The 144,179-nt window shown below is 41.6% G+C and overlaps 4 protein-coding genes and 3 long non-coding RNA genes across 8 annotated transcripts in view; 5 read left to right on the top strand and 2 right to left on the bottom strand.

Annotated features, from left to right (window-relative positions):
• galm (galactose mutarotase) overlaps positions 1–1,178 on the top strand; it is a 36,508-nt gene extending 35,330 nt beyond the window's left edge. The window contains exon 9 of the mRNA XM_086046062.1: positions 490–1,178. Within this exon, the coding sequence (XP_085902188.1) occupies positions 490–570 (81 nt within the window). The 3' untranslated portion in view covers positions 571–1,178. The remainder of the gene's footprint in view (positions 1–489) is intronic.
• A 5,895-nt stretch (positions 1,179–7,073) lies between these two features.
• Positions 7,074–9,539, bottom strand: LOC147139387 (uncharacterized). The gene is made up of 4 exons (XR_015088731.1): positions 9,395–9,539; positions 8,394–8,526; positions 7,935–8,022; positions 7,074–7,699 (listed from the first exon to the last, which is right to left on the bottom strand). It is a non-coding gene; the product is annotated as an uncharacterized LOC147139387 (long non-coding RNA).
• Positions 9,540–10,236: 697 nt separating this feature from the next.
• Positions 10,237–90,033, top strand: hnrnpll (heterogeneous nuclear ribonucleoprotein L like). Its single transcript, XM_086044429.1, has 14 exons — positions 10,237–10,536; positions 20,677–20,795; positions 32,868–32,977; positions 36,726–36,853; positions 44,908–44,993; positions 45,075–45,171; positions 51,461–51,533; positions 69,806–69,877; positions 70,301–70,512; positions 72,939–73,060; positions 76,749–76,950; positions 88,748–88,805; positions 88,915–89,013; positions 89,583–90,033. The coding sequence occupies exons 1-14, from the start codon at positions 10,237–10,239 to the stop codon at positions 89,636–89,638; spliced, it is 1,734 nt and encodes a 577-aa protein (XP_085900555.1). The 3' UTR covers positions 89,639–90,033.
• On the top strand, positions 30,309–31,517 carry LOC147139389 (uncharacterized). Its single transcript, XR_015088566.1, has 3 exons — positions 30,309–30,787; positions 30,894–31,113; positions 31,189–31,517. It is a non-coding gene; the product is annotated as an uncharacterized LOC147139389 (long non-coding RNA).
• Positions 90,034–100,277: 10,244 nt separating the features above from the next.
• On the bottom strand, positions 100,278–102,809 carry LOC147139390 (uncharacterized). Its single transcript, XR_015088734.1, has 3 exons — positions 102,239–102,809; positions 101,618–101,712; positions 100,278–100,496 (listed from the first exon to the last, which is right to left on the bottom strand). It is a non-coding gene; the product is annotated as an uncharacterized LOC147139390 (long non-coding RNA).
• Positions 102,709–126,649, top strand: cdk1 (cyclin dependent kinase 1). The gene is made up of 8 exons (XM_086045550.1): positions 102,709–103,067; positions 103,573–103,611; positions 103,834–103,990; positions 107,648–107,771; positions 115,480–115,650; positions 121,312–121,475; positions 124,545–124,686; positions 126,378–126,649. The coding sequence occupies exons 2-8, from the start codon at positions 103,575–103,577 to the stop codon at positions 126,492–126,494; spliced, it is 912 nt and encodes a 303-aa protein (XP_085901676.1). The 5' UTR covers positions 102,709–103,067; positions 103,573–103,574; the 3' UTR covers positions 126,495–126,649.
• Positions 126,650–130,426: 3,777 nt separating this feature from the next.
• Positions 130,427–144,179, top strand: part of ctu2 (cytosolic thiouridylase subunit 2 homolog (S. pombe)) — a 30,662-nt gene continuing 16,909 nt past the window's right edge. Inside the window, exons 1-7 of one of the 2 annotated variants that reach the window (XM_086044334.1) lie at positions 130,427–130,664; positions 132,573–132,647; positions 134,878–134,956; positions 140,221–140,280; positions 140,696–140,756; positions 140,835–140,944; positions 142,479–142,720. In XM_086044334.1, coding sequence (XP_085900460.1) covers positions 130,609–130,664; positions 132,573–132,647; positions 134,878–134,956; positions 140,221–140,280; positions 140,696–140,756; positions 140,835–140,944; positions 142,479–142,720 — 683 coding nt within the window. In that variant the 5' untranslated portion in view covers positions 130,427–130,608. The remainder of the gene's footprint in view (positions 130,665–132,572; positions 132,648–134,877; positions 134,957–140,220; positions 140,281–140,695; positions 140,757–140,834; positions 140,945–142,478; positions 142,721–144,179) is intronic. The other variant, XM_086044333.1, reaches the window with a different exon arrangement.

Genomic DNA, 144,179 nt, shown 5'->3' on the forward strand with positions numbered 1-144,179 from the left:
GCTTTGACATTCTTCTTCTGTTGCTACTTCTTATTCTACGCCTCTGTAGCAGTGCAAATTCCAGTCACGGCTGACCTGTTATCTGAAGCTGAGCCGTGATTGGTCGTTACCTGAGCCCTGAGCAACTGTGATGTCATTTTCAGTCGACAGCAAGTGACTAAATGGGATGGATAAAAACATATCGTTTTTCTGCTTAATTCGTATTCAACAAACACAATATTGATCAGAATATCAAGTTTAGACTAGTGGGGCTAAGCTGCTCTGATGTCAAATATTAAGTCTGTTGTCTAATTTGAATTCATCCAAAACAGAGACAAAATCAAGCCTAAACTAAATAATCAAGCTAAAGATCATCCTGATGGTTTTTATTCCATTGTTACCTCCACAAACCTGCACCTTCTATGCAAAAGTGTCTTTGTGTAACAACCTCAAAAGTGTACCAATATTCTTTAGCAATAAAATAATGAGTCATTTTGTGTCTTTTATTAGGCCTCATTTCCTGGCTGCCTTCTCCATCCTGGCGAGGAATATCAACACCTGACTCGTTTCACATTCTCTCATGTTGATTGATTTTTGTTGCTGATTCACACATTGTTCGATCCCATAACTATGTTCATTCACAGGAGGCCTGGAACTATAGTAGCAGAGCTGGGCATTTTACTTCACAGTCCGTTTATCGCCTTCTGCCTCCAGTCGGGGTACCCTTCCACCGTCCGTCTATCCGCCATTTTGTCCGGCCGGGCCAAATAGTAATCGCCTATAGGCCTGTCTTCCTATAATTTTAAATGGGCTTCCGTTAGCGTTTCCGACGACCAACTTCAACAAACTGGGTGTCCGTCATAGGCGGATGGATGGACCGGTCTGTCACATAGGTGAAATGTCCAGCTCTGTATTGTATTATATCTCATGAACATTCCATTTAATTACTTTTTTTAATACATGTGATTTGCCATTCACTGAAATATCCAGTGAATTTGTACCCCATTATTTTGTTTGTGACTCTTCATTGAAGAGTGTTCAGCAACATCTTCACAGTAAACTTCCCAGAAAAGGAAGTGGCATTTTGTTGAAAATAAGTTCTTTTGTATCCTCCTTTGAATCTGTATCTGTAAAATATTGGTTTTAATTCTGTTAGTTTCGATAATAATTTATTCACAATAAAAACAATGTGTATTATGTGTTTGGTATTGTGCTTCAAATTGTTTCTGAACTTGTAATCACACAATAATACATTTACTGTAAAAATAACATTTATTGTGTAGTTGGTATTCTGCTGCAGATTGTCTCTGAACTTGTAATGGTACACTTGTGCAAGGGAGTTTTGTAAACTTCTCTCATTATGAGATCTAGGTCAATGCACCAACAATATCTATCTGCCTCTTCTCTGAAGTTTCTTGGGATGGACTCCAGCTCCCTGAACTTTGATAGTTTAGTGCACTGTTCGAAGCCAACGGCCCAATTACCAATATTACAGTGGGTTCGTATGAAAAGTTCAATCTTGGTCTCATCAGACTAGAGAAGCTTATTTCTCATAGTCTGGGAAGTCCATTTGTTTTTTTGGCAAACTCTATGCAAGCTTTCTGTATCTTGCGCTGATGAGATCCTTCCTTTGGGCCACTGTGGCATAAAGCCCCGACCGGTGGAGGGCTGCAGTGATAGTTGACTTTGAGTAACTTTCTCCCACTCTCTACACAGCATCTCTGGAGCTCAGCCGCAGTGATCTTTGGGTTCTTCTTTACCTCTCTCACCAAGGCTCTTCTCCCACGATTGCTCGGTTTGGCTGGACGGCCAGGTCTAGGAAGAGTTGTGGTTGTCCCAAACTTTTTCCATTTGAGGATTATAGAGGCCACTGTGCTCTGAGGAACCTTGAATGCTGCAGAAATTCTTTTGTAACCTTGGCCAGATCTGTGCCTTGCCACAATTCTGTCCAACAAGTTCACAATTAGCCTCAAAATTCCATCATCAGTCCCACAACGAGTATATGATATTCCAAAAAACATAAACTCCATGTGCCTAAATCCAACCAATGAAGGAGAAATAATCAAAACTGTGAATACATTCACCAATAAAAATCAACTGACAATGATGAGCTGGACATAACCATTGTCAAACAAGTTATCGAAGGTATTACATATTTTTGATCTGTCATTTGCAACGGGAAAGTTCCCAGAGCAAATGAAAATGGCAAAAGTCATACCCATTTACAAAAATGGTGCCAAAAACTTGTTTGAAAACTATAGACCAATATCAATCCTACCTCAAATATTGGAAAAGGTTTTCACAGAAAGACTAAGCACTTTTATTGATGAACTTTATATCTTCATGTTGCCTCCCAAGCAGTCGCATGCGTTGTCTGACACCACAGTCAGCCACTGCGGTCAAGCTATTACGCTCTCGTTTTTTCCGTGGTCAAGCTATCCACTCCTACGTTTTTGAGTGCGCGCATATTCTAAACGTTACGGTAAATGCTTTTCCGCATGTCGCAGCTGTGCACAAAATACAGTGCACAATGCATCACTTCCTTCAGGTTCGAACTGCCATAAAAAACATTCCTCCAATAAGTAGAAAATCATTCCAGTGGATTCTACTTCCAGGTGGCCCATACTATCAGCATACGAAGTTTGGACTGATTTTACTGTACAGTTTTTTAACAAATTAGATGCAGTCTGCACAAAACACAGTACATGCAATAGACAAATCATCATTTCCCTCAAGTTTGAACTGCCATAAAAAATATTCCTCAAATAAGTAGAAAATCATTCTAGTGTATTCTTCTTCCTTAAGAGGAATACTATCATCATGTCAAGTTTGGACTGGTTTTACTGTATATATTTTTCAAAAATTAGAGGCTAAATCTGCACAAAACACAGTACAAACAGTACAAAAATCATTTCCCTCACGTTTCGACTGCCATAAAAAACATTCCTCCAATAAGTAGAAAATTATTCCAGTGGGTTCTTCTTCCTGGGGGTCCATACTATCAGCATACAAAGTTTGGACTGATTTTACTGCACAGATTTTTCAAAAATTAGAGCAAAGTCTGCGCAAAATACTGTACATACAGCACAGAAATGATCATTTCCTTCAAGTTTGGACTGCCATAAAAAACATTCCTCCAATAAGTAGAAAATCATTCCAGAGGGTTCTTATTCCCAGAGGCCCATACTATGAGCATGCCAAGTTTGGACCGATTTTACTGGACAGATTTTTCAAAAATTAGAGGCAAAATCTGCGCAAAATCCTGTACAAACAATTCAAAAATCATCAAAATCATTCCAGTGGGTCTTCTTCCTGAGGGCCCATACTAGCAGCATGCCAAGTTTGGACTGATTGTACTGCACAGATTTTTCAAAAATTAGAGGCAAAGTCTGTGCAAAATACTGTACATACAGCACAGAAATGATCATTTCCTTCAAGTTTGGACTGCCATAAAAAACATTCCTCCAATAAGTAGAAAATCATTCTGGTGGATTCTTCTTCCTGGTGGCCCATACTATCAGCATGCAAAGTTTGGACGGATTTTACTGGACAGATTTTTCAAAAATTGGAGGCAAAATCTGCGCAAAATACTGTACAGTCCAAAAATCATCAAAATCATTCCAGTGGTTTCTTCTTCCTGATGGCCCATACTATCAGCATGCCAAGTTTGGACTGATTTTACTGTAGGGATCTTTCAAAAATTAGAGGCAAAGGATGCACAAAGTACTGTACATACAATACAGAAATCATCACTTCCCACAAGTTTGAATTGCCACAAAAAACATTCCTCCATTAAGTAGAAAATCATTCCAGTGGGTTCTTATTCCTGGGGGCCCATATTATGAGCATGCCAAGTTTGGACTGGTTTTACTGTACAGATTTTTTTTTTTTAATTAGAGGCAAAGTCTGCGCAAAACACTGTACATACAGCACAGAAATGATCACTTCCTTCAAGTTTGGACTGCTATAAAAACCATTCTTCCAATAAGTAGAAAATCATTCTGGTGGATTCTTCTTCCTGGTGGCCCATACTATCAGCATGCAAAGTTTGGACGGATTTTACTGTACATATTTTTCAAAAATTTGAGGCAAAATCTGCGCAAAATACTGTGCATACAGTACAGGAATGATAATTTCCCTCAAGTTTGGACTTCCATAAAAAACATTCCTCTAATAAGTAGAAAATCATTCCAGTGGGTTCTTATTCCTAGGGGCCCATACTCTGAGCATGCCAGGTTTGGACTGATTTTACTGTACGGATTTTTCAAAAATTAGAGGCAAATTCTGCACAAAATACAGTACATAAACTGGAAAAATCATTCCCCTCAAGTTTGGACTTCCATAAAAAAACATTCCTCCAATAAGTAGAAAATCATTCCGGTGGTTTCTTCTTCCTGGTGGCCCATACTATCAGCATGCCAAGTTTAGACTGATTTTACTGGACAGATTTTTTTTTTTAATTAGAGGAGAGTCTGCAAAAAATACAGTACATTTTTCACTCTACTGCATGTACTGTATTTTTTGCAGTACATTTTTCACTCTACTGCATGTACTGTATTTTTTGCAGACTTTGTCTTTAATTAAAAAAAAAAAAACTATACAGTAAAATCTGTCCAAACTTGGCATGCTGATAGTATGGGCCCACAGGAACAATAACCCTCTGGAATTATTTTGATGATTTTTGTACTGTTTGTACTGTGTTTTGTGCAGACTTTGTCTCTAATTAAAAAAAAAAAGTACAGTAAAATCAGTCCAAACTTGGCATGCTGATAGTATGGGCCCTCGGGAAGAAGATCCCACTAAATAAAAATACTTGACTGGTATTAAACGCCGCCCTAACTGTGATCAGCAAAGAAGCAGTTTTTTTTTTTTTTTTCATAGCAAAGAAGCAGTGTGCGCTCGTCCCAGCATAAATCTATGTAGCTCTGCACACTTCCACATTTCCTCATTCTCATATAAATCAGCAGCGGAGAGGTTAATCCTTTTGATATGTTGAAGTGGTCATTAGTAAGGATGTCCACATAAATTTTGGTGCCAATTGATCGCCGTTTTTGGACGTTATAAGCAATGAAAGTACAATGGTTTCCAATGGAGAGTTTGTAATCGGTTCCTTCAGTGACTCCGACCGAACAAGGATAGAACTGTAGGGGGCGCGGCCATTCTCCTCATTAAGAAGAGCGTTATTCATGGAGTCACTTATTTCCTAATTTATTGATAAAATAGAAAACGACAACTCTTTCCATTTTCCTGATCAAAAAATATATAAAATGAATTTGTTAGTGAAAACATGGCCATTCCGGCCCAACCGTCGCTTTAAAGACCTTGTAGAATTTAAAACAAGTCAGTATGTACTGCCCTCTTGTGGAGAAAGTGTTTTTTTTTTAAGTTTTGTATGTTTTTTGACCCTCGTGTGCTACCGTAGTGCATTGTACTCCAGCCAATGTCCTACATCGCCAATCCAGAGTGTTGAAGAGTGATTGCTTGCAATAGGTGACAGAATTTATGTTTCAATTGTGTTTTAAGTTCCGAATTTGATATAAGTTACTAATCGCTAGTTAGCATCCCTCTGGCAACGCTCACGTAATGGGTAAATTAGCATTATGCTAATGGTTAGAAACAAGACCATTTTTGTAGGGTTTGCAGCTAATGTCAGTGGCTGATTCAAGTCTATATTGTTTCAAACCATGTATAACATGATTGTAATGTGTCACTATGTTTTGTATGTCTCGATGGAGAAATCAAAGCCGCCCAAAACTTGGTGCAATTTAAAAAGCTTTATAAAAATACGTGAATAAGCAGAAGAAGTTGTTAGAGAATAATAATTAAAAACAAAATCAGCAGCTTGTAGCAACCTTCTTTTCACTATGTGGTATTTCATCGTCAATAGTATTTGTATGAGCATAAATGAAAAAAAAAGGAAAAATGAGGTTGCAATCAGCTTTTCAGTTCTATTTTGTTTTATCATTAATAATTGTACGACCTGCTTTTCAGTTGCATTCTGTTTCATCATTGATAATTGCACAATCATAAATGAAAGATGTATGTGGCAACCTGTTTCTCTGTTTCATTCAGGAGATGAACAAGATGGAAAATCAACATGACTGATGTAAACACAGATTGTGTCATTATTCTTGTAAACCACTGTTGGTATATATGCAACACAGCATCTTCCTTAATTTGATGGACGAGGGGTAGAATATTTACTTCAACCTCCTTTTGTGTTTCAATTGTAAATGTATTTTGAAATGTGTTAATTTTGTTTTGAACAGGATTCTCAAATTAAAAAAAAATAGAAATTTAAAAAATCGATATGAAACGTAAGTCAAGATGCATCATTTAATTCTTTAACTAAAAAAGGAGCATAACGAACAGAGTAGACATTTTCAAGAGACATTTAAGACTACTGTAAGGCAGCTATGCAACAGCATGGTTCACACACAAGATAAGTCAATCATCTCCACACAATTAAAAGTACAATATTTAAAATCCATCCATTATCCAAACCGCTTATCCTCACAAGGGTCGCGGGGCGTGCTGGAGCCTATCCCAGCAGTCTTTGGGCATTAGGCGAGGGACACCCTGAACTGGTTGCCAGCCAATCGCAGGGCACACAGAGACAAACAGTCACACTCACAATCATACCTACACTGTAAAATATAATACGTTGACTTTACTAAAAAAAAATATGCAAAGTCGTTGCCTCAAAAAAAGTAATTCACTTGAACTTAGATAAACTAGATTTCACCAACTTATTGTGAGTAAGCAGGACCTAAATAAATTAACTTAAGTTGAGATAGCTAATATATTTTTGGTTTGCAGTACTCAATTTAACTTAAATTAATTAGTATTGCAAACTTATTTATTCTGAGTTTGCTTTACTCAATTAACATTGTATTTATTTATCAATCTATTTTAGTAACTAACTTAAAATGTGTGGATTGTGAAAGCTTAATTCTCTTCAGTTTTACTCATACAGGTCAATTTAAGTTTTTTTTTTACCTACAATTCTAAAATAGACAATAGGCTGATTAAAGAAAAATCTGATCATTATACCTGTAATGAGCCCCAAAAAACAATGAATGCAGAACACTCAGTGTATTAACCATTAACATTTATTTGCAGTGTATTTGTTTCATGTTTGTTAAATATCGCTCATAAAATTAACAGAATACTTCAGTGTATTTGTTTCGTGTTGTTAAATGAACAGCAGTCATAAAATGAACATAGAATACATCACTGTCTCACAAACACCAACTGTCAATGAACAAACCACTCATACAAATACTATAAAAGTTACACTTGAACATTAAACATTTGCTTGGAACATTAACGTTTTTTTTTTGGTTTTTTTTCACAAAATCTGCAAAGTCTATATTTAGCAATTCAAACTGGCCAACGCCATTAGCTTGTTCTGCAGTGTGATTAATTTGGAAGGGAGATTTTTGTTTCCCAATCCAAGCATCACTGCCTGAATGAATCGAACTGTGTTTCGCATGGACTTCGGGTAGTCTAAGTTAAGGGCAAACATGAGTTCAAACAGAAGACAGACTGCCTGGGAAAAGTATCTGATATTCTCCATAACAGTACGTCCCGCCCAAGTATGATTAGAAGTGGAGATGGGCTGGAGGTGCACTCCATTTGGACCCTGCTGCTGAGCATCTTCAATTATATTCAGAACCCCAAATGTGACTGAGGCAAGTAGTGCTTCTTTCGATGTGTCCTGCAAAAAAGCACACAGGACTAGTTATTGAATGTGGTCTTCTTTTGTAGGAGGAAGGGAGGGGAAATTGCTAAGATTTTAAAGATTTTATATACAGTACTCTTGGTTGACAATCTCTTTTTTAGTTCATCCAAGGGGATTTTTTTAACTGTGTTGGGGAAAATAATAATAATTTAAATGAAATACATAAATATTATTTATCAATAAACTGATATCAATGTTTCTTTATACTTACAAGGCAAGTATTGTAAACTTCAGTGGAGTGAGGAGAACTGGCAGGCCTTTGAGGACAACTGTGCTAAAGTTGCTGTCACATCAGGCGACTGAAATTACAAAGAGAACAGATACAAGTCAAGAACTTTGTAGCATTTTGCGAATTTAGGAGAATATGCGTTGTGTCCTGTATTTCTTGACTTACTGTCTTAGGTCCCAACACTTGAGTGATATGCAAAGTATGTGAAACAGGCCTATGGTAATGAACCTACCACAAACGCAACATTAATCAGAACGCCTTGTTTTAACTAGTGGGCCTGCATAGGACATATTCTTGAAAAAATGGGTAGACTTCCACTTTAAGATTGAGATTGATACTACAGAAGTAATGTCAAAGTAAATAAGTACATTTGTTTTAGGTGCATATTTGTAATCGATATGTGCAATCATGAGGTCGCTGATGGTGTAGTGGTACACTTACCCGAGTTGTGAGCCGGCAGCATGGGATCGGTTCTGTCTGTGTGTGCCCCACGACTGCCTGGCGACCACTTTAGGGTGTACTCTGCCTTTCGCCCATTGTCAGCTGGGATAGGCTCCAGCTCCTCCACACGATCCTGTAAAGGATAAGCGGTGTGGAAGATGACACACATGACATGATATGCAAGCATTTTTTTCAACAGCCCCCCCACCCAAAAAAAAAAAACTGCAATGAATGAATTTTAGATCCCAAATTACAATGTATAGTGTGTTTGTTTGTCAACCCTTCAAGCGCCATGATTAAAAAAACAAAAAAAACAATTTTGATATGAATTCAAAAGGCTGCAACTTTTGAAACTTTAAAGTGGTGACGGATAATATTATTCCATAAATCTGGAGATGGATATTGATTGATCACATTCTAAGATCTTGTGGGCACATTTGGTTGATTTGTGACAAGGCTCCACAATTCACCCTACTGTGCAAGAAATACAGGAGGTCAGCGAGCTCTGACAATGTTAGGTGCCTGTTAATAGCCGACAAGTTTAAGCGTCAGATACAATCTGTCCCATCTCCCACACAAAACCAACCAGAGTAACCGACGCTGCTCTAATAAGGGAAAAGCAAAAAATTTACAACTAAAACAGCGTTTAATTCGGCGACGTACTTGTCGCAAAATAGTGCGACTTTTGGCGGTTAAAGGGATGGACAAGCATTGAGCAGTCTTAGTTCGGAGAAGCCAAGCTATCAAGTGAAATGAATACTCCAACGGTTAATTGGAATTTCACAACTGTTTTCACAATGAGAAAACATTAACGGTAGCTTTTGTGTGCCTGTCCATACAGTGATGCGACGAAGTGACTTTTGTGGAGTCCGGCGCCATCATTACTGAGTACAACACGTATTTATGCCACTTAAGCCCTTGGCGGCGATACGCACTAACGTGAAACCACAACAACAAGAGCAACAACAACACCTTGGCGGTTCATAAAATAGTTTACTTACCAAGTAACACTGGTTCAGACGAAAGGGTCCACTTCCAGTTTACAGGTTCCATTAAATTCCATTGTGGATTTTCCAATGAGTTGAGAGAGGCGCGCGTACGTCCGTACGAAATGGTGCAGGTCTGCGCATGTCTGGAAGAACCCGCAAAGGACCATGGGACAATAACTTGTTCTATCTAATTTAACTGGACTCGGTTAAATTAAGTTAAGCATGTTCATATCAAGTTAATTATTTTTGAGTTAGGTTCACTAATAATTTTCTATCAATTTGAATTTTTGTTTTTACAGTGTAGGGGCAATTCAGAGTGTCCAATTAACCTACCATGCATGTTTTTGGAATGTGGGAGGAAGCCTGAGTACCCGGAGAAACCCCACGCAGGCATGGGGAAAACATGCAAACTCAAACACAGGAAGGCCGGGGCCGGATTCGAATCCACGACCTCTGCACTGTGAGGTTGACGTGCTAAGCAGTCGATCGCCGAGCTGACCAATATTTAAAAAAAAAATAGAAAAAAATAAAGTACTAAAGACACATACACAAAGTACAGTAATAAACCTTTACATTTTTAGAAATCACTAACATTACAACAACACAAATTACAGTGCAAGAAAAAGATTTTGAAACCTTTACATCATAAACCTTTACACAGTATTGTATTGGTTTTAAATCTGTCCATTTGCCCCCTCTTCATGAAACCTAATGACGCCCGGGGTTTTGACACAAACGATTCTATTTCTTCCCTACTTACGCCATGCAAAGAGAGACGCACAATGCCTGGCCAATAGTCTACTTTATTTCCAACGCGCGTGATCAGGTGAACCAATACAACAACACGGGGCGGGATGTGGCATCTCACACATTTTCACCAAATCACCTGCGCGTCAACCATGGATGAGTCGCCTTCTCAGTCTGCAGACACCGTGTCTATGTCGACCAAATCCACAAGCAAGTCAGCGCAAGGAGCAAGCCCGCACACGGACTGCGGCTATGGACGAGCACCAAAGCGCCAGAAAACGAATCGCGAAGCTGCAGTAGACGTGGGAGGGGGCGGAAAGGACCTTGAGGAGGGAGAGGACTCAGACTCCAGCTGTGATGTGGATTTAGCAGCGGACAACCGGGCCCAGCTAGTGTCAGGACGTGAGGTAAGAAATTAGATATACATTATGTTTGCAGTTCCTACAGTGAGTAGATTATAATGCAACGAAGCAGTGGAGGTGACGCGACTGTCTTTAGGTTCATATTTTTATTGTCAAGTGTGTTACAGCCAGGGATTCTTATTGAGCATATCAAATCAATTTCCATTTGAAGCATAAATTATGCTTGTATTTTGTCCAGATTCAAAACGTTATTTTTGTCATACATCTGGTTAGCAAGTGCGTGGTCTCCTGTGGCCACCGAATAGCACTGATGAAAAAAATATAGCCCTCTCTAGCATGTATTGTAAGTTGCCTATCCATCCCTTAAGGCATATATATATATATATATATATATATATATATATATATATATATATATATATATATATATATATATATATATATATATATATATACACACATATATATACACACATATATAAATATATATATATATATATATATATATATATATATGCATATATACACACATATATATAGACACATATATATACATATATATATACACACATATATATACATATATATATACACACACATACACACACATATATATACACACACACATATATATACACACACATATATATACACACACACATATATATATATATATATATATATATATATATATATATATATATATATATATATATATACACATATATCCAGAATAGAATTTATATAATGTCTGGTTTCTGCCTCAAAAATTACAAAGAGAGGTTTTGTGTGACTAAATTTGGATTTGTGGATATGGAATTTTAGGCAAAGAAATATATTACAGAAATATATCGTGAAGCGTGACGTCATCAGCTGGCGCGAAGGACCCGATCAAATCTGGTCATTTAAAAAATTTTCAATGAACATTCGATCAGTCTGGCCCTCGGTTTGTAACTATTTTTTTTATTTGGCACTCCATCCATTTGACTTTGACACCCCTGCCTTAAGGGCGCCGTAGAAAACTGTATTTTCTTGCCTAGAAACATTTTCAGTGGGGCAATTTCAAATTCAAATCTAAGCTTCGGTTATACTTTGTATTTCTGAACAGGATGTATGGTCTTTGAGGAAAGCTAAATTAATTTAAAAAAATAAAATAAAAGGTAAGATCTACTGCTCTTTCACCTATTAAGGCACACGCTGACTTTACATTTACCTACTGATGACACAGCATCAGGAGCCCCTGAGGGTTCAGTATCTTGCTCCAGGACACTTCAACTTGGTAACAACGGGCGGGGATTGAACCCACAACCTCTAGGAAACAACCACTCTACCACCAGTGTTGGGGGTAACTTTTACTTTACTTTTGTAACGCGGTACAATAATATATTACTTATATTCAGGTAGTAACTCAGTAATATATTAAGTTACCCTTAGAATCTTTGTAATTATGATTATTAATTATATTATAACAGTTACTGAGTCTCGTAACACGTTCCAAATTGGAAAATACAACGCATTTGAAAACATAATTTATTCAGCACAACAATTTCTTACTTTGCTTCCAATGTAAACTATATAATTAACCAATTATTACTATTACATTTTCTTAACTCACTGTGAATTGAATTGGTTATATTGGATAGAGTTCCAATTTCAGCTCTCTGCCAAATGTTTCGTTTGTTTTAAGATGATGCTCAACAGTTCTCATGGCTGAGAATTTATTGTTTGTGACATTAACCACTATCAAGGATTCATAAAATAAAATGCAGAACATATACTCAAAATACAAGGAGGAGCAAACCTAAAAAAATAAAAGCAGTGAATAAATTGCGAAGAAATATGAGTCATTGTGCATTTTAGATATGATTTTAATTAATTTTGTACCATCAACTGCCACATGGAAAACAGTCATCATTCTGATTGGTTGTTAGCAATCAAATGCAAATCCGTCTGCCTCGAAGGCGAAGACGTCCGGTGGCCGATCACGTCACGTTACGACAACTTCAATTAGACAAACTACAATACGTCCCATTAAATTAGAGTGATGTGCTCTTTATTATGTCCATTGTTGGGGGTAAGGCGCTACAAAAGTACAGTAATATACTACATTTAGGCAGTATCAAAATAATATAACGTGTTTTTCTCAATTTTTGGGGTAAAGTTAATGCAGTTACTGAGCCTGGTTATGGCTACAAACTCAGTATTACATCTTGACGGAAAAAAATCGGAAATATAGAAAGTTTTGCAAATTCATTAAAAAAGAAAAAACGAAATATCATATCGTCACTGTCCTGTGAAAACTGCTTATCTCCAATTTTGGAAACTTTTTTAGTTTTGACTTAAATGCGCGGTCTGTAACACGGAAACATGATTCAGTTAAAAACAAGAAAATGAAAAAAAATGGAGATCAGTGTTTTACACATGACAGCGACGATATGGTATTCACACCCTGACGCATTTTATTGAGTAGGTGCACCCTTTTGAGCTCGTACAGCCATGAGTCTTCTTGGGAATGATGCAACAAGTTTTTCACACCTGGATTTGGAGATCCCCTGACATTCTTCCTTGCCAATCATCTCCAGTTCTGTCAGGTTGGATGGTGAACGTTGGTGGACAGCCATTTTCAGGTCACTCTAGAGATGCTCAATCGGGTTTAGGTCAGGGCTCTGGCCGGGCCAGTCAAGAACGGTCACAGAGTTGTTCTGAAGCCACTCCTTTGTTATTTTAGCTGTTTAATTCGGGTCATTGTCCTGTTTAAAGGTGAACCTTCGACCCAGTCTGAGGTCCTGAGCACTCTGGAAGAGGTTTTCCTCCAGGATATCTCTGTACTTGGCTGCATTCATCTTTCCTTCACTTACAACCAGTTGTTTTGTTCCTGCAGCTGAAAAACACCTCCACAACATGATGCTCCCACCACCACATTTCACTGTAGGGATTGTATCGGGCAGGTGATGAGCAGTGCCTGGTTTTCTCCACACATACTACATAGAATTAACACCAAAAAGTTCAATCTTGGTCTCATCAGACTAGAGAATCGTATTTCTCACAGTCTGGGAGTCCTTCATGTGTTCTTTGGCAAACTCCATGCGGGCAAGGCGTCCGTCGGACCACTCAGCCATAAAGCCCCAACCAGTTGAGGGCTGCAGTGATTGTTGACTTTGTTTAACTTTCTCCCATCTCTCTACAGCATCTCTCGAGCTCAGCCTCAATGATCTTTAGGTTCTTCTTTTTACTTCTCTCGCCAAGGCTCTTCTCCCATGATTGCTCAGTTTGGCTGGACAGCCGGGTCGAGGAAGAGTTGGGGTCTTCCCAAACTTCTTCCGTTTGAGGATTATGGAGGCCACTGTGCTCTTAGAAACCTTGTGTGCTGCAGAAATTATTTTGTAACCTTGGCCAGATCTGTGCCTTGGCACAATTCTGTCTCTGATCACCTTGGGCAGTTCCTTTGACCTCATGATTCTCATTTGCTCTGAAATGCACTGTGACCTATGAGGTCTTATAATGACTTTTCCTAATCAAGTCCAAATCAGTTTAAACACAGCTGGACTCAAATAAAGGAACAAAACCATCTCACGGAGGATCAGAAGAAATGGACAGCATGTAAGTTCAATATGAAGGTTTTTTGCAAAGGGTGTAAATACTTATGATAAATACAATATGATATTTTATGTTTTTCTTTTTTAATAAATATGCAAACATTTCTACATTTCAGATTACCAACGTGGGGTGCTCAGTGTGCATTAATGAGAAATAAAATGAACTTTTTTGATTTTGGCCAATGGCTGCAATGACAGAAAGTGAAACATTTCAACATGTCTGAATACTTTCCGCACCCACTGTATCTATACATCTATCTATCTATTCATCTATGGTAGTAATCTCCCACCATAGAGTTGAAACATTTAATATTAATAGCTCACACTACACAGTTTAATATCCTTATTACAAGTTAACTTTACTAGCTACACTATGGTAGCAACTTTTGCATTTTCCTTTTAAAGTGTTGAAATCACTATTAAATAAATCAATTCCTGATTTTAAAAAAAGGTAACTTTAAAGTAACTTAAACTTGACTAACTCATTACTCTACAAAGACAGTAATATTGTAAAGAGATGTATTACTTTCACATGCAAGTAAATAGTAATATGTAATATATTGCATTTTGGTAGCAACTTGCCTAACACGGTCTACCACTGAGCCATGTAACGTACCCTCAGAAGTTAAAATCAAATCAGGACAGTATTGTGAAAATTACTGACACTATAAGTATTCAATATACAGGCAGTCCTCATATTACGACGTACGTAGGGTTGCCAACTCCCGGACAAATAAATAAGGGACACCTCATCAGCAGGGACGGCCGACCTGACTGCCTTCAGCTCGGGACGGGCAGATCGATACCAAAATATCGATATTCAGATCCAGAGTGCTCAATTTTAAGTATGGATCCTCAAGCTAAAGTATTGATATTTGAAAATTAATTCATATATACTGTATAATGTATTTAGTAATCCATAATTTAGAAGGTTGTATTGTCATCCAATCAGCTTTTTTGCTGTGTTGCCAAGGGCAAAGAGCTTTCTGCCTTGGCAGAAACAGACTGCTGGCTCTGGTCCCGCCCACCAGAACTTTGTAAATGCATTTCATTGGATGAAGAACGATCAGGGTGAAGGCCCATGACTCGTAGGCACTGCATGGAGTCCACGCCACTGTTGACAAGATGACATGGAAGTGACAACAAAATAGTTTGGAGTAGTTTGGTTCAACTGATGGTGTGTACGCTCCCACTGGTGTGAGCGCAGCGGCAGCACACATGGGTTTTTTTTTTCAGCTTTATATAAAAAAATTAAAAGTCACTTCCGGTATCAACATCAGATAGGTATCGCGATATTTGGTACAGAAGTACTTGGTATCGGAATCCAAAATCACTGGTATCGCTCATACCTGCCTTGAACCTTCATGCCGTGTTTTTCTTTTTCATGGGTGAAACAATTTTTAACTCTTCAAACCCGAGTTGAATAAGATGCTTATTTTTGAATGATAAACACATTAGAAAGTTATTATCCAGAAATGTACTTGAATACAAACAAAATTAACTTATTAAAATAAATATCTCTCAAACAGAAACCTGTCCTGCTTAACTTAAGAACATGCATCCTGTAACATATGAACAGCTCAATGGCACATTATGTGGAGCCTATTTTTCCATTTATATGCCCTCTGAGATCTTGCTGCAGTGAGCAGCGGTTTGTCTTTGAAACTGCAGTGTAAAACGCTGCGCAAGACATGTCATAGTTGAGGCTCACAATGAGCTCACCTTTAATCAGTTCAGCAGAACATTTCTTTCGCACATTTATCAACTTCATCTTCACAAAAGAGAAAATTAAAATAATAAACATTATTTTTTTTACTGTTTTTCTACTATATTTATAATTAAAGTGTATAAAATCGACTGCCCTTCCAGTAAAAGTTATGCATATCTGTTTGAACTTGTAATTATGTAAGGCTGTGTGTGTGTATTCTTTAGCTATTATTCATCAGTGTCAATCAATCAATCAATCACCTGTCTGTTTAATGTACTTGTCAATCATTTGTACTTGTTTATTCCACCCCAAAATGATTGTTTGTTTACACAATGCTGACATTCATTGCACATTCCCATATTAACCTTGATCAGAGGGTTAAAAAAAAAAATTGTTTACATACCGTATCTAGACAACAAATTTGTCTAGGTTTCCCCTAGTTTTGTGGTGCCTTCCACCACTGAAAGCATGTTTGTTTGAGGTCAGTCAGTCCACCATGGACTATGGAAAAAGTGCGCCGGCAAACAGTGCAGTGCACTTGATAGATATTTTTTCTCACTTTTTTCGACCCATGTGTTTTCTGCTTTCGAGTCCTTTGTATTTTTGCAATCATTTCTGTGGAGGAGTAGTGCTTCTGCCGGTCGCATTGCTTCTCGAAGGTGTGTCACCGTGTCATTCACGCTCCGTTGTTTGTCTTCCGCTAACGTGTTTGGCGACATTACCTTGACCAATAAGATGTGTTCGCGGATGCGGTATCCTCTTACCCGTGTATGAAAATGCTGTCACCTCATTGGTCATAAAGCAGAGAAGGGCCTAGGACCATTACCGTAAGTTGTCATATAAAGTTAACTGTTGTTCATTAATTCCATTTACATTTTACGGACTATTTTTGACTCTCACGATATTACGGGACAAAGTGCGTCCCTTTACAACTCAATACGGGGCGCATACTTATATTTCTAACTATGGGACAATTCAGTTTTTCAAAGGACGGTTGGCAACCCTAGACGTTTCGATTTTACGACGCCCGTGCCTCCTCCTCCGTTTTGTCCCCAGCACCGTAGTGACTACGTTTACATGCAGTCAATAGTCGGGTTAAAATCAAAATTCTGATTTCTGAAACATTCTCAATAACCCGTTTACATGATTGAGCGGACAGAGTTGCTCCGGCAACCCACTGTGCACAGCGTCATGACTCAAATGGACATCATTTCCGCTTGTTACTTTCAATTGTCAATAAAACACTTGCTATTCATGTCACTCACCACATGAATGAAGCAGCTGGTTTCCTCCTCGCTCCAAAAGTGTGCTTTTTTGCTGCGTCTCTGAGCTTGTTTACCTCTGCTTGTGAATTTGCGATGGGTTTCGCGCCAAATAATTCCGCATTTCCGCATACAAGCACTTCCTGTTTTCGTGGAGGAGGACCCAGACGCAGGAGGCAAAAATCGTGTGCAATATAAAGTATTTAATGTAAAACAAAAGGCAAACATGGTGTTGGGATAATACTAAACCAACAAAAATGTTGAAGACCCAAATAAACAACAAGGAACAAAACAACCAAACAAACACTAGGACTAGACTGACCTTGACTTTGAACAGTGACGAGAGGGCTTAGACAAGACAGGACAGAACAGACGAACCAACCAGGGCTGAAAGAAAGCTGGCAACTAAATACAGACAAGTTAACGATACAACGAGATCCCTGTGTGGAGTTTACATGTTCTCCCTGTGCCTGCGTGGGTTTTCTCCGGGTACTCCGGTTGCCTCCCACATTCCAAAAACATGCATGGTAAGTTGATTGGACTCTCTAAATTGCCCCAAGGTGTGATTGTGAGTGTGGATGTTTGTTTCTGAGCCCTGCGATTGGCTGGCAACCAATTCAGGGTGTCCCCCGCCTACTGCCCAAAGACAGCTGGGATAGGCTCCAGCACGCCCCGCGACCCTTGTGAGGATAAGCGTCATAGATAATGGATGGATGGATAATGTAAAACAAAAGGCAAACACGGTGCTGGGATAATACTAAACAAAAATGTCGAAGACCCAAATAATAAGGAACAAAACAACTAAACAAACACTATGACTATGACTGGACAGGATACAACAAACCAACATGGGCTGAAAGAAAGCTGGCTACTAAATACAGATAAGTTAACGATACAACAAGAAACACCTGGACAAGACAGAGGGTAGGAGTAAGCTGGTTGGTTAACACAAGGGACTGGGATGACAAACACACTCAATGGTGGACTCAATAACTTAACGAGACAAAAGGGACACAAGGAAAAGCATGAAACTAAACTCAAAAACAAAACTCAAACCAAAGACCATAACACTACCCCCCACTCAAAGGACGGATCCCAGACGTCCCAGACACAAAAAAAAAAAAAAAAGAAACAAAGGCCGTCGGGCGGGCGTCCCGGAAGCCTGAAAAGCGGAATTTGAGGGGGCAAATCAGGCGGTCGTTCCGGAGGCCTGAAAAGGAGTAGTAGGGCACTTACCGCCGCGTCGGGACTGGAAGGCGGCAGCAAGTAACTCGCCGCCGTGTCGGGACTGGAAGGCGGTCGCTGCGCTGGCGCCGCCGAGATGAGACTGGAAGGCGGCCGCTGCGCTGGCGCCACCGAGACAAGCCTGGAAGGGGCCCGCTGCGCTGGCTCCGCCGAGACGAGCCTGGAAGGGGCCTGCTGCGCTGGCGCCGCCAAGACGGGAACGGAGGGCGGCCTCAGGATGTGCGCCGCTGAGACGGGACTGGAAGGCCGCCGCTGCGCTGGAAACACAGAGATGGGACTGGAAGGCCGCCGCTGTGCTGGAAACGCCGAGAAGGGACTGGAAGGCCGCCGCTGCGTTGGAAACGCCGAGACGGGACTGGAAGGCCGCTGCTGCGCTGGCGCCGCCAAGAAGGGAATGGAGGGCTGCCTCAGGATGTGCGCCGCCGCGACGGGACTGGAAGGCGGCCGCTGTGCTGGCGCCGCCGAGACGGGACTGGAAGGCGCCGCTGCGCTGGCGCCGCTGCGCTGGCGCCGCCGAGGGGGGAATGGAGGACGGCCTCAGGACGTGCGCCGCCGCGATGGGACTGGAAGGCGGCCACTGCAGTGGTGCCGCTGAGACGGGACTGGAAGGCGGCCGCTGCGCTGGGCCACCGAGATGGTAACGGAGGATGGCCGCAGGTTCCCGTCTCGGCAGCGCAAGACGGGAACATGCTCAGGTGGAGGCAGCGATGTGGGATTGAGGCCGGGTGGCGGACGCAAGGCTCGCGCCGCCGGAACAGGACCAGGTGTGGGTGGAGGCAGCAGGGCTTGTGCCGCCATAACGGAAATCGGCACGGGTAGCGGCCGCAAGGCTTGCGTAGCCGGAACGGGACCAGGTGCGGGTGGAGGCAGCAGGGCTTGCGCCACTGGAAGGGAAACAGGCGGAGGCCTCGGGTTTCGCGCCGCTAGAACGGGAACAGGCTCGGGTGGCGGCTGTGGGGCTCGCACTGTTGGAATGGGAACAAGGTCGAATGGCGACCACAAGGCCCGCGCCGTCGGAACGGGAACAGGCTCGGGTGTCTGCCATAAGGCAGGCGCCACCGGAACGGGAACAAATTAGGGCCGCGGCCGCAAAGTAGGCGCCGCTGGAACGGGAACGGGCTTGGGTGCCGGTCGCAAGGCTGGCTCTGCCGGAACGGGAACAGATTCGGGTGCCGGTCGCAAGGCTGGCTCCGCCGGAACGGAAACAGATTCGGGTGGATCGAATGACTGGAGGAGGAGAGACCATCTTGCAGCCATGAGGTTGAGTTCAACTGTCCGAAAACAAAAGGTATCGTGAAAACCGAAGGCAGGCTGTGATGCCTGTCCTGCTGGAGGTGGACCCAAACGCAGGAGGCAAAAATCGTGTGCAATATAAAGTATTTAATGTAAAACAAAAGGCAAACAAAGTGCTGGGATAATACTAAACTAACAAAAATGTTAAAGACCCAAATAACAAGGAACAAAACAACTAAACAAATACTAGGACTATGACTGACCTTGACTTTGAACAGTGACGAGAGGACTTAGACAAGACAGTACAGAACAGACAAACCAACCAGAGCTGAAAGAAAGCTGGCAACTAAATACAGACAAGTTAACGATACAACAAGGAACACCTGGACAAGACACAGAGGGTAGGGAGGAAGCTGGTTGGTTAATACAAGGGACATAAACCTGAGTCTTGTGTGATTGCATCGGCGTCTGATTTATTAAACTTTGGAACTCCATTTGTAGTGTTATCTCTAGAATATTTGGAAATAAAAAGATACAACCAAAAAAAAGAGGGAGAAATAATTAACTTATTTATAAATAAAGATTTGTGTACATAAAAATGATCAACATAAAGTGTCCTCCTTTGGGATCGTCCTACCAATCTGTTCTCAAAAAGAAATTCTTAATTTTAAATAAAAGCAAAAACTGCAAAAAAAAATAAAAATCCATTCTATACAATCTATTAATAATTCAATTAAACACTGAATATTGCATTGCTGAATGTTTTTGCATTTAGTGAGACACTTGGGCTTGTGCTTCTCCGAACATCTTTTGTCATTCTTGGTGGCAGGGAGGCAACTGCTGTAATTAAGGTGTGTTTTTGCTCGGATGCTACTTTTTAAATATATGTATTTAAAAATCTCACCTATCCCCGGAAGTGCATGTACCACCATTTGAGGACCACTGGTTTAAATTTTATGCATTTATATTATTAGGTTTATGATCTCTGGCCAATGGTATTGTATATTCCTACTTTTGCCGAAAGTCAGCTGGGATAACCCTTCAGGTGATGCTGGATTGATGGTGTTTCTGAGGTTTTGTCTTTTCATTAAGTCCCAACTGCACCATACTGCTGTAAATTGTGAATATGTGTGTGTTGCAGGACAACAGCAAAAACCCTCATCACATCTCTCCCAGTCCTGTGGTCCATGTCAGGGGTTTGTGTGAGGCAGTGGTGGAAGCAGACCTGATTGATGCCTTAGAAAATTTTGGATCCATTTGGTAAGATTACACCCAAGTGTCCCATAATATGTACTGTACATCAGTGTTTTTCAAACTCTGTGCCGTGGCACATTGGCAGGTGTACCGTGGGAAATTATCTACCGTATTTTCGCGACCAAAAGGTGCACCGTATTATTGGGTGCAGGCATGGTAAAACATACGGTATCTTAAAACACACGGTAGCATGCATGCACGCTAAAACATATGCTAGCAACCTTGCTAACGTACCGGTATGTATTTAAAAAGGCAGCAGGAGCAAAACTGAGTTTGGTTGTTTTTTATTGAAACATTTGACAATGTACTCACATAATTGTCAGTGATTAACTGTCATCCACAAATCCATCAAAGTCCTCATCTTCAGTGTCTGAAACGAACAGCTGGGCAAGCTCTCCATTAAACACGTCAGGTTCGCTTTCGTCATTGTCTGAGTCAGTTTCGTTGCTGTGCGGCTCCTCAGAAACGATGGTGGCCGCACAACAGTGCAAGCAGACACGTGAGCTCAAGCATCTACAATCCATTCTCAAATTTTGGCGTAACTTGCCTGGTGCTGCCTCCCAGTCTTTGTGAAGCTGTATTCGGCGTCCATCATCCATCGCTCCCACGCCGCTCGCAACTTAACTTTGAAGACCCTATTTACACCGATGTCCGGTGGTTGGAGTTCCTTTGTTAAGCCTCCGGGAATAATGGCAACTTGGAGGTCATTTGCTTCACTTGGTTTTTCACAGCGGCTGTGAGATGGGCGCGCATGGAGTCACAGATTAACAGCAACAGCATGTGTGGAAAAAAACATCTGGTCTTTTTATGTACACCTCAGTCAGCCACTCTCTCATTTTCTCTTCGTCCATTTAGCCCTTTTGATTGGCCTTGATGATGACTCCGGCTGGAAACTTTTCTTTAGGCAGCGTCTTCCGCTTGAAAATCACTTGATCACTTGATTCGTTGATCCTAAATTCCCTCGCGGCTGCTCGATTTCCATGTTCCTGCTCGTAGCTGATAGCTTGCAGTTTGAACTGTGCTTCGTAGGCGGGTCTCTTCGTGGTTGCCATTATCAATGTTGTTATGCATGATGAATGCATATACCGGCACTATATACCTACTGGGGGTGTTAGAAAGGTTTCAGAGGTTGTTTTGATATTATGTTCTTTGTATTTCTGTTATTAGTAGAGTCGCGTCATTGTGCCTAATTCTCGCGAGAAGTGCAATACGCTCAACGTCTGAAAGGCATCCCTTTTTTTCTCCTCTACAACGGACCTCTGGTCCAGCCGGACTATGCATCCGTACTTAAGCTTGACAGTGCATTGTATTATTGAGTGACAATTTTGCACTAATCATTGATTTATGTTTAAGTAAGACCAGGGAGAAAGGTGAAAGGCTAGTCACTAGCTGGTTGGCAAAATGACTTGCTGACTAGTGTTGTTCTGATGCCATTTTTTGGCCCCGATACCGATTTCAATACGCAGCTGTGCGGTATCGGACGATGCCGATACTGTACCAATACCAGACTACCAAATACCAGACTGCACTTAGCTGTTGTACTCGCTGGAGTTTCTATGTTGAAGTAGTTTCATATCGCCGACATTACATCTCCTGTACCCCACTGTTTTTTTTTCTATCAACATGAAAAAGCAGCCCCGCCATTGGTTAAGAGCGTCCGCTCTGGGTCAATAGCGACGGCTAATGCTGAACAGTCACCACACACCAGTGTCGTGAATGAGCAGGATACAAGGCGCTGCATTCAATGTAAATTGAGCAGGGTTTGTTGTTGCGGTCAATTCCCCTTGTTAATGCTCGCTTCCGCCGCCGCCGCAAACTCTTGGTGCTTGTTCACGTTTCGTTCTCAAATGTTGCATCAGGGTTAACGTATTGAAACTGGCCACTTTGGTTCCGCCTCTTGCAACATTCGCTGGAGTTTCTATGTAGTTACATATCGCCGACATGATATCTCCTGTACCCCAAAGGCTTGCTCCCCTCTGAGCCTCCTCTTGGTTCTCGGCACCTCGAGCAGCGCCTGGTCCGCAGACCTGAGGCTGCGGGAAGGTGCGTAGGAGTGGAGGAGCTCAGTGAGGTACGCCGGGGCCAGGCCATTTAATGACTTATAGACAAATCAGAGAATCTTAAATTGAACCCTAAAATGCACTGGGAGCTGGTGAAGGGAGGCCAGAATTGGTGTTATGTGCTCCATCTTCCGAGCTCCAGTTAGTAGGCGGGCAGCAGAATTTTGGACCAACTGGAGATGTTTGAGGGAGGACTGGCTGACTCCGAAATAAAGTGCATTGCAGTAATCTAGTCGAGATGTAACAAAGGCATGGATGACTGTTTTTAAGTTCCGATGGGAAAGGAGGGGCTTTACCTTAGCCAGCTGTCTAAGGTGAAAGAAGCTCGACTTTACAACAGCGCTGCTTTGCTGGTCCAATTTATGATCACTGTCCATTTTAAAACCCAAGTTTGAGACTGTTGGCTTTAGATATGAAGCCAGGGGGCCCAGGACAACAGGGTGGGATGTAGAAGAGCCGCTGGGACCGAACACCATAACTTCTGTTTTCTTTTCGTTGAAGTTTAGGAAAGTTTAGTGCCATCCAATCTTTGATATCATCTAGGCAGGACAAAAGTGATCTTAAGGAGGAAGCCTCTTTTTTGCTTAGCGGGATGGAGATTTGACAGTCGTCCGCATAGCAGTGGAAGGAAATGCTGTGTTTTCTAAGGATGGAACCCAGGGGCAGCAAATATAGTGAGAACAGCAATGGCCCCAAAATAGAACCCTGTGAAACACCATACGATAGAGGGGCAGAGCGGGACTCAGAGGAACCTAGGCTAACAGAAAAAGTCCTGCCACCCAAATAGGATCCAAACCACTCTAGAGCGCATCCACTAATGCCCACTTGGTGTTGCAAGCGAGTCAAAAGAATACTGTGGTCTACCGTATCAAAAGCTGCAGTCAAATCCAACAAAACGGGACATAGGTGGTCTCCAGTGTCATTTGCCAGGAGGATGTCATTCAAAACACGTAGCAGGGCTGACTCTGTGCTATGCATCTTCTTGAAGCCTGACTGGAAAACTTCCATGACATTGTCTTTATCCAAGTATGATCTTAGCTGTGAGTGCATCACTTTTTCCAGAATTTTAGACACAAAAGGCAGCTTGGAAATGGGTCTAAAATTAGATCGCACAGCTTGATCAATGCCAGTTTTTTCAGCAGGGGTTGCACTACAGCATGCTTAAAATGTTGGGGGACCACACCCGAAGACAGGCTGCTGTTGATAATGGCCAAAACCGATTTACCAATTGTCGGGACAATCTCCTTGTGTGGAGAAATAGAGTCATTAGGGGAGCCCGATGGTTTCACATGGCAAATCACTTCCTCCAAAAATGTCAATGAAACTGGCTCAAACGAATCGAACACTGCTGAACAAGGAACTTGGACAGAGGGCTCAAATGTGGCGTTCGAAACAAGAGCCCTAGCTGTAGCAACCTTGTCAATGAAAAACTTCAAGAATTTGTCGCACATTTCAGGGGACGAGTCCATGCAAGCCGGTTGACGGGGCTTGAGTCGATTGTTTTAAATAGGGCACGTGGATTTTGCCGATTTGCCTGAATCAGACATGACAAATGGTCTCTCTTGGACCCCTTCACCTTTCTCTGGTAACTACGCCAGCAGTCCTTTAGGATTTGATCAGAGACCTGCAGCCTGTCTTTTTTCCACCTGCGTTCAGCTCTGCGGCATTCTTGTTTAGCTGTGCGAGTGCTCTCATTAAACCATGGCTCCGGTCTAATTTTTTGCCGCCTAATTTTTAATGGAGCCACGGAGTCCAAATTATGAAGGCAAGATGAATGGAACCAAGTGCTGAGCTCCTCTGTGTTTGAAGAGGGAACACAAAGCTGATCAAAGGCATCAGAGAACTGACTAGCAGTGAGGTGGTTATAAACCCGGGCCTTGCGCTCGCTAGCATAAGCTCTGACAGCACTGGAAAACATTACATCAAAGAGCTCAGTCATATGATCAGAGAGCACATTGTCCAAAACTTTCAAATTTGAGACCGATAGACCATAAGAGAGGACAAGGTCTAAAGTATGTCCTTGTTTGTGATTTTTCTGCTTAACTTATATACAAACGCAAAATTAATCAGAATGCCATGTTTCAGCTAGTGGTCCTGCTGGGTATATATTCTTGAAAAAAATATGTTTGGGTTGACTTCCGCTTTAACTAAATATATGACAATCATTGTCGACTTAAAAAATATACCAAAAGACTGAAGTACATTATAGCAACTGTCTGTGGATCACAAAGGTATTTCAAAATGCCTGCAAAAAGAAAAATATGTGATACAGAGAATTTGTGGGATTGAGAAGTAAAGAAATGGAAAATATAAGAAAAAAATCTAAAAATCAATTAACTCATACTGTGTAAGGATAAGGACTAGTAAGAAAGACTACTATAGGAAAATATTAGGTAATAACAAAATATTAAAGGAATGTGGAGTATATTCAACAATATCATATGCCCGAGCTCCCCACAAAATTATTACCTTGATTATTTTGTTGAAAAAGATGGTGTAATTTGTAGTAAGATTGAGGTGGAAAATGTTTTAAATAATATTTTTGTCGACCTGATCTTACAGTAAAAACCTGTCCAAAGCATTTGACACAGTGAGCAGGTCTGTACTGTGACGAGTGAGGATGGTGGTGTTAGGACCAAGAAGCAGACAGATCCAAATAGACTTGACAACAGCACTTAGAAAGACTAATGCCTGTGTTACGGTTACTCTTGCATTGAAAAAAGTCAAAAGAAAACGTCAGAGTAGCTTTCAGGAGGATGTTTGCGACTCACTAAATAGTTAGCACTCCCGGAGATATTTCACCTTCATCAAAGGGTTTCTATTGAGAATACATCTCCGTGGTTGACTTCAAAACTGAAAAAGCAAGTAACTTAGGCATTGATCATATAAATGTCAAAGTCAAGGCCCGCGGGCCACTTCCGGCCCGCGAGAAGGTTTTCTACGGCCCCTGGGATGATGTTGCATTATTATTAGATCCGGCCCGCAGCAAGCCGGTAGCAGATCTGATCGGGTCCTTCGTGCCTGCCCAAGACGTCACGCTTTAAAATGTATTGTAGCGACTTCAAAGAACACGCCATCAGACGTAGTTTAATTATCATGTTTTTATTAGTCCAACCGGCTAACAAGGGCCGCAGCCGACGCCAATAAAGTACGACAACCGTTCAGTCAAAAAAGAGCAACGGCTCTCCTGTTCATCCTCCGCTACTCTCGCTCGCATGCCCTCCCATCCAGTGAGCCGCACGATGCATTCAATAACCTCGGAAACAAAACAACTTGGCAAGACACAAATTCGACCACAACACAGATAACCCAATTCGTTACACCATTTCTGTAATGTATTTCTTTGCATCAATGTTTGCCACCCCATGGCTGTTCTACATGCTGACTGAAGACTTCACGTCACTTTTCATGGCTTTCAGAATCGGATTGTGGTGAAAATTTATTTGGAGTAAAACACACTTTATTAGAAATACTTTCTGTCAGAAATCTCACGTTGTTTTATTATTAGTGATTGTTGGCATTTGATCAATTCATTGAGTTTCGACATAGTGCTGAGATGTCCCACACTGTGAGCAGGCATTGAATGCTATTCAAGTGCTAAGTGTTGATAGTGAGTGACTGTTTTTTTTCTCTTTCCTCCTTCGACAAAGCTTGTAGTTTGTTCGTGCCAGTAAACTCAGTAGTTGCAGATTTCCCGTGTGTCACCACGTTTGTTGTTATGTGTAAATGTTAAAAGCTGAGTTTAATAATTAATTTAAGTTCGCGTCAGGTAACTGCTGTGCATAATAGCCTAGATATGCTCTCATGAGTGATGTCACGTTGATGAACACTAGTTAGTTATTTTAGCTCATATGCTAACTATTCTAGTGATGAAACGTGTGAATGTTTATTGTATGTATTGTTTGGCTGATTCATTTCTTAATACAGTGAATTGTAATGTTTAGGCATATTGTTAACAAATGGCTATGCATTGGATGATGTTTCTAGGTTATTTTTTGTCTGTGTTGTTGCAGACCACAATAAAAAGACGTGTCAAGTGGAATACGGGCCTGTGTTTTCTGACAGGATCAATCACATTCATACTTTGCCACTCTAAAATAGGGTCAGCTGGAGACATCATACCAATCATATGATCCTCTCCGTTTTACTTCACATTATGTACAGTTCATACAATCTTGCAGCCCGAGTCAACCAGAAAATTGTTTCCAGTTTAGCAGGAGAAACGCAAAGGGAAGTGACGTACGAGCTGCCTCGCAAAAGTAGCAGCACTTTATTTTATTTTTTATTTAGTAACTCCGAAGGTAAAAACACAACAGCTAGGGGGTTGACAAACATAGACGCAAAGAAATATATTCCAGATATATAAAGCGTGACATCAGCAGCAGGCACGAAGGACCCGATCCAATCTGGACATTTAAAAAAATTTCAATGAACATTCTATCAGTCTGGCCCTCAGCTTGTCGCAAAATGTTGTATTTGGCCTTCCATCCATTTGACTTTGACACCCCAGATTCTAAACTTTTGTGATTCGGTGTAGTGTTTACTGGTTGACAAACTGTCTCGCTGCTCACTCCTTTAACACAAAACCCCCCGCGTCCAACCAGCTGTCTTAAATCTCTCATCAGCAGGATGGCCTGAGGAGCAGGAGGGGCAAGAACAGCAAAGAAAACAATTCAAATATTCATTATCATTAACTTAATACAGATGGACAGTTATACAAGAATTAATACACAGGCTCCAACACCATGCCTTTGTTACATCTCGGTTAGATTACTGTAATGCACTTTATTTTGGAGTCAGCCAGTCCTCCCTCAAGCGTCTCCTCCAAAATGCTGTTGCTCGCCTCCTAACTGGAACTCGGAAGAGGGAGCACATAACCCCAATTCTGGGCTCTCTTCACTGGCTCCAGTGCATTTTAGAGTTCATTTTCAGATACGTCTATTTGTTTTCATATCTTTAAATGGCCTCGCCATAGTGTACCTCTCTGAGCTCCGCCCCCCCTACGCACCTGCCCGGTGCCTCATGTCCGCGGACCAGGCACTACTGGAGGTGCCGAGAACTAAGCGGAACCTCAGAGAAGATCAAGCCTTTTATGTTGCCGGTCCTTCCCTCTGGATTGACCTTCCATTAACCTGACCTGTCCACTTTTAAAATTCATTTAAAGACACATTTGTATTCTTTGGCTTTCGACTCAACATGAGACTGACATGTTTCTGCTGTTTTCTGGTCTCTACTCTTTATGTCATGTCATGTCATGTCATCTTCCAAACCGCTTATCCTATACAGGGTCGCGGGGAGTTGCTGGAGCCTATCCCAGCCGTCAATGGGCGAAGGCAGACTACACCCCGAACTGGTTGCCAGCCAGTCGCAGGGCACACATAGACACTGTCACTGAGCGGGAATCGATCCCACGCTGCCCGCACACAACTCAGGCGTGTGTACCACTACACTATCAGTGGACGTCTACTCTTTATGTGTTAGTGTAAATAATTTGTGTTTTAATTTACTGCTTTCACTGTCTTTGTTGTACTACGTAAAGTGCTTTGGTACAGCTGCAGCGAAATGTGCTGTATAAATAAAGTTGTATTGTATTATTCAATAAACAAAGTAACTAACAGACTGAGGCGTGGCAGCGGCTGAGCTCTCAACACTTGGGTCTGTAAAATAACAAAGAAAAACTGAGTCCAAACGTTAAGCGTTGGGAGAACCCAGGAAAGAGCTCTTAAAGCGAAAGTCAACAAATATTTTTTTTTCAAGAATATGCTCTATGCAAGCCCACTTGTTGAAACAGGGCATTTTGATAAATATTGCGTTTGTGGAATAAGTGTTAATCCACTCGTTTTTAGCCATCTATGGGGGCGGCCATTTTGTCTTCTGTCGACTGAAAATGGCATAAGATAAGATAAGAATGCCTTTATTGATCCCACAGTGGGGAAATTTTCATTGTTACAGCAGCAAAGATATAGGTCACACAGGGACAGCGGCATAATGTAGCCATTAATGTTTAACATTGACGGCCAACATTCAGGATCAAACCTATGTAAATATACGCAGTAACATGTGTATATACACATGTATATACACACCAACATACATCTACAACGACCAATCACGGCTCAAATTCAGAAAACAAATCAGGCATGTTTGGTGGTTGTGAGCTGTTGTGATGTCGTTTTCAGTCGACAGAAGACAAAATGGCCGGCCCCCGAGATGGCTAAAAATGAGTACATTTTGCTGCTTAACTTATATTCCACAAATGCAAAATGAATCAGAATGTCGCATTTCAACTGCCTGCTGGGGACATATTCTTTAAAAAAATAGGTTTGGGTTGACTTCCACTTTAAAAATACAAAGTTATTAACAGAAAAATAACTAGTACACACTTGGAGTAATGTCAATGTACAACTGAGGAAAATATCAAAACCCCTAACCCTAACGAGGAACAGACTCAGGACAATGGTTAGCCAGAAGGTGATAACAATTGTAGCGCGCCGAGATATGGCCACTTTGTACCCTCTAGACACAGCACGATGGACACGAGATAGTGGTTTGATTAACAAGTGTTTTATTGAACCCTGATGGGGATTAGTAGAAGAAACTAAAACAAGGGGACCTGGGCCTGCACAATAAAATACGGAAAAAATAACAATAGTAAGAGAATAACTAAAACCAAGTAAGAACAGGGGGTAGGAGGTTGTGGTTGGCCGAGACCCACGGTCACGTGGGGTTTGGGCATGCTAAAATTCATACTCACGATTAAAACGCTGCACTCACTAAAATATAATTTACACACAATTTAAACACTGCACTTCCTAAAAGTGTAATTGACACACAGGATTAAAACACTGTACTCACTAAAAATATAAAACGGCACTATTCGTCGGGCTTCAGTCACGGCACACAGGCATGCGAGACATGCACTGTCGACAGGCAATCTTAAAAACGCACACCCTTGAGTCGGCCCCACTACTAGTAAATAGTCGAATGCTCCACCTCCTGTTGGCTGCATGCTCCCTCCCACGGTCCCGCTAAAAAAAGTAACCCCGTTGCTAAAAATTCAAAGATTATTAACCCCCCTTGAAATATTGCTAAAGCTATACTGCAGGAACGTCGGTGCGCGAGGGGAGGGGGACTGTCCTTGCACTAGTGATGGGTCCCGCAACACCGATGCGCCGACGCATGCGCCTAGCTGTCAGCGCAATCCCCGCGTACCGTTTTAAGACAATCACGTGAACGACACATGAACTGTGTCGACTTGGCAAAAGACGCGCAAAACTGTGTTTATAAGGAAGCGAGACTGTCAACAGGATGCACCAAAACATTCCAAACCTTACGGACCTTTGTGGACGTCGTGCATTATGGAGCAGCCCCAGGGGAAAAAAAAGTTGGTCTGCCGTATGGGATCATTTTGATCTCATTTTGGAGAATAAGGTATTTCAATCTCCTTATTTCACCCACTTCCTCTCAGATTTCCGCCTTGTCTTGTTCCATTCTAATTTAAATGAATTCCAAGGTAACTCTTAGTTTACTATTCACATTTTTTTTGCAAGTGAAATGTCGCATTTGTCATTCAGAGCTGCCTGACACAACAAAAAGCACCTCCTCAATCGATGCTAAGGCTGTTATGACTGGTTCTTACGTGACATACAGTTGCTATGGGCCTTTACGCTTTGTCCTTTATGTCATATAGGCCTGATAGTCTTACAGTTTAAAAGTTTGAGTTACTCAGTGACACATTGTCAGTATGTCAAATCTTTGAGTGAGAATGCAAACTCTCTTCCAGTCCTGACCTCTGTTGTTACTTTGTATTTTGTTGATAAAGATTTTTTTCCTCTTCAACTTCAGTGTCATGTCTGCGTATGGGTCCAAATCCTGATCCTCACGTGACAGAGGTACTATCGGGCCAAGCATGGGAATGGAGTTCCTGATACACCCATTGTAAGCTCAGCTATACAGCCATTCTCTTCCTCACAGTTGTTTTGTTGATAATTGTCAATCAGTAATTATTACTGATTTATTCTCCACTTCATGTTTAACATTTAAGCTTCCAGGAAGCAGTTGCTTGATGAGGCACTGCTGAACCTTATCCAGCCCCTCAGTATTGTGGAGAGTGAAGTGTTCAAGAACTGATTCACTTGGCCTCCGCAGTTCCTCGAGGTGCACAGAAGCCATAACCAGACTGCGGTCTGAAATTGTGCGTGTCATCAGGCACACAAACGAGGCCCAGCCTGGACCATCATCACAGCCCTCTGCAACCACATCTGGCATGTTATTCATCATTATTATTTGTTGGAAATTGTACTAAAATGTCAAATTTTCATTTATTTATTTTTTTTAAGATATCCTGTGGCAGCATTTGGACGATGAAGTCAGGAGATGTGAAAGACGTGCAACTGCAGATTCTATTTCAGAAGTCCAAAGACATTTGGCAGTGGGGAACATTGGATGCACTCGAGATCCATTAGTTTATTGGAAGAACCAGCAAACCTATCCCAACCTCTTCCTGTTGGCAAAAGAGTTCCTGTGTACAGCAGCATCGTCTGTTCCGTGTGAGCGTGTGTTCTCCACTGCAGGAGAAATTGCGAGCAAAAAACACACTTAATTTTCAAATGTTGGAGAAATGTTTTTTTTTTTTAAATAAAAATGTGTAATGACAAAAATTCCACAAGCATCCCCATTTTCACATTATGATACATGTTCGCATTATTAAAATATATGGAACAATACAATATGAATGCTATTGTATACACTCGACTCGGTCATCAAATAGGTGGCAGTTCAGTCTGTCAAGTGGGTTGATTGAAGGGGTAATTAAAGTCCAGCAGGTGTCAGTATGGAGTGACACAGTATCAACACAGTTCAAGACTGTGTGTCATTGTGTCAGCACATTTCATGACGCCTCATCGACCCGTCACTACCTTGCACGAACATCGGCGTGCGTGGCACCGCGGGTCGCTCCTCCCTCCTCTATGGGGTCTCGAACGACGTGCGTGCAGGCTTGCGGGCCACTGCTTCTTTGCTGCCATGTTTTGGTGGGTAGATGTGCGTGCTTTCCTCTGCCGGTCGCCTGCTGCGGGTCTGCTTCTCTCTCCACCTCCGATGGCACCGTATTTATGGCCCCCGCTCGCTTCCCGTTGGCCAATCAGGCTGGCCCGGTCCTCATCACGCCTTGACGAGGGACACCTGGGGAGGAAGGTTGCACTCTCTCACACATGTACACACCTACGCACACACCTGACACGCCCACTTTTCCCTACAAACATGCCGTCTTCATTTGCTCGTTACACAACCTGTTCATGGGAAGTGACAAGATGTTCTGGTGAGGAGTGGAAATCTGACCGAAACCTAAAAACTGGGTGTGATGATTGATGGGGAATAGCTGTGCGAGGAGCTCAGCACATCGGAGCACGCCTAGTCCTGAAATATAAAACAGACAAAGACCAGCACAGGGAAAAGAACTGCAACTACTGTATTTCGAAATAAGAGGGAAAAGCAAATGTCACGACTCACAACATCAGCTTCACGAAGACCATCATGGTCAAGTTAGGTTGAGCAACAACCTCTCTGAACCCTTCCCTGTCAACACGTAAAACAAGGTTGCGTCCTGGCACCATCCCTGTTCAGCATCTTCTTTAGCATGATGCTCAAGCAGGACTTTGAAAACCTTGGCAATGACAATGCTGCCTATATTTGCTACGCTTGAGCAACTGATCCACTACCTCCATGTGTGGCGAAGCTTTCTGTTATAGTCGGTGACATGTGCATTTTGTGATGAGTTTTGGTGGACATGTAACTGAGAATAAATAAAACTTTTTGGCTCCAGCACACTTGAGGATAAGTAGTAAAGAAAATGGATGAATGGATAGAAAATGGGAAACAATACATCCATTAGTCTGAAAATATACAGTACCTGAACAATTCAACGGACTCATTTGTTTAGCATGATTGTTCCCACTTATCTATATGTGAGGTAATAGAACGCACTAATTGGTCCTATGTTTACACTTTGTGTTTTTAGTTATGTCATGATGATGCCATTCAAGCGCCAGGCCCTGGTGGAATTCTCTGCTGTGGAGAGTGCTGACCGCTGTGTGTCAAGTGGAGCCAAGGCCCCTGTATATATTGCAGGTATGATCCCCCAAAAATGCAACAGTACTTTGACATTAAAAAACAGACTGTAGTGAGGTTCAGAATTACAACAAGGGATACACTATGATTCCTATAAAAAAATATAGATAGATAGATAACAGACAGACAGACAGATAGACAGATAGATAGATAGATAGATAGATAGATAGATAGATAGATAGATAGATAGATAGATAGATAGATAGATAGATAGATAGATATGGATGTGTGTATGTATGGGCACTTTACCTTATTTTGCTGGTCCGTCCTCCGTCCGCGACCCGGGTACCCTTCCATCATCGTCCCTCTGTCCTTATTCATAAAAAAATAATTGTCCTCCAACCCCGTCTGTCCTCATTCTTTTAAAGCGCTTCTGTCCTTACATTCCGTCAGTCCGTCCCCCTGCCGCCCGAAAAAAAAAAGCATCCTACATGCAGTGGGAGTGATGCAAACGGCAGAGGTTTTATGATTCATAAACATTATTTCAAGCTTAGCTGGCTAATTTCCTATTCACATCCACTTACCGACTGGGAGTATCGGGATTGGATTGAATTGTTTACAACTGTTTAACGATAGCATTTAGCTGCCGTTGGTCATTAGGCCGGAGCCCACCAGGTGACATCACGTGAATTTAAGATTGCATTATAAAGGCTTATCAATCAATCAAGCAATCAAATCAAATACAGTAAGTAGCAAATCATATTTGCATTGTCCAATCTTTCCTTATAACGGAATTTCCTTATATGGGAAACGACTAAGGTCCATGTCCCGTATGAACGTGCAAGTATATTAACAAAATACATGTGTAACAAGTTAACAACACAAGCAATATAATGCAATTAAATAAAAACTGCACTATCAAGTACAGGTATATGAACAAAATACAATACAGTATAACAAACATGGTCCAAATATTGTTGAAAAAAATACTATTAACACCAATGCAGTACAGTACTGTACTTAACTACAGTAAACTGTACTGTATTTTAAGGTTGATTTTTCTCAGACTAAGGAAAAAATGAGTCTATTTTGAGTTGTTGTGTTAGCTTCATTCTTTGCTGTATGAAAATATTTGTGTATCATACAGTTTTGTAACTGTAAGTAACTGTCCCGTTAATCATCACTGATGTCTGGTGATTCTTGTGCATGCAAAAGGACACGTTCATTTACGCCACTGTACTTTGTCGGTCGAGCAGCAAACAATTTCCTCTGAGCAGGCAAACTGCCAGAATCGTGCTGAGCCAGATTCGATTCCTTGTTTTTCAAAGTCTCGTAGATTTGAGTTTTTTCCGACTCCAAGTGTCTCCTGGATGGTTTTTACTTTGTGTTCAGCTTCGCTTAATCGGATGCATTTCACTCTCTCTTCCACGGTCATTACGTTCTTCTTCGTTTGGATGTCATGATCTACAGACGAAAATGTAAATTAATGCATTTTAAGTCTTTCGCAATTTCAGTAAAACATGCCAAAAAAGTAACATACATGTCGCCGTTTTGGATCCGATGATGGCGGAGCAAAGTTTGTCCGTAGTATCGAGCGGAAACTGCTTGAATTTGCGCTACTGCAGGCTTCGCTATGGGTTTCGGACACAGCACCGGAACTTCCGTTGTAAGGACTTGATCGTTAATGTAATATAGTAGTAGAAAATTTAATGCATACTTTTTTTTTCCGAGTGAGGGAATTTCCGTTTGATCCGATGATGGCGGAGCGGTCAAAGATTTTCCGTAGTATAGAGCGGGGACTGCTTGAGTTTGCGCTACTGCGGGCTTCGCTAATGGTTCCGGGTTCTGGATACCGGAACTTCCGTTGTAAGGGATCGATCGTTAATGTAATATAGTAGTAGAACATTTAATGCACTTCCTTTTTCCAAAGGTCCGTAGGTGAGAATACTTACTGGAATATGCAATAACATTTAATTTTTTATTGGGTTATTTTCGAGCTGGGCAGTCCATCCCTAGGCTGGAACGGCCCGGCCGGATGCCCAATTTGGAGGTGGGTCGGCGGCGGCCGACAAAATTTAAAAAATAGCTGGACTAAGCATGGCCGGAAGTGGATTTTAGTCCGGCCCACTAATCGTCCCTCGTGCGTGTGACGTGGTCACGAGGCGGCCAAATTTCATCTCAGCATAGTCAGTACCGGAAGGGTACCCAAATCAAGGGTGGAGGGTCGCGGCCTGACCGGCAAAAAATGGTCAAGTGCCCAGCTCTGGTTATTTTACAATAAAAAAATTCTTACTAAATAACGCCACATTATTTTAGGAGGAAACGAAAGACTTCCATCTCTGACTCATACGGCGGCGGTTGCAGAGATTTTTACGCTCTTGAGATGTCCCAGACAAGGACATCATTCGCTTGCCAAGGGATAAGTTATGTCGTAAATGTTAATTAACAGTTAGTTAACAAACCAAAATTGCTATCCACTTTTTTCCTACACCCAATACATACCTTATCCCGAATTACACACGCAAGACAGGCTGGGCGTGTTTCTGTCAGTCGTAGGTGAGTGAAGTGGAGTTCTTTGGCGTAATCCATGGTATTACATGTTGAACCACTAGAGGGCAGACTATGCCTGTGCTATGTTACTGAAGGGAACGCACATGAAAAGTGTTGTGCAGGCAGTTAATAAAGGCGGCTCCGTGGTATCGCAGAAGAGAACAGTGGTCTTGCTTTTTAAAAGAACCCAACACAACATGGAAGTCTGTACTTGACCCGGTTAGAGGGACGGACAAAAACCCACTTCTTGTCCTCTGACCGTCGACAACAGGGGTGTCCATCCAGGCCATATTGCTCATTTCCAGGTGGCGGTATTCAAGGCATTAGATCAGGGGCGGAGCCAGAACGTGGCTAATGGGTGGGCCTGGAAAAATCAGGGTGGGCCTGAATATTTCTCTCATTGAGCACAATCCTCCTCCATCGTATCTTCAATTAAAATGATCAACTGAATATGACGTTCAGATCTTCCTTAGACAACCACAATTATGCCATTCTTAATATTCAATGAAATTAAAAACACAAATTCAAAAATAATTTAATAATTCAACTAAAATTTAAAAGTATATATATTTTTTCATGAATCTCATTGGGTGGGCAGTCTGTCAATCTGGGTGGGCCCAGGCCCACCCATAGGTCCGCCTTTGCAATGGATTTGTTTTGATTTTTCCCCAAAAATTTTCATAAAATTGAAAATGCAATCTAATATAATTTTCCAGTTAAAAAAAATACATAAGCTGAGCTTGTTATTGAAAATGATCTCTTTAATGTTTATCTCACTCTCCCTGTCCATCTTGGCTTCACCGTTACTCACTTCATGGCACTAAAATCATCTGCTGTTTTAGTGTTACTTTTTTTGCAGTCGTGGGCATTTTACTAAAATTTGCCGCTCCGTTTATTGCCGTCCGTCTGCAGCCTGGGTACTCTTACACCACCTTTCTCTCCGCCTTTTTGTCCAGCCGGATCAAATAGTAATCGCCTATCGGTCAGCAGAGCTGGGTAGTCAGTCCCGGAGGCGTAACGGTCCATCCCTCCATCCCGGATGGACGGACCAACCGACAGAGCTGTACACTTGACCCTTTTTTGCCGGTCCGTTTATCATTTTAAATGCGCTTCCGTTAGCGCTTCCGTCAATCAACTTCTCCCTCTTTGCCTTTACTTATTAAACAAGTCCTGTAAAATCTTAAATTCAGAGGAGAGCTCTGCAAACGAAACCCGGATATGCATTAATTGCCTTTTACACCATTTTTTTTTTTATTAGGTCAACAGGCATATTTTAATTACTCCACATCCAAGAGAATCACCAGGCCAACCAATGCTGACAATCCCAACAGTGGCAACAAGGTCCTCCTACTGTCTATTCAGAATCCTCTCTACCCTATTACCACGGTATATATACACACACACACGCAAACGCGCACGTACGCGCACACACACACATGCTGAAAATGCGTGATGTTCTATTGCATGACCTCAGTCTTTAGGGGGGCACATGAAATGCACCGGGGGAGCCCACTTATTATTACCCTATAAATAACTGTATGTATGCATGTGTGGCTCGATTGCAACAGTGCACACACACACATACGCTTCAAGCCTACTTTGTGGCATGATAGGCTGTTGCACATTAGATTCCCATCAAGCAAACAAAATGCTGTTTTTTTTCTTAATATTTTGAATGTCTGAGTGATAAACAACTCAAAACAAGCATTTCTTAACCCAAAAATAGAGACTATGATTGTAGGGGAGTTCTGCTACTTTTTCACTGATTCAGGTAAATGAGCTGTGTGTTGGCCATACGCAGGATAAGTGTTTGTCTTTCCTTGCGCTTCTCCAGTTTTCCTGCTTCTCAAATTCACTTCCACCTTCATACAACATTGGTACACTATTGTGGGCTATGGGTATTTGGATATGGATGTGTTTATGTGGCTTTCCTAAAGAAAGACATAAAATAAATGTGTGTACACCACATAGGTTAAGACACTTACACTTAACAAGCCATATTAAGCAAAGTGTGGTTAAGCTAGCAACATTTAACCAGCACTTCCTGTGGTGCTCTTATTGTGACACTGAATTGGTTCCACTTCCGGTTCCTGACTTCGCAATATCAGAAGAACTTAACGATCACTACGCGGTGCCATGGGTACATGTAAAACGTTGCACGAAAACACTCTTTAACAAAATATTTTGGTGTCATAGATTATGGCCAGTTCTAACAACATGCTTACACATACGTAAATAAGAATGATACAACGAACTGGTCATCAACACGCACTGCACAGGCTGGCCTAGCCCCAGTGCTGCACATCCGTCTCCAATCCTCGAGCCACATGTGACACCGGACATGCCTAAATCACGTGAACTTGTTTTTCACACAAGAACGTTAGACAAAGTATGCAAATTAGTAACCATAGTAAAGAATAACACTACTACTACTAAGACTTTGTTGCCTTTTCTACAATGATAACACAAAATAAAAAAATAAAATAAAATAAAAAATACTTTTCTGAGACTCTAGCCTCAAGTGGTTTTTTGGCACAATTTGGTGGGCTGGCACGGCCCCCTATGGCCCATCACTGGTGACGGGTCTGGTTCTATGGTGATATTGTATGTTAACAGGACTGGGTGTAGAAACTTTAGATTTTTCAATGCTCATTCATTTATATATACAGGATGACCCCCCCCCCCAAAAAAAAACAGGCCCTGAAAGATTTGGATAAATTTGGAAATTTGGAGGAGGGGTCAAGATGGCAAAGTGAGCGGACGTGCTGTTGACCAGCTCCTCCGAGTCGGTTGAGAAAACTCAATGCACATGACTCCATAACCAAAAGGCTTAAAATGAACAAGGTATCAAGGAAACAAAAGAGCAAGAACAAAGAAGAGGATAAACACGAAATGGAGACGGAAGGAGTTGGAGGCGTGCGCGATAAAGCAGACGCTAGCAAGGGCTCGGAAGTGGCTAACTTCACTGAGGAACTTAAAGCTGGGCTTTTCGCCATTAAAGAAGAAATAAAAGAACTTAGAAGGGCATTCCGTGAAGACTTGGCCACATTCCGAGTTGAGATGAAGAAGGAGATCAACGCAATGCGAGAAGAAATGGATCGCAAAAGGTCCGAAAACAGGAAAGAGCTACAGGGCCAAGCGGCTATCATGGAAGCAGCACAGGCACGTTATTGCTGAACTGGAGGAATGGCAGGCGGATTCTGGCACTATAATGTGGGAGATGTTGGAGCACTCGCGCCGGCTTCAAGAGAAAGTAACCGATTTAGAAGGCAGATCCCAGAGGAATGATCTCTGTATTTACGGGGTCCCGGAGGAAACGGAAAAAAACTCAGATCTAATGTGAAGCATCTGCTCAAAACTTCACTCGAATTGCCTAAGGACATGGAACTACATATCCAGCGCTGTCATTGAGCACTTACGAAAAAGCCTGGCCCGGGGGCGACTCCACGATCTATTGTCGCCAACTTTCTCACTTATGACACCAAAGAAATGATCTTGCAAAAAGTATGTGGCAAAGAAAAAAAGAAGGTGAAAATATGAAATAAACAAGTCTTCTCTGACCATGATTATGCGTCCGAAGTCCTTCAGAAACGAAAGACTTATGCAAATATCAAGAGAAGATTGAAACAGGAAGGAAATCGATTCCAGACCCCGCTCGCCAAAATACTGATACACTGGCCGGACGGCGTGAAAACGTACGAGGACGCTAAAGAGGCGGCGAGAGACTTGGAAAGAAAAGGATACGATACGACGGACCCGGACGAAGATGGACGAACACAGACAACACGAAGGAGCAACATTTTGGATGTGGCTTTGGAAGGAGGAGCGGAGGAAACAGAGTGGCGGGAAAGAAGGAGTGGAAGCTGCGCAGCGAATGAAGGACAAGCTACAACGATTCAGAAGAAAATAAAACTCGTTGGACATAGTATTGGAGGTACAAAGGTGGGAAAATCACAAGTCAGGTAAATTGTTCATTTCTGATACTAATAACAGAGATGAAAGGAATGACTCTAGAGGTCCATTTCATATTTGTTTACTCTTGGTATGTTATGTAACTGAATGTTAAGTTATGAAATTAATAGGCAAATGCGACCGACTCGGGGGAGAGAGATTAATTGGGTGGTCTAGGAAGCGGATGTTTAGACCTAATGGACAGTACAGTGTTGAGTCTAGGCAGAGGCCCTCATCTCAGAGGACTTCCTCTCCATGTAGTGTTACGGGGACCGGGATATTTGGGAGACAGCCCCAGGGTTTGACCCACCCCCTGATTATGTTTTTGATTTTTTCTTTTCAGGTGATGTTATGTTTACATTGTTATATAGTTCATCCCAGTTGGGGAGCACATTTGAGGATTAAACAAAAAGTAAATATTGGATAATGGATGGTATGAAGATAATATCGCTAAATGTAAATGGCTTGAGTACGCCAGCAAAGAGAGGGAAGGTTATGACAAAACTGAAAAAAGAAAAAGCACAAATTATATAGGAGGAGATATAAATGTAACTTTGTGCCCTAGAAGTGATACTACAAGTCTAAACAGAAATAGGAAAAAAATGGCACACTATATTAATATGTCATTGGAAGAGATGGGACTGATGGATGTGTGGAGACATATGCACCCACTAGAGAGGGAATTATACTCATTTTTCAGCTGCTCATATAGTGTATTCAAGGATAGATTCTTTTTTCATGAATGTAGGCAACTGCCAACTTGTTGAGGAGCGTAATATCGGTGCGGCAGTAGTATCAGACCACATACAATCCATTGACTTTGAAAATAGGTCTTGAACAAGAGGAAGCGAAATACAGTATGGAGATTGAACATAAGCTTATTCAATACTGAACAGAGGAAGTTAGCGATTAGAAAAGACATTGACACATATGTGACAGGAAATGACAATGGTGAGGTGGACCTAACGATACTGTGGGATGCCATGAAGGTGATTGTGAGAGGTGTGATGGAGGAATTTTTCAAGACAGTAGACTTGCCTTCGATTGGTGCATCCCAAAATAAATTACAGAAAAAGAGGTGTCGGATGCTATTAAGAAATTGAAGAATAGAAAAAGCCCCGAGAGTGATGGATAAAGTGCAGAATGGTATAAAGCATTTAGCAAATAATTAACACTTTACTTGTGACATCATTCAATTGGACGCATAAGGAAAATAAAATACCTCCATCATGGGAAGCAATAATTTCTATAATACCAAAACCTGGAAAAAATAAAGAATACGTCTCATCTCATTACTGAATGCAGATTATAAAATGTATACATCTATTATCTCGGAAAGACTAAACAAATTTGTAACAGACTTAATAGACGAGGACCAGACAGGATTTATAAAAAACGACAAGCACAACATAACATTAGAAGGACACTACATTTAGTAAACCAAGCTCAAAGGATAAACAGGAGACCTTATTAGTAAGTGTAGATGCGGAAAAGGCCTTTGACTCAGTAAATTGGATTTTTTTATTTGAGGTATTGGAAAGATTTGGCTTCAATAGTAAGTCTGTGCAATGTGTTAGGTCATTATACCATCAACCCAAAGCCAGAATTAAAATTAATGGCAACCTGACAGAGAATACATTTACAAAGGTCAACTAGACAGGGTTGCCGTCTCTCACCCACTTTGTTTGCCCTTTTTATAGAGCCATTAGCGCAAGAAGTATGACAGAGTGAAGAAATTATAGGAGTAACAATGAACAACATAGATTGGACTTTATGCCGATGATGTTATTGCGTACCTCAGACAACCAGGGAACTCTTTACCCGCACTAGTGAATCTATTTGAAACAAATGGTCATATATCAGGATATAAGGTTAATATTTAAAAAACACAGGTACTGAAGATATATTACACTCCATCGAGGTTCATAAAAGAAACATATCAATTCAACTGGAAACAAGATAGGCCTGCACGATGTGTCTTTTGAACATCACGATTGCGATGTGCGCATGCGCAATAGTCACTTCGTAGGACGCGATGTTTTAACTTTTTGTTTTTTTCTTAGAACACGCAAACTTTTGTTTTGCTTCAAAATAGCAGCAAGCTACTCTGTGCTACACAGCCTGTCTGGTTCACCCCCTCCTTCCTGCCAATCAGTCACCGGCCCCTCCCCCTCCACTCTCACAGCGACTGCTGTCTGGCGTGAACTCATGGAGGAGACGACAGCGGCAAAAGCGGCAGTGGATTTAGTCCCCAAAAGAAAGTCAACATCCAAAATATGAAAGTATTTCGGCTACAAAAAGGAAGATTCAGAACAACAAAACATCCTTTGCCAACAGTGCCTCGCCGTTGTTCCTGCAATCGCCATCACAAGCCCCTGTAGAGCAGTTCAAACTAAGAAATGAGACCCGAGGTGAAACTTCATCGACTCAAAATCAATTACAGACGCCTTCGCCAGCATAACTCCTTATGATAAGAAGTCCAAACAGCACCGACAAATCACGGACGCAATATGTTTTACAGACCGTTTTAGTTATTGTTATATTTTTGTGAACAACTCAGGGGATTAATGCACCTGCTCTTTAAGTTTTAATATTTTTGTTCTAATTTGTTTACAACTTTGCTGCTGTTTCACCAAGGTTTTTTTTTTAACTTAATGTTATATTTTTTATAAGCTAGTACACCTGCTTTTTAATTTTTTAATATTTTATAGTTTAGTTTAAAGGTGTTTATAACTCTGCTGCTGCTTTAGAGGTTTTTTATTTTCTTCTATTTTTTTAAATGACTCAAGGGTCTAGTGCACCGACTTTTAGAAAATGTTTTGTTTAAAATATGTTTAATATTTTGCTGCTGTTTACATTGAAGTGTGAAATACAATGTTAAATAATTTATTATGTTACATACTCTGTGATCCCTTTTATATACATCAATCATCATTCACAGATGAACCCCCTTAGTCTGGATTAATCGATATTACCGTATATGAATACAATGATGTCATGGTGAGTTAACCAAATTATTCCCAAACAAATCTATTCAAGTCATCTGGTGAAAATTCTATTTTTAACATCGCAATATATATTGCAATATATCACCCCCCCCCACCAAAAAAAAAAAAATCGCAATGTCATTTTTTTCCAACATCGTGCAGCCCTAAACCAAGATGCATTTCGATATTTAGGGGTCCACATCACCAAAAAACGAACTGATTTGTACAAAGTAAATTATGATGTTATCAATCGGGAAATTCAAAAGTACATAGACAGATGGTCTACTTTAACAATGGACTTTAGCTCACGAGTTGAGGTGATCAGAATGAATATACTACCTAGGCTTCTCTACATGTTCCAATCCTTACCAGTTGAGGTCCCACAAACACAGTTTATACATTGGGATAGGGCAATATCTTGATTCATATGGAGTGGAAAACACCCAAGAGTTAGATATATTACAGGGTTGCCTTTACAATTACCAAAAGTACAAGGAGGTGTGGGTCTCCCAAATTTAAAGGAGTACTTCCTCGCTGCCCAATTCAGATATATAATATGCTGGTGTAATACAGAATATGCTGCTAAATGTCAATGGTATCGAAAGAGAGTTTGAGGGTTACTCGATTCAGAGTTTGGTTGCAGATAGTTATATATGATAAGGTGCCGGAAAAACTAGATCCCGTTACTTTATTCACTCTGGAGTTGTGGTTTACAGTTACACAGAAACATAAAATTGAGGACATAAAGCTGTTGAAGTGGGTGGCATATGATAAAACTTTTAAACAGAACGAATATGACAGGGAATTTGAACGGTGGATATGTAAGGGAATAACAGCTTGATGCACCTATTGGACAGAGGGGAAATGAAAAGTTTCCCAGACATGAAGGAAGAAGGTGTTCTGGACAATCATGACTTCTATAGATATTTACAAGCAAGGGATTATTATATGAAGAAGATCAGACTTGATCTCTCTCATGAAATATGGGGTGTAACGCAACTTTTACTCAAATCTTATAAGAGCAACTCTTTCTGAATTATTTCTGCACTATACAAAGCATTGATGGCAAATAAGAATTCAACTAATTATGTAAAGACGGAATGGGAATCTGAACTTGGAATAGAAATCACAGAGCAACAATGGTGTAGGATGTGGAGGGCACCTCAGCCGACCACAAGCTCACAATCATGGAGAGAGTTCGCATGGAAAAATTTGATAAGGTTTTTTGTAACCCCCAAAATTAAGAACAGGTATTCAAAAATGAATCTTAACTGTTGGAGGAATCGTGGTGAATTGAATGCAGATCATGCACATATCTTCTGGAAATGTCATACTGCAAAGAATTTAAGGTATAATGTCCCTTTTGACCGTAAAATCTTATACATGGATGACTTTGGCAAAGGAATGATATATGACGGGGATAAATATCTAGTGAAAATATTATTAGTGGCATGTAAAAAAGATATAACTAGAAAATGGTGTAATGTAGAACCACCTGACCAGGATCAATGGATGGCAATCGTGGAGGAAATCCGTATGATGGAGATACTGACTTTTCGTATGAGACTACAGGGTACTCAAGGAGACCGAAAATGGGAAAAATGGACAATGTATAAAACCAGACTGAAAAATGGCGAATGACAAATGGAAGAAGAGGAAGTAGAACTGAATTGTGAAAGAAATGTGACTCCCCGGGTGTTGTTGTTATTGTTAGTTATGTTTTTTTATTTTTTTTTATTCATGTTTTTTTCAAATATGTTGAAAATAAGAAATAAAAGTAAAAAAAAAAAATGGACATTTGTAATGGATTTCTGAAGAAGAAAAGGCCAATGAGTATGTTTTAATGTGATGTTTTAAACACAATAAAATAGTTATACCTCAAGTTGCATTTGAGTCAGTAAAAAATTTAAAAATTATGTCTATTGAAAGTTGGGGCCTGTGTTTTTTGGGTCACCCTGTAATCAATCGTAGATCTAGTAAACGCTAATCATGTTACATGGGTTGCGCCATACCTTATAGGAGGCGGACATGTTTCGCCGCCATCTTTCTGCTACAGATACTCAAAGGAGAGACAAACTTAGTGAACGTAGTTCCTCAACATCATGACTACAGCATGTGCAACAAGTTCAATGCACCTACTTCGTCACTTGAGGGAATACTAGAAGTCGTTTGCGATGACATTTTGCTTGTACTTCCTGCTGTAAAAATGTGTTACTGTGACTTAGGTCACTGCATTCTATTAGTTCACCACTAGATGGAAAGTGCATTTTACATACTGTTTCTTTAAAGATAATTTAATTTGATTCAAACAAGACTGGAATAATAGTCTTCAAATACAGTTGTGTAATACATTGGTAAACCATGCCATAGTTTTGGGACATGATAAGCTTTTTATCTGACTTTTTATAGCCATAAATGTGCATTTATAAGTTTCAGGATATAATCAGTTGAGGTGGTTATTGAATGTACTGAAATGTTTTAATTGTTTGTTTGTTTTTCCAGGATGTCCTATATTCAGTATGTAACCCTGTCGGCAGTGTACTGAGGATTGTCATCTTTAAGCGAAATGGAATCCAAGCCATGGTGGAGTATCCTTATTAATAATTTAATAAGGGTTTTGTTTCCGTGTTAAAATTTGCAGTCGGCTGTCCTAAACCTATTTCATTCAGGTTCAAGTCGAATCAGTATGCTCAGAAAGCGAAAGCTGCTCTGAATGGAGCTGACATCTATGCTGGCTGCTGCACTCTCAAGATTGAATATGCAAGGGTAAAGACTGAGAATTTTTTGTCTGTATGCTTTTTAGATGTACTCTGAAACATGTTTTTTTACTGTGGTTATATAAAGGTATGATGAAAGGTGTCCAGTTCTATTCACTTCAAAGCAGAGCTGAACTGGAACCAAAAAAAAATCAGCCCTGGCATTTTTGTCTTAGGCTGGCCCTCATAATTAGCGGAGCGCAACAGACTAGTGGTTTATGTATTTTACCAAGCTAACAGCTATAGTTACAGTTTATAAAGTAGTAAATTGAAAACCTGATAAAAATAAATAAAATAAATACCTAAATAAATACATAAATGCAGTTTAAATATTGGGAACTTCCGGGGAAAAAACTGCAATGAACAACATCCTAAACCATTACATACATACCAAATGGAACTATCCCACAAATGCTTGCAGTTCCATCTTCCATTGGGATCTATTCAGTCTCTTAAAGGTTGTGTTTTTACTTTTTGATATTAAGCAGAAAATGCTCATAGTCATACATTACACCAACAATAATAACCAAAAAGGATGTCACTCCAATAGTTTTGTTTGCTCTAATTAGTTCAGTTGATTCATAATCATCATCATCTTCTTCTTATCCGAGGTTGGGCTGCGGGGACAGCAGCTTCAGCAAGGAAGTCCAGACTTTCCTCTCCCTGGCTACTTTGTCCAGCTTGTCCTGGGGTATTTGTCCAGCCGGCTTTGGAGACATGGTGCCCTATTTTGGTAGACTGGCGCCCGAGCGCTTGGCGTAAAATGGCGCACCTGATGATTTGGTGACAGAGTCTGTGCTTGATGTAAAAGCGGTCGCATTGTCATTTTCATGCAGGGACAATGATTTCGTTCTGCATTTTTGTGAATTTGGTAGACGCGTTACGCCTCAATGGGCGTTTCTGCCTCGCCCTCCAGTGCATCTGTTAATTCGTTTACAAAAAGTAGACCCGATTTTAGACTTGCAAAAAGCAGGTCTAATTTGAGGTACAGGCAGTGTAACGTGATTTTAGTGTACAGTATTTGATCGAGGCGCAAAACAGACAAATCGATTCTCTGCAGATGTGAGTGGTGGACGTCATGTATTTCATTCATAAATATGGGACTGTTATGCTTGGCCTTACAACCAGAGAATGGACCACCACGCATCAGAAAGGGTTTGAGAGCAGTGACACAGACTTTATTCCAACAAGTTAATACAAGAAAACAAAGAACCCTCTTTTACCCTCACGTTTGAAAAAATGTGAAAAAAAATATAAATAGATTCCTGGGATTGAATGGCTGGACTGTAAAAAGACAGAAATATGTTTTGGGGATTTAATGAATTTTAAGTATTTCTGGTACACCCATTAGAGATAAAACGGAAACACAAAATCACAGTAGAACTTCACAACACAAACCTTAAGTTCTACTGGTACGATGACTCGGGAATGGCAAGCAGAAAGACAGCAAGCAAAACAATACTCCGGCATCTTCCTTCATTTGGATCTGAGCCTAAATACTATCCACTGCTGATTAGAGCCAGGTGGATCTGACTGATTGTATGTGCTGCAGTTTAGTGTTTCCGCCCCACCACTCAACCAGGAAAGACTGTGGATGAAGAGAACACATTACCATTAGGCAAAAACACAGGACACAACAATACTCCCACCTCAACAAACGCCACCAGGCAGACCACCAGGGTGACTGGAAGGAAAAACAGAGGCTGATACCTGTAAGCAGACTTGAAAGGAGACAGTCCAGTGGCCGAGCAGACCAGGGTGTTATGGGCCTATTACTCCCATGGAAGGTGGAGCAACCAGGACGAAGAATGCTTCAGGTTAGCTTGTTCGGTCAGGCCATTGGACTGTAGGTGATAGCCTGATCAGGCCAGGCCGGTCAGGCTTGTTGAAGGTCCCATAGCTCTGTAGAATGCCTTCCATACCTTGGACGTGAACTGGGTCCCTCTATCAGAGACCAGATCAACAGGGATGCCTCGGATGCAAAACACATTCTTCACAAGCAGATTGGTTGTCTCAAGCGATGATCGCAACTTGGGCGGAGGGATGAAATTGGCCATCTTAGAGAAACGGTCCACCACGCTAAGGATGACAGAGTTGCCTTGTGATGATGGAAGACCAGTGACGAAGTCCAGTGGAATATGAGACCAAGGACAGGATGGAATGTGCAATGGATAAAGAAGGCCAGCCTGTGATTGATAGGATGACTTGGTCCTGACTTGTTCCTGTCCACATATGACAGGTTGTTATGGTCTGTGAAGATTTGGAATGGCTTTGCTGCCTCCTCGAGCTAGTGCCTCCACTCTTGAAGCGCAAGGACGATGAGTTCACAGTTACCAACGTCGTAATTTCTTTCTGCGGGGCTTATGCGATATGACAAAAACGCACAGGGATGAAGCTTCTGGTTGACGGGAGGGCACTGAGACAGGATGGCCCCCACTCCTGAATCTGTAGCATCCAGTTCTACAACAAACGGAGACCCAGGATAGAATGCAGGAGAACTGGCTCAGTGGTAAACAAATGCTTTAAGTTTGGCGTCCACCTAAAAGGCCTTTTGACCGACATAAGCTTAGTTAGATGTTCTGCTTTACTGCTAAAATGGCGAACGAATCTCCTATAGAAGTTGCACTGATGTAGTTATGAAATTCACACTTCTCTGCCTTGACAAATAATCTGTTCTTGAGTAATCGCTGAAGTACAAGTTTAACATGTTGACATTGCTCCTCTATATTCATCAAGATCCACAAAGCGTCCACTCAAAAGGCCTTTTGACCGACATAAGCTTAGTTAGATGTTCTGCTTTACTGCTAAAATGGCGAACAAATCTCCTATAGAAGTTGCACTGATGTAGTTATCAAATTCACACTTCTCTGCCTTGACAAATAATCTGTTCTTGAGTAATCGCTGAAGTACAAGTTTAACATATTGACATTGCTCCTCTATATTCGTCAAGATCCACAAAGCAGAACTGGTTAATCATGTCGTGCAGAACATCATTAATCAGGTTCTGAAATACTGTAGACACGTTAGTTAACCTGAATGGCATGACAAGATCTTTAACATTTCCAATGGGGGTATTGATCGCTGTTTTACACTTGTCACCTTTCCTTATACGAACCAAGTGATACGTGTTATGCAAATCTATCTTAGTAAAGATTGTGGCAGAGTGTAAGGGTGTAAATGACAAATCTAACAGGGGCAGAGGACACTTATTTTTGAACGTAATTTCATTGATACCTCGATAATCCAAACATGGACAAAGTTTCTTGTCCCTCAATAAAGAAGAATCCTGTCCTGACTGGTGACATAGACTGATGAATGAGTCCAGCAGCAAGGGAGGATGAGATGTACTTCATCAGAGCTTCCTGTTCTGGTCTGGACACATGAAACAACTTAGCTTTGGGTAATGCCGCATTAGCAACCAACTCAATTGCACAATCATATGGATGATACGGAGGGAGCAACTGGGCTATTTCTTTGCTGAATACTGCCTTAACTCCACCGAAATGTTCTTTTAAATTGATGGGCTTGCGTACTGTTAGACAGTAGTGTTAGACAAGGCTAAGCTAGGGCTTTCAGCCTGTAGGCAGTTGACAAAGGGTACTCCAATTTTCAAGCCTACTGATGTCCCAGTTAATGCTGGGGTTATGCATCTTAAGCCACAGTAAACGTAAAACTAATGGTGCTGAACTAGATGGCATGACGAGAAAATGGCTAGTCTAGTAATGGTTACCACAATTGTAAGGACATAGATTCAGTGGAGTGTGTAATAGTAGTTAATACTTAGTTCCCTTGGCTCCTCTAAAACAAGAGGAAAAGAGAAGATTCCACAATTAAAAAATCCACAAAACAGTCATCTGCCCCAGAGTCTGTCAAACATTGATTTCCACGCTTTGGCCACTGTAACAAAAAACCACCTGATCCACTGTCATCCCGCAGACAAAGTCATGGCCTCTGCGCTCTGCTGGGTCAGTTTCCCACCCACTTGCATGGGCTCCTCTGTTGTTCCGGGCAGCTGTCCTGCTGACATGGCTGAAACAGGACTCATATGAGGCATCAAGACCACAGCTAGACCTTCTCCAGGAGGAACACAGTGAAATTCCAGAACCCACTTCTGTTGCCGTTCCCGGAGATGGTTGCCTAGTCAGATGGCGAGTCCTACGAGTTGCTCAAGGCTGTCCGTCTTGTTTTGTGCTGCAAGTTCATCTTTAATTCACGGATTATGTCCATGTGGAAAAATTACAAAGTGCGGCATCGTCAAATCCGCTCTCGGCAGCTAGGATTCGAAAAGAAATTAGAGTACTCTGCTACAGACAGTTTTTCTTGAGAAAAATCAAGAGCCATCTGCCGGCTTCCTTGTCTTTTTAATGCCACCTTAAGCAGCCTCATTAACATATGTAAGTAGTTGCTGATCAAATACGAGTGAGCACTGGTGCAAGAATTGGTTCACCGGAATGGCGGGATGAGGAATATTGGGTTCCGGCCAATCGGCCTGATAGGAACCCGGGAGTTCATTAACTACGGAATCAGTATTATTAACATTGAGGCGTGTATTCACTCACCTCTACCTCTCCACAAAGCCCTCATCTACTGAAATGAAATCCTGGTTCAGCCTAAAGTTCCTTAAACTAAACAGCAACAAAACAGAGGTTGTCCTCATTGGCACTAAATCCACATTATCCAAAACAAGCAGCTTTTTAATCACTATCGACAACTCACCTTAGGTTAAGTGCTGGGTCATTCTTGATAGCACATTATCATTTCAATCGCACATCAATAACACCACCTGATCATCGTATTTCCACTTTGGCAACATTAATCGTCTCCGTCCCTCTCTCACCCCTCACTCTGCCACCATCCTGATCAAAAGCCTCGTCACTTCCCATCTTGACTACTGTAACTCCCTTCTCTTCAACCTCCCCCATAAAGCCCTCCATAAACTACAACTAGTCCACAATTCAGATGCCCCCATCATCACCAGACCCCCCTCGATGCACCACATCACTCCAGTTCTCCAGCAGCTTTCTTTGGTTACCCATACAATCTCATACCAAGTTCAAAGTCCTCCCGTTGGCATTCAAGGCCATCCACAAACTCTCTCTCCATATCTGTCCGACCTCCTTCATCTTCCCTTTCCTTCCCGCACTCTCCGATCCTCCTCATCATTCCACTTGGCTGTCCCATCTGCTCGTCTAACCACAATGGGGAGCAGAGCATTCAGCTGATCTGCTCCTCGCCTCTGGAATGCTCTCCCACCCCATCTCAGAAACATTCCCTCATTCTCTCATTTCAAGTCTGAACTTAAAATACTTTAAAGAAGCGTATTCATTGTTACTCCCACCCATTTATGTAATTCCAATCTATTTTAAAAGCTCTCTTTAGTCTTTTCCTGTTATTTTTATTTATCTTATTTTATGAATTCATGTTTGTACGGTGACCTTGAGTGACAGAAAGGCGCCTTGAAATAAAATGTATTATTGTTGATAATAATAATAATAATAATAATATTATTCAAATCCCAATCGAGATGCGACCCAAGCGCATCTAGTCGGGAAAACAACGTGGATATGGTTTCCTTAATCGCATTTAGCAAGTGGTCGTGCCGACCCACTGGCGCCCCGTGATTGGCCAAAGCCTGGCGACACCGCTCTGCTTCTGCATGATCCATATACTCTGCTTCACACACACCTGCTAGTTTGTGATTGGTTGTGAAGACTAAACACACACAATAGTGTTGGTTTTCAGGTAGTTAAAACAAAAGTGTAATAAAAGTATCACTGTTTACATGGTGGAATGTGGAGGACCCAAGTGCAGTGGGAAGCAGGGAGGCAAGACCGGGGAGCAGGAGTAATCTCAAAAACGTGACTGACCACAATGACACAAAAGGAAACAATGAACTGACAAGCTAGAAAGAAGCCAGTGAACTAAATACAATCAAACTGATGAGACTACGAGTTTACCCCTGGACAAGACAAGAGTGGCTGGTGGGAGGTTGACACAAGGGACCGGCCTAATGAGAACAGGTGGAAACAAAAACCTAATGAGCAAGACAAAACGTGAAGCAAAACTCAATCTAATCAAACAAAGTCAATACATCATAGATCATGACAAAAAACATCTTTACTGAATAGATCTTTAATGAATCAATCGGATTTGGGGGATTTACAACATTCTCTCAACAATAATCTCTGTGAACCCCCCAAAAAAAAAAAAAAATCAGCAACTTTAAATGTTAGGCACATTTGAAATGTAACTCATTTTTGTTATTATTTTCCATTTCCATTTTGTTTTTGTGTCCACAGCCAACACGTCTGAATGTAATAAAGAATGACAGTGAAAGCTGGGACTACACTAAACCGTACCTGGTCAGACGGGGTAAGACACTCACTCTCTTTTGTGTGTGTCACAATGTGTCTGTATTATTCCATTTTGATATTTTGACTCAAGTCCTGTGATTCCAGTCCCGCGCACTTTTAAAGACTTTTTTTCTTAGACATGTATGACATAAATCACATCAAACGAACTCCAGCCACAAGCCAAGACTCCTTCACTTGCTTTTCTTCATCACCAATCAAAACACTCTCACAGTCACCAGCCTCTCACAAGCCTGCACATCTACCACCCTGGTAGAAGAAAGACCATAGAAGAGAAAGGAGTATGGACGTCAGGCTGACTTTCCACAACAGCTCTCTCCACTCATTACCTCCTACATCAGCGAAAAAGAAACAGTCGGAGAAAAGGATATGCAGCTCAGTCCTTCCCACCACCAGGCAGCTGCTGCTTTAAAATGTTCATGAGGCCTTAATCCCTCAAGCAGCAACAACTTCTATCGAACTAGGATCTTTCTTTCTGTTATGTTTTCTGGTTTCTGTTTTGCAGTGAAGTACACGTGGATGGAAATGGATCATGTTACCAAGGGCCTCAGCTTGATTCCCTCTGCTTTAAAAAGCAAAATGTCTAACTTGTACTCATTTGTGTTATGGTCTTTGAAGGGGACATATTATGCAAAATTAAGGTGCCCACCCATCAAGTAAGAGATTACACTGCCAAGAAAATCTTTTGTCAACTGACTATTTCCAAACATACAATTGAAACAGTCACCCCCTATCTCTGCCCCTAGTCGCCATTGTAACGAAAGTTATTTTTGTGTTGGCACACCCAGCAGTAGTGGGGTGGGACAAGCAGTGACTCAGTCGCATGGGACAGGGGCACACCATTAAAACATGCTAAGTTCAGTTAGCCTCAAAAATGTGGTATAATTTTTGGTCCTTTTTATATTTTGACTAATGCATGTCACAGACGTGTCTTTGAGACATCTGGCACTTATTTTAAATTGTGGGGAGAAACGCATACTTGAATCTCTGGAGTGCCTGTCCACCCATTGAGTGTGAATTATCTGAAAAAGTGTCTGTGCGGATTTTGCTGGATTGTGACAACATTGGGGCCACCTCACATAACACCTCCCTCACACCAACTCTCCATTCATGACAAGTGATGGGCAGACTTAATGGAAGCACTATGTTAAAAACAAAATATAAGCAGGGCTGTCCTGTTAGCACGGAGTAACATTAGCGAATAGCATAATCAGCGGCACATATGAGAATGTTCGCCAATGTGTCTCCTGTATTTGCAACATGGAAGAATTCGCTCCAATAATTAATCTTTGTTGTAAATCTAATCTTTATTGGCGCTTGCTTTTTCTTCACAATCTGGGCTTGTGGTACCAGCACTTGCCGAATTGCGACTCGCACCAACCATGGTCTTCTTGGCCACGATAGCTGTACTCTACATTGGCCTCGCTGTGGAGGTGGGTGGTGTGAGCAGTGGCCCATCTTCAAAGAGACAGGATGTTAAATGTTTGTTAGATTTTGTTTCCGTTTGTGCACTTTGACCTATGAATGTCTGGGACTTTTAATAAGATTCCTGATCTGTTTTGAATTGTGGAAAGAATGCATAAAATGTCTCCTTTAAAGATTATTTAAGTTTTCTGCAAAAAAAAATGAATAGTGCAAAAATGCATTGGTGAATAATATTATCTCATCAGGATGACCAGAGTGTAATAGTTGTAGAAGACTTGTTAAAGCAAGTGCTGATGTGAACTGTACATCATTATCAGAGCTGGGCACTTTTTTGCTGGTCCGGCCGCAACCCTCCACCCTTGACCTGGGTACCCTTCCGGCAGCTGCCCTCCGGCCATATTCACAAACATTGTTGGCCCCCACCACGTTCCGACTGCCCAGCTCTGATCATTTCATTAAACTTCTTTAATGAAAATTTGAAAATTGAAGTCCGCCACGCAGTAAATTAGAGCTGCCAAATGATATAATATGTAATGGAAAACACTGAACTTGTTACTACATTAACACTAACACTTAAAAATCCAGTTTCTGTCATTAATGGTGTCGTGCCACCAAGACGTTTCAGGTGCTTGACAGTACAAATTTCATTAATGAATTAAATTCTCCCTGCTTTCTGCTTTCAGATGTTCATATCAGGAAATGCTTGGCACACGCTATTTTGCGCCACCCCAACAAGAACTCAAAGGATTAATACTGAATCATTGCTTTAGATTACAATACGTCATTGCAACTCAATTTTACGAATGTTATTAGCCGATTTTATGGCGAATAGAGTGGCCACATCCAATATGGCGGATGCGCTGATGTATCGCTTTGAATGGGCCACCCAGTTCATCGGGTGTCTGCAGCAAAAATTAAAAGAAAAAAAGAAAATTAAAAGCTATCTTCATTTCGGATGTCCCATGCATTTTTGGCTCCCCTGGTTACTTTTATGCAGCATTCTCAAACTTGCGGCCCGGGGGCTATTTGCGGCCCGCTGCTTGATACCAAAGGATAATGTTAGTGTGGCCCCCACATTTTATGCCGTGTCATTGTCCTGCATGTTTTTGTTTCGTTTTATCAATCATTTATGGGCTATCATAGCTCAGGCTCATAACGGGAGCAGCATGGCGGGTGATGTCATAGCTTGAGATAGAGCCAATCACAAGCTGGGATGACCGAGACCGGGTGTAAATTTTCATATGATGGGCGGAGCCACGAACATTGGTCTAATTTTTTATTTTTTTTTAAATCATCACGCATCATGTAAAACATAAGTAATTTCTGTTTTGAAAATGTATTGAGTAAAAAGTACAGATACTGATGTTAAAATGTAATGGATAAAAGTAAAAAGTATTCTAAAAAATAAATAGTGAATTACAAAGTACGGGGAAAAAATACTCAAGTACAGTAATGAAGTAATTGTACTTCGTTACTTCCCATTTCTGGTTATTTACAAATACGTACATATTTTACAGACATGCCTTGCCACATTATACAGTGCTACACAAAAAAGTGGGGACAGAAAGTATTCAGACCGCTTGAAACAGAAAGAATAGACATTTTTGCAAATTTATTAAAAAAGAAAAACTGAAATACCATATGGTCATAAGTATTCACACCCTGGCGCATTTTATTGAGTAGGTGCACCCTTTTGAGCTCGTACAGCCATGAATCTTCTTGGGAATGATGCATCAAGTTTTTCACACCTGGATTTGGAGATCCCCTGACATTCTTCCTTGCAAATCCTCTCCAGTTATGTCAGGTTGGATGGTGAACGTTGGTGGACAGCCATTTTCAGGTCACTCCAGAGATGCTCAATCAGGTTTAGGTCAGGGCTCTGGCCGGGCACAAGAACGATCACAAAGTTGTTCTGAAGCCACTCCTTTGTTATTTTAGCTGTGTAATTTGGGTCATTGTCCTGTTGAAAGATGAACCTTCGACCCAGTCCTGAGCACTCTGGAAGAGGTTTTCCTCCAGGATATCTCTGCACTTGGCCGCATTCATCTTTCCTTCAATTACAACCAGTTGTTTTGTTCCTGCAGCTGAAAAACACCCCCACAACATGAACATGCTCCCACCACCACATTTCACTGTAGGGATTGTATCGGGCAGGTGATGAGCAGTGCCTGGTTTTCTCCACACATACCGCTTAGAATTAACACCAAAAAGTTCAATCTTGGTCTCATCAGACTAGAAAATCTTATTTCTCAAAGTCTGGGAGTCCTTCGTGTGTTCTTTGGCAAACTCTATGTGGGCAAGACTTCCGTCGGACCACTCTGCCATAAAGCCCCAACCAGTGGAGGGCTGCAGTGATTGTGATTGTTGACTTTGTGTAACTTTCTCCCATCTCTCTACAGCATCTCGCGAGCTCAGCCACAATGATCTTTAGGTTCTTCTTTTTACTTCTCTCACCATGGCTCTTCTCTCATGATTGCTCAGTTTGGCTGGACAGCCGGGTAGAGGAAGAGTTGGGGTCTTCCCAAACTTCTCCCATTTGAGGATTATGGAGGCCACTGTGCTCTTAGGAACCTTGTGTGCTGCAGAAATTATTTTGTAACCTTGGCCAGATCTGTGCCTTGCCACAATTCTGTCTCTGATCACCTTGGGCAGTTCCTTTGACCTCAAGATTCTCATTTGCTCTGAAATGCACTGTGAGCTATAAGGTCTTATATTGACCTTTCCTAATCAAGTCCAATCAGTTTATCAATCAATCAATCAATCACATTTTATTTATATAGCACTTTTCATACATAAAAATGCAACTCAAAGTGCTTTAAAACATTCAAAGCAAAACATAGAATTATCTTCAATCAAAAGAAAAGATAAATTATTTAAAAGTTGTTGAAAGCCAAACTAAAAAGGTGTGTCTTGAGCTTCCTCTTAAAAATATCAACAGTCTCTGCAGACCTGACATCCTCTGGCAGGCTATTCCAAAGGTGAGGACCAAAATGGCTGAATGCAGCCTCGCCATGCATTTTGGTCCTCACCCTTGGAATAAATAAAAGGCCGGCGCCAGAGGACCTCAGGATCCGCGAGGGCTGGTATGATAAAAGCAAATCAGATAAATAAGATGGCCCAAGACCATTAACACATTTATAAACTAATAAAAGTACTTTAAAATCGATCCTGAAACACACAGGGAGCCAATGCAGCAATTTCAAAACTGGCGTAATGTGCTCCCGCCCTCTGGTTCTCGTCAGCACCCGAGCGGCTGAATTCTGCAGTAGTTGCAGTGGTGAAATGCTCTTTTTCGGGAGGCCAGAGAGCAGGGCATTACAGTAATCTAAACGACAGGAAATAAAGGCATGCATCAGCACTTCCGTGTTAGCCTGAGAGAGAAACGGGCGGACTCTGGCGATATTCTTAAGGTGATAAAAACCAATCTTGGTTACATTTTTAATATGAGGAATAAAACTGAGCTCAGAGTCAAAAATGACGCCAAGGTTCTTCACACAGTGTGAGGGATTAAAAATGTGTAGTTTTGGTAAAAGCTTCTCTCTCTGACCTTCGGGACCGATAACTAAAACCTCAGTCTTGTCCTCATTGAGCTGTAGGAAATTATCTGCCATCCATGACTTGATATCTAAAATGCAATTTAAAAGGGTATCAATGGGTCCTGTGTCATCAGGAGACACGGCAATATACAGCTGCGTGTCATCAGCATAGCTGTGAAAGCTGATGCCGTGTCCCCTGATGACATCCCCGAGGGGAAGCATATAAAGATTAAAAAGTAAGGGGCCTAAAATCGAACCTTGAGGAACCCCACATTTAATTTCATGAGTTTTAGAGGAACAAGTATCCATACTTACAAAGAAATATCGGTCTGTGAGATAGGAATAAAACCAGTCAAAAACAGTACCAGAGATGCCCACTAGATTTTTAAGTCTATTTAATAAAATTTGGTGATCTACTGTATCAAAAGCAGCGCTTAGATCCAGTAGCACCAAGACTGTGAGTTTTCTCACGTCTGCAGTGCACCTAATATCATTTAAGATCCTTAAAAGAGCAGTCTCCGTACTGTGGTTCATCCTAAAACCAGATTGATATTTCTCCAAAATATTATTTGTATTTAAAAAATGATTCAACTGGATGAAAACCAGTTTTTCTAAAATCTTACTTAAAAACGGTAAGTTGGATACGGGTCTGTAGTTATTAAAAACGCTCGGGTCAGAACCGCTCTTCTTCAGAAGGGGCTTCACCACCGCCGTTTTAAAGGCAGCGGGGAAGACGCCTGTCTGAAGAGAGCAATTGACTATATTTAAAATTTGTTCTTCAAATTTCCATAAAATGTCTTAAAAAGAAATGTGGGAATTGGATCCAAAAGGCAGGTTGTTGGGTTTACCTGGGAGAAAACTCGAACAAGTGTCCTTGCATCAACCAGGGCAAAACTTTCCAGTGTTTCCTCATGTAAATATGATTGTCCGGGTTTAATTAAACAAAGCTTGACTCCAATAAAGGAGCAGAACCATCTCGAGGAAGATCAGAAGAAATGGACAGCATGTGAGTTAAATATGAAGGGTTTTTTTGCAAAGGGTGTGAATACGCGGGAATAATGACCGTATGATATTTCAGTTTTTCTTTTTTAATAAATTTGCAAAAATTTCTACATTTCAGATTTTTTTTTCAGTCAAGATGGTGTGCTGAGTGTATATTATTGAGAAATTCAAATGAACTTTTTTGATTTTGGCAAATGGCTGCAATGACACAAAGTGAAAAATTTCAAGGGGTCTGAATACTTTCTATACCCGCTGTATTCACTTTGAAAATTGTGCAGGACTTTCGCACGCAAACACTGATGTATTAGTTGCGTATTAGCCTGCCGACCAGTGAGCCTATGATTGACTGTTGCAGATAAGACTGTCCATTAATCAAACCAAAATCACACCACTGTTTTGAATTTGTAATGTCAAAAGTAGCCTCTATGATCAAATAAAATAATAGTAATTTTTAAAGTTCATTTTTAGAAATCAGTGCCTCAAAACCAACTATTCATTGATTAAATTCAAAGAAAGAACACATTTTCAGCAACCTTAAACCGATTTATACCAAATAATAACTTTTTGATCTCTCGATCAAAAGAAAATTGAATATATACAAGGTGTGTCATGGTCTGACTTTTGAGTTTGGTTTTGGACTTTAGTTTCATGGTTTTCCTTGTGTTCCTTTTTCTGTTTTGGTAGGTTATTGAGTCCAGCTGTGCTTGTCATCCCAGTTCCTGGTGTTAGTCAATCAGCTCCCTCCAACCTTTTGTGTCTTGTTTCTTGTCTCGTCAATTTGTCTGCATTTAGTTCCCTGCTTTCTTTGAGTCCTGGTCAGGTTCATTGTCATTTGTCAGGTTTCTGTTGTCAGTTATCAAAGTCAAGTCCAAGTCCTTGTGTTTTTTTTGTTCCATTTTATCCTTGTTGTTTTAAGACTTCAGTATTTTTAAACATCCCAGAACCTTGTTTGCCTTTGTTTACTTTAAATTAAACCATTCTATCCTGCCTTGTTCCCCTGCTTTTGGGTCCTCAACCGAGCAACTCCTGCCAAGGTGCCTTCAATATGTTTTGAGACTTTTTTAGTAGGGACACTTTTTTTCCTCGGACAAGCACTAAACTCTAGTCCTCTTCAAAGCGCCCACCTCCAACTGCCATGCACTTGTTACATCATTCTGACAACTTCAGAATTCAAGTCCTTTGGTGTGAACGTATCCATGACCCTCATCACAGCCTCTTTCATCTCCCACTGGTCTCAAAACAGCAGTCTCTGAGGTTTTCCTTGAGTTTGTTGAACAAACAAGTCACAGGGAGCATGGTCTGGAGTGTAGGGAGGGTGAGGAACTGTCTTGATATCCATCTCGTTCACATAGTTGGAAACACGGATGGACTTATGGACTGATGCATTGTCCTGATGGAAATACCACTGACACAGCCTTTTGCCTTGGGACCAACCTCCCGCAAATTAACTGCATGTTAAATTCATCATGAATAATTGTTTGTACTGCTAACACACTGACTTAAAACTGTACACTTATCGTCTCTATTGACACTCGACAGTCATCATCCATAAAAGTACGAATTTTCCCCACGAGCTCCGGTGTTCTGACTTCCCTCCCCCTCCCACACCACCCATCGTCTCTCACAGACTCTCTGCCACCCTTAAACTTTTTGTGCCAATGGAACAGTCTGAAGCAGTCCATAAATCAGCATAGCGTTCTTTTTCAAACAAAATTTTATAGTGTATCATGCTTCCAAAGTGTCCTCCCATCCCCACTGCATTCTGCAAAAAGTCAGCTGTGACAAGTGTGGTTTAGTAGGGTTCACTTAACGTCCACGTACAGCGGTCTCTTTCAACCTGGAATAACAAAAATTGGTACGTTATCTCATTAGACATTTAATAATGGCATATCAAAATTACAAGAGTGTGGGATGATTATAACTGGCACTGCCAAATAGAATCTCAAACCTTATTGTTTAAGGCACCTCATATGTAGATCAAGGACAGAACATTTTAAAGTGTAACGATTTGATTTGGTTAAATAGGTAATTCAAATTCAGTGTTTTTCGTCACACTCGTAGATTATGGTTATAGAATATTGATTATGTTGTGCAGTTGAACAATATGCAGAATTATTTATATCCTTCAACAAAATATACTGCAATAACTGTACCACAGTAATGTTCTTTACAAAATGTAAAAATAAATAAATAAATAAATGGAAATTTGGACTAATTGTTGTGGAAGTGAATTAGAATAATTTGGGAGCTCTGTTTAATAAATACATTAAAATTATATTAACATTGACACTATTTGGCAGGGAAAGTGTCAATGTCCTTCATTAAACCCATTCACAAGATGTATTTGTGTTACATTGCTAAAAGTGTCTAGTGTGAATGATCCCATACCAATATATAATATATGTCCACCCCTGTACATACAACTATTCACATTAGGACACGTGTACTATGACTGTGTGATATGTCACATAGTTTCTATGTAGTGTATAACGTTGCAACTGCTTGATGGCTAAAGTGATGGTGTAATGCAGGTTGATGTTCTTGCGTGCTGAGGGAGAAAAGAAAGATTGCTGTCTGATGCTAAACAGGTACTGTCTCTTTCATTGGTTTGTTTCATTACCTCCTCTGTACTTCACATGACCTTTTCCTACTACATTCAGCCTTATTTCTCATCTTCTGTCGATTTGTTAGTGTCAACCTCGTGTAGTCAGGATTTAACTCTTGTGAAATGATGTAATTTATAGAAATTATTGCATTTTGTTGTTTGTTTTGAGAAGAACATTTTGGGATTTTAATTTGATTGTAATGGACCCTTCTTCATGTTCACAAGACGCAGAGAAGTCACATGAAAACACATGAGTCTAGTGCAGGGGTGGCCTACTCAAGAAGCATGAATGGCCAACCAAAACACAGAATTCTTAACAGACCTTCATTGAAAAATAGGTTATATTATCATGTAATTAGTAAACATGTATCCGTAATAGGTGTGTGTCACGTGAGGAGCAGGATTTGGATCCAGAAGTAGACAGGACCCAGAAGTGAAAAAACAGAGACTCTACAAAAAATGCAAAGAAACAACAGAGAGCAGGGATGGATACAAAACAAAAATAAGTAACAACAGAGAGCAGGTATGGTTGCTGAAGGCTTGGAAGAAAGCTTGACATACTGACAATGTGTCACTGAGCAACACAAGCTTAAATACTGAGAGACATCAGGCCATACTCAATCCTATATGACAAAATAAAGGACCATAGCAACTGACATCAAGGACCCAACCCAAAGCACAGCCACAAGATGGAAAAAGAGCAGGTAGCAGCCATAGGACGTGCGCCGCCAGAACAGAAACAGGTGGTGGCCGCAGGTTGAGCGCTGCCTAAACAGGAATGTGCGCCGCCTGAACAGGAATGTGCGGCGGGCGCAATTCGAGGTCCTCAGACAGTCCACAAATAAAAGCTGTCTTGTCCGGCTTCGTTCCATCCACTTTCAGATGCTAAAATCCTGAATTCATTGGCATAGTCTGCAGCTGACTGAGAGCCCTGATGTTATGCCATTAACTGTTTGCCGGTGACTGATTAATGAAGGGCTGATCAAAAACTCTATGCATCTCTGCAGAAAAAGAGGCAAACGAATTCCAACATCTCTGACTTTGGCTCCCACAAGGAATTAGTCAAGCTCACTGCTCTTCCCTGAAGCAAATTGATAACATAGGCCAATTTAGCGCAATCATCTGAATACATGCTAGGTTGCTGCTCAAAGTCAAACGAATAGATCAGCAGGAATCGCCCACAAGCTCCTACCTCCCCGGAATAATATTCGGGCGAGAAGGCGAAGCAGCAGCCGGTGAGACGATCACTCCGTAATTGGAGGTGGAGGGATGGGTTGGCGTAGGTGGTGAAGTTGGCAGCAAAGCACTCAATATTGGCTGGATGAACCATTGTGTTGACGGTTGTGGAAAGGTTCTGAATTGATTCCATAATCTTCCCCTGGAGTTGCTGATTTCTGCCGAGCAGTTCTCTCTGAGCATGCACTGCTTGGGAAATTGTGTCTGAGTCTGCTGGGTCCATGACAGGTCAGAACATACTGTCACGCGAGGAACTAAATTTTGGACCCAGAAGCAGACTGGACACAAGTGGAAAAACAGAGAGTCTCTATATACAAAATCACCACATAACAGAAAGCAGGGCTGAATGCAGAGGGCATAGAAAAGCTTGACGTTCTGACAATACGTCACTGAGCAACTCGACTTTAAATACTGAGAGACATCAGGCCATGCCCAATCCCATATGACAAAATAAAGGTGGCAAAAAAAGGACTAAAGCAAATTATAACATCAAGGACCCAACTCAAAACACAGTCACAACCTGCGAACACAAGCACGCGATCTAATAGGGGAACCAGACCAACAGCAAGAGATTCCAGCGACGAGCTACCACTTCTCCAGCATATATATATACCAGGCTGATTGTAATGACAAGCAGGTGTGCACTGGATGCTCCGCCCATCCTCCAGGCTCAGGGACTGGAAAAATTACACAATCAGCCACCGAACACAGAAACATGACACAACCAGTCACAGCACTGTGGTTCAGTCATTGACAGCGCTGCCATCGTACTTCAGTCCTGACTTCTTGTATTTTGTGACCTTGACCAGCAATATTTTCTTTTTTTTCTTCTTGTGGGATAATTTTCAGTCAACAGAAAGTGACAAATTGACCGCCCCCTGAGCTGGTTAAAAACGGGTGGATTTTGCTGCTTAACTCATTTTCCAAAAACGCAATATTAATCAGAATGCAATGTTTACACTAGTGATGGCGCATAGAACTTTATATATATATAAAGTATAATATAATATATATAATATTGCAAAGAATTTTGGGGGATTGACCGCTTCAAGTATGTTTGATATTATCTGGATAAAGAAACATGGTTATTTGTTTTAATGTCCAAAGGACCAACAGAAAGAACTAATTTTATTTTGCCAATATATTTTATTGAAGAGCTTCAGAAAACAGAATATTTTTTAATTAGTAGTCACCTCCCACGCTCCATTGCAGTGTGTTGGTCATCTACCCATCCATTATCTACCTCTTATCTGGGGTCGAGTTGCTGAGGCAGCAGCTTCAGCACAAAAGCCCAGACCGATAGAGTCCACATCACAGCAGATGCGGCACCGATCCGCCTGTCGATCTCCCGTTCCATCCTACCCTCACTCGCGAACAAGACCCGAAGATACTTGAACTCCTCCACTTGGGGCAGAATCTCATCCCTGACTTGGAGAGGGCACTCCACCCTTTTCCCACTGAGGACCATGGTCTCAGATTTGGAGGTGCTGCTCTTCATCCCAACCACTTCTCAGTCGGCTGCGAACCGCTCCAGTGAGTGTTGTAGGTTGCGGCTTGAAGAAGCCAACAGCACCACATCATCTGCAAATAGCAGAGATACAATACTGAGGCCACCAAACCGGATCCCCTCAACAGCTTGGCTGCACCTAGAATTTCTGTCCATAAAATCTATGAACAGAATCGTGACATAGGGCAGCCTTAGTGGAGTCCAACCCTCACTGGAAACTAATCCAACTTACTGCTGGCAATTCGGAACAAACTCTCACATCAGTGGTACAGTGACTGAACAGCCCTTATCAGGAGGCTCGGTACCCCGTACTCCCGAAGCATCCGACAAAGGAATCCTAGAGGAACGCGGTCAAACGCCCTCTCCAAATTCACAAAACACTTGTAGACTGGTTGGGTGAACTACCCTGCACCCTCGAGGACCCTGCTGAGGGTGTAGAGCTGGTCCACCGTTCCACGGCCGGGACGAAAACCACATTGCTCCTCCTGAATCCGAGATTCGACCTCCCAATGGAGCCTCCTCTCCAGCACCCCTGAATCGATCTTACCAGGGAGGCTGAGAAGTGTGATTTTTCTGTAATTGGAACACACCCTCCGGTCCCCCTTCTTAAAAAGCGTGACCAGAACCCCGGTCTGCCAATCCAGAGGCACTGTCCCCGATGTCCACGCGATGTTGTAGAGGCGTGTCAACCATGACAACCCCACAACATCCAGAGCCTTTAGGAACTCCGGGCGGATCTAATCCACCTCCCGGGGCTTTGCCACCGAGGAGCTTTTCAACTACCTCGGTTACTTTAACCCCAGAGATAGGAGAGCACACCTCGGAGTCTCCAGCCTCTGCTTCTTCAGTGGAAGGCGTGTTGGTGGAATAGAGTATTCTCCCTACTGACCCACAACATCCAGAGTCGGGGTCAGCAGCACCCTATTCCACTATACAAAATATTAATGGTGCACTGCTTTCCTCTCCTGAGATGCCGAATCGTGGACCAGAATTTCCTTGAAGCCGTCCGGAAGTCATTTTTGGTGGTCTCACCGAACTCCTCCCACACCCAATTTTTTGTCTCAGCGACCGCCAAAGCGGCATTTTGCTTGGCCAGCCGGTATCTGTCAGCTGCCTCCGGAGTCCCGTAGGCCAAAAAGGGGTCGAGTTGCAGAGGCAGCAGCTTCAGCACGGAAGCCGACTTCCCTCTCCCAAGCCACGTCTTTTCCGGATGGATCCAAACGCATTTCCAGGCTAGCCGGAAGACATAGTCTCTCCAGCGTGTCCTGCATCATCCCCGAGGACACTTGCCAGTGGGACATGCCCAGAACACCTCACCAGGGAGGTATCCAGAAGGCATCCTAATCAGGTGCCCAAGCCTCCTCATCTGGCTTCTCTCAACGTGGAGGAGCAGCGGCTCAACTCTGAGTCCTACCTGGATGACAGAGTTTCTCACCCTATCTCTAAGGGAGAGCCCAGATACCCTGCGAAGGAAACTAATTCCCGCTGCTTGTATCCAGGATCTTATTGTTTCGGTCCTGACCCACAACCATAGGTGGGAGTAGGAACATAGAGTAAACCGATAAATTAAGAGCCTCTCAGTTCAGCACCTTCTTCACCACAACAGACTGATACAGAGTCCATATCACAGCAGACACTGAACCGATCCGCCTGTTGATCTCCCGTTCCATCCTACACTCACTCGCGAACAAGACTCCAAAATACTTGAACTCCTCCACTTGGGGCAGGATCTCATCCTCGACCTGGAGAGGGTACTCCACCCTTTTCCGACTAGGGACCATGGTTTCAGATTTGGAGGTGCTGATTTTCATCCCAACCGCTTCACACTCGGCTACGAACCACTCCAGTGAGAGTTGGAGATCATCTTTAAAAAGCAGAGATTCAATACTGAGGTGACCAATCCGGACCCCCTCAATGCCTCGGCTGTGCCTAGAAATTCAGTCTATAAAAGTTATGAACAGAATCGGTGACAAAGGGTAGCCTTGGCTGAGTCCAACCCTCTCTGGAAACAAATCGGACTTACTGCCGGCAATACGGACCAAACTACAGGGACTGAAAAGCCCTTACTAGGGGGCATGGTACCCCGTACTCCCAAAGCACCCCCCACAGAACTCCCCAAGGGACACCTTCGAATGCCTTCTCCAAGTCCACAAAACAGACTGGTTGTGAGAATTCCCATGCCCCTTTGAGGACCATGCTGAGGGTGTAGAGCTGGTCCACTGTTCCACAGCTGGGATGAAAACAACATTGCTCCTCCTGAATCCAAGATTCGACCTCCAGACGCGACCTTACACCCCTGAATAGACCTTACCAGGGATGTTCAGGAGTGTGATTCCTCTGTTGTTGGAACACACCCTCCGGTCCCCCTTCTCAGAAATGGGGATCACCACTCCAGTCTGCCAATCCAGAGGCACTGTCCCAGTTGTCCACGCAATGTTGTAGAGGTGTGTCAACAAGACAGCCCCACAACATCCAGAGTCTTTAAGAACTCCTGGCAGATCCCATCCATCCCCGGGGCGCTTTTCCACGAGGAGCTTTTTAACCACTTCGGTTACGTCAACCCCAGAGATATTAGAGCCAACTTCGCAGTCTCCAGGCTCTGCTTCCTCAATGGAAGGCATGTCGGTGGAATTGAGGAGGTCATCCAAGTATACTACCCACCGACTCACAACGTACCAAAATCGAGGTCAGCAGCACCCCATCACCACTTTACACAGTGTTAATGGTGCACTGCTTCCCCCTACTGAGACACTGGATGGTGGACCAGAATATCCTCAAAGCCTTCTGGAAGTCATTTTTCATGACCGCGCCAAACTCCTCACACGCCTGATTTTTGGCTCAGCGACCGCTGAACTCGCATTCCAATTGGCCAGCCGGTATCAGTCAGATCCTTCCGGAGTCCCACAGGTCAAAAAGACCCGATAGGACTCTTTCTTCAGCTTGACAGCATCCTTTACCACCTGTGCCCAACAGCGGGTTCGGAGATTACTGCCACGACAGGCACCGACCACCTTACGGCCCATCACCAATTGGCCACCTCAACAATGGAGGAATGAAACATGGTTCACTTCCCCGGGACGTGGGAAAAGTTCTGCCGTAGGTGGGAGTTGAAACTCTTTCTGGCAGGGGATTCTGCCAGACGTTCCCTGCAAACCCTCACAATACGTTTGGATCTGCCAGGTCAGACCGACATCTTCCCCCACCATCAGAGCCAACATACCACCAGGTGGTGATCAATTGAGAGCTCCGCCCCTCTCTTTACCCGAGTGTCCAAAACATGTGGCCACAAATCCTATGATACGGCTACAAAGTTGATCGTCGAACTGCGGCCTAGGGTGTCTTGGTGCCAAGTGCACATATGGACACCCTAATGTTTGAACATGGTGTTCATTATGGACAATCCGTGACAAGCAGAAAAATCCACCAATAGAACACCACTCGGATTCAGATCAGGGGACCGTTGCTCACAATCACACCCTACCAGGTTTCACTGTCATTGCCCACATGACCATTGAAGTCCCCGAGCAGACAATGGAGTCACCTGGGGGAGCGCTCTCCAGCACACCCTCCAAGGACTCCAAAAAGGGTGGGTACTCTGACCTTCTGTTTCATTACATGGACACATATAAGAGTCAGGACCCGTACCCCCCACCTGAAGGCGGAGAGAGACTACCCTCTTGTCCACTGGGGTGAACCCCAACATACAGGCGCCAAGCTGTGGGGGCAATAAGTATTCCCACACCTGCTTGGCGCCTCTCACCTTGGGCAACTCCAGAGTGGAAGAGTGTCCACCCCCTCTCGAGATGACTGAGTACCAGAGCCTAAGCTGTGCATGGATGGAGGCGAGCCCGACTATATCTACTCGGAACTTCTCTGCTTTGTACACCAGCTCGGTCTCCATCGAGCCCCACCCCCAGGCCTGGCTCCAGAGGGCATCTGGGCAAAGGAAAAGGTTGTCCAAGCTTGTCTGGTCCCTTACCTAGGACCTGTTCCCCATGGGTGACCCTGCCAGGGGCGTAAAGCCCAGACTTGGCTCCTAGGATCATTGGGAAACGTAAACCCCTCCACCACCTTACGGTGACGGCTCATGGGGGTCCACCCCTGGTCTATTTTATCACAAATTCCTACCCTCACGATACAATAACTGATGCGATTGTAAACATACTAACATTATTTCAGCTGTCCTTATTGCTTGATGTATTATTTATCACACAGTAAGCTTGAATTGGTAATACACAACCCTATAATGCAACGCATTTTTGTATTAGTATTATACACAAAATAACTTACTTTGCTGAAAAACTTGGTCTGTTCATTCATTTTCATTTTAAAAGTGATGTGTGTGTGTGAAGAACTCATTATGATCAATCTTTGCTTCTGTATGTTATCGTTAAAGTGTTTTGTTTTGTCATACCATGTTGATCTTCTTCAGGTAGCGTAGACCATCACTGAAATTACATTTAAATTAACTTTCTAAGGTTTTTTCCAAGTTTTGTAAATATTGTTATTCCTACAAAGTCTGGCAGGATATCTCACAGTAAAGATCTTGTGCTTTTTTTTTGTTTGGACCAGAAATTGGATGGCTTCAAGTTGTAAATGTGCCTTATATACTTGTTTTTGTGCAAATTGTCTAGAAATACGCTGGTCGACAAAAATGTCGGTACTCTTTCATCCATCCATCCATTATCTGATCCGCTTATCCTCAAAAGGGTTGCGGGCGAGCTGGAGCTTATCCCAGCTGTCTTCAGGCAGCTGGTTAGGTACACCCACAAATGGCTACCAGCCAATCGCAGTTGGTAGTCTTCCATTAATAAAATAGATAAAACCCCAAATGGTCGCTAAAATAACTTTAAACTGGCATAAGTCGTGATTCATAAATATGTAACAAAAATAGCTAATTGAACTTAACTAGACCTTGCTTTTTTTCATCATTTTTTTTTTTGTGATCCAACCAAAGAACAAACAACAAATTTAACTGACTTGGATGAAAATAAATTTCAAAAATAGTTCGTTGCACAACCTTTTGAGCCAATCACTTCAACTGAAGAGTTTCTGTAACTGTTTTCGTCCACTTTTGAACAAACTGCTCCAGTTGTCTCAGCTTTGAAGGATATCTTCTCCATACTGCATGTTTCAGCTACTGCATGTCCACACATGTTCAAAAGGATTTGAATCAGGATTTATAGAGGGCTGCTTCATATTAGCATGATGTTTCGTTCTTAGACATTTTTGGGCTTATCTTTTTGATTTTTATCCTGTTGAAGAACCCTTTCCTGGCAGCTGATACCAAGATTTTTTACTTTGGGAAGCTCCAGAATGCCTTGATAGTCTTGAAATTTCATTGTGTCCTATACACACTCAAGACGCCTTGTGGCAAATGCACCAAAGTAGGCCCAGAACATAACTGAGCCTGTACCACGTTTCACAGTAGGGACAGTGTTCTTTTCTGACAAGAATCTGACAGCAGAGGACCGTACAACACTAGGAAATCTTGATGAGGGGGTCTTGAGTTCTGGGCCCATACTCACAAACAGCTCCATATCTCTGCATGAGAAGATAGCAGTTTCACCTCCTTCATGGCGACACGGAAGAGCGGTGATTAATAACCATATGCATACTCCATCCATCCATCCATCCATCCATTATCTGCCGCTTATCCGAGGTCGGGTCGCAGAGGCAGCTGCTTCAGCAGGGAAGCCCAGACTTCCCTCTCCCCAGCCACGTCTTCCAGCTTTTCTGGAGGGATCCCAAGGCATTCCCAGGCAAACCGGGAGACATAGTCTCTCCAGTGTGTCCCGGGTCGTCCTCAGGGCCTCCTGCCCGTGGGACATGCCATACCAAGGAGACGTCCAGGAGGCATCCTAATCAGATGCCCGAGCTACCTCATGCTCTCAAACATCTCAACGTGGTCGCGGCTTGAAGAAGCCAAGAGCACCACACCATCTGCAAAAAGCAGGGATGCAATACTGAGGCCACCAAACCGGACCCCCTCAACAGCTCGGCTGCACCTAGAAATTCTGTTCATAAAAGTTATGAACAGAATCGTGACAAAAGGCAGCTTTCGCTTCAACCCCAGAGATAGGAGAGCACACCTCGGAGTCTCCAGACTCTGCTTCCTCAGTTGAAAGTGTGTCGGTGGAATAGAGTATTCTCCCTACCGACCCACAACATCCCGAGTCGAGGTCAGCAGCACCCTATTCCACTATACACAATGTTAATGGTGCACTGCTTTCCTCTCATGAGATGCCGCATGGTGGACCAGAATTTCCTCAAAGCCGTCCAGAAATAATTTAGGACTCCTTCTTCAGCTAGACAATGGGTTCGGGGATTGCCGACATGACAGGCACCAACCACCTTACGGCCACAGCTCCGATCGGCCGCCTCAACAATGGAGGCACGGAACATGGCTCACTCCGACTCAATGTCCCCTGCCATCATGCATCGATGTGTTTCTGTGTGTTTTCTCCGGATTCTCCGCCTCCAGCCCATGTTAAAAAAACATGCATGATAGGTTAACTGAAGACTCTAAATTGCCCATAGGTGTGAATAAGAGTGTAAATGGTTGTTTGTGTGATTGGCTGGCGACCAGTTCAGAGTGCCTCTCACCCAAAGTCAACTGCGATAGGCTCCAACACATCCGCGACCCACATGACATAAGCGGTATCGTCATAGATACATGGATGCTATTTCAGTGACCATATTGACTTTTTCTTTGATGGAAAGGTATACATTTTTCCATTTGTGAAGGAATGACAATCAATCCTCAAATTCAAAAGATTTTGAATTTGAATGAAAGGTGAATGAACTCTTCAGTTTAGTTTGGGTCCAAACTTGAACTTATTCCAACTGCCTTGGTCAGTTGGTGCTTTGACCTTTTGACTGTCAGTTGTTCATTTTTGTTGTAAAAGTAGTAACTTTGTTCCCAAATTGATTATTAAGAGCTGTGTGAACATGTATTTCAGATCATGGAAAGGGTAGGCAAAGGCAGGCCATTTTAGGTGAGCACCCATCGTCATCCAGTGACAACAATTATGGTAAGACCGTAAACATGCCAACTCATTATTATACGCATTTTAACACAGAAATAACCCAATAATGAATGTTTTGTTTGTGGATTTATTATTGTACTGTTAAGAAAATCAAAATTGCAGAAGCTAATGAGGCCAGTCTCTTAAACATTTTTGTGGATTAAAGAACCACTATATTTTTCATTCTTCATTGAAATGTGATGTAAAAACTCCTGTAATTCCTGTGTAATCTACTGAAATTAAAATGATCAGTATTCATATGTTAGTTCTGCTTTTAATTAAATGGCTGTCTGCCAATAATTTTAATAGCAACAACTCTAATACAGTAATCAATTTTATTATTATTTTTTTTTTAATCCAAATTTTGTCATGAAATTTGCAGAACCGAGATTCATCAATGATATCAGCTCTTGGTTTATCTTTATTCAGGGTCACACTGCTCTCTGTTGCCTATGCCTAGCAGCAGCAGGTACAAATTGACCTCGGTGGATGTTCCAGATATAGTGTCCTACCCTCTCCCCCAGGCATCCTACTCTTCCTACGCCTCCAGCTCTGTTGCCATGGTGAGTGGCCTCCATCCGTCCAAGATGAACTGCACCCGTATCTTCAACCTGTTCTGTTTGTACGGCAACATTGAAAAGGTAAGTTTGGGGGTCTTATTCTTACACTCAATTTATTTTGGGAAAATTAAGACCTTCGTTGTCCTGAAATAGCCTACAAGATGTGACACTAAAGAAACAAGACTGTGGCAGCTACACTCATGGCTACCAGTTGACTAACTGCTTATGTCATTGTGTTGCGCAACAGCTTACCACTAGTGTGCTATCATGTTCACAACTCTCAATACTTTTTGGACTTTTATTGTGCCACGCTGTTGTCACACTTTGTCATGATTCTGATGACACAAATGTTTCTTTATTATCACACCTGTATCAGGGAAACTTAAATACTGGAAAGGGCCACAATTTTTCATTTCCTTTTCCTTCCACTTCCTAACCACCCTGCTGGAAAAAAAAACAGCATAGACCAGCATGGATTTATTGTGTTTTCGTTCTGGTCTTGCATCAGTCAACAGCAAGACCAGCAGCTAAAGCAAAACAAAACAGCCAGTATTCAAACAGCCAAACCTTTGGTCAGTGAGCAACCCGCTCTATGGACTGAGCCACAGCCGCCCAGCCGGGCCAGCCAGTTGCTGGGGCCCTGCCAGGAGCTGGTGATAGCTGGAGGCCAGCTGGAGTCTTGCTGTTATTAACAGCTACCAGCAGGGCAACAACAGCATGTCGGTCTTCCTGGGTTGATTTGTCTCAGTTGATAGAGCGGGTTGCTCAGTGACCGACCGTTTGGCTGTTCGAATCTTGGCTGTTTTGTTTTGCTGCTGGTTATGCTGGTGTCACGAGCAAGACCAGCATGGAAACACAACAAAAAACATGCTGGTCTATGATGTTTATTTAGCAGGGCAGAGGTATGAGATATGGTATTTAAAACAATGGATATGTACGTGCATACACGACATGCAATTCATTGCGTTCATTTTTCACAAAAATCTATTAAAAATGTTAATATTACTGAGGTATCATGTTCTGCAAACAATTATTAGGCCTATTCACATTTTAGTATAGGGAATTACAACACCCAGTTTAAGCCCATGTCTGCTATCTTGTGCCGATTGGTGACATTACAACTTAAAACTATATTCGACCCCCGCATATTCGCAGTTCAGCACGCTCCGATTTGCATTCATTGATTTATTATCATTTTTTCACATATTCATGGATTTTTTTCCTCTGTTTTTTGTTGTTAACTTTTAGATAGTTGATGTTTTTGTGGCATTTCTCCCCCATTTTTTCTGGAATATTTCAATGGGTTGGTGCGTAATTAGTCAAGATACATACTGTATGTGTATATATATATATATATATATATATATATATATATATATATATATATACATATTAGTGCTGTCAAACGATTACAATTTTTGTATAATTGATCGCGATTAATCACATTCTTCAACTACAATTTTTTACCAAGCTTGTAACCAATATTTACTTGAGTAAACTCTTGGAATTAATGTGGAAAAAAAAAAGAAAAGTATAGTTTAATTCAAAGACTGTTCTAATAGCTTTTTTGTTCCTTGAATACGATTCTTTTCCTGTAAAATACAACAGTTGAACGATACACCAAAGACGTACAACTAATATGGTAGTTGAATTCGACTGTGGAAAGTGTGCAAATTATTTGGGATTTCTCCAATGAGCCGTCAAGCAACCTTTTAAATTAAAACTATGTAAAACTCAGTTTTTACGACAGTGACTCTCCTCTAAGTTTGGCTACAGAGTGAGCAGAGGTCAGCTGCTACAGGAAGTAAATAAAACTGAGTTAACTGAGTTTTTTTAGTGCGTTATGAAATTTAAATTAATCTCCAGTTAATGCTTTAATTTTGACAGCCCTAATATATAATTCTAGGAAGGGAGCTATGGTATATTGATTGGAGATTTTGTCTGTTATTTATATATTCGTATTTGTATTATCATTATTTAATGTTTAGTGTGTGTATTATGTTTTATTTTCTTTACTGTTTATTGTATATGTATTCAGCTGTATTTGCTTTTACTTTACCTTGTTTTACTCTGGCTGTCTGCATCCAGGTAGGTATTGCAAAACAGGATCTGTTCTTAATTGGCTTATATGGATAGATAATAGTTAAACAACAATACATGTAAAAACTCTATGGATGCAGGTGACAAGTCTGCTTAATAATTGAGAGACTAAAATTAGTTTGTCACCCATGCTGTGTTTGTTGGATATTTTTACAACCCCAACAAATCCTACATCGTAATATTTCTGAATACATGATTTGGATTATTAAAAACGAATCAATCAACATGCAGTAGAAAAGCGGCTTAACCATATACTGTGCTCCTCTGATGGTAATAAACAAATGAAAATGAAAATTAATTCAAATATTCAGAATCAATTGCTTTAATATGTCAGTGATATCAGAAAAGCACTAATCATTGCAAAATGCAATTATTATAATGCAGTTGTTAACTGTGAGTGATTTTAGGTGAAGTTTATGAAGAGTGTTCCTGGCACAGCATTGGTTGAGATGGGGGATGATTATGCTGTGGATCGAGCAATCACACACCTCAACAGCATCAAGGTTTTTGGCAAGAGACTCAACGTCTGGTGAGAATATAAGAAAACACTAGACATGAAATAATTACAGCACGAGTAATACAGTATTTTATAAGTGAGATTTCCTAGATTTGTCATTCTTTATTTGAGTGGTCAGTCACATACTATTATATGTAATCTTTTTCCTTATAAAAAGTGAGTGACCAGCAGAGGGATTGCATTACTCAAATTCTCAATACAAATACAGTACACACTGATTTAAAAAAATTGCCCTTTGGGACCCTTTTGCATTTGCAGTTGTCATATAAATGAGCAGCCAAAACTACTGTTTTTATTGTATTATTTGTATCAGAACGTGGCTAATGGGCGGGCCTGGAAAAATCAGGGTGGGCCTGAATATTTCTCTTACTGAGCACAATCCTCCTATCCTGGCACATTGTATATTCAAATAAAATGACAAACTGAATAATGTGAAGTTCAGATCTTCTTTAGACAACCACGATGATGGCATGCTTAATATTCGATAAATAAAAAAACACATAAAAAAATACAAATTTTAAGATATTTTAATAATTTACAAAAATGTTTAAACTATATATTTTTTTCATGTATCTCACTGGGTGGGCAATCTGTCAATCTGGGTGGGCCTGGGTGTGCACAGGCTCACCCCCACCCATGGCTCCGCCCATGGTTTGTATGTTTTTTTTTCAACGTGACCCTTTTGACTGAGGTTAAATTAACCTAGCACATAACATATTAAATATACTGTAACATACAAGTCTTTAAGTAGGGCTGTAACAATGCACCAATGTTAGGATTATATCATGTTCAAGGACATTTTGACATGGTCACAAGCATCGGGGATCGAACCCACAACCTCTGGGTTTGGACACAACCAGAGTCATGCTGTGGTAGGATCTTCAAAAAACAGTATGTATGGGTAATGAAAATAGACCCTATGAGGTTAAGATGAATGCAAATAATGACCATTACTAATTGAAGTGAAGTGAAGTGAATTTCAGTTTTGCACAAAAAAATTCTATAATTTACTCTCCTGCAGACCAGCTGCATTATTGGAAACAATGCTTAAAACACCAACATAGTTGTCAAATGCTTAGCTGAAAAGATTCAGGTTAAGTTTGAGGGTTATTAGAAGAGCTGGGCACTTGATCCTTTTTTGCTGGTCCGTGCTCCGTCCTCCGCCCGCCGTCCGCAACCTGGTTACCCTTCCAGCCTAGTCCTTGCATCCTTATTCATAAAAATTCTCGCCCCCCGACCCCGTCCGTCCTTGTCCTTTTAAAGCTCTGTGCACTCATAAACATTATTTAAAGATCATTAGCTGACTAATTTTCTGTGCACATCCACTTACCAACTGAGAGTATCGTGAGTGGATTGAATTGTTTACAATTGTTTAACCAAGATAGTGTTTAGCTGCAACACAACCCCTTCGTGATTTGATGAAGATAATGATGATGCCGACTGGAGCACACCAGGGGACATGACGAGAATATTTCAGATTGAGTAATTTCACAATACTATTGCATTTCATTGCAAAACGTTTGCGTTTTAACTTAAGACGTTTTCATTTTTTATAAAGTAATTATTGCAAAATAACGCAAGGTTATTTTAAGAGGAAACAAAGACTCCCACTTCCGGGTCAGTTAAACGTATATGCTGGTAGAGATTTTTACGGTCTAAAGATGTCCCACACAAGGACATGCTTCACAAGCAAAGGGATAAGGTACTAAATGTGAACAGTTAGTTAACAAAACTATCCCGGATTGCACACACAAGACAGGCTGGTCGTGTTTCTGCCAGTGAGGTGAAATGGCGTCCTGTGGCATTATCCATGGTATTACATGTGTTGAACCACTAGAGGGCAGAATATGCATGTGCAATGTGACTACTGGGAAGCACATGATAGGCGTTGTGCAGGCAATGAATGAAGGCGGCTCTGTAAAAGAGAAAATGCAATGACTGAATATTTATCAGTCAATGCTGGACAACCCGGCCCACCCCCTCCAGGGCACTCTAACAGCACTCCACAGCTCCTTCCGTGACTGTTACACCCACGCTGTGCAAAGGAGAGATTCCGCTGCTCCTTCTTGCCTGCTGCTGTCAGACTGTTTAACAAGAACATTGGCACAATCTCTATAATATGGCGGACATTACTGCAATTGTGCAGTCCTGCACCTGATCTCATATTGTGCAATACTCAACATTCCCCACTACTGTATTTTTATTCTTTTCCAATGCTGTTCCTTACATTTCACTGCAGCACTGTAGCACTGTCACTTAAAGTATTTTTTTTCCTCTGTACTATGTACAGGCTAAAAAGGTGTTTCTGTAGATATATGTTGGTGTGTATATACATGTGTATATACACATGGTTACTGCGTATATTTACATTGGTTTTTGATTCTGAATGTTTACTGTTAATATTATACATTAATGGCTACATTATGCCGCCATCTCTGTGTGACCCATATATTTGCTGCTGTAACGATGAAAATATCCCCACTGTGGGATCAATAAAGGCCTTTTTATTCTTATTCTTATTCTTATTATTTATTTGCTTAGCTTTTGCACAAATTAAGCTACGTACTCCTGCAGCAGCGGACAGTCAAGCGACATGCTGACGTCACTTGCCGGTGTGCTGGCTCTGCCACTGCTCACGCTACTGGGTCTCATCACTTGTCGTACTAGTAGAACTCCCGCTGTATCTCCTGTTGAAAAATCTCCTGTGCAGTTGGGTAACTAGTGGTGCGTTTGAAGTGTTCGGAGTCAATTTTTGTCATTTGCCCATTTCGCCGAGTAGGTCTTTGGCCGCTTCGTGACCACGTCACACGCATGAGGCCCGATTGGTGGGCCGGACTAAAATCCACCTCCGTCCTTGCTTAGTCCGCCCTTTATTAAAACGTGTGACCCCCCCGTCCTCCGCCCCAAAAATGGGCATCCGTCCGGGACGGAGAGACAGACCGTTCCACCCCCGGGACTGACTTCCCAGCTCTGGTTATTAGTGTTCCTTGCCATGTTTCTTCCTCAAATTCGGTCCGCTTTTCACATAGTTGAACGGAACAAAATTTGCTGTAGCTGCTAGATACAATTTTGCTCACTGTGAAAAAGTAGTCCTATGACACGCAGTTGGAGGATGCTTGGTCAAGAAATTTACTTTCAATATCGACTATTGTATTTTTTTTTAATTAACTTGTAGTCATCGTCATCATCATCGTCATCATAATTATATTAAGTTTGCTCGCATTGTGAGCTCATATGGCTATAGCGGGAATGGAGGCACAAACTCTGAGAGTTGGAAAGGGTATGTCACTCTCCTGCCAATTCAAAGACAACACAGCTTTGAGTCTTAGACGCTTTTGGTACAGCCCTATTATTACAGTTGTGTTACAGAGGGGCGATGTCATCCTGAACAGATTACCAGGCAATCAATGAGACTTGAGACACAAAGACACCTCACATTCACACGTAAAATACAGTTTTACATTTACAAGTTGATATAAATGTTTTGGACTATGGGAGGATCCAAACGAGGAAACAATGAACATGTACACAAATATTAATGATTGTGTTTGTTATGTTATTATATGTTATTTCTTTTTCTTGATTGCAACCTGGCTATTTTCTTATAAAACAGCAACGAGGCCAATTTATGATAATGAAATGAAGTACATGTAGGTTTAGATTTGATGGATTTACTCAGTTCGTGTAATTTTCTGTGCAGTGTATCTAAACAGCATGCAGTGATCCCAAGCCAGTTCTTTGAATTAGAGGATGGAAGCAGCAGCTATAAGGATTTTGCCATGACCAGGAACAATCGCTTCAGCAGTGTTGGGCAGGCCTCGAAAAACATCATTCAACCTCCATCTGCTGTGTTGCACTACTACAACGTCCCTTCATGTATATCCCAGGACCACTTGCTCAGGGTATGATTTTTGTAAATGCAGTATGTTTTTGGTGTAGTCCAATGCTAACAGTGGGCCTTAGTCTACATGCAAAGCTGTGAAATGGTTTGATTGTAAACAAATGACTAAATGTGTGTACGTTATGTATATTTATATTTACAGCTGTCAAGATTCTTAAAAGGCTTAAAATATCCCCTTAGCACGGTTTGAGTTTTTAAATCTAAATGCCCTGGGGAAGCACTCTCCAGCACCCCTTCCAATGACTCCAAACTGGGTGGGTACTGTGAACTGTTGTTTAGTGCATACGCATAAAGTGCATATGCACTAAACAACAGTCAGGACACATAGCCCCTTGCTATGGGTGACCCTGCCAGGGGCATAAAACCCCAGAAAACGTAGCGCCTAGGATCATCAAACGTAGTCATTATTATGTTTACATGCAGCCAATAAATATTTTCAAACCTGAATATTGGCAGTATTCAGGTTCTTTTAAATTACGAATACCATGCCTGGGTTACTCCCTTTTATAACCTGAATATACATGCATGTATACAGCGATTGGAATTTCCCAAATGCACGGGACACTCTGCACATGCTCAACTGCAAGGAATCTTGGTCCTTGTAGTACAGGGCGTCCTTGTAAGTGCGACATCCTCGCCGTAACGAGAAGCGCAATTTGGGGCGATCCAAGCTGATGGCCTGAGAAGACGTGATTTAAGACGCTGAACACCAAACTTAAACAAGAGACTTGTGAAAAAGTACACATTACGGATTCCTGTTTTTCCAAATGTTGTAACAGTATAACTTTGGACCAGTGACTTTTTTTTGTAGATCTTTACCTCTTTTCGCTGCAGTAATGGGCAAAAAACACGACCGTGGGTCTCTTGCACGAGGAGAATATGCTAGCTCGGCAAACGCTTTGGCTAGTGGTGGACATGATTATTCTCGAGACCTGAATGACGACTCCTATGTTTTCGGGGATTAATTTCCTTCTTTTCCAGCAATGCCTACCAAATCTCCTGCAGTTAAGAAAAGGGCCTCTGAGGCTTTCAGCTCCACTTTGGTCGGCAATATTCACCCTCAACTCTCTAGCCTGAGGAGCTTGATAAATAAAAGGTTTGACGCCATTGATGGCAACATCTGTGACCTGAATGGCAAAGTTGAGAGGGTGTGCACCGATCTCAAAGAAGTGTCCATGAAGATAATCAATCTGGAAAAGTGAATTGAAACGGTCGGGCATCCAGTAAAGTTGGTGCAGAAATTAATGGATGACTTTGAAGGATACACAAGAAGATGGAACCTAAAGGTGTTGGGGGTGCCTGAATGGAACCAGGAAAATTTTCGAGAGGAAGTTATCAAGATATGTCAAGTTGTCCTGCTAAGTATGAAAGACAAGCTGGCGGACCTCATAGACGTCCATTGCTTGGGGAAGAAGCCTCAGTTTGTGAAGGAGACGAGACCCGGAGGTATCATCTTGCAATTTATTTCATGTGTCTGCAGAGATCAAGTCTGGAGAGCGCTTCCAGAATGATTTCTCCAAAGCGGACTGGGAAAAAAGACAGAAACTGTGGCCTGAAGTTGAGAAGGCGCGTGCTGCAGGGAGGAAAGCTTTGTGGCCCGGGCCAGCGCTTTCATTGAAGGAGAGATCTTACTGCCTGGACAATGACCTGAAATTTTCAAGATGATAAGCAAAACTCATGTTCTTAAGCAAGATATTGCAATTGCTCTTGATTGATTGATTTTTTTCTTTTTCTCCCTTTCTTTGGAGATTGGGTAAGCAAACACTGAATTGTTCCTACTCACATATTGTCGCTGTTGTGTGAAAAACACTTATCTCTATTTTTTTCATTTTCTTATTTTTACATTAATGGTGTTTCTGCGTTACAGACATTGCATTAATGTGAAAATTAAAAAAGTTTCCAAAATTTGAGATACGTGTTTTTCACAGGACAGCGACAATATGGTTTTATCATTAGTTAATAGTTTTGTCGCAAAGTGACTGTGGTTAAATGTCAATTTAGGTTGTACTATTTAAAGTACAGGGGCGGCACGGTAGTCGACTGGTTAGCACGTCCGCCTCACAGTTCAGAGGTCGTGGGTTCGATCCCGGCTCCGGCCTCCCTGTGTGGAGTTTGCATGTTCTCCCAGTGCCTGTGTGGGTTTTCTACGAGTGCTCCTGTTTCCTCCCACATTCTAAAAACATGCATGGTAGGTTAATTGGACACTCTAAATTTCCCCTAGGTGTGATTGTGAGTGTGGATGTTTGTTTGTCTCTGTGTGCCCTGCGATTGGCTGGCAACCAATTCGGGGTGTCGCCTACTGCCCGAAGACTGCTGGGATAGGCTCCAGCACTCCCCGCGACCCTTGTGAGGATAAGCGGTATAGGTAATGGATGGATAATAAGTATGGGTTAAATGCAATGAAATAATAGTCTCATTTGGGTGAGCTTTTAAGAGTGATCAGTCCTTAACAGCCCTAAGACATGATTTCCGATAAGATAAATTTGGACAACTAAGAAATTTAGACACTAGACTGGCCTTTCTCTTTATACGCGTGATAACAGGTTTTTTTGATTACCTTATCGAAGTGACAATTTGGTTATGTCCGAACGGGTGAGGATTAATACATCTCCAAGTTCGAAAAATCCCAAAACAGGAAAAAATGCTAAATTAATCCTTGGTCAAGGTGTCTCCATGAACATCTGCAGGAAAAAGGCTTAGAGCTTCTGTGACCTCTGCCTTATATAGCCTGTGTCTCTCCAGAAATTTCCAAAGCAACTGCATGCCCCAGTAACACCCACTGAGGCAGGCGCCTAGGGCCAGTCCTGTAAAATTCCATTACACCATCTTTACTAGCTAGGGCGTTGGCTGCTCATTTGTGTAAACAAGTCCCTCTTAGCTCACCAAGTCTTAGACTGCACATAATATCTATCCATCCATTATTGATACCGCTTATCCTCACAAGGGGCATGCTGGAGCCTATCCCAGCTGTCTTCGGGCAGTAGGTGGGGGACACCCTGAATTGGTAGCCATCCAATCGCAGGGCACACAGAGACAAACATCCGCACTCACAATCACACCTAGGGGAAATTTAGAGTGTCCAATCAACTTAACATGCATGTTTTTGGAATGTGGGAGGAAACCGGAGTACCCGGAGAAAACCCACGCAGGCACGGGGAGAATATGCAAACTCCACACAGGGAGGCCGGAGCCGGGATCGAACCCACGACCTCTGAACTGTGAGGCGGACGTGCTAACCAGTCGACCACCGTGCCGCCCGCACATAATATTATTCATATATATATTAGTTTGTTTAAAACAAGCATGATATTAAAACAAACACGATATTGGGCTCAAAGCAAACATTACATGTGTCATACAATGATGATAAATTAGTGTTTGCACATTTGCTGGGGATTTACGGTAATTTAGTCTCGCAATTGTCTCGCGCGGCTCTCACTAGGGGAGTTCATGAGGAAGAGCGCGTTCGGCTGATATCGCTATTAAACGACGTGTGAAAATAGAAGAGCCTCCTTTGCCTTCATTTATATGGTGTCAGAAGTGGGATGTTCGCAATGGCGAAGTTTAATCCTCCAACGAGTTTCCCCTTCGATAAGCCAAGTCAGTGGCCAGATTGGAAGCAGCTTTTTGTGAGATTTAGGACTGCTATAAAACTCGACCGAGAAGACGGTGCGCTGCAGGTGAGCAGCCTGATATACGCCATGGGTAACGAGTCAGAGAACATCTACAGATCGTTTACCTTTGCTGAAGATGGACACAGAAATGACTTTGAACGTGTGCTGGGCCAGTTCTATGACTATTTTGTGCCGCGAAGGAATGTGATACATGAGCGCGCATGCTTCCACCAGCGCACACAACGGCCGGGTGAGAAGGCGGAGACTTTCATTAGGGCTTTGTACGAACTGTCGAAACATTGTGACTTCGGCGCGAGAGGGACCCAAAGAAGTTTCACGTAAACTGCAGCTGACGAACGACCTAATGCTGGCGTTGACTATTGAGACAGTCAGGCAGTGTGAAGAGGTGGCAACCCAAGTCAGCATGCAAGGAGAAACAGCCCGGATGGTACGTGAAGTGATAAATAAATTCAATTCAATACAAGTTCAACAGGCGCACCAAGCAACATGGCAAGCAAAGAGAGGGACAATGTGGAAAATGTGGGAAGACAAAGCATAACAAGAATGAAAATTGCTCTGCTAAGAAATCCGCATGTAACTCGTGCAACAAAGTATGACACTGGAGCAGAGTGTGTAGGAATAAGAATGAGTGAGGTCACAGAGCAGGCAGAGCAGCAACAGCAACCTTATTTCCTTGGGGCAGTGACAAAAGCAGATGGGTCTGCAGCGCAATGCCATCAAGTTGTTGCTGTGTTCTACACCAGTAGAATTTAAGATTGACACCGGGGCAGACGTGAACGTCATCCGCGAACAGACCTACCACTCTCTTGTTCCCAAAACACAACTCCAGCCATCTGGCATTCCACTTGATAGCCCAGGAGGTGAATTGCAATGTTTAGGTCGGATTCACAGCACAGTAACCTATAAAGGTAAAGCCTACCCCCTCACAGTTTATGTTATCCGTGGGCGCTCGGTGAATAACCTCATTAGCCGGCCAATGTCTGTGAAAATGAACCTCGTCAGGAGAGTGGACGAGATAATGACCAACAGAGGTCACCTAGGAGCATATGGTGAGCATGGAACCTTAAAGACTGAACCAGTGAGAATACAATTAAAAGGAAATGCTCAGCCATATGCGGCACACACAGCGCGACGCGTTCCTCTCCCCATGCTGCAAAGAGTGAAAGAGGAGTTACAGAGGATGGAGCAAAACGGAATACTCGACAGGGTTACGCAGCCCACTGACTGGTGTGCACCAATGGTGCCAGTCCTGAAGAAGAGCACAGGAAAAGCCCACATTTGTATCGACCTCAAAAGGCTGAATGAGGCTGTTAAAAGAGAACGCTACATTTTGCCTACGGCCGAAGAAATCATAGCAAAACTGAGCTGAACTACAGTCTTTTCTTCCTTGGATGAAGCCAGCGGGTTGTTCCAGATACCCCTTCATCCAGACTGCTGTAAGATCACAACATTTATCACCCCCTTCGGCTGCTTCAACTTCAAACGGCTCCCGTTTGGAATTACAAGCGCACCAGAGATCTTCCAGAGGAAGATGATGGAGACTCTTCGGGGCCTTGAAGGGGTCGAGGTCTTCATGGACGACATCCTGGTGTACGGGGCCACAGAGGAGGAGCATGACTACCACTTGGAGAAGGTAATGCAACGCATACAGACTGCTGGCTTGAAGCTCAACAAGAAGAAGTGTTCAATTAAACAGGGTCAGCTGGGCTTCCTTGGCCACCTCATCGACAAATCTGGCATCGGGCCAGATTCTGAGAAGGTGGAGGCTATGCCGCAGCTGTCGCCACCAGCTGATGTGAAAGAGCTGAAAAGGATACTCGGAATGGTGAATTACCTGGGAAGGTATATTCCGAACCTTTCAACAGTGAGCCAGCCAATGCACGAGCTCTTAAGGAATGATGCTGTATGGACATGGAGTCAAGCTCAACAACAAGCTTTTGAGAACATTAAGGACTTGCTAACAACTGCACCGGTACTTACCTACTACGATGTGAGCAAACCAACTGCTGTGTCGGCTGACGCAAGTAGTTATGGACTGGGTGGTGTGCTACTCCAACTCCATGGGGATCACTGGAAACCTCTAGCATATTGCTCCCAAAGGCTTAGTGACGCATAATCTCGCTACGCACAGATGGAGAAGGAAGCTTTGGCTGGTGTCTGGGCATGCGAGAAGTTCGATAGATACCTTAATGGACTGGAACAATTTAAGATGGTAACTGATCACAAGCCGCTTGTGCCTCTTATCAATAATCGTACCACTGACAATGTGCCCTTACGTTGCCAGCGTCTTCTCATGAGATTTATGAGATTCAATCCCGTAGCCGAATATGCCCCTGGGAAAATCCTGATTGTTGCGGGCATGTTGTCGCACAGCCCACTACCTAACATAAACACTGTAAATGAAACACACAGTGACGTGGCCTGCTACGTGGCTAGTGTGGTGGAAGGGATCCCGGCATCGAAGAGTAAGATGGATGAAATAAGGGTAGCAACAGTTGCTGATCCCGAACTTGTGTGTGTTACAACACTCATAGAGAAAGGATCGCCTGAGCACATCAGTAAAGTGCCAGTAGACGCTAGAGCATATGTTCAAGTCAAGTCAGAGCTGTTAGTGCATAATGGCCTAGTTCTGAGAGGGTGCAGGATTGTTGTGCCAAGATCAATGACAGGTGAAGTACTTCAGAAAATCCATGAGGGACATCAAGGTCTTATCAAATGTAGACAGAGAGCGGGTTCATCTGTGTGGTGGCCCGGACTTTCATCAGAAATAAGCACGCTCATAACATCGTGTCAAGTGTGCTCTGAAATGAAAAGAACTCAACAAAAGGAGACACTCCTATCCACACCGCTTCCGGAGCGACCTTGGAAGAGAGTGGTATGGATCTGTGTGAATTTAAACAACACCACTACCTTGTAATCTCGGATTACTATTCAAGGTTCATCGAAATATTGCACCTGCCATCTACGACGACTACACAATCCAAAACCTGAAAACAGTTCTTGCGAGATTTAGTATTCCAAATGAGATTGTAAGTGACAATGGTCCCCAGTTTACAAGCACTGAGTTCCAGGGGTTCGCAAGGCAACTCGACTTCCAACACCACACGTCCAGCCCTAACCATCCATTGCAAGGCAATGGACAAGCAGAAAGAGCGGTGCAGACAGCTAAGAAGATCCTAAAGCAGGAGGACCCAATCATGGCGCTCATGTGTTACAAAGCTACTCCCTGTTCCACCACAGGCTACAGCCCAGCTGAGCCGCTGATGGGGAGGAAAATTTGAACTACACTCCCAACTCTGGAGGAGAACCTCAAACCAAAGTGGCCCAGCAGGATGGCTGTGGAGGAAACAGACAGGAAGGAAAAGGCTAAACAAGCTCACTACTTTAATCGTCGCCATGGAGCCAGAACCTTGCCGGCTTTACAACGAGTGCTTTCCAAACTGGATCACGAGAAGTCATGGTGTTTGCCTGCCGTGGTTTCATGCAAGAGTACAACGCCTAGATCCTTCATTATCCGGACGCCGCAAGGAGCACAGCTGAGGCGGAATCGCTGTCATCTCCAGCCAGGGCCAGTTCCCCAGCCAGTTCCAGGAGCGTCCAACGAGTGTAATGTGACGGGCATCCACTCTGTCAACACCGACATGGAAGACACTGTTTCTGTATGTCGGGGCGAGTCAGCGTCCTTGAGTTCTCCGCCCATTCAGAAGGTGACCCGTTCTGGACGGGTGTGCAAACCGGTCAACAGGCTTGACCTGTAACGACTGAAAGACACATGGCCTTTGGGGAAAAAATAGGTTTGTTAAAAGAATGTTGAGAATGTTCAAGAAAAGTTAAAGGAATGACAGTAATTGTGCAATTGCTTGATACTGATGCATGCACTGAGGCAATCCACCACCATGCGGGGAAATCCAAAGAAATGGTGGTGGATTTCGGTAGGCGCCAGCACTCTTCACCTGCACCAGTGAACATCCGGGGAACAGATGTTGAGAGAGTCTCAACTTACAAGTACCTGGGTGTTCATCTGAACAATAAACTGGACTGGTGCGACAACACAGACGCCCTCTATAGGAAGAGTCAGAGCAGACTCTTCCTACTCAGGAGACTGAGGTCTTTTGGGGTTCAGGGGACACTCCTCAGGAACTTTTATGACTCGGTGGTTGCATCGGTCATCTTCCAGGGAGTGGTCACCTGGGCAGGCGGCGTCTCGGCCCGGGACAAGAAGCGGCTGGACAAACTGGTCAAGAGGGCCGGCTCTGTCCTGGGCTGCTCCCTGGACTCTGTGGACTCGGTGGGGGACAGGAGGATGTTGGCCAAGCTGTCATCAATGCTGGGCAACCCGGACCACCCCCTCCAGGGCACCCTAACAGCACTCCACAGCACCTTCAGTGACAGACTGTTACACCCTCGCTGTGCAAAGGAGAGATTCCGCCGTTCCTTCTTGCCTGCTGCTGTCAGACTCTTTAACAAGAACATTGTGTAGTCTCTACAAACTGGCGGTCATTAGTGCAATTGTGCAGTCCTGCACCTGAGCTCGTATCGTGCAATACCCAATATTCCCCACTACTGTAATACCGTGCAATACTCAACATTCCCCACTACTGTTAGTCTAATTTTATTTTTATCCAATGCTGTTCCTTACATTTCACTACAGCACTGCAGCACTGTCACTTAGAGTATTTTTTCCTCTGTACTATGTACAGGCCGAAATGAGTGTTCCTCATATTTTTTATGTAGATGTAGGTTGGTGTGTATACACATGTGTATATACACATGTTACTGCGTATATCTACATAGGTTTGATTCTAAATGTTTGCCGTCAATGTTATACATTAATGGCCACATTATGCCGCCGCCCCTGTGTGACCTATATCTTTGCTACTGTAACAATGAAAATTTCCCCACTGTGGGATCAATAAAGGCATTCTTATTCTTATTCATATCTTATTCATACGCAGTTGAAATTTATGTTATGTTGAAGGTTAATTTAATTTTTGAGAAGCAACTTTGATTATTACGGTTTTGTAAAGATGGACCAGGATTTACGGTCCAGTTCGAATTTATTTTGATGTAATTGAAATAACACAAAAGAGGGGGAGATGTCATATACTAATGCTAAATTTGTTTTTGCACATTTGTTGCGGATTTACGGTAATTCAGTCTCGCAATTGTCTTGCGCGGCTCTCGCGAGGGGAGCTCATGAGGAAGAGCGTGTTCGGCTGATATTGCTATTAAACGACGTGTGAAAATAGAAGAGCGTCCTTTGCCTTCATTTACAACATGCTTGTCTAAAATGAACACAATATCAAGTAAAAATGATCATATCATTAAAACATTGTAATGCTTAATATTGTATATCTAAACAGCGTAATATAATGAATATAATGAAATATAATGAATACCATGTATTTAATTCACATTGCTACATTCTCTCTCATGTAAGCAATAGGTTTCAAACTTGTTTACATCGCATGTGTGTTCTTTGAGAGTAAATATACACGGGCATCTTCATACACAAAGCAGTTTCAAAGCATTCTACTGTAGCATAAAAGCTAAGCTTATTCTTTCATTTACTCCTCATTATTATCACGTTACAACATTCAAGAGAAAATAAAAGAAATTATCATATTGAAATGAAAAGTAACAGTTACACTACTATTAACAGTAATCAACGCATATTACTCTATGATCAAATTCCAATTATGGGATTACATCCCAAGCATAATATGCTTTATTATCATAATTGTAATCTTTGTAAGACACTTGCAAAGATACTGTAAAGGCATTGACTTTGTTATGTGTATGTTAAACTAAGGGATTTACTTGAGCTGGAGTGTTCTAAGTGTTCCAATTAGTTATGTCTACATCTAGTGTCCAATTTTGGAAGTGCACTTTAAGGCTTTTTACTTCTGAGGCTTAGATCATCAAATTAACCGTACCTTCATGGCGCTCCATCCGACACCTTAAAAAACTGTGACATAACTTCCATTGATAACATACCTGTTAAGACAAAAGTGAGCTACTTGACCTCCACAAAATCCAAAAAGCGGACAAGAGCATGAATGCGCACACGAACCCCGACTGATTATATTTCGGACATTTATAGACGCTAAACTCGTATCAACTCTCAGGAGGCAGACGGCGACTGGCAGCTAGCAACAGGACAGGCATTGCATCTTTATACTATTTATTCTCGTATAAATCAGCCACGGAAAGGGTAAATCCTTTTGAATGTTGAAGTGGTCATTAATAGGGATGTCCACATAGATTTAGGTGCCAATTGATCACCGTTTTTGGACATTATAAGCAATATAAGTACAACGATTTCCAATGGAGAGTTTGTAATCGGCCCCTGCAGTGACTCCGACTGAACAAGGATGGAATGGTAGGGGGCGGGGCCATTTTCCTCATTAAACCGAGGTGTTATTCATGGAGTTACTTATTTACTAATTTCTCCCAAATTTATTGATAAAATAGAAAATGACAACTCTTTTCAGCACGGTGGTCGACTGGCTAGCACGCCCGCCTCAGAGTTCAGAGGTTGTAGGTTCGATCCCGGCTCTGGCCTCCCTGTGTGGAGTTTGCATGTTCTCCCCGTGCCTGCGTGGGTTTTCTCCGGGTACTCCGGTTTCCTCCCACATTCCAAAAACATGCATAGTAAGTTGATTGGACTTTCTAAATTGCCCTTAGGTGTGATTGTGAGTGCGGATGTTTGTCTCTGTGTGCCCTGCAATTGGCTGGCAACCAATTTCGGGTGTCCCCCGCCTACTGCCCGAAGACAGCTTGGATAGGCTCCAGCACGCCCCGCGACCCTTGTGAGGATAAGCGGTATAGATAATGGATGGATGGGCAACTCTTTTCATTTTCCTGATCAAAATATATATAATTTCAACTTGTTAGTGAAAACATGACCAACCTGGCCCAACCATCCCTTTAATCACGATTAATTATGGAAAATTTTGCGATTAATTAGTTTTAAATAAATGTAATCGTTTGACAGCACTAATAGACACACATACATGTGTTTAAGTCCGTATGTCTGGCACGCAACTCGCCGAGAATACATAAGCCGGATGTAAACAATCATGGCGAAACTCAGAGGCGTAACGCAGTGGCACACTTCTGGAACGCGGAGGAAACGACTACTTTATTCCTGTGGTGAGTGACATGAATAAAATAAGTTTTATTGACGATATCAAGTAACAAGCAGAAATGACGTCTATTTGCGTCACGGCGTCCGTGCGTCGCCGTTTCATCCATCCATTATCTGTACCGCTTCTCCTCACAAGGGTCACGGGGCGTGCTGGAGCCTATCCCAGCTGTCTTTGGGCAGTAGGCGGGGGACACCCTGAACTGGTTGCCAGCCAATCGCAGGGCACACAGAGACAAACATCCGCACTCACAATCACACCTAGGGGCAATTTAGAGTGCGTCGCCGTTTCAATAGGTTTACTCATTCTGTTCACTCACGCATGTAAACATGTTTTTATTGTTCCAATGTTTCAGAAATCGGAATTTTGACCTTAACCCGAATATTGGCTGCATGTAAACGTAGTTGGGAGTCGATACACACAAACCCCTCTACCACGATAAGGTGACGGCTCAGGGAGGGCTCGGCATATATTTTTTATGGCATCTAGACTTACTTAAATCAAGCTTAAAGTAGAAGTCAACCCAAACATACTTTTTTCAAGTATATGTTCCCAGCAGGCCCACTAGTTGAAACACGGCATTCTGATTAAGTTTGCGTTCGTGGAATATAAATTAAGCAGGAAAATGCACTCGTTTTTAGCCATCTATGTGGCGGCCATTTTGTCTTCTGTCGACTGAAAATGACATCACAACTGCTCACAACGACCAATCACGGCCGAACTTTTTTTCTGGATCTGAGCCATGATTGGTCATGGTGAACAGTTGTGATGTCATTTTCAGTCGACAGAAGACAAAATGGCCACCCCCAGAGATGGCTAAAAACGAGTGGATTAACAATTATTCCACAAATACAATATTTATCAGAATGCCCTGTTTCAACTAGTGGGCTTGCATAGAACATATTCTGGAAAAAAATATACTTGGGTTGACTTTCCCCTACACTGGATGAAATGACTTGATGTTTATTGCTCCAAATGTGTTTACACATTCCTTATTTTTTGTGTGTGTTAACAGTTATGTAATGAGCATGATGTGCCCGGCTTTGTCAAATTCAAGATGTTTGATGCCAAATGTAAGTTGGATATATAAATATATATATATTTTTTTCATGTGAATGGGAAGTATGTGAGTATATATAGATTTGTTCTGTTAATGCTATATCTTTTATGTTTTTCTTTCAGCTTCCTCCAAGACAATATCTGGGTTGTTGCAATTTGACAGCAAGACAGAAGCTGTGGAGGTTCTCACCGTTCTCAATCATTACCAAATAAGGATACCAAGTACATATGTGTGTCTGAAACGCACCTACAATACTGTAAAAACCCATATTTGCACTTCACTGTATATGGACAAAATATTGCACATGGACATTGTTCTGCCTACAGTTTGGTCCAGTCATGGACTTATACATTTTACCACCCAACAGCTTTCTGCAGCGTTTCTGGTCATTGCAGTAGTAAATGCATGCACACAGAAATACACTGACCAATTTCATAGTGACTCCTCCCATGTGAAATGCTCAGCCAGGCCAATATTCAGAGCAGCTTTGTGAGTGCAGCAAGTGGATCTGTGCCATGCTGGCAAGTGGTGAGAAGAGTCTAAGGAAGCAAGTTTAGAGTAAACTATATTGTGCTTTAAAACATGCAAAACACTCAAAGCTGTCTTCAAAGGCAATTGTTTTGCTTGCAACCACGCTTTTCATGTAAATGCTTATCGGTGGTACATCCCAGTTATTCTCTCAGTTATTTGCGTATTTTCTCTAGTCACAGGCCTGCCCATTCGCTATCCCCCGTGAACACCGGAAGTCAACTGCAATAATAGTAATGTGTGTGTCTGTGTGTCTTTGCAGACGGTTCCAACCCTTACACTCTGAAATTGTGTTTCTCCACTTCATCTCATCTCTAAAGATCTGGAAAAAAACGGAGGTGATCGTCGAATTAAAGAGAGCAAGCACAGACAGACACAATGACCAGTGGATAGAGAAAAGCACATAGACTGTATATACAATAAAGATAGGTGGCATTTAGACATCCAAAAACAAGACAATCTCCATAACTGATGTATAGTATGTGCCATACAAATGACTTGGTGATGTACTTCTAATCCCTTTTTGTCTTTGAGTGTGTGGTTTTGAATCTTACTGCCTACAAGTCATGTGCATGCTTTGATTGTTAATAATGTACAGTACAGTATATGGTTATCCCAACCTTTAAACAAATATGTGTGGGTAACGTATAGAAAACATTTTGTCTTTATCTTATGGCTACATGTGGTATTAAAGGGACCTTACAGACTTCAAACAGTTTCTGGGGGTTTATTTCTGAAATTGTTCAAATAGTAACACATTGGGCCCTATTTTGGTAGACTGGCACCCCTGGGATCAGTGTAAAAAACGAGCGCAACTTGATTTTGGTACTGGGGAAAGTCTAGTCTAGCGTGTTTGGGACCGCAATGCACCTCACTAGGCGTTCCGCCCCTTGGGGCTGCTGCGACCCTGACGCACCTGATAATTTGGTAACACAAAGTAGACGGCGCTTGGCATGAAAACGGACACACGTCGTAGGTGCAAGGCAATCTCTAATCGTCCACGTAAAATGCGGGACCAACTACATCATCTGCAAGGAGGGGTCTTGCAGTTAACGTGTTTCCGCAATGTCAAGCCGGCGTGCGCTTCAATACCATAAAAGTAAAAACCCCACATCACCCTGAAAACACCATCCCCACTGTCAAACCTGGTGGTGGCAGCATTATGATCTGGAGCTGGTTTTCTTCGGCACAAACAGGCAAGTTGATGGGAGCTGGATGGAACCTATAGGGTAATTTCGGAAAAAACTGTTGGAGTCTGCAAAAGATCTGAAACTGGGAGGGAGGTTTACCTTCCACCAAGGCAATGACTAAACAAAGCAAAATCTCAAATGGAATGGTTCAAAACTAAAATACATGTGTTAGAATGGCCAAGTCGAAGTCCAGACTTGAATCCCATTGAGAATCTGTGGAAAGATCTGAAAACTGCTGTTCATAGATGCTCTCCATCTAGGCTTATGAGCTCGAGCTGTTTTGCAAGGAAGAATGGTATGAGCCCGAGCTGTTTTGCAAGGAAGAATGGGCAAAAATGTCAGTTTCCTGATGTGAAAAACCTATAGAGACGTATCCAAAAAGACTTACAGCTGCAATGGCAGCAAAAGGTGGTTCTAAAAAGTATTAACTCAGGGGGGCCGAATAATTTTGCATGCCCCACATTTCAGTTTTTTATTTCTAAAAAAAGGTTCAAATTTTCATGTCCAAACTATGGCCTTGGGAACATTTGCGGCCTACCATCCATTTTTCTGGATGCATATACAAAAAATTATATTTGACACGGCCCACAAGGCTAGTTAAAAAAAAAAAAAAAAAGTCAAGGTATGCAGCGTGAGGAAGGAGGATGTGAAAAAATAGTTGCCATTGCTATTAATAACTTGATTCACATACTGTACAGCTTTTCTAGATACGCAAAGATGCATATTAACTATTTATGACTAAGATAAAATCACAATTTCTCTTCTAAACACTGCTGAATAAAGGTTCTTCAATTTTAGAAGCAAAAATTGTTTCTTACGCATTCTACTGCGTTAATGCCTGATTTATGAACCTATAACATGAATTATCCCCAAGTAACTATTTTAAAAATGGTCATCTTACTACATTTTGCTCTTGTTTTGTTCTGATTGTGGGAATGGGTTTCAGCTACTGTTCAATGCATGGGTGGATCTCGTCTAGTAGTGTACAGGGTCGTAGGCCACCCCCACATCTTTATGATTAAAATGTGTTCAACTGAAATAAAGTTCTACTCTTTTCCTCACCAAAACTATATACAGTATATTCAGTTATAAAATCATAGTCAAATGGCATATGCTAGATTAACACATTTTAATCATGTGCAATCGATGTACAAAGTACACGTCCGAATTAAGTAAATCGAGAAGATCCAAAGAATTTTTCCAGTGTAGATGTTACAATTTGGTTGATAAAATAGGCATACTCAGCTTTGGGTACATTTTGAATATTTGAGTCGTAGCATCAATTATTCATTCTCATTGCAGATAAATTTGGTTAGTCAATCTGGTTTTCCAAATAGCAAAATTGAAAATCAATACCCAGAGATGGGTAGTTGACCCTATTTTGCCAGTCCGTCTTCTGTCCATGACCTGGGAACCCTTCTGTCATCGTTCCTCCGTCCTTATTCATAAAAATGTTATTCATAAAAATAATCGTCCTCCAACCCAGTCTGTCCTCGTCCTTTCAAAGCGCTTCTGTCCTTACATTGCGTCAGAGAACGACCAATCATGGCTCAGCTTCAGAAAGCAGGTGAGCTGTGATTGGTTGTTACCTGAGCCCTGACCAAATGTGATGTCATATTCAGTCTACATAAGTGACAAAATGGCCGCCCCCCGAGATGACTAAAAACAGGTGGATTTTGCTATATTCCATAAACGCTTTATTAATCAGAATGCCCTGTTTCAACCAATGTGCCTGCATAAAACATATTCCTGAAAAAAATATGTCACCCTAGATAGCATTTAGCTGCCAACACAACCACCGTCGGTCACCAGACTACAGAGGGGAACTTCAAGAGAATATTTAACATTGCGTTATAACGCAATACAATTTATATATTATATATATGTATTGCAAAATGTTTGCATTATAATGCAATAGGTTTTTCATTTTTATTGCGGTATTTTGCGATAAAATAATATTTGCAAAATAACGTAATGTTATTTTCAGAGCTGGGCACTTGACCCTTTTATTGCCAGTCCGGCCGCGACCCTCCACCCTTGACCTGGGTACTCTTCCGGCCTCGACCTCCCGCCCTTATTCATAAAAATTACCCCCCGCCCTGTTCCGCACCCCACCCCCCCAAAAAAAAGCTGACTTCAGACAGTAGGCGGGGGACACCCTGAACTGGTTGCCAGCCATCGCAGGGCACACAGAGACAAACAAACATCTGCACTCACAATCACACCTAGGGGCAATTTAGAGTGTCCAATCAACTTACCATGCATGTTTTTGGAATGTGGGAGGAAACCGGAGTACCCGGAGAAAACCCACGCAGGCACGGGGAGAACATGCAAAGTCCATACAGGGAGGGCCGGGATCGAACCCACGACCTCTGCACTGTGAGGCGGATGTGCTAACCAGTGCCGCCCCCCACCAATAATAATATTAATAAATTAAACATTAAAGTGACACTTGGGTGAACTTGACATTGGCACTTATATAATAGCTTTGCATGTAAAAACGACATTAGTACTAAAATGCCCACCTCAAAAGACACTTTAGTGATTTAAGGTCTTTTTTTGTGATTAGGTTTACGACAAATTTCCACGCCACTAAAAGGGACGCGGCTTATGTTATGTTTTCGGTCTCAGTGGTCTATGTCACGCGAGGAAGGCATGCTTGGTAATATTGCTCGCTTTGTCAGTTCTGTTGTCTAAAACGGTGATCGATCGCCACCAAAATGCGAGGCAAATGCACATTACTACTCTTGTCCACTTCAAACTGTGAAAGTATAAAAGTGTCCTGCACAATAGTTTGGATTTATTAACTTAAAACGTGATCTCATCATGATCACCTCCACAAAATCAAAAATACCGTGGCGATTGCTCCTCCACTTTCACAAGCTGAAGCAGACAAGAGCATGAATGCACACACGAACCCCGACATTATATTTCGGACATTTAGCGACGCTAAACTCATGTCTCAGGAGGGAGAGAGACGCAGCTTGCAGCAGCAGCAGGCAGATTGGAGCCCCCCGCTTCCCTCCCCGGTTAAAGGTAGGATTGGAACAGCAGAAGTTTAGCAACAACTAGCTTCAGGCCGTTAAAACAAAAGGCATTAGCACAATGGGAAGTATCCCGATACCATATTAAAACACTGGTATCGGTATCTGCGAGTACTTACAAATAACGTGCCGATGCCATTTCCCGATGCTGTACAAGTAAAGAACGTTGAATGCAGCGTTTTGTATCTTGCTACCTGCTGCTTTTTCATGTGTGTGTGTGGGGGGGGGATGAGGACAGTAGGGTACAGGAGATATAATGGCGGCGATATGTAACTACTTCAACATAGAAACTCCAGCTATAGCAAATGTTGCAAGAGACAGAACCAAAGTGGCCAGGTTCAATATGTTATACCTGATGCAACATTTGAGAACGAAACATGTGAATGAGCACCAAGAGTTTGCAGCGGCAGCGAGCATGAACAAGGAAAATGGACCGCAACAACAAACCCTGCTCAATTTTGGATTTGGGAGTTGAACTTGTTGGATTTTTCTACTGCTTGTTTTTGGTTTTGAAAGTGGATTTGGGAGCGGAAGTTGTTGCGTTGGGTCACTAATACTCAAAACAAACTTTTATAATAATGTCCTATGCCTTTTGTAATTAATCCGACACAATCTCTCTCAAAGATACCTCGTGTATATTATTTCTTATTTTTTCCTGTTTCACAAAGGTTTTTAAGTCTGACCAAGCCATGATAGCAAAGGTTTTACATCCAAGTGAGTATGCAGTTCATTAGGATTTTTTTTTTCCAAAAGTACATCCGACTCACAGTTCAGAGGTCGTGGTTTCAATCCCGGCTCCGGCCTCCCTGTGTGGAGTTTGCATGTTCTCCCCGTGCCTGCGTGGGTTTTCTCCGGGTACTCCGGTTTCCTCCCACATTTCAAAAACATGCGTGGTAGGTTGATTGGACCCGCGACCCTTGTGAGGATAAGTGGTATGGATAATGAATGAATGAATATTTATATTCCTCATCATCTTATGGCCACCAAAGTTTCAAATTATAGTGTCCAAACTTGCTTGTACACCCATCAGGGGGAAAGAGAAAGAGAAAGAGAGAGAGAGAGAGAGAGAGAGAGAGAGAGAGAGAGAGAGAGAGAGAGAGAGAGAGAGAGAGAGAGAGAGAGAGAGAGTTTTGTGTTGGGATAAACAAGAAGAAAAAATAATAATAATAATACAACGGAGAAATGCTTTTAATAATTTGAGTGGATATTTACATGAATTTTTCTATCGAAATAATGAATACTTGGCGGCACGGTGGTCGACTGGTTAGCACGTCCGCCTCACAGTTCAGAGGTCGTGGGTTCCATCCCGGCCCCGGCCTCCCTGTGTGGAGTTTGCATGTTCTCCCCGTGCCTGTGTGGGTTTTCTCCGGGTACTCCGGTTTCCTCCCACATTCCAAAAACATGCATGGTAAGTTGATTGGACTCTCTAAATTGCCCCTAGATGTGATTGTGAGTGCGGATGTTTGTCTTTGTGTGCCCTGCGATTGGCTGGCAACCAATTCAGGGTGTCCCCCGCCTACTGCCCAAAGACAGCTGGGATAGGCTCCAGCACGCCCGCGACCCTTGTGAGGATAAGCGGTATAGATAATGGATGGATGAATAATGAATACTTAAAATTGAGCTGGTCTTATCAGGAGAGTTGAGTGACCAGTGCTTACGTTACTGGAAGTCCTTCCCAGGTCACACATCAAGAATGACACTCTGACCCGAGCAAGGCTTATGGATTGCTTATGGGGAACATAAACTCCTTTATTGACCTTTATCCATGCCAATGGAACCCTGAAAATGTAACTTCATGCAACACAATATGAAGAGTCAACTTACCAATAACATACCGAAAGTGAGCAGCAAGAAAAGAAAACAAAAGTTGTAGACCAAACAAGCGTCCCTTCTTATCAGCTGAAGGGGAACTGGGACACACAGTGAAATGGTGACTGGGTGGTGGTCAGGAAAAGAGAGAAACTGGGGTTTGGGAGACGGTTGGTTTGGAGAGAAACAAACATAGGGACGGAGGGGGTAGAAGGAGGTGTATAGATTGTATGCTATAGGTGTGCTATGATTGTAAGGGACTGACTGGCCATCGGAGAAATCAAGCTTCAGGGCGAGGAGTTCAAATTGTTTAGTGATGGAAAGTGAAGATAACATGGTAACCTGAAATTTGTTTTTTATATATATATATATATATATATATATATATATATATACCCACTTTCCGAGGGCGATCACACCGTCCTTGACAGACACTGATTTACTTAGCCAGGTTTCTGATAAAATAAGGATGTCAGCATTGGTTTCTTGAATCCAGATTTTGGCAAAATCAAGTTTGGGGAGCAGACATCTAATATTTATATGAATTAATCCCAGGCCAGACCTGGTTCTAAATTCACCAGGAGTAGAAATGTTATTTAAAGCGGGGCCTGGATTAGGTTGTACATTACCTGATATCAGGAGTAAAAGCAGTACAAAAATGATCTACTTCAAATTGTGAGAGGGGCCAATAACAGGTTTTTGTGGCTCCATATTGTCAATAAGTCTGATTTCAGTAAGCGTATAGCATCTTTTTAAAACATAAATACACCATACATTAAGCTGGGTGAAGTTATTCACGACTGGCCTTAAGGTGGACAACAATAACTGAACTGACAACTCAGTGGTTTCTAAGAACCAAGTAATTGTTACTGCATTTGGCAGAATTAGCAGTTGGCAGGGCACTTCATCAGGTGCACCACCACAGTTGGGGGAAACTGGACCATGGGTAAGCAAGAGAATCAGGTACAGTACAAGTGTTAACAACATTATTAAGATTGTTTTACCAGTCCAGGCTGAGGCTGGCGGAAGGGCCGGGCTGAGGCTGTCGGAAGGCCCGGGCTGTAGCAGGTGGAAGGCCAGGTTGAGGCTAGCACATGTCCAAGCTGAAGCTAGCAGAGGGCCAAGCTGTAGCTAGCAGAGGGCCAGGCTGTAGCTAGCAGAGGGCCAGGCTGTGGCTAGCAGAGGGCCAGGCTGTAGTTAGCAGAGGGCCAGGCTGTAGCTAGCAGAGGGCCAGGCTGTGGCTAGCAGAGGGCCAGGCTGTAGCTAGCAGAGGGCCAGGCTGTAGCAGGTGGAAGGCCAGGTTGAAGCTAGCAGAGGGCCAGGCTGTTACAGGTGGAAGGCCAGGCTGAAACTAGCATGTGTCCAGGATGAAGCTAGCAGAGGGCCAGGGTGAGGCTAGCACACGTCCAGGTTGAGGCTAGCACAGGTCCAAGCTCTAACAGGTGGGTGGAAGGCCGGCTAAAGCTAGCAGAAGACCAGGCTGTAGTCGATTCAAAACTGGGCTGAGGCTAGCAGAGGGCCAGGCTTAAGCAAGCAAAGGCCCAGGCTGTAGTAAGTCGATGACCTGGCTGAAGCTAGTAGTGATCCAGGCTGTGACAGGTGGACGGCCAGGCTAAGGCTAGCAGAGGCACTGGCTGTAGCAGATGAGAAAGCCTGTAGGTTTTGAAGTCCATAAAAGTCCATCAAACAACCATCAACGCTCCTTATGGAAAAGATGTGAGAGTAAGCCTTCCTTTGCCAACTTTTTAGCTTGAAGCAAATAAGAAACAGACTATAAAACAGACGTGAATTCACAACACACTGACAAGACAAACAAAGACAGTGCTGTCATCTTGGATGAGAGGACTTGCCGCTAGCGCAAGCCCAGCAGGCCCCGACAAAGTCCAAAATGTCTTTCTTAAGCCCTGTCCACCAAAACCTCTGAGCAACGAGTGAGTGAGTACGGCTAATGCCAGGATGGCTGGCAATCTTGGATGCATGTCCCCACTGCAGTACCATGGTGCGAAGCCTCGTCGGCACGAACAATTTCCCGGCAGGAGAGTTCTCCGGAGTCCGCTCGTCCTTCTGCGCCTCGATTACTCTTTTCTCAACGTCCCACTGTAGAGCTCCTACAATGCAACGATCCGGAAGTATGGGTTCCGTCTTTGTGACGTCATCATCGGAATCATGGAGTCGAGAGAGGGCGTCCGGCTTCTGATTTCTGGAACCCTTGCGGTATGTTAAGATGAAATTGTATCGGGTAAACAAGAGCGCCCACCGGGCCTGTTGAGAGTTCAACCTCCTGGCGGTACGGTTCTTGTGATCAGTGTAAACAGTAAAAGGTTCTTTAGGCCCCGCCAACCAATGTCTCCACTCCAGCAAAGCAAGGACGATGGCCAGTAGTTCACGATTTCCCACATCGTAGTTCGATTCCGCTGCACTGAGTTGCCAGGAGAAAAAGGCGCAGGGGTGGAGCCTCTGGTCGACTGGGGAGAGCTGAGACAGGACGGCCCCCACCCTTGAATCCGATGCGTCAACCTCGACCACAAAGGGAAAATCTGGGTTAGGGTGGGTCAACACTGGTGGTTTGTAAACACGCTTTGAGACTAGTAAATGCTGCTTCGGCACTAGCAGTCCATTTAAAGGGGATCTTACTTGAGGTGAGTCTGGTTAAAGGTCCCACTCTTTGGCTATAGTTTCATATAAACCGGCGGTAAAAATTGGCAAAACCCAAGAACCGTTGTAATTGTTTGCAAGCCTTGGGCACAGGCCAGTCGAGCACAGCCTGGGTTTTGGCGGGATTGGCCTCTCAATAATGAAGCCCAGGAACTGAACCGAGCGGGTGTGAGAGTCGCATTTCTCGGCTTTGACATAAAGCCGGTTCTCTAACAATCGCTGCAGTACCATGCGAACGTGTTGGCGATGTTCGTCTAGGGTACGAGAGAAAATGAGGATGTTGTCTAAATAAACAAAACAAAATATATTAAGCATGTCTCTCAGAACATCATTGATAAAGCACTGGAACGCGGCAGATGCATTGGTGAGAAAGGAATGACTAAATACCGGTACTCAAAATGCCCCAAGGGCATCATAAAACAAAGGTTTTCTATTCATCCCCCTCTCGTATCCGGACTAAATGATAGGCACTACGTAGATCAAGCTTTGTGAAAACGGTAGGAGATTGTAGCGGGGCAAAAGCAGAGTACCGGAGTGAGCGGGTACTTGTTCACTGTGATATCATTGAGACCCCGATAGTCAACACACGGCCTTAATGTCTTATTGTTAATGCGGTTGGTTATGCAGTTTTAACCAAGGCAGCCCCAACACCAGGGGCGCCGCCCGCGACGGCATGACAAGAAACTTTCTCTTTTCAAAATGGTTCCCCGACAGTTTCAACCCTAAGGGCCCAGTGACATGCGTAACATTAGCTAGTGGCCAGCCATCGAGATCTGGCACCCTTCTTGCTTCGTCAAACTCTGTAGTCGAACATCCTAAGGCCTTTAACGTCCCGTCCTGAGCCAGACAATTCACCCGAGAGTTTCAATCTACTACGATTAAGGCCTCCATCCGTGATTCCTCCCGAGTCGCACAAATGCAGGTAGTACTCACTTTGTTCAGAAGTTTCTGACAAGAGGGTCCATATTACTGCCCACCGAGCTGAGTGGGTGGTTGATAACTGCGTGTCGGATGAGCGGGACAACGAAACACTCGATGACCCAGTTGACCACAGTAAAGGCAGGCCCCGGTCTGGAACCGTCATCGCCTCTCGTCTGGATGCACACGTCCTCCTCCGAGCTGCATGGGTTCCTCTGTTGGCCCAGCGAAGCAAGTAGATGGCTGTCCTTCGGGCCTGGGGAAGGCGGTGGCGAAGAGTGGGGGTCGCCCCCTGCCAGTCTGGAGAGTCACTGTGGCCGCCCGCTGGCCCTCCCACTCGCACTTGCGGCGTCTCTCCCTCATTTGATTGTCCAAAAGGATGGCCAGATTGATGAGGTCTTCCAGGTTTCTAGAGTTATCGTGCACTGCTAACTCGTCCTTGACGGATGAATTGAGTCCACGACAGAATACACTACAAGGTGCGTAATCATCAAAATGGCTCTCAGCTGCCAGGAGACGGAAGGAAATTGAATAATCGGCCACAGACTGATCCCCCTGAACAATATCTAGAAAACGACCCCCAGCCTCTCTGCCCTGAACTGGGTGGTGAAATACGCAGTGGAATCCGGCTACGAACGCTGAGTGTGAGGACTGGAGCTCCGGTCATGCGTTGCTCACCGCCATCGCCCAAGAAGCAGCCCGGCCAGTCAAAAGACTCATGACAAACGTGACCCTGGAGCTGTCATGGTAATACGTGGAGGGTTGCTGGCCAAAAATTAAGGAGCACTGGTGAAGAAACTGACCGCAACTATCAGGTTCTCACCGTAACGCGACGGATGAGGCAGACTAGGTTCACGGGGCGAACCCGGAGGGAGATACCCCCCTTCAGGGGAGTGGTGGCAATCGCCCACTTGCACCCCGTGGCGGTTTGTGCCAAACGGGAACCCAACTCCTCGCACTTTTGAGCCAGCAGGCCGACCGCGTCACGGAGCTCCGCTAAGGCGGTCTCCTGCTGACCCACTAATCTGCCCTGACTGGCCAGAGCTTAAAAAATTTTCTCTTTGTCTGCAGGATCCGTGGTCAGGTTATTCTGTCACAGGTTCCAGTGGGAACTGGAAGCGGGTGGATCCCACAAACGCAGACAAGGAGAAGAAATGTATTAAACCAAATTTACGGAAAAAAACAATTCTACATCCGCAACGGTACGACAAAAGACGCTGGCGAATCTTGCCACGAAAAAACAATTAACAAAACAAGAGCAAGGAAACTGCAAAAACAAATTCACTTGTCAACAGTGGGATAAGAAAAAACTCCAATCTCAAATAAACAAAACCCGTCAGCAAGAGCCAACAAACTTTTTATTCATGGAAAACTCCAGAACGACCAGAACAAATGACGAACAGGCGCTAGAGTGACTTGGAAAAACCACAGTCTCTTGGGACACAGAGGCAAGCAAGGCAATAAGCCGACAGCAGGCAGTTGAGGAAGCAGTCCTTTTAAAGGCCTTGATCAGTCATTGACAACAGGTGCGGCATCAGAAGGCCCACCAGTCCCGCCCGCCTGCAACAGACCAGAATCATGACAAAAAGCAGATGTACTAGCGCCTGAGGTGTTTACAAAAATATAACATAAAGATCAAAAACCTTTGTGAAACTGCAGCAAAGTTGTAAACAAATTAGAACAAAAATATTTAAAAAATTAAAGCGCAGGTGCATTAGTCCCCTGAGTTGTTCACAAAAATATAACAATAACTAAAATGGTTTGTAAAACATATTGCATCCGTGATATTTCGGTGCTCTTTGGACTTCTTATCGTAAGGAGGTATGCTGGAAAAGGCGTCTAATTGTTTTTTGAGTAAATGAAGTTTCACCTCGGGTCCCACTTCTTAGTTTGAACTGGTCATACAGGGGCTTGTGATGGCGATTGCAGCAACAACGGTGAGACACTGTTGGCAAAGGATGTTTTTTGTTCTGGATCTTCCTTTTTATAGCCGAAATACTTTCATATTTCGGATGTTGACTTTTTTTTGGGGACTAAATCCACTGCCGCTTCTGCCGTCGTCTCCTCCTCCATGTCGTCTAAGCAGACAGCAGCGGCTGACGGCTGTGAGAGTTGAGAGGGAGGGGCCGGTGATTGATTGGCCGGAGGGAGGGGGTGAGCGAGACTGGCTGTGTAAGAGCACGGAGTAGCTTGCTGCTTTTATGAAGCAAAACAAAAGTTTGCTTGTTCTAAGAAAAAAAAATAAGTTAAAACATTGCACGTCCTATGATGTGACTATCGCGCATGCGCATATCGCAATCTCGATGTTCAAACGACATATCATGCAGGCCTATTACCAACCCTTTTATTAATCTGTATAAGTCTGTTTACCTGCCAAGTACAATAAAGTGTTTCCTTGACAGCAACATGTCAATTTAAGCTTGAGTTGCCTTCATTGTAGCATTCTGTCTGCATATTGATTCACAAAATACATTTATAATATAACGATTAACGAGCGGCACGGTGATCGACTGGTTAGCACGTCCGCCTCACAGTTCAGAGGTCGTGGGTTCGAATCCGGCCTCGGCCTCCCTGTGTGGAGTTTGCATGTTCTCCTCGTGCCTGCGTGGGTTTTCTCCAGGTACTCCGCTTTCCTCCCATTTAATTTACTTTGTTTTATGTTCATTTTATATTAAGAATACCTTCTGCTCTTCAAACATGTTGATTATTCTCTTCCGAAACACCTTGCCATCTCAAAAACATCACAAGCTCTGATGAATACTCTGCCATCATGGATCTGATTGGGTTAAAAAGCAAAATGGGAAGGATTCAATTAGGTAAACATAAAACAGACAAGGAGAACAAGCAGAAATAAAACTAATTATAGTCATTACCAGAAAAACTCAATTTTCACAGATTTGAAAATATATTTTGAATATTAAAAAACTCAATTATTCTATATCGAAGAAAGACCATGTTTTATTAGACTTTTTTTGCTCAAGGTAACTCTCAAACTCCAATGGATATTTTTTAGCATCCTATCAAAATAGATGAATGGTAATTAAATTCTAGTATTGCAATCACATGGCAATATAGTGTGTTTAACACAAGTTGTCAAAGGACCAGTTATAATGAACTATGTAAAAAAAATGTTAGTGGATAAATGCACAAAGCATGTATTGGTTACAGTTCCCTGATCTGATACAGAAGTAGCATCCGAGCATCCCATAACAACCAACAACCTTGATTATTTAGCCAACACCCATTCTCATACATTGGCCACCGCGTTCGGAATAATATTCAATAACAAAACTGCAATTTACCGAAACACGAGTTTTCCCACTCATTAATCACTGTGGTAACTGGTAAATTGGCTTGAGACTTCAAGTTCGGGGGTACCCTGGCGTCACAACAGAGCTACGCGGCCAAATCTTCATGCTGTCACAGACGTCCAACTTCAGGATTCCCTCGTCCACTGTCGCGATGACTTTAAATCTCGTCGTCATGACAAGATTAAAAATCATCATGATGACTTTTAATCTTGTCATGATAATTTAAAAAAATCATCATGGTGAATTTTAATCTCATCATAATGTCTTTAAATCTCAGCACGATGACTTTAAATCTCGTTTTGTCTTTTTTCCTCGGTGGGTGGCACTAATACGCCGTCGTATCATACCATTTCAATTTGAAACAATTTTTAAATACAGTATATGTTTAAATAAAGTTGTTGTTTTTTTTAAACAGTGCGCATACACAGGAAGTCTTTGGGAAGCCCTCCTGTTTGGTCACGTGAGCTTCCTCATCTAGCGGGTTGCGGGTTTATTCTACCGAACTTTATGTTATATAGAGCGTTTCGCATAAATATATATTATCCACGGTGGGATAAATGGGAATAAAGATAGGGTAAGTGGAGAGGAACGCCGTACTGTGAAATGTTTCACAACGCTCATTTCTCGTGAGCACAGACCTCCTGACAGGCTCCCGTTTTTTGATAGGTGCTTTTGAAATACGTCGCCTTAGCTCATTGGTCTATTTTGAATCTCACTTTAATCGCGTCTAATTCGAAACAGTCTGCACAAGCAGTGGTCTGTTGAAGAAGTCTACCGCAAAGAACGTATTCAACGACACGAGGCGACGCATCTCAGTCAGGTAATGTTTGTCAATGTTTAATAGCGATTTCAATAAGTAATTCTTTTAGTGTCGCGGTTTCGTAAAAAATTGCATTTAAACGCGTGTTGAGGTCGTAGCAGCGTTACTTTAAGGGTAGTTTGTGATCATGGGTCTGCTAACATTTGAGGTTAGGTCATAACGAGGAAATACGAAAACAACTGATAGAAGAATCTGTTTTATTAAAATATTGGCGTAGCGAATAACCACCAAGTTGTATATTTCTTAAATTGTTGGGGAACCAATTTAAAAAATAGAAATTGAACCGACATAAAATATGCTTCGAAGCATATTTTATGGCCGTTCAAACACGTAGATTTTTATCTAGGTGCTTCCATGCTAGACAATACGTAGATGAGAACATGTAGATGGCATGCCAGCATTATACGGTATCGCCAACTAAAATGTGTATCCTGACAAGGTAAGATGAATGCAAAACGTTCTGTAGTGTTGTTCCAGACTTAACTGTGTTTTTCCCCCCTGGCAGCAATGGACGATTATTTGAGAATTGAGAAAATCGGAGAAGGTTAGTAGAAATGTTTTGTTTTACCCTTGAGAGGAAATGTTTTTTTATATATGCTTGTTGATTTTGTTTTTATTTTATTGCTTAAACGGAAAAGCAGTTTTTCGCGCACACATCTATTCATTAGGGTTCAACAGTAGTGCTTCCCAACCAGATCACACTTTACTCAAACATAACTTGTCACTCCAGTCTGTTTTTGTTTTTTTAATGGCGTTGTTCTTGCAGGAACTTATGGGGTGGTATACAGGGGCAGACACAAGGCCACTGGTCAAATTGTGGCAATGAAAAAGATCCGTCTGGAGAGTGAGGAGGAAGGGGTTCCCAGCACTGCAGTGAGAGAGGTCTCCTTGCTTCAGGAGCTGAAGCATCCAAATGTTGTAAGGTATGCTCATTGTGTGCAGAAATAAGTGGTCTTTTACGATTCCTTAAAATTGCTAGTTAAGTCAATTAGTTGGCACAGGTATTATTTTTAATTTTACAGTGATGCATTTTTGGATTATTGACTATTTATTTATTTTAGTCGCTGTCATGTGAAAAACACTTATCTCTATTTTTTTTTCATTTTTATGTTACATGAGTCATGTTTCCGCGCTGCAGGCATCGCATTAAAGTGAAAATTAAAAAAGTTTGTAAAATTGGAGGTATATATATATATATATATATATATATATATATATATATATATATATATATGTATGTGTGTGTATATGTGTGTGTATATATGTATGTGTGTATATATATATGTATATATTTGCGTGTATGTGTGTGTGTGTGTGTGTGTGTCTATATGTATGTATTAGTGTATTAATACGTTTCGGTATGGCATTTTTCGGTTCGCTCCGCGCGGCTGCTATTGACTGTTGCACATGGGAGAGGAGGGCGGCGGCACTAAAGAGGAGCCAGGACGCCAGAAGCCGTGATAAATGCATGGATTAATGGTATTATAATGGCATACGCAAACAAGCCAGAGCTCGAAGGTCCCCCGTACACTGCGGTCTCCTGTTTGGGAACATTCTAGCTTTCCTGTTAAAATCGCTGATGGGGAAAGGTACGTGCATACAGTGGTACCGTTACTTACGAAATTAATTGGTTCTGGAAGACATTTCTTAAGCAGAAAATTTTGTAAATAGAGACGCCTTTTCCATGTAAATGCCCTAATCCGTTCCAAGCCCCCCAATATTCAGACATAAACGTTTTATAAAGCATGAAAACATGTAACAAATACATGTTACAATTAGATTATTGCACAATAAATTACAGTTGTGCATAATTTAAAAAAACAAAGAATAAAAATAATGGTCATTTACCTTTTAATTGCTGTCCTCAACGCTTTTTGCCCTCTTTGCTTCATGTTCTCTCTCAGAAGTGGTTTTTGCCTGGCGTTTTGTAAACAACTGATTTAATAACATGGCGACTGTCGATACATTACGGTCATATTCTTTGGCGAGATCAAACAAACGCATCCCTCTTTCATACTTTTCTATTATCTTTTGCTTTGTTTGTATGGACAAAAAAACGAGTTTCTCCTTTTCTTCTTTTCCTTGTTTCTAATTCACGTAAAACTCAGAAGACCTCATGGCCGGAGGGGTGAATGACAAGGACGCTGCATCTATCTATTTATTTACCTATCTATCCACACACAGGAAGATGCTAGGCTAGCCAATGGGAGAGCAGCTATGAGTATGTTGCGTTCAGGAAACTCCGGAGCTGCGTGTATCACCCCATACTTTTACCTTTCGTATCCTGAAATTTCATTCGTAACTAGAGGCAATATTTTCCTGTTGAGGTGTTTCGTAACTTGAAAATTTCGTTTGAAAAGACGTTCGTAAGTAGAGGTACCACTGTAAATCCCAAAGCTGTGTGCCAACATTATTACATGAGATTGACGGCTATGTTGCAGGTAACACGTCTAACATAATAACAAATATCCGACTTTGAATGTTTCTTAGACGAGGAAGAAAGCAGTATTTTTTTTTGCCTAAAACAAAGTACAACAGCTCTGTTCTTCGTTTTCCGCTGCTTCTCTCGCTAGCCGTATGATGCATTCATGAACCTCGGAAACATCACAACACAAATCCTACCTCAACACAGATAACCCAATTTATTACAATAGGCTGTTGAACATTCAGAGGTTTCGACGCCTAAAAAGTAGGGTTGTCAATTTAGCGTGCTATTCTCGGCGTTAATCCAACCCCCTTTTGACGCCGTCAATTTTTTTATCGCGTGATTAAGGTTTCCATAGCAACCAAGGCTGTTGGTCACCGCGATCTATACATGTATATTTAAAAAAAAAAGCTTTAGAGTAGAGGAGGCATTACATCTGCTTCAAAATATTGAGGATGAAGATGAATTGCTTGGCTGACACATGCACGGCCGCCCGCCCCTCGTGATAGTCGTGACGTACGTTGTTGGAAGTGTAACGCTCAAAGGTTGTTCTTCCTTATCTTCGGAGGCCGTGGTATGGCGGTTTACAATATAGGTTTGACTTGATGTATTTCTTCTGGAGTCTTAATTCCTTGCTAAAGAGAACCGACACGACAGGATGTGAACAGCAGCGCTCCAATTCACCTCTCTCTCGTAGTTCCTTCGCATAGGAAATGCGCCGTTCCAAACCAAATCAAAAATGAATAAATACTTAAGCACAATATACGTAAATAAATATATACTCACAAAATAATATTGCAGAATTTTAGAAAAATAATCAATACAAAATATGTATTTTTATATCAGCACGACACACACGTGAGAACCGCATGGGACAATCTCAGAGGTACACCAACTGTTTGTCATTCATTTATCTGACACAATTTACATTAAAATATACCCACAACATAATTTTAATAAACAAAATACCTTTATTAGACACTCGAGCACCGAGTAATCATCTTTTTAGTCGTTCTAAAACCAAGATGAGCTTGAGCAACAAGTCGCCCGATCGTGAGTGTGTGTGTGTTTGAAAGGGCTTGGGGGGCTGTTTGCGTGAGTTGAATCCAATGCTTGTTTTTTCAATTGAAGGGGAAGTCAACCCAAACATTTATTTTCCAGAATATGTTCTATGCACCCCCCAGTTAAAACAAAGCATTCTGATTAATATTGTGTTTGTGGAATATGAGTTAAATTGTAAAATCCATCCATTTTTTACCATCTCAGGGGTCGGCCATTTTATTACTATTGTCGACTGAAAATGACATCACAGATGCGCTGAGGGCTCAAATAACGACCAATCATGGCTCAGTTTCATAAAACAGGTGAGCTGTGATCGTTACCTGAGCCCTGAGCATCTGTGATATCATTTTCAGTTGAAAGACGTGACAAAATGGCCGTCCCCACTGATGACTAAAAACAGGTGGATTAACTATTTTTTGGATTAACGCAATATTTATCAGAATGCCTTGTTTCAACTAGTGGGCTTGCATGGAGCATATTCTTAAAAAATAATGTTTGGGTTGACTTCACTTGAATAAAGTATTTGCATAAGAAAATCAATCCTCTTATTCATGTTAAGGGTATTAAAATTCAAGAAAATAATGGGACAGAAAAATCAAGGGATTTTTTTACAATAAATAAAATATGCGATTAACTAAATTCAGTGACATCCTGTCACGTGTATATTCTGATCCATTTCAATGGCTAAGAGACCGACAATTGCATTAAAAAAAGAAAAAGACGTATCCGCTCTCCCGACTTTCAAAGTAGAAAGATGCAACAGCGCCCCCGGCTCTATTGGTAGAAATGGGGTTATGCACTCCCCGCCTTAATGGGTTAAAACAGAGCTGGTGAGCTACGTGTGCCTTTTTTTTTCTTTTGTTTTTAAATACTGGTGTTAAAAAAAAGGTATCCAGCCGTTTTTGATGCCGAAAAATCACGGTACGGTACTGGTACCAGTATCCCGTGCAACACTAATTGGTACATTTTAGGTCTTCATACTTTTCAAGAAAAACATTCACATGGGAACACAGTATAAGCATTTGTAAATTTGCACTATGTAGAAATGTGCACAATCACACAGTGTTAATGAAAAGGCTGTTTGCTTATACAGACTCCTAGATGTCCTGATGCAGGAGTCTCGTCTCTATCTTATCTTCGAGTTCCTATCCATGGACCTCAAGAAATACCTGGATTCCATTCCTTCTGGCCAGTACATGGACCCAATGTTAGTCAAGGTAACGCTCCGTTTTATACAATGCCCCTTTCATTAGGTCAGTGTTTCCAAATGTTGACTAAGTCAAGGCACATTTCTTACATTCGAAAAATCTCACAGCACCCCTCCAGGCAAAATTCCCATAAAGTAAATACAAATTTAAAGGGATGGCCATGTTTTCACTACCAAGTTCATTTTATATATTTTTTGATCAGGAAAATGAAAAGAGTTTTCATTTTCTATTTTATCAATAGATTTGGGAGAAATTAGGAAATAAGTGACTCCATGAATAACGCCCCTTGTTAATGAGGAGAATGGCCGCGCCCCCTACCGTTCTATCCTTGTTTGGTCAGAGTCACTGGAGGAACCGATTCCAAACTCTCCATTGGAAATCATTGTACTTTCATTGCTTATAACGTCCAAAACCGGTGATCAATTGGCACCAAAATTTATGTGGACATCCTTACTAATGACCACTTCAACATATCAAAAGGATTAACCTCTCCGTGGCTGATTTATATGAGAATGAGGAAACGTGCAAGTGAGCAGAGCTACATAGATTTATGCTGGGAGGAGCGCACACTGCTTCTTTGCTTAAAAACAAAACCAAAACACTGCTTCTTTGCTGATCATGGTTAGGACGAGCGAGACATTTAACACCAGTTAGGATATTTACAGAGACTGAAGTGAGAATGAGGAGCGTGCACAGTTATTTGGATGAGGACTGGCCCCAGTTTGTCGACCGACAGCACGCAGTTCAGTGGAAGGTAACAGCCGAAATGGTACGTTCCAATGCGGCCACACTCGGCTGTGGAGTCGGATGCGCACGTTCAAGACGTCCCCGGTGGTCTTGCCTCACTCTGACGCCGCTTCAATTTGCACGGACAGTAAGGAGCTGATGTTGGTGTGCTAATGCCTTTGGTTTTAACGGCCTGAAGCTAGTTGTTGCTATTAGCTGTACTATTATCCTACTGAGGGCGGCACGGTGGTCGACTGGTTAGCTAGTCCGCCTCACAGTTCAGAGGTCGTGGGTTCGATCCCGGCTGCGGCCTCCCTGTGTGGAGTTTGCATGTTCTCCCCGTGCCTGCGTGGGTTTCCTCCGGGTACTCCGGTTTCCTCCCACATTCCAAAAACATGCATGGTAAGTTGATTGGACACTCTAAATTGCCCCTAGGTGTGATTGTGAGTGCGGATGTTTGTCTCTGTGTGCCCTGCGATTGGCTGGCAATCAATTCAGGGTGTCCCCCGCCTACTGCCTGAAGACAACTGGGATAGGCTCCAGCGGATAAGCGGTATCGATAATGAATGAATGAATGAATTATCCTACTGTTAGCTGGGGAGGGGGGCGGCGGGGGCCGCTAAAGATCCATACTTGCCTGATCACTTGCCCGCTGCCAGTCGCCGTCTCCCGAGACTTGACACGAGTTTAGTGTTGCTAAATGTCCAAGATATAACCGGGGGTCGGGGTTCGTGTGTTCATTCATGCTCTTGTCCTCTTCAGCCTGTGTCAGTGGAGAGGTGATTGCCACGGTACTTTTGATTTTGTGAAGGTGCTCATGATGACATCACGTTTGATGTCAATAAATCCAAACTCTTGTGCAGAACACTTTTATACTTTCACAGGTTGAAGTGGACAAGAGTAGTAATGTGCATTTGCATTTTGGTGGCGATCGGTCGCCGCTTTAGACAACAAAACTGACAAAGCTAGCAATATTACCACGCTTGCCTCCCTCCCGGGACGTAGACCGCTGAGACCGAAAAAATAAACCGAGCTCGCCCAAAAAGGGGCGGGGCAATTTGTCGTAAATCTAATCACAAAAAAACCCTTAAATCACTACAGAGTTTTTTGAGGGGGGCATTTTAGTACTGATGTCATTTCTACAGGCAAACCTATTGTATAAGTGCCAATGTTAAGCTCATCCAAGTGTCCCTTTAAATGTGTTTTTCCCAAGAGCCCGAGGTTCATTTAGGTTAGTCATGCCACCAGCAATAAAACTGTAATATTGAAAACGAGTACCCTTTTTTTCAAAACGGCAAACCAAAAAACCTTTTTTACTTACATTAAATTTGAAAGAAAATTGTTCTGAAATCAGAGGACAATTTGAAGTTAAACGATGCCTCTAAATCAGGGGTGTCCTAACTTTGCAAAGAGGGGCCAGATTTGGTGAGGTGAAAATGCGGGGGGGGGGGGTGACCATTTAGCCTGACATTCTTTTGCACATGGAACACTAGGGCTGTGCAATTAATCGAAATTCAATTACGATTTCGATTATTACACTCCATGATTGCAAAATTGGCATAATCGTAAAAAAACGATTAATACTAATTTTGAGTTGTTTTGAGGCATGCGCACACAAGTTACTCCACCACGCCGCCCTCTCCAAGCTAGCTAGCTAGCCAGACCGCACCCCACAAGTCACACTGCACACGCTCCTCAAAGTTTTAACAGAGTAACAGACCTAAAAATGGCACAAGACCCGTCACAGGAACGACTTGTAAACAAGCAAGGCAAGTCAAGTCAAAATCGCTTATTTGGTTACATTTTGGGTTTGCCGTGGAAGACTGTGAGCAAAGACGTATAAAGTGCAAGTTGTCTCTGCACCCACCGGCAACACGACGAATCTATTCAACCAATGTTTGGTTTACGATGATATGATAAACCAAAGCAAGAAAACACAGAATCAAAATAATGCCGTCGTTCGCACCGCAATTCTGAGTTGGTGAAACACTGTGCGCAGCAACACCATACCCATCAACATCAGAGAGACACAAACAGATAATCTATTGCCCGGACAAGGCTTCCAAATGTTTCGGACACAGAGTCCACTTGGCCATCGGCATGTGGGTTTTATTTTAAATAACATATCTTATGGAAATGTACACTACTTTTACTAGCACAACAATAGAAAACATAAACATTATGACTGTGACTTAAGTTAAATTTCCTGTGTAGTCTATAATATGAAGGAAAATGTTGGTGTTTTTTTTTATTTGTTTTTTTATTACTTTTTTTCAAGTTGCTTCAAACGCAATTTGCAAAGATATTATTGGTCATTATATTGTAATACAGTTTATATATGGCCTACTGTAATTTAGAAGTACCGTATTGGGCCGAATATAAGACGGCCCTGATTATAAGACGACCCCCTCTTTTTCAAGACTCAAGTTTGAAAAAAGTTTTTTTGAACACCAAATTAATTTTTATACAGAAAATAATTACAGTACATCTGAAACAAATGATGAACAATATATTTGAGAGAAAAGGCATGTTATTTTGCCTCATTCATTAAATATGTAAACCAAGGGTGTCCAGCTCCGGTCCTCAAGGGCCGCTTTCCTGCCCGTTTTCCAATTCTCCTTGCGGCAACACACCCGATTTAAATGATCAGCTCATCAGCAAACTCTGAAGAAGCTTGGTAACGATCATGATCTCTTGAAACAGGTGCGTTGCAGCTGTGATAGATGGGGAAAAAAGGCAGGACACCGGCCCTTGAGGACTGAGTTTGGACACCCCTGATGTAAACTAATGTGCAATCACATTCGTAAATGAATGGCTTCTGGTTTTTGAAATGTAAATAAACCAATCTATTGTGATCAAACAACAATATTGCAATAACTGCATTAACCATCAAAGTGAAGTCTAACTATCTGTAGTCTTGAAACAAATCTGAATAAGGAAAAACATTGCAATAAAATAATGCAAACTGGTTTAACTTGAGAGTAGCTGAGATCTATCATGAGAATATTACTCCACACAAACAATTATCTGCCTCGCTGTGCTCAGTGTCGCTCTCATTAATCCCATCCTCTGGCTCCTCTCATAGCACGTCATCCTCACGTGACAGGGGTTGCTTTGGCCTGAGGAGTCAAGTTCAGCATTCGCTTCAATGATATCTGGCGCCGTCAAGCGTCGTGAATGGGTATAATGTCTAGACCCCGAATATAAGACTACCCCCACTTTTTCGGTCTTATTCCAATGCAAATACCGCCAATACGGTATTGTATAGATTACTAGTATGTAACAGTCAACATTTAGATTAGTTTGACCCAATCAGCATATTAAATTTATCATTTATCAGAAGAAAATTACTTTAACTTTGGTTACTATATGTACATATTACTTTAAAAACAGAACAAAAAAGACTTCAGATAAACGTCTAAATGTATAGATGAATAGCATGACTGTTATTCTGTCAAAATTGGCATTTTACTCAAAGCAGCTTACTACTTTCACAATTTATAAGTGCATAGCAAGTTAACTCCAATGCACTCTTTGTTTATACAAGGAAACCACACTTTTTAATTAAAAAAAAATATATATATATGTTGCTGGGTCCAAAATGAACTTAAATTATTATAATTTTTCAAAGAGTATTGTCTTTATTTTTTACATGTTTAAACCAGTTCTTGTTTTGTAGCGAAACAATAAATGATTGTTTGAAAAATCGTTATTCCAATTATTACCAAACTAATCGAGATTCATATTTTTTTTCATAATTGAGCAGCCCTATGGAACACCAATAAATCCAAGCACATTTTAGCAAACCAGTCTGTCTTTCGTTTTTGACTTTTGTATTCAAATTTAAAGATTCTTAAACATGTCTTTTGGTACATTTGAAACATGACATATGACTGGCAAATTTTCCACCAAACTTTTATATTTAAAGCAGGCATATAAGAAAGTACCAGTACAAATTACATTTCAAACATCAATAACAACTTAAATGTTCTCTAAACATTTTAATTCTATGACAGGGAAATATGTCAAATATACATATCATACATGTATATCATGTTCACCAGTAAAGGCCAGGGTCAATTTCAAATATTGCTGAGAATAAATGTTCAGTGAAGTTGTAGATTTAAAAATGGAGAAACGAGTAATTCCTTAAATTGTCGGCCCCTACTGTCAACTTTCCCCTTTTTCATTGTTGCCATTTTAGAAAACTGTCCAGAAAGAGTCACACAGGTTTATGGAGTGGTACAGAGTGCTGCTCCCTTCTTGTGTGTAAATGCGAAAATGCATGTTGATTAATCGATTTTTGACATCAATACTTGCAAATGTGGTTTACTTAGTGTAAAATCTTGGCCTGTTTAGCTGGGGGGGAAATTATATACAGTACTACCAGGAATTGAATAAAAACATTCAGACATTGAAAACAATTGCCCAATTTACTGAAATTTGATAATTTCCCATGGCAAACCTCCTGATCTCTAATGGCAAAGTGGTTAGGAATCACTGCAATAAGGTAACTAAAATATTACTGTAGACCAGGGATCCACCGCCACCAGGACGCGGACTGGTACCGGGCCATAGGCCACTTTGGATCGGGCCGCGGCGGCCTGCACAGATGAAAGAAAAGGAAAAAATTTACTTCTGGTTTATTTATGATCCGAGGCTGAAAAATATAATATTTTGAAAAGTGGCCTGATTCTATCCGTTACATCTATCTATGACTGACACTTAAAGTGACACTTTGATGAGCACTTATATAATAGGATTGCATGTAAAAATGACATCAGTACTAAAATCCCCCCCCCCCCCCTCTCAAAAAACAAAACAAAAACGACTCTAGTGATTTAAAGGGACACTTGGGTGAGCTTAACATTGGCACTTATATAATAGGTTTGCATGTAAAAATGACATTACAGTAGTACTAAAATGCCCATCTCAAAAGACTCTGTAGTGATTTAAGGGCTTTTTTTGTGATTAGGTTTACAACGAATTCCCCCGCCCATTTTTGGGGCGTGGCTTATGTTATGTTTTCGGTCTCAGCTGTCCACTTCACGGGAGGGAGCCAAGCGTGATAATATTGCTCGCTTTGTCAGTTCTGTTATCTAAAACGGTGACCGGTCGCCACTAAAACGCAAATGCACATTACTACTCTTGTCCACTTCAACCTGTGAAAGAATAAAAGTGTTCTGCACAATTGCTACTCAACTTTCACAAGCTGAAGCGGGCAAGAGCATGAATGCGCACACGAACCCCAACTGGTTATATTTCGAACATTTAGCGACGCTAAACTCGTGTCAGCTCTCAGGAGAGAGACGGCGGCTTGCAGCAGGCAGATTGGAGCTTTACACCCCCCTCTTCCCTCAACAACAGAGTGTGGCCGCATTTGAACGTACCTTTTCGGCTGTTTAGGTTCCAAATTGGAGAAAATGGGGCCATTCCTCATCCAAATAAATGTGCACGTCTACTCATTTCCACTTCAGTCTCTGTAAATATCCTGACTGGTGTTAAATGCCTCGCTTGTCCTAACCGTGATCAGCAAAGAAGCAATTTTTTTTTTTTTTTTTTTTTTTTTTTTTTAAAGCAAAGAAGTCTGGTCCCAGCCTATGTAGCTCTGCTCACTTCCACATTTTCTCATTCTCATATAAATCAGCCTCAGAGAGGTTAATCCTTTTGATATGTTGAAGTGGGCATTGGTAGGGATGTCCACATAAATTTTGGTGCTAATTGTTCACCGTTTTTGGATGTTATAAACAACGAAAGTACAATGATTTCCAATGGAGAGTTTGGAATAGGTTCAATCCGTGACTCCGGCCAAACAAGGATAGAATGGTAGGGGGCGCGGCCATTCTGCTCATTAACAAGGGGCGTTATTCATAGTCACTTATTTCCTAAATTCTCCCAAATTTATTGATAAAATAGAAAATGACAACTCTTTTCATTTTTCTGATCAAAAAATATATAAAAATAAAATTGTTAGTGAAAATGTGGCCATCCCGGCCCCACTGTCCCTTTAATGCCTCGCCCGCCCTAACCGTCATCAGCAAAGAAGCAGTGTGCTCGTCCCAGCATAAATCTATGTAGCTCTGCTCACTTGCACATTTCCTCATTCTCATATAAATCAGCCAAAGAGAGGTTAATCCTTTTGACATGTGGAAGTGGGCATTAGTAGGGATGTCCACATAAATTTTGGTGTTAATTGTTCACCGTTTATGGACGTTATAAACAACGAAAGTACAATGATTTCCAATGGAGAGTTTGGATCCGTGACTCCGGCCAAACAAGGATAGAACGGTAGGGGGCGCGGCCATTCTCCTCATTAACAAGAGGCGTTATTCATGGAGTCACTTATTTCCTAATTTCTACCAAATTTATTGATAAAATAGAAAATGACAACTCTTTTCTTTTTCCTGATCAAAAAATATATAAAATGAGCTTGTTAGTGACCCTTTAACGCATGTGAAGATTTCTCTGTCGCTTAACGCTAATATTAAATGTACAAGCTAGCAAATTAGTAAAATAAACAGACGTATTTGGAAAGCCACCCACCGCCCCGTGGATGGAGAATAGTCACAGGGCCGCGAAGGGTATATACTTGTATGAACCGGTCCGTCGCAGAAAAAAGGTTGTGGACCGCTGCTGTAGACCACTTAAATTTTTTTCACTTTTTTTTTCTTTTCCTGGAACTTCAGTGTGTGATATTACAGTACGAGCTGTTGTTCCACACTACTACAAACTACAACCACAAAAATAAACCCATTGCATAATTTTCAACCCTCTCTGTTCTAAACATGTACGGGTGTAAAAACTTGATTTGAAACTCATTACATTTTTTTTTTTCAGATTTTGTTGTTGTTGTTTTTGTTGTTTTTAGTCTGTTTAAAAGTAGTTGAGTGTTCTTATCAGTATGGTTGTACAGTATTTCTTTGTGCCACTTTTGTTTTAATAACATCAAATACCTCTAATTTTCATTTTCTTCTACTCACTGCCTCTGTAGAGCTACCTGTACCAGATCTTAGAGGGCTTATATTTCTGTCATTGTCGTCGAATCCTCCATCGAGACCTGAAGCCCCAGAACCTTTTGATTGACAACAAGGGAGTTATCAAACTGGCTGACTTTGGTCTGGCTCGAGCCTTTGGTGTTCCTGTCAGGGTTTATACCCATGAGGTGAGACTCCATTCCAGTTTACGCTTCCCTGAGATTAATTACTCAAACCCAAAGCCAGAGTAAACTAGATGGACCTGGACAATCGCAGACAAACCACGGATGCTGACTAAGGATGCACCAATATTAGATTCAATGAGCGAAAATATTGCGACATCACGGTATTATAATTGCAGCTCTAAAATGTCCCTTTTGAAATAGTTGGGTAGTTAACAAGTACTCCCTTTATGATAAAGATGCAGACGTCCAACATATTTAATTTATTAATGAAAAATGTTTTTTTTGTTTGATTGCAACTTCGATTTAAATGAACACAGTCTTCTTTAAATGCATGGATGAAGCCTAAATTTTTCATCTCCCTCCTTCCAGCGAGTGTGTGGTTGTGTGCGTGCGTGCGGGTTGGTTGGGGGGATGGGTGTGTGTTTGTGGGTGGGTCGGGGGTTAATTCAGTGTGTGTTGGGGTTGTTTGTGTGTGTGTTTAACTGCTCACTGCTCCTCATTCAGCTCAGCCGAGAAGTAAAGGAAGGGGAGGAAGCGTCCGGCCTCTCGTCAATAAATTTTAAGAGGCGCCCCAATTTTTTTTTTGAGATTGTCTCATCTATGCAATCAGCCAATCATATTACACTGGGTCGTGTCTTGTTTAAAAGTCCCATTAAAAAAGTAAAAAGATAAATAGATAAAAGATTCGTATTTATTATTTGACGTTAGCCTTGATGTTAGCTCAACCAAAATAACTTATGCCTTAACTCAGCCCATTTGCGCCACGAGTTATGTGGAAAACTTTAAGCACAATGAAATTGATCACAAGCTGATTGTTGAATAACAGAGTGCAAGTAAATGTATACAGTATATGTTAACAGGACGAGTTGGGACAAAATATCAGCGTGCTGAGCCCTCTAATGTTGCTTGAGATTTGTCATTCTTTCCACCTAGTTTGTGGCCACATTCACCGTTACCACTGTCTACAATGCATCGTGTTGTTCTTTTTGTTGGGTTGTACATAAAGTATGTCCATATCTTTCCTTCGCTTCGGACCACCAAGCCCATTTGCTGTCACTGTCGCCATGGTCCGTCAAAGGAAAGCGTGTCAGTGTGCGTGAGCCGAGACGAATGACCGCATACCTGTTCGTGTTTTGTTGTGCCGGGGTATGCGCCCTGCGTGCTGTCCCGGCGGTGGGCGTGCACAAAGGAGGATAGGGTGCACCAGCATTGCAATTTTTTAAAAGACGGATTACGTGTACAATAGGAAGGGATGTCACAAATTTTGAACGTCTGACGAACAACACGCTAAAAATTTCGTCCTGTCTCGTCACTGAAAATTCATGTAAGTCACATCTCGTTATTGTCATGAAAAAAAGGAGCGTTAACTAAACATTTTTGTCATTGTTGACGAAAACAACACTGGTGGTACACAATTGAATCACTGCCCAAGTACAGTATAATTGTATTTAAAGTGACACTTGGGCACTTATAAAATAGGTTTGTCTGTAAAAATGACATCAGTACTAAAATGCCGCCCCCCCCAAAACTCTAGTGATTTAAGGGCTTTTTTTAATTAGGTTTACGACAAATTGGCCCGCCCCCTTTTGGAGCTCGGCTTATGTTTTCAGTCTCAGCGATCTACGTCACAGGAGGGAGGCAAGTGCGATAATATTGCTCGCTTTGTCAGTTCTGTTGTCTAAAATGGCGACCGATCGCCACCAGAATGCAAATGCACATTACTACTCTTGTCCACTTCAACCTGTGAAAGTTTAAAAGTGTTCTGCACAATAGTTTGGATTTATTGACATCAAACGTCATCTCATCGTGATCACCTCCACAAAATCAAAAATACCGTGGCGATCGCTTCTCCACTTAAACAGGCTGAAGCGGACAAGAGCATGAATGCGCACACGAACCCCGACTGGTTATATTTTGGACATTTAGCTACGCTAAACTTGTCAACCCTCAGGAGGCAGACGCGACTGGCAAGTAGGCAGGCAAGCATGGACCTTTAGCCCCGACGCAATGAACGGTTTCTTAAATTGATACACATTATCATGAATTTAGCGTCATGCTTAGAAAATCTTCCGCGCGGTGCGAAATTAAGAAGGCGGATCGGAAGTCATTGGGCCACATTTCTTCACATTTCTTACTGGCTGTGAAGTGTGCTCGTTGTGGTTTTTTTTCGGATTCATTTTGCTTCTCCTTTTAATTAAAAAATAAAAACGGAGCGACCAATACTTACTGACCGACAGCTTGTCATTGCCATCTTCAGTCTGAAGATGACCCTGCTGGGCCAGTGACGTCACGCACACACTGGGTTAAACGGCCAGTAGGCGGAACCAGTTCACGGAAATATCGAGTTTTCTGCATCTTTTTTATGGCCTTCTCATTACTTTTTTACCAAAGTAACCATTTTTCTTATCTTATTTGTTCTTGTACTCCTTCATGTTTTTAGGGTAACTTTTTTCGTGTCCCATTCACTTTAAACTACTTCCAGTTGTTTTTACAACAAATTCACAAGTGCATTTTTTTTTCTAAAAGAAGTGACTATGAACAGAAACTCATGGTGAAGACAACTTGAAGAATGGCATTATAAAAACTAAACAGCTCATGAGTAAAATTACACATGGGATGAATCACTACTCAAAGACCTCAAATTTGGATTCTGTAATCTGATTTTGTAGTACCTAGACCAGATTGATTTGATTTGAAAGTTCTTTCAAATACCAGACCAAAAACTACAAACTAGTTGCAGATGGTTTCCAACTAATTGCCTTCTCAGACTACGCAACTTTTTTGTCGTTCACGATGGCGGCACTGTCAGACTACCAGATAATATCATTCTGTGTCTACAAGTCTGTCACCGTCTCGACCCCGCCCAATTGTTGTGTACTGTACTTCTGTCAAGGTTCCGTCCATTGGCATGGGTCCGTCGGGGAGGTGGGACAAACAGCTGTGGTGTCATGTCGATGGAGGCAATATGTCCGTGTACGTTGGTTCTCTGCTCTGAAAAGGCATTAGAAGTTTAAAAAAAAAAAAAGAGAGAGACTATGGATGGTGGGGAGAATGCAGTATGGACTGTCTATTCTCCAAAAAGAACTTGAAGGGCAAGTCAACCGAAACATATTTTTTTCAAGAATATGTTCTATGCAGACCCACTAGTTGAAACACAGCTTTCTGATTAATATTGTGTTTGTGGAATGAGTTAAGCAGCAAAATCCACCCGTTTTTAGCCATCTCTGGGGGCGGCCATTTTGTCACCTCTGTCGACTGAAAATGACATCACAGTTGCCCAGGGCTCATAATGACCAATCACAGCTCACCTGTTTTCTGAAGCTTAGCCATGATTGGTTGTTATCTGAGCCCTGAGCATCTGTGATGTCATTTTCAGTCAACAGAAGTTACAAAATGGCTGCCCCCTGATGAGATGGCTGAAAACGGGTGGATTTGCTGCTTAACTCATTCCACAAACACAATATTAATCAGAAAGCTGTGTTTCAACTAGTGGGTCTGCATAGAACATATTCTTGAAAAAATTGTTTGGGTTGACTTCCACTTTACGGTAACAAATGTATTTAATGGCACACACCACATTTGCTAATCAGTTACTGGCTTTGCGGTTAGCAAACGTAGCATGAGTTGAAATGCTATGTATACTTTCTAGTATTTCCCCCCTACCTTCCGTTCCTTTTTTCAGCATTTTGATTGCTTGTATGTCCAGTCTCTCGTCATAAGGAGCAAGGCACTCTCTTCCTATTGCTCAGTGCCGAACCACTCGAAGGATGACGTAGGACATTATGTGGCAAGACGAACAAAAATTCTGACATGCGTGACTTTCGTTGTGGTGGTGGTGGTGAAGTGTCCCAAACTCCAAACGACCAATTGCTGAGTATGTCACACTATACGGGCTACGATGCGTCAGTATAACTCAAAAAACGGCTACGAGACACTGCCTTTGTCTGCGACACGTCTTGTTGGCCCAAAATCAGGCTACATTCGTGTAGTCTGACATCGACATAAGGCCTGCCAACTGAAGTTGCGCAGTGCGCAAGGTTCTGCAACTATTTTTCATGAGTGGTCGACCTTCTGCAACTATTTTTACAGCAATTTGAATTGAATTTGAATTACAACAGTATAATACCAGGCCAAGGCCTTCTGTGTTGCACTGTGTAATATATGACACATTTTAGTTCCATTTCATTTTAATTGGCTTTTTATGTCGGTAGCACATTGGACACACCGGGAATCAATTTGAGCAAACAGGTGGAGGTAGGTTTGCAGAATGGCTCATAATGGGATTTTCAGAAATTAATAGACTAAACTAAACTTAAACTAAAGTTACTTAGTTGTGTAATCTCACACTTGATGGGTGGGCAGGCACTCAAAAGAATCATCTATTTTCATGAGACATTTAGTCAAGTTGTCAAATTTATTTATGTAGCCCTTAATCACAGAAACGCGTTAAAGGGCTTCACATGCCCACAGTTGACAAAATTAATGACATTACCCGATCTTAACCCCCAGAGGGGCAAGGAAAAGCTAGAAAGGGAAAAAAAAGACATCTGGGGAAAAATGAGAAACCTTGAGAAAAGGCCACAGATGGGGGGGAAACCCCCTCCAGGACTTCTGATACTGGACATGAGAAAACCAGAGAGGAATACCTTACAATAATCGAGGCTAGGGGTGGGCGATCTGGCAAAAATATCAGATCACGATTTTTAAAAAATAAAATCACCATCACGATTTTATCACGATTGTTTTTAATACTAACTTGCACATTTCTGACCATTCTCCTCATGTTAAACAAAATGAAACATATTTAAAATGTGTATGAAACTCTAAAAGAAAAAAAAAACATTTTAAGTCAGATAAGCTTTCTGAACAGGTTTTAATTTGAATAGTGACAATTTTTATCAAGATGTGCAGTGAATGTAAACAAAAGGTAACAATGTAAACATAAAAACTCAGCTCGTAACGCAGGTCTAGTACTTTGAAGTCTTTTAAAGCCCCCCTTTTCCACTGTTTTAATGGGAATCATGTCTTCAGCAAGGTTATAAGTCACTTCCTTAGTTCTTTGCACTGCTTGCTTGTTTTTTCATATGGAATGCTCTTGTTAAATGGCTGTGTTACCGTGGGTTGCGTTAACTTGGAGCTAGCGGCTGCCTCCGGCTACCAATGGTCTGAACTCCGTTTGCTTTGGCTGTCGGCGCTGATGTCCCAACCGAAACTCTGCAAACTTTGTAAACAACTGGTTTGCGCTTTCTCCTCCGAGGAAAAGACAAACCAAATCGACACTGTGGATGTGGAGTTTCTTTTCAAGACCAACTCTGCAGCTCCCCGCTGTATACAAACAAACAGGGAGGCGGGGAGTGTCATGTACGGTGCACTGTGCGTGCTGTGATTGGTTGGTCGCTTATACGCGTCAGCGGCTTTGCGCCGCCATCGAGCTAAACTGTATAGAATGTGCCATCAACGACGACGATCAAACGATCTTCCAGCTTTATGAAATTGTGAACACGTTGAATTGCTTAACGATCTAATATCTTCATATCAAGGCATTTAAAAAGTACATTTTTGGTATGCCCCCTCTTAAAAAATAATTCAACCTCAAATGGGCTACAACTAACACACATCCTCTCACTTGAACTCTGACATAAATGCACCCTTATATCTTTCCAGGTTGTAACCCTTTGGTATCGTGCTCCCGAGGTTCTCCTGGGCTCCCCCCGGTATTCAACTCCTGTTGATGTTTGGAGCACTGCCACCATCTTTGCTGAGCTTGCCACCAAGAAGCCACTGTTCCAAGGAGACTCTGAAATAGACCAGCTGTTTAGAATCTTCAGGTAGTGTTTAGTTTTTGAGCAATCAATGCATATAGGAGTGCTTTTCGGATGTTTTGAGTTTTCTCAAAACTGTCTTTGGTCCTCTTCAGTCGAGGGATCAATGCAGGACTTAAAAAAAATGGAAACTGAAGCACTCAAAGTATTTGGCATTAAAAGGCCTTTATTTTAACATGGCCAGTTGTAGATAATGCCTACGCGTTTCAGCCTTGGTAGGCCTTCTTCAGGCCAAGCTTGAGTGTACTAGCATGGTACTGCTTTTATACTAGTAGGTCACATGATCTATGTGGGCTGGACACATGGAGTCAGATGGTGCAAAGCATCCAATTGGCAACATTCCAAAAGTAGCTACTAAAAATTAATCACAATTGACAATTGCTATATACAATTATTAACAATATCCTTTTTACAAAAAAGACCTTAAAGGAAAGGGATAAAATCCAGTTCGCCATTGAGACCAGGAAACTCTGTGGCTCTTAATGTATAAATCCAATAAGATTCCCTCTGTAGTAGTTTTAATCTGTCCCCTCCCCTTTTTTTTTTTGGAATTAGTAAATCACTTCGATTTTGACTCTTTGCTCTCTGATAAGATGTAGAAATTATTTCTTCTTTGTATCCTCTTCTTTTAAATCTTTGTCCCATATCTTGAGCAAGATTGTCAAAATGGGTGTCTAAAGGGATGTTTTTTAACAACCGTGGGGGGTGGTAACTGTCCGCCCTCAAAATTGAATTGCGGTAGGTTTCCTATAGATTGTAGTATGGAGATCTTTATTGTGATCTTTGTAGATTTTTGAATCTAGAAAGGTAATTTGTGACACAGGAAACTCTAGACTAAGATTTGTATTTGTATTATTTAAATAGCAGCGAAATTGAATCAATTCTTCTTCCGACCCAGACCAAAGCAGCAATACATCATCTATATAGCGTCCCCACCATATTATTTTATCCAAAAACATATTTGAATTGGAATAAACACATTTTTCTTCCCAAAAAAACAAATATGAATTGGCATGATTCGGTGCAAAGCAAGCCCCCATTGCTGTACCCTTTTGTTGTTTATACATTTGGTGGAGAAACAGAAAAACATTGTTATATAGAGTAGGGATGTGCGCGACTAGTCGTTTAACCATCTACAATTTATTAAACGTTTAGTATTTTACTAGACGGTTAAACGCTGCATTCGCTGCAAGTATCACGCATCTTGTTGCCCACGCCTCTGCCTTGGCCTCTCTAAACAAACTGAGCACCAAGAGAGAGAATTGCTCCCCTCCCCCCCGCCCACACGCACACATAGTAGGGAGCGGGGACGCTAATTTTGGGGAAGAAAAGTAAATTCTGAAGATGTCGAAGCTACCACGAAAAACAACGGCAACGTTTGGCAGTATTTTGATGCAGCAGATGACAACAAGGTCGCCTGTAGGCTTTGTAAGCATAAATTCGCTTAAGGCCACTCTCCCGGGGCGATGAGAAACCACAGCCAAAGTAACGCCCAATGTGAACCTACAGGTCGATGGTGGCGGGGCCAGGCAGACGACCATGAGAGCGTTTGTTTCAGTCGGACTGACGCAGATGCTCAACGCGCAGCAAAGATTAACCAAATAATTTGTAAAATGAGAGCGATATGCTGCCACTTTCTTTTGTTGAGGTCAAAGGGTTCGAAAAATTAATGCTGGATATTGAGCCTGAGTACACGGTGCTAAGTCGCAAAACAATCACGCCCCAACTCGAGAGTAACCATAACCAAATGAAAGACTGACTTCCGCTTTTATGCTCAATTCGGATTTTTGGGTGATATTTTTTTAATCGTTCAGAATATGTATTAAATTTAAATGTCTGTCTGGTGTGTGAACCAACTATCACTACAAATGTCCACCTTTTGTTTCATGTTTCAAGTGAGATCAAATGAAAGTAAAATAAAGTCAGTACTGTTACTCAAAGCAACTTTACAGATTCATGGACAATTGTCAATCTCCCTCCCAAGCAGTCTCTCCGCATATTGGGCTTTTGATGACGTATATGTCGGATATATGTGCCCTGACTGTTTAGAATGCGGTCGCATTGCAAAAAATTCGATACGTATCCAATCTAAGACCACATATGAAAAGTGACCCAAGTCGGATATGAAAAATCGTAATTGAGCCGTTCAGGCTGTCAGAAAAAAATCAGATACAGGTCACATATGGGGAAAAAAAAATCTGATTTGGGTTGCATCTGCTTGCATTCTGAACGTAGCCAGAATAAGTGACAGATAAATTGATTCTTAAAATAATCGTTAGTTGCAGCTCTAGTCTTAAGCATGCATTTTATGAAAATAATTGGACTGGTTCAACCCATTAAGGACGGGAGCGCATAACCGCATATCTACCACTAGAGACGGGAGCGCTGTTGCGTCTTTCTACTTTTTAAAGCCGGGAAAGCGGATACGCCTGTCTTTTTTTAATCCAATTCGCCGTCTCTTAGCCAATTTAATGCATCAGAATATAAACGTGACGAGACCACGTAAGATGTCACGGAATTTTTTTGAGCCGAAAGTTAATGGCGGACGCCGTCGATCGCCTGGAGCTCTGAAATAACGGCAGTGATATATAGACGAGGCGTTTGTGGACTTTGAACCAGTCAAACGTGATATGATATATGGTTTGTAGACAATGACGATCTCTATGTCTTTGTAACAGAATAGCAGATGGTAATTAACCACTCGATTTTTTTTTTTTTTTTTTAAATTAAAGTACTGCTTCTCTTGCACTGACATGTTATTTTCTTCGATTGAAACCATAAATAATAACCTCTGCCTGTGTGAAAGCCACATGTCTAAGCTCTCTAATTATTTGGGAATTATGTTTCTGTCTGCTACAGGGGCTGGGATATTAATTATTTTGTAAGTGTTGAATTTCTGGGAAAACTTCAGGTTTTCAAGGGTAATTCCAAAGGCGATCTAAGGTTTTGGAGAGCTGTTGAGCCAGGCGCTTTAGGCCATACTGGATTAAAGTGTGGTTGATTGTTCTTAACCAAAACGTTCTCATTTTCTTTTAATACCTCGTGTCTGTCTTTTTTTGTTTGTTTATTTTTTAGGACATTAGGAACGCCAGATAATGTTGTTTGGCCTGATGTGGAAAGCCTACCTGACTACAAAAGCACTTTTCCAAAATGGAAGCCTGGCAACCTTGCCTCAATGGTGAAAAACCTGGATAAGAATGGCATGGACCTACTGAAAGTAAGATTTGTTCATATATATACAGTATGAGGAGTTCTTTTCCGAAACCCTGTCTATAGTATATGGATGTAACGATATCCAAACATTTCGATACAATATTATCGCGTCACGTTTTGATAATTACCATGATATTGTGGGGAGGTTGGTGAAAAAAATAAATCATGATATTGTATAAGAACTTACTATATTGTTTTTAAAAAAAAAAAAAAAAAAAAAAGCACAACATTGTTTTTGGACATAACAGCAGTGACAAAGAAATAGTTCCTTGTCGCCCGTTGTAGTGTGTCTTCAGTGACCGCCTTGCTGATTGGGAACGCTGATGACAACAGCTGCTTATATAGAGAGCTGCCCTTTGCCAACACTTTCTGATTGGTGGCCTGCGGTGGGTAAACAGTCATCCAATCAGTGTGCTGATGAGAGGGCTCCCACACACAACGCTGACTAATTGGATCGCCGTTTTCCCGCGGACGGCCACCAATCAGAAAGGAGCGCTGGCACGGGGCAGCTCTCTATATAAGCAGCTGTTGACATCAGCGTTCCTAATCAGACAAGTTGCTTGAAGGGCACAAAGAAGATCTTACATTCCCAGCAGATTGAAGTCGAGCGCTGTCAGACAAGTGGAGAGGTCATTGAAGACACACTACAACGGGCGACAACGAGCAACCCGCCCCCCGCCGTGTCCACCAGGTGTGGAAGGGAAATTAAAGTTTAGTCAAACTCGCATATGGACGGCTAATTTGAAATTAGAGGCGAACCGGCCTCTAGGAACTGGGAAATCCCAGTACCCAAAGTAACAAAACATGACATAATTGCCACAAGCCCTCATTGGCTGCACATAACAATAAAACACATAATTAAGTTTGTTGCAATATACTATGTTATAGTGCTAACAAAAATTTAGAAAATATGTTCCTCCCAATGGTTAAAGATTTTTTTTTTTCCCTGTTGCATTTGATTGCGCAAACCAATTTACTACAATTAAATTACACATTTATTAGTGAAGAAAGATTAAACGTTTGGGATAAAGGTTAAATGAAAACATTTAAAACCAATACAAGTGTTTATTTTAGTTTTACTTTAGCACCGTGCTTTTTCCTGATTTACTCCTCTGATTTCACTACCTTCATTAAAAAAATGCTTGGTGCCAAAGAAGAGTGAAATTTGTTTTACAAGTATTTCTGTTTGTATTTATAAATAGTCTTGCAGGATTAGTGAAATTCTGCATAGTATATAGTTTTGGTTTCATTTTAAAATGCACTAAACAATTGCCGCCAAAACCTTTAAAGCCACAATTTTGACTTCAATTTAAGCTGCACCATTATTTATGAACATCTCAGAACTGTTGGTACAAGCAGCAAAGTTTAATCAAAGTTAAATGTTATATCATCTAATTAATTTGTACATACATAATCGAGCTGTAAACTAATGATGGTTATATAAGATCAGCTGCTTGCTGGAGAGATGCCGCAATTTACATATGACCCAATTAGTCGACTAATCGCAACTACTGTTGGTGATTAGTCGACTACCAAAATAATCGTTTGTGGCAGCCCTACTCTACTGCACTTTGTGATAAATGTTTTGAAGCAGTGGTAAACGTTTATAAGATCAATTATCCCAAAGTGGTTGATTGTTTCAGAAAACAAAGCCAATGTGGGTTTGGGGGTAACGTTTTCTCCTCTCATTTATAGAAAATGTTGGCCTACAATCCTCCCAAAAGAATCTCAACACGTGAGGCCTTGACCCATCCATATTTTAATGATTTGGACAAGTCAAGTCTACCTTCAGCCGACATCAACAAAATCTAATGGCTGCCTCACTTTGAAATACACTCATAACCACAGTGAATGTTGAACCTGTAAATACTTTTGTGTGACCGTTCTAAACCTTTTGTGTGTTTGAAGTGTTTGTCATCATTCTTTTCAATAAAGCAATACTTACTGTGGTCTCACAGAACCTTTTAGCCCAATGTAATGTCCTGATATGTTTTTGTTTGGTGATATATGGTTTCACCTAGGGCTGAACGATTTATAATTTTTGGATGGAAATCATAATTCAAGCCAACGTGAGCATGTGATCGCCAATGTTGCATTTTATTTATTCATTTATTTATTTAACAGTGCTCCTAGCAGACCCTGAATCTCTAGTAGACATGCAAGCTGTGACAAGTCACACAAACCAATCAGCTCCAAGCTGGTCAATAAAACAAACGGCTCGTCGATGTGACATCACAAAGTTGCCAATCCTCCTTGTTCCTCCAAGCCGGTGTCGGCATAGATAGCTACTGTATAGGCCTAGATCACAGGCGTCAAACTCAAGGCCCGGGGGCCAAATCTGGCCCGCCACATTTTATGTGGCCCGTGAAAACAAATCAAGCATGTCAGCTTGACAGCTTCTATGGTGTTTGCTAAAATCTGGACCAAAATTTCAAACTGTTATATGTAATAAATAATATTGAAATATTGCAAGCATTTTCTTGTCAAGTTATTCTAGTAAAACTTGAACAATAGTTGAAGAAACTTGTATTCTTAACGTCTGATTTCAAAAGTAGTCACCCATCAATTTTTTAACATCGCTGTCCTGTGAAAAACACTTGTCCATTTTTTTTTTTTTTTTTTTTTTTATCTTTTTTTTTACATGAATGGTGTTTCCGTGCTGGACATTACATTGTGAAAATTTAAAAAATATGCCAAAATTGTGTGTTTTTCACGGGACAGCTACGATATGTAATAATATCAGGACGTTTTTAATCATATGACACAGGCATAACGGCCCTCCGAGGGAAACTACAATGTGTCGCGCGATAAAAATGAGTTCAACACCCCTGCTCTGATAGACCAATTTGACATCGTCCAATTGTGATCAACGCTTACCCCGTGGCGTTGGACTGACTGTCGGCACGTTGCGCTGGTAAAAATGACGAAACTTCATCGCAATGACAGACAGCGATGCTGACCATTAAAGTTTAAAACGCCGAGATAGACCAAAAAGACGCTGGCCAACAGTGACAGACTCTTACCCCTTGTGGCATCCGGCCGGCTGTCGGCACGTCACGCTGGACGAATACACCGCAACGACAGACAGCGACGCTGACCAAGTACCTTCTGCACATGCATAAGATGTAATACCCTTCCGTACCATCGGCGGCGGTAGTCACCATTTCTCATGGTTAGAAAAATTCAACCGGAAAGCTGTTGGCCAGGTTATAAAAACGTAAACAATGCATTTGCTCACGATGAACTCCCACGTGATGTAAACCATCACGTTCTTGACACGGTATTGTGAAATACGTGCATTGTCAACCCTTGCTCTTGATTGAAGATTGAGGCAGCGGAGGCGTGCTCACTGTTTTTCCGCATTTGTCACTTCCCGTTGGTGCGCCAAGTTCTCATTTGCTAGCTAACAGCCAATCAGAGTGACCAAAAGTCACGACTGGCAACACCGATTCAACATGCATAACCACCCCCAAGATGCTTACAGACGGGATACGACACTACGACGGTGGCCACTACACCAAACAGACGGCGCATTCAGACGCCACGACGCTTCACGACCTCCGACGTCGGTTTGGTCTATCAGGGCCTAAGGGACATGAAAGAAGTTACCCTAAAAACTTGTTTAAAGAGGTAAGTCAACGCAAACATTATTTCAAGAATATGTTCTTTGCAAGCCCACTAGTTGAAATGGCTTTCTGATATATATTGCATGTGTGGAATAAGTGTTAATCCACCCGTTTTTAGCCATCTCTGGGTGCAGCCATTTTGTCTTCTGTCGACTGAAAATGACATCACAGTTGACAGAACACAAAATGGCCGCCCCCGGAGATGGCTAAAAACGAGTGCATTTTGCTGCTTAACTTATATTCCACAAACGCAACATTAATCAGAATGCCGTGTTTCAACTAATGGGCCTGATGGGAACATATTCTTGAAAAAAAATGTTTGGGTTGACTTCCGCTTTAAGGAGCACAAGTACAAATAAGATTCCAATGATTACTTTGGTAAAAGCGCAATGAAAAGGCCTAAAAAAATAGGCCAGTGGGGCTTGGTCCACCGTGCGTGACGTCACTGACCCAGTGCCGGCTTCAGGCTCTGAACATGGCAATAACAAGCTGTAAGTATTGATCTCTCGTTTTTATAGTTCAATTAAAGGAGAAACTAAATGAATCAGAAGAAAAACCAAAAACGAGCACATTTCAGAGCCAGCAAGTCAGAGACGTTGCTCGAACACAGTTGCTCATCAGCCTTCACGATTTCATCCCACCCGGAAGATTTTCAAAGCGTAATGCTAAATCAAGGAAATACTCAGTCTTCACGATTACCTGCGGACCGTGAACTGCGACATTGACATGGCAGACGTTGACAAGGAGGGGTTCTTGATCATCTCGGGGAGATGGCGACAAGACCCTGACCTGCAGCAAGCTTTCCTGCCACATACAACCAATTCTGCAAAAACTGCCAAGCAACAAAGAGATACTCTATGCCGTTATTTCGTTTCTGAAGGTGTTGCTGTACCTTTATAGTGGGGCAAAAGATAGATGTTAGGGGCGTGGGGGACTTTTTTATACATTTTGAGTGTGGCGAAAACATTTGTCATTTGGTGAGAAAAATAACATTGTTGGTCTGTTTTATTATAGGACTACAGTCTTGTAAAAAATGACACTTTCTTCAGCTTTGTTTTTGGAAGACAAAAATTGTTAGCTTGTCCAATTCAAGTCTATAGTCAATATTAAAAATATAGGTCTGTACTGATACACCGTGGTACACAATCATGTGTACTTCACAAAACAAAGTTAATCAAATGACTCACATTATTGTCATCTTTAAATAAAGAATTGCCTCCCCCGAGCAAAAAACAAATCTTCACAATTTTTGGCGACTCCCCGGCTCCTCACCCCTTCCACTCCAAAAGCACATAACTTCTTTTCCCATCCGATCAGTGATTACCTGTCGAAGTCCTCGATAAAGGTCAATGATGATTTCATACACACCATCAGGCATTGCCGGGTTGTGCTCAGTCATACGTTCCATACGTAAGTGAAACAAATATCACACGGATAGTCCTTAAAACAGCACGCCTGTCGATATACCGGTAATTCAATTAAACTTGAGGGGAATGATTTCTGTACTGTATGTACTGTCTTTTGTGCTGACTTTGCCTCTAATTTTTGAAAAATCTATACAGTGAAATCAGTCCAAACTTTACATGATGATAGTATTCTTCTTCAGGAAGAAGAACCCACTGGAATTATTTTCTACTTATTGGACGAATGTTTTTTATGGCAGTTCAAATGTGAGGGAAATTGTCTACTGCATGTACTGTATTTTGTGCAGACTTTGCCTCTAATTTAAAAAAAACAAAAAACTGTACAGTAAAACCAGTCCAAACTTTGTATGCTGATAGTATGGGCCACCTGTAAGAAGAATCCAATGGAATGATTATCTACTTAATGGAGAAATATTGTGCATAGTTGCGACATGCGGAAAAGCATTTACCGTAAGGTTTGGAATACGCGCGCACTCAAAAACGTAGGAGCGGATAGCTTGACCACGGAAAAACGAGAGCGTGAAAGCTTGACCGCAGTGTAATTTACAACACGTGTCTAAGCGAGTGTTCTACGGTTTTTCGATTTTGAAATATCGCTTGATGATTTTGGCTTATTCTCATTAAATCTATGCCACAAGGTATTATTAATGCATGAAAAATAACTCCGAAATTCCGTACCAGTAGGTAGCGGTAATGCACCTAAACGTTATTTGCCAGCCACTATTGAACACCAAGAGAAGAAGTAGGAGCAGAAGAAGACGAAGACGGAACTGAACTGAACTGAACTACTTTTTGGTGACACGCGTTTAAGCCGCTTTTCAGAGATAGTGACTCGTTCACGTCCCAAGAGCTCCTTACTTGTTTGCATTTGGCCCGATGTGTCAGGTAGTTGAAGCCTATCATGATGACTTGGCGCAGGAGGAGGTTCCAAGGTACTTCTTTGTTTGGTTAAAACTTCGTCACACAATTAAGGAACCGCTGTATTAGGTAAACAGGGGCGATGGTTTGATTCAATTTGGTCTTGCCTATGTGCCAGAATGAAGTGAGGTGACGCCAATACAAAATGATTGTTGAGCTTGATTGACGGGCATGCACGTTGATAAGAAGCATCGTTACTCGTTAAGTTTCAGTAAGCACGCGTAAAAATATTACCAGGTACATTACATAAATGTGGAATGGCCAGGTACAATAGTGGAACAACGTCTAACACTATCGGTTCCATGAAGCTGGTCGACCTATAACTTTTATTTTTTAAATAAACTGCTCAATTGTAATTGAAATGGTAATTGTGATTTTACAGTCAAAATTGGCGCAAACATTAGGTATGTTAGCAAAATTTCCAAAATGGTCACAAGCTAAAATTAATCATTTAGCCTAAAAAAAGCATGACAAACTTCGCCAAGATCACGTTGATGGGTTAATAACAGACAAAAGGTGATTAAAAATATGTAAATGAGGCACAATTAACATCCTTTGTTTGCCATCAATGTTATACATTAATGGCCACATTATGCCGCCGCCCCTGTGTGACCTATATCCTTGCTACTGTAACAACGAAAATTTCCCCACTGTGGGATCAATAAAGGCATTCTTATCTTATCTTATCTTATAAAAAAAACAAAAAAAGCTGTGAATCAAGACATGTTTTTCATCACATAAAGTCTTGTAACTTTTAATTCTTCAGATATTCTCATTAAGGTTTCAGATAATGCAGCCGCATATGCCTATTCCAAGTGGGCATTTCTATGATTCATCCTTAATTGTGCATTAATTAACCCTCCTTAATAGGTAAACTGGGCGTTTGCTAATGTCATAAACTGGGGTGACTATCATTGCTTGTCACATCCCGAAAAATAATTATTTTGCAAGGGGTCTCCCTGCCACTCGATCAAAGACGTGAACGTAATCCGGCGCTTTGAGATGTATTGTACCTACTAACATAAAACATGTATTGATTGTAAGACAGTGTTTTTAGAGACGTTTATTGTTCTTAATTTTTGTTTTAATTTTCTACAATTTGAAAAAAAAACGGTCAACAGACACCCTGTTGATGATAAAACTGTCAGGAAATACCATATAAGGAGAAACTACAGAACAGAGGAAATTCAAAACAGGACTTAATTTTTTATTTTTTTTATTTTATTTTGTTTAATTTTACATCTCAACAAATTCTAAAGTGTTCAAAAACTAATTTAAATATAGCAATAAGAACAATATAACATTTAAATGTTTGAAATGAGCGGTGGTCGGTTAGCACGTCCGCCTCACAGTTCAGGGGTCGTGGGTTCGATCCCGGCTCCAGCCTCCCTGTGTGGAGTTTACATGTTCTCCCCGTCCGTGCCTGCGTGGGTTTTTTCCAGGTACTCTAGTTTCCTCCCACATTCCAAAAACATGCATGGTAAGTTGATTGGACTCTCTAAATTGCCCCTAGGTGAGTGTGGATGTTTGTCTCTGGGTGCCCTGCGATTGGCTGGCAACCAATTCTGGGTGTACCCTGCCTACTGCCCGAAGACAGCTGGGATAGGCTCCAGCACGCCCCGCGACCCTTGTGAGGACAAGCGGTATAGGTAATGGAAGTTTGAAATGATTCAAAGTTAAAAAGTTGTTTATATCAAAAGTAACATTTCAGTCGACCATGAAACAATTGACTAAAATACATTTAAAGCAAATAGTGGGTTATTCAAAACATAATTCATAAAATTAAAAAAATAAAGCGTGGGTTTACTTTTTAAAAATGTGATCATTCTCAGCTGTCCAGGGGCACTTCCACGGTTGGTTGTTGAATTTTTAAATACTTTTTTTAGTATAAAGATTCTCATGATGACTGCTTGATCTCATAGCTTGTCGAAGAAATGTGTCAAATGCAAGGAGGTGATTGCCGTTGTGGCCATCAGAGCAGCAGACCAATACTGCAGGTAAGATGCACATCAGTATGGCTTACTGGTCCATGACCATTGGTCTTTCCAACCAGGGTCCGACATGAAGCATTTATGAGTGGTAGTCTGGGAAGAGCCATGTTATGGAAGTCCTGTTAGAAGTCATACTGGTCTCCGTATGTTCATGATGTAATACGTAAAGTTTTAATGATTATTTCGTATTTAGCGTCTTTATACTGTACAATTGCATTCATAGCTATGACTGTATACTATCCTCACTCAAATCTAGGCATTGCAATTGCAGAAATTAATATTAATGCTTCAAAGAATAAATCTGTTCAAAAATAATTAAAATATTTACTTTGCACTGACATTCCAACAATGCGCAACAAATATTTTATTTTATTTTTTATAAAGGGAGCGGTCCACAAAATTCTTAATGCCCCCAACCGTTTGCATGTAAAGACATTTTGAAGGACCGGCATAGAAACAAACATAAACAATTACTTAAAAATATCACTCACCCAGTCGTATGACGTTTACCGACGCGTTATGACCTAAAGACACAGAGCTGTAAATTATCTTGGTGTTTGTGGGCAATGTCCTAAAACTTTTTTGATGAATAAAGTACTCTTTAGCACGCAGTTGTTTGCTTGGACATAATACTGTCACTGCATCACTGCCATTGCTGTTAATCTATTCCATGGTCCCACAGCTGCGAGTAGGAATCTGTTACGGGTAGCAGTGATCTGGCAAGCCAAAGCTAGTGACATGAGGCAATCCCCAATTTATCCAGTGTGTGTTCCAGTCATGTTTTTTCTTGCATCATACCAACATCTTGTTTCGGTGAGAAGTCTTTTGGCCGGAAACAAAAAAAATGCACTTTAGGGCTATTTTTGCCGGTTGTGACTTGGAAATTTAGACTGATCCAACCAGGTAGATGCAGGACACAGCGGCATAGTAGTCAAGGGCCATCGGGCCACAATTTATGTCAAACCCCGCCAACCTTGCTGATATGGCTACTCAAGCACCCATACATTTAAAGGGAAAAAAATACTTGAATGTCTTATTTTCCCTCAACGTCATCATCTAACATCTGATGCAATGTAAATGATGCAACTGGTCAATTCGTATTCACAACATGCAGTATGATACCCCCCAAATTGTCAATGACCAATATCAATTATGCAACAGTTTTATATCACATTTAAAACAGTCCGGTAACTGTCAGGAAGCACAAAAGGCTTCAAGCTGTACATGTCAAATCATATTCATACATACTCATGACATCATCGCTGATATGAGATGTTACTAGGGATGTTCCGATCAGGGTTTTATGACACCGATACCGATCATGCATGAGTGAGATCGGCCGATACCAATTCCGATCAAATGGAATATCTTTATACTTTTCCATTTATTTATGGCGACTGCTATTATGCAATATTATCTGGAAAAAAAAGCAGCCATATTATTGCCGTAATTTTGACAAAAATCTTTATATATTTTCAAAAGTATGAGAAAATACAAAACCGTTGCTGGCACAATACAACAATTCCTCAGTCACAAAGATAACTGAAAAACCTAAATTTACCAGCTTTTAGTAACACAGTTTTTAATAGATCAAAATAATCAACAGACTTAATTATGCAAAAAGTCAAATAAATATCATGCCACCTAAACATTGCATGGTTCAGAATATAATCATAGTAGAAAAAATAGTCACATGCAGGCTTCCACTCGAATAAACTATTCAATGAGTTCCTACATTGAAATGACTCAGGAATTTGGTTTATTGTCTTGTGCATAGACAAACTATCTTTTGCATTTGTCAATGAGAAAAAAGTCACTGTTAATCTTTTCGTAAATTATAAAATTATATAGTCCATTGCGTTGAAATTCCTCACTTGCGGAAAATGTAAAAAAAATAAAATACAATAAAGAACACTGTTGTACTCACTGGAAGCCTGATACAAAGTCTGTTATACACAGCAAAGCTCACTTAGTGTCTCTTGTTAGCTGAAACTTGCACTTTTGGAAAAATCAAACAGACGCTCCAAAAGCTACTGTTGGCAAATTATCATTTGCCATTGTTGAGGCCCATCTCTTGAAAAGCCATATTGAGTTCAGTATATTAAAGTGAACTGGACCACCTTTTTACACACACCAGTATACAATACTATACAAAACAATTTTATTTATATAGCGCATGTTGTTGCAGTTTAATTTGATGTTTTGTCTTATACTTTTTGCATTTTGTTTGTGTTAGGGACTGTTTTGAACAGTACTTCCTTCACAAATTCAGGGCCATACTGGGCAAAAACAGAGTGATTTTCCCTGGAGAAAAGGTATTGTATTTTTTCTTTACACTACTGTTATAATATGTATCAATTTTGATTTTATTTTGCCAAAACCTAAGGCAAGGCAGTTTTATTCATATAGCACATTTCTTACACAAGGCAACTAAATGTGCTTCACACAAGCAAAGGCAACAGCTACAAGCATTCACAAACACAACAGTTAACGACATTCAAAACCAAAGCAGAGAAAACAAAAGTAGCTAACAAAATTACAACATTTAAACACATCAACAGAAGACTTTAAAAATATTAAAGTAAAGTAATAAGTAAAGAAATAGAAGTTGTTTTCGAAAATATATAAAAGAAAAAAATAAATAAAATTGTTTAGAGGACCTGAATCAAAGGTATGAGAACAATACGTTTTTTTTAACATGGATTTAAAAGCATTTACACTCGGAGCTGACTTCACTTCTGTTGGCAGCTTGTTCCATTTGTGTGCAGCATGAAAACTAAATGCAGCTTCACCATGTTTACCTTGAACTCTGAGCTCCACTAATTGACCCAAGTTTGCAGATCTCAGGGCCCTACACAGTTTATATTCAATCAGCATTTCATTAATGTATTAAAGACCCAAAGCATTCAGTGATTTATAGGCCAGTAGCAAAATTCAATTTAATTTAAATCTATTCTACGGTTAATTGGGAGACAGTATAAAGGCCTTAGAACTGGAGTAATGTTTTCCGATCTCTTTGTTCTGGTAAGTACCGAGCAGCAGTGTTCTGAATGAGCTCCAGCTGTTTGATGCTCTTTTGAGGGAGACCAGTAAGAAGACCGTTACAATAATCAAGTCTACTGGGGATGAAAGCAGGAATAAATTTCTCCTGGTCTGCTTGGAGCATGCAACCCCTCTGGATAGGTTTTTTCAGCTGGCAAAAGGCTGTTTTAGTGAATGATCTTATATGATTGCTGAAAGTCAGGTCTTAGTCCATCAGCACCACACGATTTCGGATTTGGCCTTTGCTTTCTAAAGACAGTGACTCCAGGTGTTTTCTAACAGCAATCCTCTTTTCTTTATTGCCGAAAACAATGAGCTGTTTTGTTTTCGTTTAGCTGAAGGAAATTTTGGTTCATCCAGGTGTTAATTTGCCCTAGACCAGGCAGGGGTGGGCATTACCAGTCCTCAAGGGCCTGCCCATTTTCCATCTCTCCTTGCTACAACACACCTGGTTCAAGTAAGTGATCATATAATCAGCAAGTTCTGTAGAAGCTGGATAACGATCCTGATCATTGAATAAGGTGGGTTGCAGCAGGGTGACATAGAAATCATGCAGGATACCAGCCCTCGAGGACCGGAATTGCCCACCCCTGCTCTAGACAGTGACACAATACGCCAGTTGTGCTCAAGTCCGGTTCTCAAGAGCCCCTCGCCAGCCTGTTTTCCATCCCTCGCTACCTACAAGAGGCCTGATTCAAATTATCTGCTCCGGAAAACAGGCTGGATAGGGGCTCTTGAGGACTGGACTTGAGCACCCCTATAATACGCTGATTGAACTGGTGTCATTTGGGGACATTGATATATATAGCCCCAAATGCCTTGGCCATCTGATCTGATTCAAAACTTCCAATGGTCACAAAGTCCTTTCCTCTACTTAAGACCTTAACCATTTTAGGACTGTTCCATTTAATCCCACCCAAGTTTCCAACCTGTTCAACAGTGTGTTATGATAATTTGTATCACTAACACTCCAAAGATACCATACAAAACACTCTGTCGGGCTGTGAGTAGTCAAGGCATGATATTATAGAGCACCTATGTCAAAGTCAAGAGAAGGTTTTCTACTGCCCATGGTATGATATTGCTTTATTATTAGATCCGGCCCGCAGCAAGCAAGTGTGTGTAGCAGATGTGATCGGGTCCTTTGCGCCTGCCGATGACATCACGCTTTAAAATATATTGTAGCGTTTTCCAAGACGTAGTTTAAAGTTTCACATTTTTATTAGTCCAATCGGCTACTGTGGGCCACAGCCGATGCCAATTCAGTACGACAACCGTTCAGTCAAAAAAGAGCAACGGCTCTCCTGTTCGTCCTCCGCTACTCTCGCTCGCATGCCCTCCCATCCAGCGAGCCGCACGATGCATTCATTAACCTTGGAAACAACACAACTTGGCTAGACACAAATTCGACCACAATACAGATAACCCAATTCGTTACACTATTTCTGTAATATATTTCTTTGCATCTACCTTTACCACCACCTGGCTGTTGTTATAACGAACATTACCACTACTTTTGCGAGGATCGTCCTTCGGTCGTCTACGTGCCGACTGAAGACTTCACATCACTTTTTGTGGCTTTCAGAATCGGATTGTGGTGAAAAGTTATTCAGAGAAAAACACGCTTTATTAATAAATACTTTACGTTAGAAATCTCGCGTTGTTTTATTATAAGTACTTGTTGGCATTTTAGAAATTCATTGAGTTTCGATGTAGTTCTGAGATGTCCCACACTTTGAGCAGGGATGGAATGGTCCTCGGGCGCTTAGTGTTGCTAGCGCGTGACCTTTCTTTACATTTTCTTCCGCTGACAGAGCTTGTAGTTTGTTCGTGCCAGCAAACTCAGTAGTTGCAGATTTCCCGTGTTTCACCATGTTTGTTGTTGTGTGTAAATGTTAAAAGGTGAGTTTAATCATTCAAGTTCGTGTCAGGTAACTGTTGTACATAATAGCCTTGATATATGTTCTCGTGAGTGATGTCACGTTGATGAACACTAGTTAGTTATTTCGGCTAGTATGCTAACTATTCTAGTGATGAAATGTGTGAATGTGTATTGTATGTATTGTTTGGCTGTTTAATTGCTTAATACAGTGAATTGTAATGTTTTGGCAAATTGTTAACTAATGGATATGAATTGGGTGATGTTGATAGGTTATTCTTTGTCTGTATTGTTGCAGACCACAATAAATAGACATGTCAAGTGGAATACGGGCCTGTGTTTTCTGACAGGATCACACACATCCATACCTTGCCACTCTAAAATAGAGTCAGCTGGAGACATCATAACAATCATATGATCCTCTCCGCTTTACTTCACATTATGTTCAGTTCATACAATCTTGCAGCCCGAGTCGACCAGAAAATCGTTCCCAGTTTGGCAGGAGAAACACAAACGTTCCACTGATCTTGTTTCACAAGACAGGCAGGCGTCTTCTTCTCGGGTTATAAGCGGAAGTGTACGAGCTGCGTTGCAAAAGTAGCAGTAATGTACTTTATTTTATTTTTTATTTAGTAACTCCGAACATAAAAACACAAAAGCCAGGGGGTGAGAAGCATAGAGGCAAAGAAATATATTACAGAAATATAAAGCGTGTATATCAGCAGCAGGCGCGAAGGACCCGATCCAATCTGGACATTTAAAAAAAATTTTATGAACATTTTATCAGTCCGGCCCTCGGCTTGTCGCAATATTTTTTATTTGGCCCTCCGTCCATTTGACTTTGACACTCCTGTTATAGAGCAATTAATCTTAGTCTGTGCTGCGGTGATTTCTCCTTAGAGGTTCTACTTTATTCCATTTTGTTTAGTAATCAGCAATACAACATGGGTGGGTGTCACCCAAATCACAAATTTTGGATCAAATATGCAGAAAACAAGCTTTTTGTGAAAATATATATTTTATGGCAACCGAGACTTCATTTTATGCTAATAATTTTTGCTTGAAAGGGACAATGTGTAGAATGTTTTGATTTTCCAATGATCATTCATTTTTAAAAAATAATTTCAACTAAAAAAAAAAAATGCTCTATCACATCAACGTAATTATTTTTATATCATCGTAGGTAAAGTAATCTCTAATTATATCACATAGTAATATACCTCCCCTACAAGAGGCTGCCATGTTTCGCTGCCATCTTTGTGCTACGGATACTTGGAGACAAACTTGGCGAACGTAGTACCAAAGCATCATGACTACTGCATGTGTAACAAATGCAATGCACTCACTTCATGACTTGAGGAAATACTGGAAGTCGTTTGCAGAGCTGTGCATCGCCTATTTCCCGTCTGCATATTTAATCGACCCGCGTGGTCCCAGTTGGTCCGAGTCATCCAAACGACATCGAGAGCGGACTTAACCTGTACCACATCACACGCAGGTGCCGCACTCCTGAGACGCGGCCGAGTAAGGAAAAAGAAAAAAAAACTGTGTTGTGTACCTTGCTGTCCCACAGATGCAATGGCGGTTTGGCGAAGCCCAGCTCTGGTCGTTTGTTTATGACATTTTTGTTGCACATCTGCTGAAGATACGGTTGGTAGGCTTGCAACGTGTGGTCTCTCGGAGGCACCATATAGTACGTGTGCCTCAACTTGCGCACGCATCCATCTTTGGTCATTGCGTTCTATTAGTTGACCACTCGATGGCACTGAATTCTACACGTTTTCCTTTTAATGACACCTCAAACATTTGAACAGTAATTTTCTTCTATAAAATACCACCAACAACAATGAAAATGGGCTTTTGATGGCAAAATGATGTATTTACAAAAAAATCACCAGCGTTAGAATTTTGCTTGCGTGTGTGCGCATGTATGTACGCACATTTTTGTTTCCTCTATTTCTAAATATAAATCATCTTTTTTTTTTCTCGTTTGTGATACTGTTTGCATTAGATTTAATGTGCCGATCACGTTCATCAATCACAAGGTGCTTGTAACGTTGTATTATCAAAGATCCGCCACGTTCACAAGCATCTGCATTGTTTTGATATGCGGTGATCTCATGCAAGAAACACAATGCCATAGTCCCAGCATAATGAACCAGAGCTTCCAACATATTTCTCTGCCCATTCCCCCCAAAAAACGTAGTGGATTGTGCTCATTGTTACTTTTTTTTCTTCCAATTACCATTTGAACTGGAAAGACAACCCTGTATTTCCTTGCTTGGTCATTTCTGTGTACTGTCACAATTGTACTGACCTCTGCCAAAGCATTTGTGTGTGTGTGTGGGGGGGGGTAATGATGTATGTTGTTGAAATATCCATGTTTGGTTTGCCTCTTCCTCTAAAACTTCCAATTCTATCTCTTCTAACTTTTTTTTTTTGCATGTGGTGCTCTCCCAAATTCCTCATTGAAATTGGATGATCTCTAACACTTTTATCCCTCTCGCCATTGTGCCAGAATTTTAGTAGATTGTCTGCAATGCAACGGTGCACACAATTTATTGAACACTCAATTAAGTGCCCACCATTTGGGATCTTAGTAAATCAGGCCCCATGTTCACGACAGCTCCTGTGATCATTACCTTGTTCTACTTTTAGGTGCTGTTGGCTGTATCTGGAGGTCCTTCTTCTTCTTCAATGCTCAGACAAGTCCAAGAGGTCTATCTATTTATGTCATATTTAGTACTATGAATTATTGTATTCCAACAGGGAAAAAAGCCATATTCCCCCACTTCTGACTGAAGGGAGAAAAAGGTTCCATTGTTGAATGTCTCTAAAGACTATCTTGTCCAACAATGGCCCAATAAGCATAACATGGTATCAATTCCAGGTTGTCAAGTTATCAACTGACTGTGCTGTGTTTTAAAAAAATATTTCTAACAAAAGATGGTTGAGGTCAAAAGTCAATGGTGTGCATTTTCTTTTTCGCAATCTTCTATAAAACCTCTCAACCTACAGTATGTCTTGTGAATGTCCCTGCGTAAAGTTATCCAAAAGATAAAATTGGCAATAAAGAATAATAAACCCTTGCTTTTAACCTATTTTTACAACAAATTTTCCTCCCCACTTCCAGGGTTTGAGTCAGAATGCCCACAAGAAGTTGAGATTCATTCCAGGCATCGTCTACATTGATGGTAAAATATAATCAAACTTGAAACTGTGTGCAGTCCTGCTTGGTTGCAGAAATCAGAATGAATGTTTTTGTTTTTTAGAGGGTGGTGCGTTGAATCAGTCTGTTGAGGAGAGACTGCAAACAGTGGCAAAGTTGAAAGATATTTTTGTAGCTACAGGGTTCCCCTTCCACATCGTGCCTCTGGAACAGGTTAGTTGTCATATGAGATGAGTTGCCTGTTTCATTACATTACACTGCCTCAGTCTGAAGTCCCCTTTCAGATCAAATTGATGTAAGCACAGCACGCCTAAAGAGCAAAATTGTTTCTGGTTGTTGGTATCACTTATGCTACAGTCAAAACAAAGGTTAACTGTCGCTTCGCCTTTCTTGAGGTAGTTTGATCGCTGGATACTACAAACGTTTCATTCGTGCCACGCCACAACTTAGAAGGGGAGCGGCTTCCTCCACTGACAGAAAATTAAATGTATGAATATCGGTTGACACTCAGTAGGCCAGTGGTTTTGTTAAAACTTTGGCTAATGCTATTTACAATTGATATCTTGGTTCACACTTAACAGATACTCTAACTTTGTCGCTCACCGTTCTCCAAGCGTGCTTGGTCCTAGTATTGGAAGTTAGCTATGTTGTACAGCTCTGTGTGTGAGTGAATGTTTAGTTGGACTCGCCGATGGACGGCCGCTTAAAAGTGGAGGCGGACCGGCCTATAGACGGGTACTATTTTTTGACCCCCGGAAAAAAAGGCGAATGATGGACGACGGAAGGGTACCTACCCACGCTGCAGACGGATGACGAATAACGGACGCTCAATTTTTTGTAAAATTCCCAGCTCTGAGTCATGGGATAGTCATGTGGTCAGACGAGACCAAAACAGAACTTTTTGGCCTCAACCACACCTGTTTGGAAGAGGAAAGAGGATGAACACCATCCCTACTCTGAAGCATCGTGCTGGAAACATCACGCTTTAAGTCTGTTTTTCTGCACAGGGGACAGGACGACTGCACTATATTAAGTAGAGAATGAATGGGGCCACATATCGTGAGATTTTGGCCAACAACCTCCTTCCCCCAGTCAGAGCATTGGACATGTGGTGGCTGGGTCTTCCACATGACAATGATCCCGAAGCACACAGCCAGGATAACCAAGAGTGGCTCTGTAAGAAGCATATCAATGTTCTGGAGTGGCCTAGCCAGTTTCCACACCTAAATCTAACAGAAAATTTTAGGAGGGAGCTGAAACTCCATGTTGCTCAGCGACGATCCTGAAACCTGACAGATGTCACATGTAAGATCTGTTTGGCTGCGGTGTGTGCAAACTTTGTAAAGGACTACAGCAGACATGTCCAGCTCCGGTCCTCAAGGGCCACTTTCCTGCCTGTTTTCAATCTGTCTGCTGCAACACACCTGATTCAAGTGATCAGATTGATCAATTATTACATGACAATCACGCCATGTTGTTTGTGGTTCACTTAAAAAAAAAAAAAAAAAAAAAACATGTACAATATATGTGGCACGTCAGAATGTGTCTCGATAAAAATGCAGTGAGTCCGTTTTTTTCCCCATTGCCGTAAGTGGATTTCATATGTGCGTGGGACATTTGGCTGATGTGCAATACCACAACTGGGTGTTTTATTTTCTTTTGTCCAGTTCAGTCACTTTTGACTGTGTCAGTCAGTGTGCTTTAATGTCTCAAATCGATGCGTGATTATCCATTTCTCACCTTGTAGGTTCTTGACCTCCCCGGTTCAGTTCTAGCGATGGCTCCTTCTTCCTCACCGCCACAAGCAAGTTCCTACAAAGCATCTGTGGATCACTTCATTCGCACTAATGGCTGTAGCTGTTTGACACCAGAGCAGCAGCATGAAACGTCATCACCTTATGTCGAGGAATCCCAAACTCAATTACTGCAGCAGCTTATTGACTCCTCTAAGACGCTGACAGCCAGAGAAGATATACTGAGCATGTTAAGGTATTTATTTTTTAATTAATCCTTTATTTACACTTGGGTCCAAAAGCATTTGAATTAAATATTTCATTTGCTTTTGTACACAGCCACAGTGGACTTTAAATAAAATAATGTAATTTTAACTGCAAACTGTCAAGTTGAGGAGGTTTCACAGTCAAGAAAACACTTTTTTGAAGGCAGCAGTGGTACCATGCTGGCCGTTTGCACATGCATGTGCCATGCCTCAAACACTTTTCTTCTGAGAAGTGGTTACCTGTATTTTTTGTTCTTGAACATTTCCTTAGATAATATACTGTATTATAGTAAAATACAAGATAAAAACACAGAACCCAATTTGATAGAAAAAATAAATAACAAAACCTGCATTCAAACCAATTAAAAGCTGCACAACCCAAGCGCTTGTATAAGCCAATAATCGGTTCATAGCTTTGTGTGCTGTGGTCAGTCAAACCTGCTGTCTCAGCTCAGTGTTTTTGGGAAGATCTGTTGAAAAGGTGCTTATGTGTGTATATATATATGTATATATATATACGTGTATATATATATGTGTGTGTATATATATACGTATGTATATATACGTATGTATATATACGTATGTATATATACATGTGTATATATATACGTGTGTATATATATACGTGTGTGTATATATATACGTGTGTATATATACGTGTGTATATATACGTGTGTATATATACGTGTGTATATATACGTGTGTATATATACGTGTGTATATATACGTATGTATATATACGTATGTATATATACGTATGTATATATACGTATGTATATATACGTATGTATATATACGTATGTATATATACGTATGTATATATACGTATGTGTATATACGTATGTATGTATATACGTATGTATGTATATACGTATGTATGTATATACGTATGTATGTATATACGTATGTATATATATATACGTATGTATATATATATACGTATGTATATATATACGTATGTGTATATATACGTATGTGTATATGTATGTATGTGTATATATATATACGTGTATGTATGTGTATATATATATACGTGTATGTATGTGTATATATATATACGTGTATGTATGTGTATATATATATACGTGTATGTATGTGTATATATATATACGTGTATGTATGTGTATATATATATACGTGTATGTATGTGTATATATATATACGTGTATGTATGTGTATATATATATACGTGTATGTATGTGTATATATATATACGTGTATGTATGTGTATATATATATATATACGTGTATGTATGTGTATATATATATATATACGTGTATGTATGTGTATATATATATATATACGTGTATGTATGTGTATATATATATATACGTGTATGTATGTGTATATATATATATACGTGTATGTATGTGTATATATATATATACGTGTATGTATGTGTATATATATATATACGTGTATATATGTGTATATATATATATACGTGT

Source organism: Filicampus tigris, chromosome 11 (assembly GCF_054856515.1).
Source record: "Filicampus tigris isolate MCC_2025a chromosome 11, RoL_Ftig_1.0, whole genome shotgun sequence".
Lineage (NCBI taxonomy): Eukaryota > Metazoa > Chordata > Actinopteri > Syngnathiformes > Syngnathidae > Filicampus > Filicampus tigris.

Bases quoted from the DNA above. Each gene is read 5' to 3' on its own strand.
- cdk1 (XM_086045550.1), top strand. From the start codon at position 103,575: ATGGACGATTATTTGAGAATTGAGAAAATCGGAGAAG. The intron at 121,476-124,544 runs GTAGTGTTTAGT...TTTATTTTTTAG, and splicing joins CAGCTGTTTAGAATCTTCAG to GACATTAGGAACGCCAGATA. The intron at 124,687-126,377 runs GTAAGATTTGTT...TCTCATTTATAG, and splicing joins ATGGCATGGACCTACTGAAA to AAAATGTTGGCCTACAATCC.
- hnrnpll (XM_086044429.1), top strand. From the start codon at position 10,237: ATGTGGCATCTCACACATTTTCACCAAATCACCTGCGCGTCAACCATG. The intron at 36,854-44,907 runs GTATATATACAC...TTGTTTTTCCAG, and splicing joins CTCTCTACCCTATTACCACG to GATGTCCTATATTCAGTATG. The intron at 89,014-89,582 runs GTACATATGTGT...GTGTCTTTGCAG, and splicing joins TTACCAAATAAGGATACCAA to ACGGTTCCAACCCTTACACT.